This window comes from Sander vitreus, chromosome 11 (assembly GCF_031162955.1).
Source record: "Sander vitreus isolate 19-12246 chromosome 11, sanVit1, whole genome shotgun sequence".
In the NCBI taxonomy this organism is placed as follows: Eukaryota; Metazoa; Chordata; class Actinopteri; order Perciformes; family Percidae; genus Sander; species Sander vitreus.
Window position 1 is genome coordinate 22,578,698 of NC_135865.1, and position 144,179 is coordinate 22,722,876.

Here is a 144,179-nt window from a genome sequence, read left to right on the forward strand (position 1 = left end):
TGAACTTTTGATTCTGCAGTTTCTGAGGGCACCTGAATGCCTCAGTGGTCTGAACTGGATAGGGCGTGGCCTGTCTGGCTGTGGCTCCGCCCCGGATACGCGGCTCCAGCTTCATGAAGCCAAAGAGGTTAAGCTACACAGGGTTTCGCCGGAAACGAGACAACTAGGCTTTCAAAATACAAACATTAAAATGTCTATGGAAAATACACGTTAACAAAACAAAAAACAAAAACTAAGCAGTGGGATTTTAGAGACAAAAACAAAATAAAAAGACATACAACATTTTTCAAAGCAATCTTTTAGCAGCCTACTATAGTGAATTTGGACAGAAAACAACAGTTTTGTGAAATGTTTTTTTTTAGTTTAGGCTATTTGTAGTCCCTCGACAGATATTACAAAGACACTCTAAAACACAATATAATATTACAGTTATAATGATTTTTAGATAATTTTTATAGCTATAGATCATTTATAAGCATGCAGAACAATAATAAAAAGAAAAGGCAATATTAATTTTAGTTAAAAAAAAAAAAGCATACATTGCCAGCTACTATTTTCAACATGCAACGCAGAGACACAAACAATACATGCAAAGCAATAGAATAGGGGATATTAATGTTAATTGAAATATGGACTTAAAGTGACTATATGTAACTTTTACACGTTTCTGAAACTGTGTAATGTTCCATCTGATGATCATAAATGACCTGTAACAGCAAACGAGAGACTAACAGTGAAAAGAACGCTATTTTTTATATAGTTTTTATTAATTTCTCTGCCCGGGTCCGATTTTACACTACACGGTAACACGTTGTGAAGGGTCACAGATTCCGCTGTAACACCGGAAAAGCCTGTATATTCCTGTGTATGCTACGCCAGCAGTCAACATTAAATTACTCCCCCCTTCCATTTAGCGCGGACGTTTTATTCCTATTAGTCCGTGTTTGTGTTGGCTTACTATTTTCTTTTCCCTTGTCCCCCTGTACCTGTGTAAAGCGTCCGTGGGTTTCATGAAATGTGCTATATAAGTTATTACTACTTTGGTTGCTATGACAATCTTTTAATACCCGGTTTAGCTCACGATACATCCAAAGTAGGCTAAGTTACCGTATGCAACACTTGAAATGCAACGATGCATCTGTAACGTATTCTCTTATTGTAAATGAATGATTTTCTGTCTGACCATGATATACAGTATATCGCGACTATATGACCTCCCGATAGCACTAACTCAGTAATCTACAGTGGGCAATACAGCACCGTAAAGAAAAGACCTTTACGTTTTTGGTAAAAACTCTACCACTTTTGTCCAAAGCGGCCGCTAGAATCGACACAAACTGAATGTTACATATAGCTACTTTAATATACACAAACTAACTATGATTACTAATTAAAACATTCAGTACAGAAACACATATAACATACTGTATATAATACATAAATCACTCTGGCACAATACAAGCAAAGCCACAATAAAAGACAATTTATTAGTCCACAAGCTCAGACATCAAAATTTAAATGCATGTGCATTTACATTTTTACTGTTTTGAATTACATTTTAAACAGGTACTACACTCTCTGATACAAAAGAATTCCTCAACTATCTGAACAAGACCAACAGAATACAACTTCTCTTTGGAAAGCAAAGGTTGAGAAACGTGTTCCTCGGTTCCTCCAGGCCACATGTGTCAAACTCAAGGCCCGCGGGCCAAATCCGGCCCCTTGCAGATTTAGATCCGGCCCGTATATCACTTTGGGTTCACAATACATTTTGGCCTGCCTAGTTGTGCGCCAAATCAAAAACACAGGAAAGTGTTTTTTAAACTGCAATTACCTGACATTCAAAGCAGAATATGGCAGAGTTTGCCGACTCTGAGACTCAGAAATTCCCCCAGAAGCAGAGAGTTTTCATATTCAGGCTGTGAAACAGGTTGTTGTTAAAAAAAAAATCTTTCATTGTTTTGCTTGATTTGCTAAATTCTGTGATGGCTAAGGAACTCTTTTGATGACTTTTGTAGGGCTTCATGTCAACAAAAATGTGACAAAAAGTGTACAAAAATGTCGGAAAAAGCAACACATTTACAAAAAGGTGACAAATGTCTGAGAAAGCCACAAAAAAGTCAGAAACAAATACAACAAAAAATATGAAAAAAGCTACCAAAATGTAAAAAAAAAAAAGTGACATGCAGTAACAAAAGCACGTCAATAAACTCTACATGTCTGGCCCTTGGTGTGATTCTCTTTTTCCAGTGTGGCCCTTAGTGAAAATGAGTGTGACACCCCTGCTCCAGGCTTTTATTAAGAATGTCGCTTTACCGGAAGTCGTGTTCATTAATTGGGCTTCACTGAGGCTGCGCAGAGCAGTGAGCTCCACCGCCTGCTTTCTGTGTTTTCACTGTTGTTCAAAGCTAACGGAGAGCAAACTAATTTCTTCAGTGTTTAACGGGAACTAGATTAAATATCTGCGGATACATAAGCCTGTGAGGAGGAGGAGGAGGAGGAGAAGAAGAGGAGGAGGAGGAGGAGGAATAGCTGCAGAGCAAAAAGAGAGACACGGGAGGAGAAGAGGAGGAGGATAGGGAGAAAAAATCAGGACAGTAACGTTAACGTTATAATGCTGCAGATTTGACTGAAAGGTAAGAAAATCCGCCTTATCAATACTGATTGTTACCTAAGTTGTCGATACTGAGTGAATGGAGGCTGAGGAGAGGGAGGTTAGAGCTGCCGCAGCAGCCTGCAGCTGCTGAATGTAGGTCATTGTGTCTGTGGGCCGAGCCGAACCAAGCCGAGACAAACCGAGCCGGGCCGTCCTGCTGCTGCAGCCAGGCCGCAGGCAGACTGAGGACGAGGAGGAGGAGGAGGAGGAGGAAGAAGAACAACAAGCCCTGCAGCAGGGCTGACTGTTGCTGCGGTAACTAACGAGACTTAGTAATCACCACAAATACTACCACTAACGTTACCACTACTACTACTACTACTAATGATGATAATAACATTTGTATCAAATAATGGAATTAAAGTTGAGCAGAACAATCGAACAAAAACAGTACAAATGTTTAGTAACAGTATAAAAGTAAACATGTATAAACAAAATAATAGTGGTAGAATATTAAACTCTGTCTTTTTTTTTTTGTATTTCTCTGTATAAAAATAAATATTCCAGACTAGCAACGCAACAATTAAAATTACATTTTGGGGCGGAAACATTTTATTTATTAATAGTAACTAAAATAAAACTAACTCAAATCAAATAACTCATCTGCTTCATCATGACTGTGGGGTGCAGTTTGTTCAGATTTAATTATATAATATTTAAAGTAACATCCCTTGTAAATCAACTGTCATCACATTTTAATTCAAATACTGCTAAATCCTGATATATGTGACATCTTGTTTCTTCCATGACTTCAAGCCAGTGAGAAGACCACAGAAAAAACCCAAATGCATAACTTTATTTTGTGAAATAACCAAAACTGCTGGCATGACTTTGGTTTTCAGGACCTTGAATAGTACAAAATGAGCATCAAAGAATGATGGGAAGACTAAACGATATGAATGCCATGGACAAAACATTGCTCCAAATGAGATTCCAAAGTCTTCGTGTCGTATTATCACACAAAAGTGTGTCAGCATAAGATCAAGAACATTTTTGTGCCTAAAAAGTTCAAACTAGGGCTGCACCTAACAACTATTTTCATCATCAATTAGTCTATTTAGTTTAAATCTCAACCAATTGACAGAAATATAAACTGACTGATTTCCTGACTGACAGCTAACAAACTGATGAAACATACAGTAAATCACAGATTGAGCTGAATGTGTAAAGCCAAGAATCTGAATCTGCTGGGAGGGATGCCAGCGGAGAGAAAATCCTTATGGAAAATCACTGGGCTGTCTATATAATATTCCTATAATACTTCAGCGGGGGGTTGTAGTGTGTCTGTGCTGCTACAGTCTTTATTAGTGACCCAATAGTTTATTTTATCAACTAGAATTTGACTGTCAAACTCCTGTGTTGATTTACAGTGTGTTTGTAATCTGAACACTGAGAGATGTGGACTAGTGGCTGCAATTGTGCACCAAAAACTATTTCAATGTTCATTAGGGCTGGTATCATTCATAAATACCGTGACTTCGATACTGGTTCCTTAACGATACTTTTTTTCGATACCAATTTTATAAAACAAAAAGAAATTACAACATTACGGCACAAATGTTTGTGCCCTACTACTTGAGCCCCATCTCTGTGTGTAACGTAGAGTTTTTCCTGCCTGCCTCTACGACCTGTAATGCTAAACAGCCAATCACAAGCATAATTAGATCTTTTTAGAAGCCTGCTGCATGCTTATTGGCTGACTGATACGGATGAGATTTACTCTTTAGGTATTGAAATTGGGTATTGAATGACGAGGCACGTTTCGATACTCGATACTTCAGAGGCAATTTGGTTGGTATCTAAAAATGATTGAATTTGGTACCCAGCCCTAATGTTCATATGAGCATGTGAAGGTCATTTTAAGATAGATTTGAAAAAATGTGAACCTATCCTGTTAAGTGTTGTGTGTTTGTGTGTCTACAGATGTCCAACGTTACCGTGGAAGCGACCAACATGCTCCCCATCCTCAAGAAGAAACTGGCCTTTCTGTCAGGTAAAACACACACGCACACACGAAACCATGAGATAACATGTCTACATGTCAGGACTGGATAATCTCAGTTTACATGCTGTCAGTAATTAGATCTATCCGTCTGTCTTTTTTTAGGGGGCAAAGACCGGCGCAGTGGTCTGATCCTGACCATCCCTCTCAGTTCAGATCAGACCAGCATGGAGGAGCTCAGCGCCACACTGGATTACCTGCTCAGCATCCCCAGGTATGTTTGGCGTTAGTCTATATACACGACGTTCCACTTCCGGGATTGCTTCCGGTACTGCCGGAAATTCCGCCTGATGTCCGTCATTTGTGCCGGATGTCCATTACCTTTGGGCTTTCTTTGTGTTGGCATTCTAAACTCGGGTGGATTTATGAGGACTATGATTAACTGCTCCTCAGATCTCTGCAGGGTAAATCCAGACAGCTAGCTAGGCTATCTGTCCAATCTGAGTTTTCTGTGGCACGACTAAAACAACTTTTGACCGTACACGTTCCACCAAAACGAGTACCTTCCAGAGGCCCCGTTGCTCCGTATCCCAAGACGATTGTGATTGGTTTAAAGAAATGCCAATAAATCAGAGCATGTTTTTCTCCCATCCCGGAATTCTGTGTGGACTCACCAGACCCACCTCCACAGCACTTTGGAGGAAGGTCTGGCAAAGTGAGACTAGTTTGGCATTAACTCGTCACTGAAGATCTGCTGGATCTGTACTTTGTATCTTGGCTCCTGTGTCTGAATCCAGCATGTTCAGCTGTACTGTAAAAAGCTTAAAGGATGATTCTAGTTGATTACAACTTGGGTCTTATCGTATTGGCCCGAATATGAGATGACCCTGACTATAAAATAACCCCTCCCTTTCCAACAGTTTTTGAAGATACAAACACTTTTGGATTAGTCCTGTCTGAGAGTCCTCATCCTTGAAGACTTTTCTTCGTCGTAAAAGTGAAACATGAAATACTGCCATTAAAACAGAACGCAGCTTGTTTTTTAGTCGCATACTCTCACTGTCTCGTGTCAAAATGATTTTCTCCGGTACTTTTTTGAGCTCCACATCATGATGTTCTCTGACAGCGGCCATTTTTGGCAGCTTGACAGATGATTCAGTCCCCGTTTCATATCTGCAGTAAAGGTGTCGGCAGATGCTTTCAGCTCGTTATCACTTGACAGGAATTTATTTCCTCCAAAACACATTACACAAGCTGTTTGAAATTCCTGTAGGTTAAACTGTGTTTCATAAAACAGGAAACATCAAGGCTACAATCAACTCATAATGCAGCACTCTCCGTAGGAGCTGGTGTTACACTCTCCAATGAAAAATAATATCTGATTCAGCGAATACATAAATGTCTAGTCCACTAATATACAATCCCAATTTCATGCACATTGTCTTTATATTAGGGCCAATACTATATTTTCAGGTCTTGTTTTTGTAGTTTTGGATGTGGTTTGTATTGGTTATGATAACATTGATCCAAGAACACAGTAGCAACTTGGCGAGAGCAATGCATATCATACCTGATAGAAAATATATCCCAGAGTATGAATATAAAACCCAAGTTGTAATGAATTGTCATTACGGTTTAAAGTCTGTTAGTGTTCGGAAGAGCCCGCTGTAAAACAGCATTGCATTCTAACGCTAACTTCTGATTCACAAACTGTTTTATACAATCTAAGTAATTGGACATGAATGCACCACCCAAACACCATACAACAAACTTACACTTTAAGTCAGTTTGGTTGGGCAACCCAAATACCGCATGAACAGGAAACTCTGTATGTAAATGTTGGTGTGTGTTGTTCATGGTTTGAATATATTTGTCCTATAAAATGCTCCCTCCCTCTCTCTCTCTCTCTCTCTCTCTCTCTCTTTCTGTCTCTCTCAGTGAGAAGTGTAAGGCTCGGGGTTTCACAGTTATTGTGGACGGGCGGAAGTCTCAGTGGAACATCGTGAAGACTGTGGTGCTCATGTTGCAGGTACAAACACATTACCCGTCCCTCTAGGCTCAGTCATAATGACATACAGTACATGACTGCATTACGTTGTCAAGCTAAGGATGATGATGCTATTGGTGCTTTTTCAGAATGTGATTCCGGCTGAGGTGTCGCTGGTCTGCGTGGTAAAGCCAGATGAATTCTGGGATAAGAAGGTCACACACTTCTGTTTCTGGAAGGAGAAAGATCGCCTGGGCTTCGAGGTGAGTCGCTCAGCTTGTTCTAACTGAACTGGTTCAGACCAACCAGAGTTTTCTATTTTAAAAGAGAATGATGTACGTCTATTGTGAAAGCTGGTTATTGAGCTCAGGTAACCTCAAATCGTTGTGTGGGGTTTGGTCGCCTTTCCCACTGTGAGAACCTGTAACATGGGGCTTTTCATGACTTGAACTCTTATGAACCTTGTGAGGCTTTGGTGCAAGGGTTCTCCTAGTGTTTCCACTGTCTTTTACAGACTGACGTGGCTGGCTATACGTGGTTATACAGTATGTCATTAAAAAGGCAACAGAAGGACTAATTATGTTTTTTAGTCATGCCATCAGCGTGGCACTGGAGACGGCAATGCGGAGGGCTGGACGCTTCACCACTTTGGTCCAGATTTAAACATCTCAATTTTGGATGGATTACCATGAATTTTGTTGTTGGACGTACAGTACGAAGTAAACTGTTGTGGGACATGCAACAATGGAGGAAGTGGTTCTGATGTTGTTCAATTTCTTTCACATTCTCTCGGGCTGAATCCAGGTGCATGCTGCGAGCCTGTTCTCGGCCCAGAATGGGTGTTTGCTCCACTGCGCGCATTATGATCTCTTTTCTATCATCTTATTTGACCTTTTTAACGTTTCCCTGCGCTGTTTGACTGTGTGTGATATGTCCCTACTTCTCAGCCAGTGAGTGGCTGAGAAACTTTCTGGTTCTCCTTTCCCTAAATATTAAAGGGTTCCATATTGTTGAGTTGTTATCCCGCCACATCTGAAGGCAAAAGTCTTTTATAGCTGTTCTGAACGAGAACCAGTTTAAATAACCCAGTTTTTATTATTATTAACTTTGTAACTCACACACTCTTGAATTGTGTTGTTAGCTGATATTAAACAGAGAGAATCTGAGCCAGTTTTGATAACCTTGAGCATCAAAAACTGTCCTGAGGGCTGCTGGAAACCTGAGCCACGGTCGATATGTGCGTGTCTGTGTGAATGATATTCGGCCAACCTACTCCTCTATTACAACAGATGGTTTTACAGACAGAGATCAGTAGTGACTGTGACCCAGATTTCTGCAGCCTTGTTGGCTCTATAGTTGTTGCCACGGTAACTGGAGATAGTTGGTGAGTGTGAATGTGAAAGTTGCTGCAGATAGCCTAATAGATAATCCATCACAGTCAACATTTAGCTGACTTATTCATTTTTAAGTAAAAGTGGAGTTATCGTTGTGTGCTTAGAGCAGAGACTGTCCCTGTTGGTGCGTTCAAGGACAGTCCGACATTTAAGATTTAGGAGTCGGATAATGAACAGTAACAGTTTTATTGTTGAGTTGTAAGATTGTTCATATATTAAATACATTTTGATTGATGAAATGCTTAGATATTTAATGTGCGGGGATTTAGTTTATTTAAATATGCGCTCATCTTCTTCACTGAATTTACACACACACACACACACACACACACACACACACACACACACACACACACACACACACACACACAGCTGCTGAAAGGATGATTCCTGTGACTGTTGAAATGTGACTCATCTAAACTATGGAGTGTGTCTTTGGATGTCACAGTGGGGTGTGTGTCATACAGCTGCTCTGAATTCTGACCTAACAGTTAAATACACACACACACACACACACACACACACACACACACACACACACACACACTGAGTTGAGTCCAATTTCTCCGACAGCATCTGCTGCAGTGGCAGCTGGAAGAACGACTCACTACCAGCTGTCTGACTGTCCAAGTTTATTTGTAAAGCAACCTTTCATAGTGCAGTTCAAAAAGTTTTTTTTTTATTAATAATAGGAAAGGATAAAACCTACAGTTTGTACAGACACAAAATTGGTGAATGCCCAAATTTGAAAGTAAAAGTTGTTTAGTCTTTTTGTAGCTTGCAGGCTGTTAATGAACACTGAACACTGTCTCCAGATTTAGAAAGCGCTCTGGGAAACTGAAGGAGAAGTTTGTCTTGTGATTCAGAACTCTTGGGTTGGTAGACTGAAGCATTGCAAGAAATGTAATCTGTGACCAGCGCAAAGCTGGTATTAAACGTCTAAGAAAATGCAGTGACTCCTAAGTCCTAAGAAAACAGGGGACTATAATTATGTCTTCCCAAAATAAGCAGGGCTCCAGAGGTAACGTGTCCGAGCTGCATCACAGCTTCTTGCACACTTTCCATTTGCCTAACGTGGCTCCTCACCCTCCTCATTCTCTCCCGGTAAAGGAACAGCAGTAACTCATTACGAACATCATCTCAACTGCCCTGCATGTGTAAAGAAAAAGAAGTGTTTTAAAGAAGAACATGTGGCATCCATATTACTGCTACTGCATTAGAGCATCACAGAAGTTGACTTAATAACACCAATAGACAACTGATAGTAGTTCATTACTTTAAAAACAGAACAGATGTGATGGAGCAGTAACATCATTAATAAATGGAAATAAATAAAACCTATAATTAGTGTGTAAAAGTTTGCAGGTACAGGAAGTATGTGCTTTTCACAATCTGATATTATTGGACTCATAATAACTGCAACTGGTTTTAGACGAGCCAAGATTAACTTTGAACAAAAAATAAGAAAAGAGAAACCTTTTGACCCAAAAAAAAAGAAGAACAGTAATGTTTATTGATGATTTGGTTTTATGATTCATTCATGATTTGGATTACACACACATCTCATAATTTAATAATCTAAAAAGTATTAATTTTGAGAGCCTTCATCGATGCTAATAAAGTGTTTTCTTTAGTTAAAAAAACTTCATAATAGGATACACCTGTGATTCCGCTCTCTTCCCTCCTCGTCTCCTCTGAGACACATTTCATGTTTCGGCGTTCAGTTACTGAGTCACTGGCTGGAGGATGGAGAAGCGAGGAAGCATAATTTGCAGAATGAAAAGCAACCCTTGTCATGATTATGACTACCCATCATTTGTTGTATCCAACATTACATACTGTATGCTTTAATACATTGAAACATGCCAGAGGAAAGCTTATACAATATATTTCACCCACAGTTATGTCAACAATATCAATATATGCTGCTGTGCTGAGAGAATCATCTGTGGCGGTCATATAAAATGTTTATATGTGAAGTATTAGTTGTGTTTTCCAAAATATAGAACACAGGGATCAACCTAGAAGTCAAACATTTCCATAAAATGGTTACGTATTTAGAGTCGGATGAGTTTGTCTTTTCAATGTTTTGTACTTCATTGTCCACCAATCCCACCGGAATTCTTGTATTTCACAGCTCAGATAATATAATATTTACTAAATCATATAGATGTTTAATTCATGAAAATACACTAACTGTGAATATGCGATTGTATTGTCATGTCGTGAACACTTTCATGCTGTGTTGGTAGCGTGGGTATTGGGACAGTCCTTGTCTCTCTCACTTCTAAAGGTAAAAATTTTACTCTGTGCTTCCCGTCAGGTGATCCTGGTTTCGGCCAATAAGTTGACTCGTTACATTGAACCCTGTCAGCTGACGGATGATTTTGGAGGAAGTCTGGACTACGACCACAATGACTGGCTCAACAAGAGACTGGTTAGTATTTTATCTTAAATTAATTTATCTATTTGATGTTTTACTTTAAAAAAAAAGAAGAAGCAGCTTACCTTGAGGTCTGAGCTTGTATGTTTGTATGTTTATGTTCGTTTTATTTTTTTGTCAGGTTTTCGAGAAGTTCACCAAGGAGTCGACGTCACTGCTGGATGAGCTGTCTATTATCAACGACAGTGACAAGAACAGTGCAGTGGACAAGGAGAAGTATGCGCACACACACACACACACACACACACACACACACACACACACACACACACACACACACACACACACACACACACACACACACACACACACACTTTGAAGTGTACCAACAGTAGATAGATGAAATCCAGAGCTGTATGTCTCTCTGTCCTCTGCAGATTGGCTGACTGCGCCCTCTTGCCGTCCTTTGACCCAGAGACTGTCCTTCAGACCGGTAAATATCATCTCCTCTCATTTAAGCCCCTTTCAGACATGCATGTCGTTGCGTAAATGTGATGTCAATTTTACATGTCTGAGACCAATTTAAGAAGCTGTCCCTCCATTGCAGTGCAACAGGGAAACACAATGAGGGAATTTTATACTGAAAAGGCTTTAGCTGTGGAAGACATCCACTTGATGTTTCAAACTCAGACAGTTTGAAGCCTCATTTCAGCTTCAGATGAACTTAAATAAACTTTTGAATTCATTTTTGTACAAAACACATTAGGAAGGAACCCTTTAATGGCCAGTATGAACATGAGGAATGTTTACAGCAGGAAAACGCTCTTTAAAAGTGTTCAAATGGGCACCTGATTGTCTATTGTTTTAGGACAGCAAATTGTGCACCTATTCATAAAGTTCATTGCAATGAGTATAATCTGTGCTCAAAGAAAAAACAGTATTTAAAAATGCAGATTTTAAGGATTTTAGTCAAGTAGATTCCTCTCATGCAGTGCAAAAAAAGCTCAGACAGTCAAAAATAATAACACTTTATTTTCAACCTTTTTAATTTCTTGCTTACTGTGTACACAACTACTCTCACTTGTGGTCATGAACTTTGAATAGTGACTGAAAGAATCGTGGATCCAAGCAGCCTAACTAACTCTCCATGTCGGGGTGTCTGGGCTCACCCTGACCTGGAGGATGTGGGTGGAGAGAGGGAGGTCTAGGATAGTCTGCTGCCACCAAGACCTCGAGCTAAATAGACCCTAAGGATGGATGATTGATGGATGGATGGCTGTGTTCACTGTACTAAGCAGCCTGTGTCTGTGTGTTGGGCAGAGGTGAAAGAGTCTTTGTTTGTGGTACCACCCTCCTCCTTCTACCAGCGCCTTTCATAATATAACAGCATGTACACAAACACTGATGATTGTTTCAAATGCTTTTATAACAGGCTTTTGTATCTCAAACCGCATCTCTCTCTCTCTCTCTCTCTCTCTCTCTCTCTCTCTCTCTCTCTCTCTCTCTCTCTCTCTCTCTCTCTCTCTCTCTCTCTCTCTCTCTCTCTCTCTCTCTCTCTCTCTCTGTCTGCAGGTCATGAACTGCTGTCGGAGCTGCAGCAGCGTCGTTTTAACGGCTCGGAGGGAGGAGGAGGAGGACAGGGAGGTGAGGAAGCAGCTGTCAGTCATCCAGGTGTCCCTGTGCGGGTCCAGCTCAGACAGAATAGATAGATAGAAATGGATAGATGCCATCTGTATTGTTTTGTGCCATTTTCTTTCTCTGTTGTAGTTGTTGGAAATGGACAGTTGAATGCTGCCAATCAGTTGTTCCAAAGTACACAGATTACTACAGTATGATGCAGTGTATGAGGGTACAGCATAGACCTCTTGAGTTCTAGGTCCTGTATAACAGGTTTTCCGCGGGGTCTTAAAAAGTCTCAAATTCACTGAAGTATTGTGTTCTAGGTCTTAATTTTTCTACATCCGTGCAACGCTACCCCTAATGCTTTTTTATTTTGTAGTGTTTTTTGTAGTTTTTCTTTCGCTAGTCCAAATATAATTTGCTTTATTACGACTACAAATGAGACCAACACCAACTTATATTGCAGCCAATCAGCTTTCGTGTTATTGGCGCGAGTCTTTTTGAGATTGTACCACAGACATACGGACAAACGGATTTTATTCTTCAGCTATAGGAAAGTGCAAGTTTAGCGATACTGAAAAAAACTGAATTTAGGGCTTAGTTGATGTGATAAAGGTCTTACATTTCAAGCATAGTGGTCTTAAAAAGTCTTAAATTTGACTTGGTGAAACCTGCAGAAACTCTGTATAAGCATGGTGTGACAGTGGTCTCTCCTCATCACCCAGCATCAGTGTCCGACCTCATGAATTCTCTTGTGGCTGAATGGGGGCAAATCTCTGCAGCCAGGTTCCAAAATCTGGTGGAAAGCCTAAAAAAACAGAAGAGTGGATGATGTTGCACATGGTTTTAGAATGTTCAACAATCGCATACTGTAGGGCTGCAATGTTTGAGTGCCCACATATATTTGACCATTACGTTTTCTAATTTTTGAGACAAGCGACAGATGTCTTAATCACTCCAGAGAAGCTTCCTCTTCTCAGACAAGCTGTTTAAAAAAAATCCTTTTAATGTCCTGAAATGGAACCTTTTGCAGGCAACTTTTTGTACGATTAGACCAGAGATGAGGAGATGTTCTTCACTATAACCCCCACAGGCCTCACCTCTCTCTGCCCTCTGACCCCCAGGTCCAGCCTGGTGTCCCATGGAGGAGGAGCTGCTGGCTCAGCCTCAGGTGATGAAGCTGCTGGACTCGCTCAGAGAGCAGTACACCAGATACCAGGAGCTTTGCAGGCAGCGAAACAAACGCACCCAGCTGGACGAGATCCATGCCAAGGTCATGCAGGTAACCCTTACACACACACACACACACACACACACGCACACGCACACGCACACACACACACACCCTGTAAGCCTGTGTCTGTAAATTGTGTGTCAACATGCAGTTTGTAAACACTGATTGGCTTTACTTACTGGCCAGTTTCTTTTATTTAAGTTGTAAATTGTTTAGTTTTTTCAACCTTGGGGATGATTCATCATTTTGATTGTTTTGTTTTCTGCAAAATGCAGCAAGACTAAAACATGACTGAGACATTAATGGTAGGTGGATTATTATTTTTTTACCTTTTAGACAGAGCCAGATTAGCTGTTTCCCCCTGTGTCTAGTCTGTGTTTCACACAAGTAGACAAACAATGTGCAAGTTGCCCCAGATGTAGATCCAAATTTAGTTTAGTCCATAATAGCCATCCTAGGTGCCTAAATTCTGTGTTAACTTTCGGTTAGATTCAGAGACAAGTGTTTAAAAAAAGCATGTGTATTTTGAAAGCTGTAGCAGGCTCATGCACCTGTTCCCGATATACGTTGTTTTGTACGAGTCCTCTTTTCCCTGAATGTCTACAGTGGAGGTGGTGAGTGCAGAGCTAGCACCACCCATAGAGCCACAATAGAGACATTTATGGGAAATACGCCAGGTTGAAATAAACCAGAAGTGTCCTTTAAGCTAAGTTAGCCAGCTGCTGGCTGTAGCTCCATATTTACTGGACAGCCATTTGTGGCTCCTCAAGAAAGTGAATAAGTGTGTTTCCCAAATGTCGAACTATTCCTTTTTATATTGTTCACTGCTCATAGTACACTTTTTAAACTGCAGTTCATGTTCCTGAACAGAGTAGGAATGTTTATATATGTCCATCCACATCACATTGTCCTGCTACAGTATTAGCCTCCTCAGTCTTTAAAAGTCTCTTGCCCAGATTCTTTTATCATCAAATCTTTGACATTTGACCCTCAAAAACAGTGTCAATGAGCAGCACTTCAGTAGAAGTAGACTCTTCTGTTGTTACTGGAGCTCCTGCAGCCGCAGGGGCTGATGGGCAACACCACTGTCTTGGAGATGAGCCTGGGGTTGCCATGTTGGTCGCTAGTCTGGAGGATTTGTGGTAGGGGAGGGGGATGGCCTAGTTCTGGATTGAAGTGTGTGTGTGTGTGTGTGTGTGTGTGTGTGTGTGTGTGTGTGTGTGTGTGTGTGTGTGTGTGTGTGTGTGTGTGTGTGTGTGTGTGTGTGTGTGTGTGTGTGTGTGTGTGTGTGTGTGTGTGTGTGTGTGTGTGTGTGTGTGTGTGTGTGTGTGTGTGTGTGTGTGTGTGTGTGTGTGTGTGTGTGTGCTTTAAGGCGTCACTGACCTGATAAATACAATTGAGTCATGATACTGACACACATCTGGGTAGAATGTTCCAGATGTTACTGCACTGGATAGTACTTTAGAAAACATTTAAACTTCCACTAATAACTTTATTTTGTAATAGACAAACACACAGACAGCCTTTTTAATGGATTTTTTTTTTAAACAATGTAAATGTCAACAAAACATGAGGTCACTACCAAACAAGGCAAACTCAGTTTCCACAAATCTGTAATTTACATTGTAAATATTGTGGAAAATACAAATGTGTATGTGTATATGTGTATATGTGTGTGTGTGTGTGTGTGTGTGTGTGTGTGTATATATATATTCTTTTGTCTCTTTGAACTTAATAAAAGAGCAAAGCCAATTCATAAATTCAGTTATACTGTGATAAGGATATTCCCACCCATCATACTGTATGCTTCAGCTGTTGGATATCAATTTTCAGTTTCCCTTTTTCTATTTCAGTTGGCTTTACTGTAAGTGGATAGAAAAGTAAAAGTGATATTTATATAAGAAAAATATTTTTAGACAGTGACAATCAAAGAAAATGATATATGTGATATCATGTTGATCACAGAAAGACCAGCAGAGCCTGAGAACCTCCTGCTGGTCGTTCTGCTGCACTGCAGCTCTAAGACTTATGTCTCCAAATAGCCATTTTTCACATTTTGACATGTCACAGTAGGAAAAGCACAAGTATGAATAAATAATAAAATGAGTGATGACTGAATGAATTTAATTTAGCTGTTTCAGTTTCAGGGTCCTGGTTTCGTGCACGGTGGCTCACTGTGTTTAAATGAAATGTTTTTTATTGAAATGCACCTTGGGAGTCATAGTTAACTTCTCCTCTTATATGTATGTGCACAGGCTTGTACCTTTTTAGCTTTTTATGAGATAAAAGCCAGATAATGTCTAACACAGTTGCTAACACAGTTCGTCTTTTGCACTGATGATTCAACCGAAAGCGTTTCATGTCAGTCTAAACTGTGCTCCAACTATGAGTTTGTGAAGAAAATGAATGGGAACATCTGTTCCCACTTTCTCCCTCTATAGGAGATCACTAAGTCTGTGTTTTGTGTTTTTTTTTTTTTCTCTCTCTCTTCATCTCAGGTGGTCACCTGGCTGCAGGGTCCAGGTTCAGAGCTGTTAAAGACTCAGCAGGCGATCGGAGACTCGATGCGAGCCGCTCAGGCCCTGCAGCAGAAACATGAGGAGATCGAGAGCCAGCACAGTGTAATGCAACACATTGAACACACACACACACACACACACACACACGCACACGCGCGCACACACACACACAGTCAACATGTGACTAGCACAAACTGATGAATCAGATTTGGGGTTAAATACAGATCTGAGTTGAGTTTGTCTTTTGATGCTTTCACTCTGCTGTTTGCAGATGGACGGTGAAAAGGTCAGAAAGATCACAGAAACAAATTCACTCTTAATGCATTTCATATGATGCTTTCATGTTGTGGTTTGAGTCATCTTTCTTGTTGTAAGCCGATTTACAGAAATAACAACCCTTAACTCAACATGACAGGAGATGTGACACCCTGGAGTCAAGACTTAACAAACAAGATATAGTGTGATAATTACTGCTGTTTTGCCCCGTTTCTAGTCTTTATGCTAAGCTAAGCCAAGCTGACTGTGTCCTGACTCCAGCTTAATATTTGATGTGCAAATATGACAGTGGTATCAATCTTCTTAGCAAGAAAGCCAATTAACATATTTGCCAACATATCAAACTTTTTCTCTTTTAAAAAAAAATGCTTTTCATGGTTTATTTAATGATTTATTACCGATCAGTCAGCGTAGACTAGAAACTCTTCGGTGTATTGCCATACAATTCAACGTCACCACAAAACTAAAAGTTAAATCAACACCTCTCAAAAAGGGTTTCAAGAAAAACGGAACACTATGCAGGACTGTCGTGTGGACTGATTTTGCCTGTGTGTTTTGTACAGGAGTGGTTTGCGGTGTATGTGGAGTTGAACCAGCAGATCGCTGCCTTGCTCAGTGCCGGGGAGGAGGAAGAGGTGGTGGAGCTAAAGGCGCTGCAGCAGCAATTGAGTGATGTCTGCTACCAACAGGCAGCTCAGCTGGAGGGCCGACAGAATGTCCTGCAGGCGGCGCAGGGCTTCCACAGCACCACACAGGAGGTAACACAGACACACACACACACACACACACACACACACACACACACACACACACTCTCTCTCTCTGTATCAGCTGTCATTTGTACTGGGTGTTCGTACTGGAAACAGCCCTGTGTTAAAAAAACAAGTTAATATTTGTGTGTCCAGTACAGAGAGAGGTCCAGGATGTGTTTAGCCTAGCTTAGCACAAATACTGTAGGCAGGGGGAAACTGCTAGCCTTGCCCATCAAAAAAGAAAAGATTATATGATACACACAACACAATTTCTTGGTCTTTTAGCAGTTCTTCAGGAGGTAAAGTAATGGATCAACTGTTGATTTGTTCACAAACTAAAACCCGAACATTACAGCTGCATGTGGGAAAGTGGCAAGAAAATAAAAATGTATGTGATTTATTCTGAGCAGTCAAAGCTCTGTGTTTATCTCTGCAGTTGTCCCAGCTGTTGGACGGTCTACTGGGCATGCTCTGTGCTGACGTAGCTCCAGCTGACGGAGCTTCGATTCAACAAAACCTCAAACTGTTGGAGGAGAAGCTGCAGACTGTCGGTTCGTGCTCTGAATGATAAAGCTTGTTAATAATCAGAATCCGCTTTATTGGCCAGGTTTGCGTAAACAAACAAGGAATTTGACTCCGGTAATCTTTGCTCTCAAAGTACAACACTTAACATATTAAGAATAAAAACTGAGTTGACGGTAAGAATATTAAAAAAATAGTGTACAGTATAACGATACAATAGAATTTAAAATTTTACAAAAAATATACAAAAGAGAGGGAAGGAATATATGCAATATGTGCTATATATATATATATATATATATATATATATATATATATATATATATATATATATATATATATATATATATATATATATATATATATATATATATATATACACACACACACAACTTTTTGTTGTGGTGTTGTAAGTATGTACATCTACATATATCCATGCAGAGGCAGGTCTTGCTTCTCTGCGTCAGAAGGGGGCGCTGTTAATGGAGCAGATGTGCACCCAGCCGTCATGGCCTCTGGAGGAAACGGAGAGTTCACCTGGAGAACAGCAGGACAACGTTCAGCACATCCAGGCTGTGATGGAGGAGATGCAGCTCCGCAAGCAGAGGTAACTGTCTTCTTCTTCTTGTTTTCACAGCAGGATGCCACACGGGGTTTCTTTAATTCTTTCTGAAAAGCTGGAAACATGATATTGAGGTCTAAGATAAAAAGTGCATCTACTACTGAACTATGATCGGATTTAGCACCTTGAGACTCCCACGTATTTTGCTAGCAGTCCACAACTACAGCTCCCATGACTCTGAGTTTAAAAAACAAATTGTGTGTGTGTGTTGCAGGTGTGAGGACATGGTGGACGTGAGGAGGCTGAAGATGCTACAGATGGTCCAACTGTTCAAATGTGAAGAAGACGCTTTACAGGTAGGACACACGACAACACACAAACCTACATATATGATTGTCACATCAATGCTTCCTGTGTCAGATCATTGTGTGTGTTCGTGTTCAGGCAGTAGAGTGGCTTGGCGAGCTGTTGGACGCCCTTTTGAAGACTCATGTCAGACTGGGTGATGACTCTCAGGAGACCAGGACCATGTTGGACAAACACAGAAAGTTTGTGGACGTCGCTCAGGTGAGACACTTCCAGACTACTTATAGTCATGCAGTTAGCATTGCTAAAAACTCAACTTTAAGAGATGAAAAAGGGCAAAAAATAATTCTGAGAACAATAGCAAAATGACTGTTTGTCTCCGTCTTCCCTTCTCTTCCTTCAGAGCACCTATGATTATGGCCGTCAGCTGCTGCAGGCGACCGTTGTCCTCTGTCAGTCTCTGCGCTGTACCACGCGCTCGTCCGGAGACACTCTGCCACGACTCAACCGAGTCTGGAAACAGTTCAGCGTCAGCGCTGAGGAGAGACAACAGAGACTGGAGCTGGCTCTGAACTTCCACACCGCAGCCGAGAGGGTGAGACAGGCTGAGAGAGAGACCTGACAGTCTTATTATGTGTCAGGTGTTGCAGCAGCAATAGTAAAAAAAAAAATGGCGTGTGCTGATAGCAGCTGATAAGATCTACTTCACACGGACCATGGCGCACTATTGCAGCCACATGGAGATTGAAAGTATAAATTTGCATTCAGTACATGTGTTGTTACTGTGTTTCAGGTGTTACAGCAGGAACGTGTGGACCCAGAGTCTCTGGATGAAGTCGACTCTTCAGGGAAAACTCTGCTGGACAGGCTGACCATGCCTGTTATCTTCCCTGATGGGTATGGGCGGGCACGCACGCACGCACGCACGCACGCACGCACACACACACACACACACACACACACACACACACACACACACGCGCTGTAATCCTCTGTAGAGCTGAGGGAAACAATAACAACCAAAATATTGATTATAGCTACCCTAAAACCCTACCCTAAAATTAAAAAGATTCCTAGCTTTTTATTCCCACATGTAAGGTGAGTCCCCATAATTTGACACACGCTTCATATAATACACACTCCTAACAGGAATTGTTGTTGTTTCAGGACCGAGCAGTACTTTGGGAGTCCGAGTGACACAGCAGCGGCAGCGGAGGGCATCAGGGAGCGCCTCCTGCTGGTGGAGGAGCGACGGCTGCAGCTGCAGGAGATGAGGCTTCATAATGACGAGGAGGATGAGGAGGAGGAGGTGCGAACAGGGCAGGAGGCACGACTGGATGTGATAGGAGAGGAACTGAGCGAGAAAGAGGAGCAAGATGAGGAGGAAGAGGAGGCGGGGCAGCAGGATGAAGACTTGGAGAGGGCGACGCAGGACTGCTAATGGATCGCTGATTACGTTAAACTGAGCAGCATTACTGAAGTATCGTTAACGAAGGGCTGCGGATTCATTTTCACCGAAACCTCCAAGTGGTTGCTTCTGTCTCCCTGCAGCAGCCTGCAGCAGTAGGTCTTACTGCTGTGCTGGTCATTTTTTTTTTTACATTAAGACTACTTCTTCCACCAGCCTCACAGCTTACCCTTCTTTAAAAGAGGATACAAATGTTAAATGTGATTCTTTCACTCCGTTCAGCAGGAACTGTGAGAGCGACTGTCTGCTCTGGAACAACAGCGCCCTCTAACTGTTTTGCTGCCGTTAAGTGATCCAGACGATTTCATAAATGTAAAATACTGGTATTAAATAATATTCATATCTCTGGATGCTCTGTTTAAGATCAACTGTAAAATAATAAGTTTGGATAAGAATACTTATAATGTACAGTTAACTCCACATCCTCTTTCCCTGCATGCCTCTTGTTTACCTAAGTGGGTGGAGCTTCCATGGTGCTAACACGGTGACCAAGGTTTTTGTCTGTGCCTCCTCCGACTTCTTGCCTTTCTTGCTTCCTCGCCTTTTTATTTCCCTCCTAACAGAAGATGAACTTCATGGCCTGTACAGGAAGGGCGGAGCTTACTGTATATCAGGTGTGCCGCGACCTGATAGTATTTCCGCATTAACAGTCCTCTACATTTCTCCCATAGACTGTTGGAGCTTTTCTACTCTGGGATGGACATACAACTCTCCTGGTTGCATCACCAAGCATCAGTATAGAAGAGAGAAGTCAACTCCAAGTCCCAAAGAGCATCACGAAACAAGAAACCTCATCCCATTAGCATTAAGTAAAAGATTTACATAATTTGTGAAATCCTTTTTGCAAGTCATCTGGGGAAATTCCCACATTCAGTCTTCCTTCAAAGTTGAACTTAAAGTTAAATTCTAAATTTCTGTGTAAGATATCCACCTTATAAAGTAAACATGGTGATGTGATCATACCTCTGCCTTCTACTACTGACGGATGAGGATGACCTGAGGAAGTGGCCTCGGAAAACAGAAATTGCAAACTATGTAATTCATTGCACATTATTTTCTACCGGGTTCTCTATCTTGGCAATTACAGATTTGACCTAAAAAAGTACTGAAGTGGAAACACAGAACTAGTAGAGATAAATTGATTTGTAGCAAAAAAATAATAATTTCAGTTCGACTCATTGGATGTTTCTTGGTAAAATAGTTTCGGGACTTGTAGTCAACACAGTTCTAACATTGATGCTTAACATCTTTCAAAGATCCAGAGGCTCCGACCACTTCGCTGCTCTAAATAAACCCTCTGCCTTCACGATGGAAATCAGTTCAGTGTACAAACTGGGAGCACTGGTGGTCATTTGCCACATCAGAATAGGACAAATTCCTTTTTCTACTTAATTGACTTTTTCAAGCAAACCGTGCTATAATGGGGTTGGTATTTTTGACCAATACGTGCTGCTGTAAGTGTATCGGCTAAATACTGTTTCTTGCTTTCTGTCCTCTTATTCCAATAATATATACACATGACATCAGTATGACATCATCCTCTAAATAAAGAAGCGTTTTGAAGTTGCTGTCTAAGGTGGGGTTTTTTATTTGTCTGCAGCACAATCAACCACAGTCGCTCATTCTAATAAACAACTACTGTATGTTTTCAAATGAAGTTTATTTAAAAAAGTGTTTTACCACTTCCACTAACTGTTTAAACACGGACATATTTTAATGTATTATTCCCTTGTTCATTAAATAGATTACATGATTACATAATACCTTGATATACCTCCATTTGTACATAATAAAACTTTATACAAGCTATTTCTTGTTGAAGAACAGCTACCACTAGAAGGCAACTTCTTACACACCCATGCCATCTATGAAAAACCTAAACTCATTTTCAAAATGACAAGTCCAGTCATTTTAAGGCAAAATCTTTCACTCTTGGTTGACATACATCTGTAAGTAACAGTGTTATGAAGGTAAATGTCATGAAAGTATATTGTTTTGCTTCCATGAGCCAGAGTGGATGCCTTGATGTTGGTTTTGTCGATGGAGCAGCACTACAGAGCTTATGATGGAGGTTTTTTAAGGTGTTTGTTAACTGTGCAGGTCATTGCCGAATCTCCTTATCCAAAAAGTCTTTGGCCTCGTTGATCTTCGCTGCGAGATACGGTGACCCACCTGCACAAACAAGTGTGGTTCTGTGATCACTCCTTTAACACTCAACCATCCACAAGCTTTTTAAACGTCATTTAACATTAATGCTGGGTCCCACAGGAATGCTCACCCAACTTTTGTCACATTTCACTATGGGTATTAAAGCTATGGCGAGTCCACATGATACAAGCCTTCCATTTCTTATGTACTGTATATATAAAGCCCCCAAAGGCTATCCTGTACAGTTTGGAATTGTTGCCATCAGATGAAAATCAACTTTAATAATGAGTTCCAGCACAGACAGGGCAGAATGTGAGACCATTAATGTGTACATGTCACAGTTTATGTGAATGTAGTGAATTAAGACTGCTAACAGACAACTTTCATCTGTGATATTGTATACTAAAATTAATACACGTTTTACCAACGTGATTTTAACATTTACACATAACAAAAATTCAAATTCATTTTTCGACTTGCAGTCTTACAGACAACTGACATTGTCACTGTGAGGGTTTAAGCTTACCTTTATCTGGATGGTTCAGGACCATGATCCTCCGATGAGCATCACGTACCTTAGCCTTAGTGCTGGCTGGACTGGACATAAAACAAATAACATCCATGTGAGCAATCTTCCCCTTTCTCTGAGCAGTAAGAGAGATACACACTGAAGGACTGTACTTAACAGATAGCATTTAAGAAATATTAACTAACTACGACACATCCTATTACCTGATGCCAAGAATGAGGCTGGCCTCTCGTTTGGACATCTTCTGCTCAAAACCTCCTTTGTAATATGCTGAGAAAGCCTGTGGTGACAAAAGGATTAGAGCTTTGATTCTCAATAGTCTGAATCTAACATCCCAAAAACTCAAGGACGGGCTTCGTTTTATTTGTTAGTGGGTTTTTTTGTATTTTCCCCATAATCAGAGAATGTGAAACAATGTACTTGTTTTCTCTATACTGTATATTCTATCAGGCGGTAGCTCAATTGTTTTTTTGCACCAGCTACAACATGTACAAAAAACAAAGCCCCTGAGCACAACACAGCATTAAAGACAAACACTAATGAAGAATGAGAGTTGCAGACAAGAGCTGTCAGAAAGCCAGCTGTATGCAGTGGTTCTAAGTCAGCGTTAGTTTGAACCTAACAACCTTCCACACAAAAATAGCACAAGATGCACAATTTAGCAGAATAAGATTATGGACATCACTGCAGATGTACTGGAGGTTAAAAAATTACTCACGGATGTAGGCATTTTTTTGAAAGTTTCAGAGAAAACTTGTCCAAGAGGCTTCCACAGCTGGAATGCATAGCGGCCTGTTGATCAAACACATGCATGAAACAGTTTCAAACCAAACACATTTTTAAATGAGAAGGGATCAACAAATAGCAAAGCAGAAATCTGACAAAAAAAGATAGCTGGCAGTGTAACAAATTTAGCAATATGAGTGATATTAAACAAAAACCTGAAAAAAGTATACTGCACGTGCACATCCAGATACTATTATCTTAGTAAATTACTGATCTTGTATCAAACTTTGTTTTACCTGCAAAACCTGCAGCAGCCACACCGAGACCGACTGCAATCAGAGTCCCTCCCTGTCACCAAAATAAAACATCGAGTAGTGACCAGACGAGTCATACATCACACAGGTACTTGAAGAGTATATTAGTAGAAAGAGCAGCAAGCCAATCTCCACTGAAAAAACTTGGCTTTTTGATATCTGTTTGCCAGCGATTTGTATGTGATTAGTCTGCGGAAAGGACAATCATTGCTCCAGTAAAATTGAGTACATTTACATTGTATATTTAGCTAGATAAAAAAGAAAGAAAAAGAAAATGTCATAAGAGGGCGTTGTAATGTATGTGTGTGTGTGTGTGTGTGTGTGTGTGTGTGTGTGTGTGTGTGTGTGTGTACCACGTTGTTCTACAAGATAACGTATACCAAACCACTGGATAGAGGTAAAATGCACACTGAATAGGGTAGTATAATAGCGAAGTTACCCAGTGTTTACTTTAGGAGGTTAGTTCATCCACCTGACAGCAGGTACATGCAGTTAGCGGTCATTGAGGTTACGCAACGCACACGTTAGCACGTAAAACACAGCCTGGTTTAGTTTAATTAACTTCACCAAGGTCTTCAGTGTGAAGACGGCTACTTACCAGCCGTCTGTCTATATCTGCGTCGCTCCTAACGTTTGCTTTAGGAGTATATTCAGCATATCTCATCATGTCTCCTCCGTCAACTGTCACTCTGCCGGCATTCGCCATGTTGCCTCAGCGACGAATGTTCGAGTGTGAATGTTCATTAACGTTTATGGTGCATGCCGCCACCTACTGTACTGGAGTGTGTAACCAACATTAATAAAAAAACAAAAACTTCATAAAGAACTTATATTCTTGATATTACTGTTTCATTTTAATGAAATCCTTTTAACCTACTTGTTTTTCTCTTTTCCCCCTTTTACAGTTTCCTTGCAGTTAGGCTACAAGTCTCGCATTTAGGCCTATCTGACGCTGTCTTTGTCTTTCTTCATGTATACAGTAGCATTGAGTCCTGTATGTCATCATCTTAACCTATAAAACTGTACTTTCTTTCCTACATTTACCTCTCTCTCTGCCCTTATTCCAACTTCCTATGTATCCAGCATCGTTTGGATCTTTTGAAACTCAGTGTAATCTCTTTGAGACTTTCTTTCATCAGTCTTTTCAGGGGGGAAAAGTGTTTCTCAAGTTGAGATATTATAAGATAATTGAGTAAAAACGACACCACTTGCCATTTGTTGAACCCTTTGTGATCTTAAAGAGGACTTTGTCCATGTTGGCACAAAGCTTCACAGCTAACTATGCTGAAAGCTCCTGAGCAGCTACTAAATAGACCTTGAGGTGAGATGGTTCTGTCAGCTGCTCAACTTTATGATATTCATTGTGATTTCTAAATCGTGTCTTAGGAGGATTTCTGCATTTATTCTAGTCCATTTTGAGCAAACCATTGTTGTTTCATGTTTGTGCCACTAGGTGGAGCCGTTGACAAGTGAACCGTGTGTGTGCGTGTGTGTGTGTGTGTGTGTGTGTGTGTGTGTGTGTGTGTGTGTGTGTGTGTGTGTGTGTGTTGCACAGAACAGGTAAATATGTAGAGCCTATTGATAAATATTGAATTGTGTGTGTTGTACTGCAAATTAGTTATATATTCAGTGTCATGTCTACATGTGTTTGCGCATATTTGTGTTTGCATTTGTGCTTGTGTTGTTTTATCTGCTTTTATTTGTATTTGCATGGTTGTTTTATTTGTTTATATTTACTTGTGTCACTTTATTATGCTTTATTTGTGTTTTCTTGTTGCATCAGTTATATCTGTGTTTCGGTTATATGTTCTTCATATTGGCTTGCGTCTTTTGTTGGATGTTGCACTTGTACAGTAAATGTTTGTGTGCTTTATTTGTTTGCATCTATGCTTGATATGTGTTTGTATTTGTGCTTCTCTTTGTTGTGTGTGTGTGTGTGTGTGTCTACAGGTGTACTCTGTATCCCTTGTGGACCCTCAAACATGATTAGGGGTCCAGCAGGAGTCTCTGAGCAGGGAGCAGCAGCACAGAGGAGCTGATGGAGCCTTGAGCCTGGAGCTGGTTTCTATTGTCCCTGGTAATTGGATTTGGTCTGTGAGGAGAGATGGCTGCCAGTGAGAGGCTCCGATCATTAGGTGTGAATGAGATGTGTGGTGCCAGGGATGCCACAAGCAGATTGGTATTATGCTGTTCAACAATGAAATACACACACATGTACACACTGAATTTGCCGTTTTCATTTCAAACACAGTTCTTCCCAAATGTGTTTTCAGATGATTTTCTAAAAGCTCACCTCCACACTGAAACATTTAAACAACATTTCAAACATTTCATGAAGAAAGATTCTTCAGACTTACTGACCATTTTTTGTGTGCAGAAAACTCAGTTCCTTAAAGCAGGTTTAAATAAATCTGAGATAAGTCACCATGAAAAGTTATTCCTCTAGTCTAAAGTAACCTGGTCCTGTTCAGGTTAGTTTACAGTCTTAACAGTCTATCAATCTAAAGGTTGATCTTTGTTTAATTGCAGTGCTTTCTCCATTGTCAGACTGTCATAAGCGGAATAGCCTGGGTTTATTGTAAATGCATTGGCATGTTGTCCTTTGTCCCTTCACTTACCTGTTGCGGCAGTCTGAAAGTTTACAGCTCTGTTTGAATGTGTCTTTTGTACACCTGAAATTTCAGGTAGGTCATTCCGTCTTGATTGCACAATAGCTGAAGACGCTCAATGCACTGCATCTTAAAGAGGAACTCCACCGATGTTACACATCAAAGTCTGTTTACAGGTGTTGGGGAGTACTACTGCATATTTAAAAAAAATAAATAAATAAAAAGTCATATAAAGCCTTTTGTAGCTCCAGAGGGAGCTGTGTGAAGTATGATATACTACCTACAGTGATGTCTCTTGAGTCAGCATCAGTTGGGGCTGAAGAAGACAAGTTTGAAAATGGAAAAATATGTGGGTGTGGAGCTAGAAATGTATTTATTATAGGCCTCAAACATAACTACCAGTGCCACTGACAATCATGCTCATGTTAAATGTGCCGAGCCTGGTCTATAAAAGAAATAAATGGCCCAAGTTCTGGCCCAAGGCGACTCAGCGTGTCTACTTGAGGCTAGCTGTTCGCGGCTACATTAGCTGCTACTAGCAAAACACACTCAAATCTCAAATCGAACCGTCAGCGGTCGAGCGGCATTGTGTGCAAAAATATATTTCAAAGTTTGTCTGAAGCTAACGTGGAGGTTCAGTTCCACAAAATGTCCTCTTTATGTTACTATCCCTCCACTGCAGTGCAACATAGAAACACAAAGAGGGAGTTTTATGATAAAAGACTTTAACTTTGGAAGGTATCCACTTGATTTGTCTAACTCTGACTGCTGAAGGCTCACTTTAACTTCAGATGAACTTTGGAATGTATAGCCTACTTTTTCACAGAATTGTAGATTTTCCTCCCCATTGGAAGTGCATTAAGAAGGGATCTTTTAGTGGCCAGTAGCTATTAACGGAAGGAATAATTAGAGGAAACAAAACCTGTTTCAGTGTTCAAAATGGTTGCCTGCCTGAAGACAGACTTAAGAAATGTGTGAATCTATCCTTTAAGCAGTTATAAAAGCAGCTCTCTATAGCATAACACCCAGTTGTGTCAAAGTGATTTAAATATTGACCATGTTAAACCTCTGTTTATATAAAGATTTATAATGCAGCTGTACACAGGTTGCAGATTATTTGCATATTAAAAATAAACCTGTGCTTTTGTTTGTGTGCATGCATTTACAACTTAATCTCAGCGAGGGAGAAACATTTACTAAAACACACACGTACAAGTGCAGTGTTTCCATGGCAACCAAGCAGCGACTCTGCTCTTCAATAGAGGGTGAGTGAGTTGAGGTAGATGGCTATTGTGTTGTGTGTGTTTGGGGGGTCAGGGTGGCGGTTCGAGAGGGGTTACAGGGGGCAGTATTAAACAGTGCACTAGACAGATGAAAGCACTGCACATCCTTAAATCTAATCATAATTTAGTCATCACTAGAAGATGGTATGATCAAAATAAAGAAGGAAATAGGCAAGACTGACAGGACAGACAGAGACCTGAGTGCATGAATCAAGGAAAGGGAGATGTGAGATTGCTGTTAGATGGAAAATGATGGAGCTTCATGGACAGAGATGGTCTTATTCCTAACATTGATGCTTATTTCTTGCATTAATCCCTATATTCATGCACAGGCACTTAGCCTAAAAGGATTTCTAGCTCAGACGCAGCTCAGTCATAACCACCAATACCTGGACATCCAGTCATGCCTTTTCTTATGTAAAATTGTAACTGAATGGAAAGTAAAAAAAGCCAAAATATAATAAAATGTTCTTTAATCAACAAAAATGTTTTCTGGGATCACTGGAAGCAGAACATTATTTGTCCATGAAGAAATAATGTGTTGAATAGAATGAATGTCAAATACTGGAATAAGATGTTCCCATCTTCATTTATTTGCTTTTGCTGAACATGTTTCCAGAATTATTAAATTCTGAAAAAAAGAAAAGAAAAATCTGAAGAAATTACCATTTTATTTTTAAATTTGAGCCATGCAGTACTATTATCCTGCAACAATGCTGCATAGAGTACTCGGTAGAGCCCATTAGGGTGGCCTGGTCCTCCTCTCCTTCACTGGGGAGAACTTTTGAAACAAATTCAGACAAAGAGCATTCAGAGAGAGGAGGAGGAGGAGGAGGAGGAGGAGGAGGAGGAGGAGGAGGAAGCCTTTCTCAAATTAAAATATTTCTTGGATTGAAGCTACTTTTAATCAGTAATTTGTGCTAAAGTTTGAAATAATCAAATTAACCAGCACACACATACATATCCCTATTGAGTTAAGCTTTTCTTAAAGCCAGAAGAAAGGGTTAATTCTACCTGCAAACAGATACATATCTCATACAGATCTGTTCAATGAAACTGCATGTCTATGATATTGGAGGTTGACAATATTGATTCACAAATATGTTTTATTAATGAAAAAAAAAGTCCTTTATTGTCCACATTTATTGATTCAGCCCATGTTTGAACACAAGCTGAAGGAGAATTCTTGCGTCCCTCTTGAATGATGTTTCTCTATACTGACACGTTGGGCTTTGGGGCAGCTTTAAGGAGCCCATTAGGGGGAAACTATCCCCACCTCTGCTTTGTCCTCCACTCTCCGGTCCTCTTCCCATCTTGGTCAGATTCGTCTGTAAAGATGTGTGTCACAACCTTTCTTTGTGAGACTAAATAAATGCACTACCTCCATGCCTTTTGGGGATTTTTATCCCATATAATGATAATGAAAATAATAGAAATGCCCTGTGTACAACATGATTGCCTTATTACAGAACACATTGGTAAGAGACAGAGAATAGGTGTTGGGAAAATGTAAAAAGATCATAAGATTCAGTAAAACCTTTTTGATCCCTGTGCCGTCTTTGGGTCATTATAGGCCTATTATAAATGATGTCAAAGGGTTTTTAAATTTAAATAATTGCTATATAGTAATAATGCCAAACTCTAGTAGGCCTAATTCCTCACTGATAATAGTAATAATAAACAGATGGAATTACATGTAACAATGGTGCTGATGTCTGTTGTTGTTTTGTGACTGTACACCTTCACCATTGAGGCTGTTGTTGATGTGTCGTTTTGTTTGTGATGTGTGCCTTAATGAGTGCCTTAACAATTATTTCCATGATATCTTTAAAAAGAAATTAGTTTCACTTCCCTTATTCTGAGGAAGGTATGTTCAGGGGAAAATATAAAAAAGGGAAAGAAACATGGAAATGTGATTCTTGCATAAATACAAATATAACAGATTGTCATGAGTTGAGTTTTAATAATTTAAAGAATTATTTCACTATATACTGTTCTTTTCTGTATTTATTAATATGCATTTAATTATTATAAAATAGTCTTTATATCTTTATTGGCTCATAAGTACCCTACTTCTAAAAATGTACCAGTTATGTCCAATTCACGGAACCTTTATCTTGTAGCTTCAGTTGCTTTTAGGGGACTTCATCGCTGACGGACTGTCAAAATGACATAAACACAGTAAGGTGAGTCTCGATTTGTGTTTTACTGCTTGTTAACGGCACCAGTTTCACCACAATACCAATACAGATCCACTGACACATGATGGCTAAGACCTGAATGAGCGAACAGTTTTATCTTGTATTAAAGTGACATTGATCAAGGAAGGAGAGAGAGGCTAGCGTTAGCTGCTAGCTAACTAGCCCCCGGCTCACATCACATTAGCTGGGGATAAAAACAGGCCTTATTCAGTCATCTTTCAGACTAGTTAATCTATTTTATTTATGCCGCTATATATACATTATGTGTGTCGTGATAAACGGGGCAAATTAACGAGGTAGCTTACGTAGCAAGTTAACGTAGCTATCAGAAAGACTGACCGTGGCTTCACCTCTGTCAGTGTTTACTGCTGAGATGCTGACTGTGTGTTTATTGATACAGGAACAGAGACAAACCAACAACAGCGCTGAGCCTTGAACCCTGTTGTTTTTCGTTTCTGGTTTCTCTTAGCCATATTAAACTCAATTATCATCATTGTGTAACGTTACTTTACTCTAATTACCCATTTCATGTATACATATATTCATATCTATATCTATATATCCATTACATATGTATTTCTTTGTACTATTTGTATTGTTTACAAATAACAGAAACACTTGACTTGTTTAAAGACATTGTATTTTGTTGGTCATTGTTGCTTTTTATATAGTATACATTTATATTAACACACATTTTTTACACCTACTTGTATGTACATAATAGTTCTATGTTTATTTAGTTTTCCTTGTTTTTGTCTGCCTGTACATTTTTCTGTGTGTACAGAAAGTACATTGAGAGCAATTTTGCACCTGAGTCAAATTTTTTTGTATGTGTACACATAAGCTGATTCTTAGATAAGCCAGCCGCAGAGCTGAGGAACAGTGATAGGTTCAAAGTCTTAATACTTTCCATTTTAAAAGTTTAAATTACATTTTGAGGTGTTGTCATTCCAGCTTTAAAAATTACAGCTGAATGAAGAATAATTGCTCTTAACACCAAACAAAATATCAAAACATATTGTTGACTTGATTTGAGTGTGAACATGTATACAGCATAGTGAAAATATAAAGCAACATATACAATAGAAATACATACACGTGTATGAACTGGCAATACAAATGGGGTGATGTGTGAGTACTAATGTGTGAGTGGATGGCAATGAGGTGTTCAGCAGCCTGAGAGTAAGACTTAATTATACATTTTAATTAAGCAGTAAACCATATAACATTACCATTATGAGCTTAAAAGGCAGAACTGATTTAAATGGTAAATACAGCTTGAATATGAGTTCAGGATAGCGTAAAAGATGAAAAGGTGATCAAATATTTGTTGTGGAAAACGTAGGGCAAAGGGAAACCTTTTTTCTTTTCTTTCATGTGCATTATATTTCTGGCCTACCTAAAAGTAGAAATCATTTTAGTTTGAAGAAAATACTGTATAGCTCTCACATAAAATATAAATGTATTTTGTTGCACATAAAACTGCACAAAAACCCAAACGACCCCCAAATAGCTGTCCACAGCTCAGCTTTTCTTAGTGGTTACAATATATTTAAAGAATGAAGTATATCCAAAATGTTAGTTCAGGCTGATTTTTCAGGCCAAATTAGATGTAACCTATGCAATGCTAACCCTAGGCAATAGCTATAAGAGTGAAACTTGGGATAACAAAATGAACCAAATCAGTACTTGATTCATTGATTTCCTTCATCTGCTTTCCTTGGGATGACCACAGTCCCTTTATGATACATAAGACGTAGTTTCAAAAATCATCATTTCATCAGCATCTAATCTGTGCTTTTCTGGCTGTTGTTGCCTGTATTTGCTTGACAGCATGTGTGAGTCAACATGAGTTCAGTGGGAAGCTCGATGAGTAACTTGATGATGATGATGATGATGATGCTCCGGTTAGGTCAGAGCTGTATCTGCAGGCAGATGATATCATGGTAAATATGTTGGTGTAATAGTATACCGGGTGTTGAATTAAAAATAGAATATAAACTAGTAGGCGTTACTGATCAGTGCTAAAGTGGACATTTCAGCAAAGCTGCTACACCTGTATTTTTGCCACTTATGGTTTGTAATGTATAAAAAGTGACTCAGATGAGTATAGAATAGATAGTATATTTATTAAGATTTAATGGAGTTTTGGCCCATTTTATTATCTTGACACACTCCCATAAAGAAACTGCATTGCTAACTATATCATCTAGGGATTAGTGGACTTATTTTTTTAATTTATCTAATAAAATTGAAACAATGAAACAATTGAGCGGCTCAGCAGTTTCAGTGTAATGTTGGAACTGTTTACCAGCACTAAAAGTCCTGCTGCTATGCACCAGTGGACTGTATGGTCTTACTCGTGTGTGTATATAGCATATAAATTAATAAACGCCCAAATTTAATCCATGAAGAGCATTGAAGTTAGTGATATCTACGATAATATCTTCCTTTGTATCTCCCAACAAATGATCATCAATAAATCGTGAATAATCAATGTATCGCCCGGCCCGTCTAATTGAATTGCAGTGATGTAATGGACTTTAAATAATTCATATGTAGAGAAAAGTAAAACAGACTGAGCTGTGGAGGAGAAGAAAATCAATGAGGGCAAGAGAGCACACATGAAAAAGAAAGAGGTTTAAAGAGAGAGAGAGAGAGAGAGAGAGAGACACAGACAGAGGAGTGGAGAGAATCAGAAGAGACAGGCGGTCAGGCAGATGGATGGGAACCCCACCCAGGCCTGCTTCCTCTCTGCCCACTCAGACCAGTGATAAGCAGCTGAGGAGCAAGTCAAGTATTATTTCATCAGGAGACGGGAGGTAGGATGATCGTTTCTTTTTGTTGAAAAGGAATCTGTGAAGCGTCGGCCTCTAATGAAGATACTGTAGGTGGGTCGGTAGTTTGATGCTTAAAGTTGTTAAACTAGAGGCTTAATTATGTGACTTTTCTCTTGGCAAAGACTCTATTTAGAGTCGGTTTTATGTATAATTTAATCACAGTATTCTCACTTTCAGCCGTGCTTCCGTTCTTTGTTTTTGTTTGGCATGCTTCCTCTTAACCACTTCCTCTTTCCATCTTCTGTTTGTTACAGCGAAGCCGCAAACAGTCTCCATCTGATGACTTCACAGCCACCTGACGGGCCAAAATAACTAGCCCCTTGAACATCTTAGTCTGTGCAGGGAGATTTGACTGTTTTTTCTTGCCCAAACTGGCTAAGTAATGTAGTTTGCCACCCAAATTGGCTCAGTTTGTGGGTCCTAGGCTACTGCCAGTCCTGTTTAGCTCTGGCATTAAGCCGCAGAAGCTTTCCCCCAAGAGAGGTAGTCGACTTTCCTTCCAGAGCTCGAGGCACACCACTGAAAAGATAGACTGTAACTCTGGATGAAGGCCCTGTCTTGAGGAGGAGAGCAGGACTTGGCTTCAGAGAGCATTTTGTGAAGACTGCAGACTGCTTGGATCTTTCTTACCCCTTTCTTAGCTTGCATTTGACCAGCCGAAAGCCAGTTTGTTTCATTGGACATGTGGATGCTGCTAACTTGGTTTTTGTGTCCATTTTGGAAAACCATCTAGTTGTGAGACTTGTAGCTCAGGGGACCGGGCACAGCCATGGAGGGTCTTGAGCAGCTTGACATGGTGGGTGATATCAGTCCGGCTCTTGAGGCCACCGAGGACTTTATCCACTGCATAGACGGGATACAAGGCCAAGGTCCGAGCCGAGCTCAAATAGGGACCCTCCAGCCTTCCAGGAAACCTAAGCAGCTGCAGGAGGTGTCCAGTGTGGCGCTGGGGAAGCTGAGCTCCAGCGGCGTGTGGGGTCTGCTGGCCAGAGAGCAGCCAGAGGTGGGGCCTCTAGGCCTGGCCTGGGCCGACAACTTCAGCGTGTTGGGGCTGGGGATGGGCTTAAGGCACGGCAAGAGAAGCCGAGCGCGCTCCACCAACGACCTGGCAGCCCATTCCAAGGAGTGCACAAACAACACTGCCAACTCCTCGACCAACTCAGCCTTCAAGAAGGGACACAACCGGTCCAGGTCGGACGTCAACTACCGGCCGTCTGCATACACAGACAACAGACTACCCACTGTGGACTGCAACACTCTGAAAAACATGATCCTCAACAACCAGCCAGAGGGTGAGTTCACATAGCAGTGGGAGTGTGATATGATGTAGAAGGTCTATGATAGAGCTAAAAAAGATTTTGTAATCTTTGGGGTTTAGACAATTGATCAGACGGAAGAAACATTTGTGATATTGGGTGATATAAAATTGAATGGACTTAACAAAACAAGCAATTTGAAGACTTTTATTCACATTGCCTATCCCTATTGGAAAATATTTGATATTAAAGGTAAAAGAGACAGGGACATTTTTTTTCACATTTACGTCCCTGGATTAGTCTTTATGAAATTGTCATTTCATAGCATTTTTACATACAGGCTACTCAGTTCCTCCAAATGTTTTTCTGGTGGTGATTATGACGCACCATGTGGTCAGGGCTGATACGGAGTACATGCAGATCCACTATATTACACATATTGACACACTGACCAGAGACCCATGGCAGTAAAACGAGACTTTACCCGACACAATTACACTTTGGTGTTTTGTCTTTGGAGCATAATTTGCAGACGTCTCAGCGGCAGATATAAATGTAGCCCCAACTACCATCTGCATCACTAAAGTGAAGTGGGAAATTATATGTTTTCTTTGGGTGAACTGACCCTTTAATCGCATTAGAGTTGCATTTGTGACATGAAGAGTCGTATTTGCTTTGACTCCCTAAAGATGATGTCATGTCCTCTGGTGATCAACAGTCCGGTCCCTACCTGTCAGAGACATGCATACCTTCTCCTCCTCCTCCTACTCCTCCTCCTCCTCCTCCTTTGCTCTGATAGACCGTCCATTCACCGGAAAGCTTTCTCAGCCTTTGAGAGGCTTTGGAGAACAGAAGTCTCAGACTATTTGTGCTGCAGATTGGGGCGTATGCTGTACTTATGTTGAAGCATCCTCAGAGAAAGCAATAATGATAGAAGATGATGATAACTTGAAATGACACAGCTGTGCTATGACAGTCAGTATTGAGGCAGAGAGCCCAATGCGCGCACACACACACACACACACACACACACACACACACACACACACACACACACACACACACACACACACCATTTGTTTGTGTGTTTTGGTCATCTGAAGGCCTAAGGATCCTAAGGGATCCTGAGGGATAATGGCCTGTAATCCTGTCAGCAAATGGACTCAAATGAGGCGAGAGAAGAGGCAACCCAATTACCCGGCCCCTGATACTGGCAGGATTATTTAGTATTAGCATATGTGTGAAAAGGCATCAGGCTATTTAATTTGGCTCGATGTGCATTGAAAGGAGAGAAGTAGGAAAAGGACGGTAATAAGCAGAAGGCAGAGTGATTTTAGCTCTGCCTCGCTATGTCTCTTCATTCACATTGAAAGAAAAAAAAAGCCTGTTTGCCTATCCATAAGTGACAGCTGGGGATGTTTAGATGGTAAATAGAAATGATGATCATCATTATATACACAATATTCATGTTCATATGTGACCAAAGAAAAGCAGTATGTGTAGCTTTTTATTAAAGCTCATATTTTGTAACTATGCCCACTGAAATTTAAAGGCAGCGTTCATCTGTTTGTAAATTATGATTCTTGTAAATAATTGGTCTATCTTCGTTTGCACATTTCTCAATACATTTATATTCATAAAAGTTCAAGGTCCATGCAAGGAAATAGCTTTTAATGTCCACAGTAAAGCAGTAAGCTTGTGAAAAAAAATGGTTAACTCATCAAGTTACGTTATGTACGTTATGTGCTAAGGCAGTTATTTAGATGAATCAATTCGCCAGTCAACAAAATATAAATCACCATGAATATTTGCTGGTTCTGTGCGTGCGTGTGTGCTTGCATGTAGTACACAGTAACAGTACGAGTGCAAACAATAGTAATAACGTGAAGTCTTATCTTAGTCGTCCAAAACGGTTGTTTCTCTCATTTTTCCACCAGCTTGTCTGTTTTTTTGCCCCTGCTTCTTTACAATAATAGTAGGTAGACTTTTCTCTGCTTTTGAAATTTCAGTTTGCATCGTCATCATAGTTTTAGCTGCCTAGAGTCAATCTGCTTTTTTCACATTCTTGTGAGTCTTTCTGCTGACTTTGAATGCATTCATGCGTCCTCTGTGTTTCAATTCCTGTTGCATCTGAGCACACTGTAACACATCATGTATGACACATCCTTTTTTTCCCCAAATTCTGGCCTTACTCAATTTGGGGATTTTTAACACACACACACACACACACACACACACACACTTTAATGTAGCTTTTACCGATGAAGTTCTTACTTCCAGAAAAAATAACTAAAAATAAATTTACCCTTAGATGTAAGTATTTTAAAGTCCTGTGACAGGCTGATGACCTGTCTAGTGCATAACCCTATTGTACCTCTCACCCAGCCCAGTGCATGCTGGGATAGCTATACCCCACTGTCTGTCTGTCTGTCTGTCTGTCTGTCTATGCGTATGTGTGTGTGTGTGTGTGTGTGTGTGTGTGTGTGTGTGTGTGTGTGTGTGTGTGTGTGTGTGTGTGTGTGTGTGTGTGTGTGTGTGTGTGTGTGTGTGTGTGTGTGTGTGTGTGTGTGTCGGCAGCCTACTTCTGCAGTCTATTTGTACATTTGTATCCAGGAAAACGTGGGAGTCTGTTTGATTGTAAATCGGCATGTAATATTCAGATTTTCTCCCTTATCAGTGGGTAAGGTTGCTTGTTTAAGGTCTTGATTGACTTGAGGGCAGCAGTAATGGTTAGTTTGCATCCCTGAGGGAGAAGTGTTAATTCTGGTTTAAGGCTTGTATGTGTATATTGGACTATTACCAAAGTGTGATGTCAAAACCTACCAGGTGGAGATGAAGGCTAATTGAACAGAGCAGTTTTCCTCGCCACAATGCCTAATTCTCATCTCAACCTTCCCAAGCGTGAAGACTGCCAATCAGCCTGTCTTGATTCCAGCTAAAAACGTATTTGCATATTCATTTGTTCCTTTAGCAAAAAGGTTTGTTAACATGCAAAGTCCGAGACCTGGAGTGACACCATGTCTGCTGCTGTTTTGATAAGATTGATGAGGCACTTGACTCGCCACCGGAGCTCTGAAGGATTTAGCTTTTTCCTTTACCCTCCTTGAGTGATTTAGTATGTTACAGAAACAAAATGCAATATCTGCCAATTAGACTGCTCCTAGTGGGGGTTTAATAAGTTTGTGGGATTTGTTTAGGGGATGGCGATTGTTATTTTTTAAAAAACCTGTCTACCCACTAAAAGACGTCTCGATATTAAGGTTAAAACTGGGCTAAATTAGACTGTAAAGTTTTGACTTTTTTTTTTTTAGAGGTCTAGGTTACTTATAACCATTTATTCAACTGCATTTCATTGTATATGGTCTTCTTGCAAATCTCCAAATTAGTTGACTTGCAGACAGCTTATAGACTAAGTCACAGTTTCTGAGTCCTTGCTGCCCAATCTTAAAGCGTAACTCTCACCAAAATGCAACCTAGGGTCTTTTTGTGAATGTACCCGAGTCAAACTTTCATTTTTAAAAGCATATTTAGGACGGAAGCGCTACTTTTAAGATTTACCATATTCTCGTTTTTCGGTCAAATGGCCTTTTGAATGGAAGTCCTAGGGGCACTTTTATGCTAGCCTCAAAATAGCTATTTTTAAAACACTAAGAAGGCTCGACACAATATGAAACTTTGCTCGAAGTATCACCAGGGGCTCTACACCTTAACGAAAGCATTGACAACATTGTTTGTGTACACAGAGTTTACTAAAAAAGGTTTTGAGCAACTCACTGTAGCTGTTGTTTTTCCGGTCGCCGTCTATCAAGCCAGTCAAAGATAGTCAAGGGAGGAGAGTAAAGAAGGAAAGCTCCAAAAGCTTACTTCCATATAAATGCACGGATAATTCATTGTTAGTGAAACACAATATTGACCTTGTGGTTGAAAAAGGAGCCTCATATAAGAATGACATTTCCTGCTATTGAGTCTGTTCATTTGCATTCGGAGATCGCCTATTTTGGACTGGGAAAATGGCGGATAGCGTAAACAACAACTGCTAACGTGAGTTGCTCAAAACCTTTCTTTTTAGTAAACTCTGTGTACACAAACAATGTTGTCAATGCTTTCGTTAAGGTGTAGAGCCCCTGGTGATACTTCGAGCAAAGTTTCATGTTGTGTCGAGCCTTCTTAGTGTTTTAAAAATAGCTATTTTGAGGCTAGCATAAAAGTGCCCCTAGGACTTCCATTCAAAAGGCCATTTGACCGAAAAATGAGAATACGGTAAATCTTAAAAGTGACGCTTCCGTCCTAAATATGCTTTTAAACGAAAGTTTGACTCGGGTACATTCACAAAAAGACCCTAGGTTGCATTTTAGCGAGAGTTACGCTTTAAGTCCTAAAGATTCATCTGTTTTTCACCAATTTCATATATTTCACATATAGCTTGTGGTTTTTGCTGGCCTGCTCTGTGTAACAGGTGCTTCTCTCTCTTCCTCTTTCTTTAGTGGAGATACAGCAGCCTGAGATTGAAAGAAAAATCTGACCTTTTAAGAATGAAGAAATCTTTGTCCAGTATTTGGTTTCATTGGGTGATTAAACCACTGGAGTATGGCTAATGTTCCCAAATATTCATCCACAGGCCACTGGTCACGTGTCGTAAAGTTTGCTTTTCGAAACACTTCATGTTTGACCTTTTTATGAACTCGAAACACAAAAAGTGCATACAAAGGTCTGTAGGTGTATAGAGTGAATTTGATCGTGGGAAGCCAAAATCGTGATTAAAATTCGATTAATTGTGCAGCCCTAATATCTACCACAAAATGTGTTTGTGTATGGGCCTCAAAAATCTAGTACCGATCAGGCTCTAATCATTGCTATCATTAGTTTTACCTTCACCTTTTTTTTCCTTCTCCAGTCATATATTGTAACTAATTTGGTATCTGGTATCACATAGGTGAAGCTTTGGATTGCTGGGGGATATTCCCAAAAAGTAGTGCACATGCTTTGGACATTTTCTGCTTCTCTGAGGGCACAACATTGCTTACATTTCTATATTTAAGATTGTAACGCAGATCTAAAATAGTGGAAAGCAAAGATATTGTAATAAATAGGGATATCCGACAAAAAACAGCACAACAAGATATGGCAACAAAAGTTGGTGTGGCCGAACTATCCCCTTCATTTTTGGCACTTCCTTTTTATTTAAGAACCTTGTTACAATCCCTGTTATGTATTTTGTGTTAAACATTTTGTTCAATAAGATAGATTTGTGTTGGCTGGCATCTGAACAAGCATTTTTCAGGCATGGCAGTGAAGGCAGCATGGCTCATAATAAAGGCTGGCCCAGTCTTATGTACGAGCAGGGGTAACGCCTGTTGTCTACCTGAGTATGAACCCTCCTTAATCAAGGAAAAAATGCACCATAATCACAAGAGGAGATGGTGAGAGGAAAGGGGGTAACAAACCTCCTGAGCATCAGACGGTGAAAGAACCGACAGGAAAAGCCAAAGTAGGGATTGGGCGTGGCTCCGGTCTTCAGATTAAGAAAGTGGGCCCAGTGGCCTCCTTAACAATACTGTGTCTTCCTGCCTTGGTGACAAGGAACATTTTAGGAGAAGCACCCGCACATGGCTATCTCTTACCAAAATACCAACACTTATGTCAGAGCCACCGATAAGCCCCCGATAAGTTACCTTGTGAAGGAAACTGGCCCATCTAGATTAAGGTTCCTGAGATCAATTAGTGGTGTAAGGATTTAGGCGAACTGGGTGAAAAAGCTGCGTAAGCAAACAAAGAGGACAAATGATGCAGTTCATTGCAATGGATTCAGTCTTAATGTCCAAAAAATGTAACTCACAATGAACCCAAGTGTTCTCTTAACTCCAAGCTATAGATTTTGTATCTTGCTGCTTCACGTAGCTTGGATTCACAGCAGTTACAGTGGATTCCAGTGGAGACCCAGAGTCATGGCAAAAAGCATCCATAAAAGTGTCCATTAAAATTTCTCACACCACCTCTGCAGCATAATACAATTTAAAATGTTCCAAACACTCATAGTTTCTTCACAACAGGCCTTAATACACACATTCTGTTGAGTGCTATTGTGTCGTCGTTGCCCTGAAGCTCTACTGGAAACACTTGGCCAGTATCTTAGTGTCTTTTACGCTGTCAAATAGGCCTGCACGATTCGGGGGAAAATATGAATCACGATTTTTTAGCTTAGAATTGATATCACGATTCTCTGCCACGATCTTTTTCTCACGAAGTGTAATGTTTATTACACACATGAACCATGACAAGACAAGACAAAACAAAACAAAACAAAACAAATTGGCAGTACCAAACATAGATGTATTTTGGCACCTATAGCACATTGAGCATCACCACAAGCCTGTAAACATAGAGGCTTCAATGAAGAGAAGGGAGAGCATTGCAGCGCTTGGGAGCGCGTTAAAACCTTTTTTATACGGTCTATGTTTAAAACTCACCGAAGAAAGTAGTAGCGTTTGTGATGCAGTCGGCTCGTAAAATTAAATGAGAATCAAAGTCGTGAACAGGGTGAATCAAGATGGCGATTTTATAACGATTAATCGTGCAGGCCTACTGTCAAATTCAATTTCTTAAGTGTATGTTATGTAACCAATTACATTTCCACATTTTCCACAAAAAAAGATGTCAAGAAAACATCACAAGATGCATGGTTGCACAGAAGGATAAAAGATGTACTTAGGTGGAAAATACCATTAGCAATTATCCTGTATGTGGTTATCCTGAACACCACATCTTGCTCATCTGTGTCTCATTTCTCCCTATTTCCCATCCTCCTCTGCATCTCTGTCCAGCTGATAAAAGCAGCAGTAGCAGTGTTTTGAAGCAGGGTGCGATGGAGCAGCGTGAGGGGCCTCGGGGCCGCTGGACACCTTGCCATGTCGAGCTGACACCCTGTGAGCTCCGGCTGTACACTCTGGACAGCAGCGCCAACCGCCAGCTGGGCACCGCCTACTCTCTGTCACACTGCCAGAGCATCATCTCTCCAGCACCCTGCAGCCAGCCCGGCCAGATCACCCAGCCTGCCGATCAACGCACGCTCCAGGCTTTGTTCTTCAACAGCACGCGTCTCCAGCTGAGGGCAGCCAACCAATGGGAGGCCATGGAGTGGAGACGACTGATGTGGGAGAAGGTGCAGGCAGTCAGACCTGGGAGGAAGGAGAACCACCAGCGTAAAACCGGAGTGGAAAAGCAACAGGTCGTCAAGTTTCCTGCACCCATGTCACCGTCCTCGTCGCCCTCTCCGTCAGGGCTTGACACCCGGCCTGATGGGGACAGCGACACCCCCACCTCAGCATCACTCTCTCTCCAGTCTAATTCTTTCATCCTCAGCAGACCCACCACCCTGCCACTGTTCACCCAACGCTGCCAGGACGTCCTCAAAGCTAGTCTGCTCCACCAGCTGAAGGATCAGAACAATTGGCGGGCCTTCAACTTCATCCTGACCAGATCTGCTCTCCGGGCCTTCCCTACCGAGGGCCGTGGGTCTGTGTCCCAGCCTGTTCTTCAGTACTCCCTAGCCTCCTGCTTGGCCGTGCGGCACGATCAGGAGCCAGAGAACAGAGAGCCGTGGACAGAAAGAGGGGACTGCTTCCAGGTAGTTTTTCCCAAAGAGGTACTCAGACTTCGGGCAGACGATCAGCTCAAGGCCCAGGAATGGGTGACAGCCCTGCGGGAGGCGGTCGGAGCGCAGAGGCCTACCCAGGAAGAAGGGGGAAAGTCGGGAGAAGGAGCCCTCCAGGGAGTGCTGTTGAGATCAAAACCACCCAGGGAGAGGAGACAGCGGGAGGCCCAGAGAGCCAAGCGGCAATCCGTCACTACCAGTTTTCTCAGTATTCTCACCTGTCTGGCTGTGGAGAAGGGACTGACTGCTCAGAGCTTCAGGTGTGCAGGTAAATGACACACACGCGCGCACACACACACACACACACACACACACACACACACACACACACACACACACACACACACACACACACAGTTATGTTGTATGAGGTTACAAGACAACATGAGTTTCCTTTTTTCTTTAAGCCTAATTAGTATATAGTAATTAGTATAATATAAGTCGCAAATTTACCCACAAAAGTTAGAAATCTCAACATGGCATCCACAATCTCAAGACTCCTCACCTAACCAGGGTTGGGTATCGAGCAACTTGTTTTACGCAAGCTGTATGCAACAGTTTTTTCCCAAATGACATGAAGTGAAATAAGTAATGGGTATTTACATTATAAATGAATTATTTAAATATGGTTTTAGTGTGGATTATTAACAGATTATTATTTAATCATAGGAAAACAGCAACCAAATTTAAATTTTATAAAATGAATTTACAGGTTGCATAAACTGTATAAAGTGAATATGAATTGTGTAGAAGTTTGTATAAATCTGTGAATTAAGCTTGTGACCTGTTTTGACCCCGCCCCCATGCTGGTAATCTTACAACACTCTGCCCTAATTTTGCTATTACAATACAGGGCAGAATTATTGGGCAGAATACGAAGCTGTGTTCCAAATCCACACTACTGTTACTGACACTATGAAGCATGCACTATATACTAATCTACTATACTTTTGGAAGATTGTATTTACAAAATGAATGGACATTATAATTTTGTACTATAAAGAACTCAAACATCACAGTCATAAAGAAAAACAGGTTTTTGACTGGATTTAAATCCTTATTTAAAGGGATTGTTTGGATTTGTTTAAAGTGGGGTTGTATGAGGTACTTAGCCATACTCAGTGTAAAAAAAGGCCCACCTTAAAACAATTTAAGTGTATGCTATATTTAGAAATAACAGTTCAACCTTGCTGTCAAAGAGCCCTATGGGGGGGGGAACTGAAGCCGTTATCTATGCTCTTGTCAAAGCCACTCCATTGATAAAATTTTACCTTGCAGAACATGCGAGTTGCTAGTCTAACGCTGCCTCTATTGGTTAGTTTGTTAGGTTTCTTAGTTCCTAACCCTTTTGAAACACAGAAGTCACTCAATAAACAAAGGACTGTCTGACGACAAGGTAAAGCGGTGTATTTATTCTAAATATAGTAGATAATAGTACTAGTAATAGTAGATAATGATAGTAAATATATTCAGGTGGGCCTTGATGGCTAAACTATGTTTTGCTGCTGCCCCCTCCGTGTCGGTACTCCTTCCTGCTTCTCCAAACTGGGGGCGTGCCGACTGCCAATTACTGTAGGTAATACAATGACTAGGATAAAACAAAACCTCATACAACCGAAAAAGCTGGACTATCTTATTTAATATGAAGCCCAAAAGGGTGGGTTGAAGTGTTTTTTATTATTTTCATCCTGTTGAACGGATATATGAAGGATGCTGCCTCTTTAAATGCATCTTCCTATTCCATTTTGGGTGTTTAGTATTTAGACCCTTTTTCATTTCCTGAACCATTACAACCTCTCTCCCTCCTTTGTTATCACCCCTGTTAGTCTCCATACCAGGCCCTTGGACAGCCCCATAAATGGCAGGCGGTGCTTTTGCTCTCTCTGGGTGTGAAATGTGGGCGCTCTCTCTCTCTCGCTCTCTCTCTCTCTCTCTCTCTCTCTCTCTCTCTCTCTCTCTCTCTCTCTCTCTCTCTCTCTCTCTCTCTCTCTCTCTCTCTCTCTCTCTCTCTCTCTCTCTCTATCTCTATCTCTCTAGGAGGGCTTTGAATAATCACCGCTCACCTCCCTTTTTTATTTGTAACAACTGGCTTATTAATGCAGGGGCTGTTTGAAAGGCCAGCTGAAACAGGAACAAGGATAGAGGCCGTCTGGGGCCAACTGATGATAATTGGTAGGCTTAAAGCACCGGAGGAGAGGAAAAATGATGAATGAATGAATGAATGAGAACGAATGAAAGCGGCCTGGGGATGCTACAGTGGTCAGGCTTGATCGTAGTTGTTTGATTGAAGGGTTTCTGGGTAAAGCTGGATGGGAGGGACAGCTGGATATGTCCATTTTCTATACAGAGCACACCTCTGCTCACTCAATCTGTTTATTTCTCTCCTTTTCCTCCCTTTCTTTCTTTTTACTTTCAACACTTCATTCAGACCCACAGCTTTTCCCTCTTTTTGTCTCCCTTTCTTCCTCTGTCCCTGCTCTCATTTATTTGACTGTATCCCTTCTTAGTCTCCTGCAGTGTTACTTAGACGGTTCTGAAAAAAAAGTATTTTACACCCTTTCAATTCAAGGCCTTAAAATTGCACTAAGTCTTCTAGTTATTGTTAGACTTCTTGTGTCTATAAATCTATAATTTCATTTTTGTGTGTTTTTTTTCAGTTGGGAAATTGGTCTTTAAATTTCATTTTCACCAGCATTAAAATAAGAATCTAAAATGTAACTGTAGACAACCTACCTCCCTCTTTACTGTTTTACTATCCACTGCTCTCCTCTGGCTCTCACCCTCCTTGGTAGAATGCCAGCTCCTTTATATTGAGATGTGGCCTATTTTTGTATTACACTTCAATTATTTGGTGCTAAACACATAGACACCTCTACACAGCCTCTAGCACACTGTGAGGGGGGGCGTGAGTGGATTGAAAGAAGCTTTGAAGTTTTGCTGATATTTTGGGTCAGTGATACATTTGCAGTAAAACGTAATATACCTGCTAGTCATTGCTAAAATTATTAGTTAATTAATTGTTTATGTATCAATCGAAAGTGCCAAACATTTGCTGATTCCAGCTGCTCGATACTATTGTAAATTGAATAATGTTTAGGTTTTGGTTTATCGGACGTCAACTTGAGCTCTGGAACTCTTATCACGGCCATTTTGTCTATTTTCTGACATTTTATAGGTGAAATATTTCTTAGAAAATAATCAACATATTTATTGATGACAAAAATAATCACCGGTTGCAGCCCTACTGGTTTGTCACTGTCACCCGTCTGTTATGATTCAGTTAATTACACTATTTATTGTACAATGATTATTACAGTCACTCTTAAAAATGTAGCTATATATTGATAAGCTGTTTTTGAAGATTTGAATCTTCAGTAGGAACCAATGTGCTTGGGGCTGAGTGCCACAGACAGGGTTGGGAAGTATTTTAGAGACGGACTAGAGTTTCTTTTTTTGCCATACTTTGTTCAACTGAATCCAACCTAAAATTTAATTTTACGTGTATGGCAGACTTGAGTGCTGAAACCATTAAGTTGATAAACCAAGTAGTTGATTGTTTGTTTTGGACTTTTCATGGGATTTGTTGAGAATTTGAAAAGTACAATAATGTCAGCCTTATTTTTAAACTTAGCACAATATTCAGGTCAGTAAGTGAATGGATCTAGACTTGATGCTTGATGCTTTGGTTGTTATTGTCTATCATTGATCAATATCTGCAGAATTGGACCACAATGCAAAGTGTGGCATGGGTCTTCAGGCTGTAGATAGCCAGGTTAACACTTCTATCGGCCCCTCAAAACCCCATAAGACTAATTCATCAAAAACATTCATCTTCTTTTGTTTACCTGAATGCATATCGGATTATTCATATATGAAGCCACTAATCTAAACAAGATCTCTTGATGTTCAGTATCCTACTTCCTACTTTCTTTTCCACAGGTTTCTCTTTGAACTTGTTTCAAGTCTTCCCTCTGCATATGCATACTACGTCCCATCCATACATATCAAGAGATTGGTTATTTAACATCAAAATGTAAAATGTATTCAACTAATTACAGATGGGATTTGCTGCTTTTTCTTTTTTCCTTTTGAAGGAAACGGTTAGTGTTCGTTTGAAGAGCGTGTCTCCCCATCACACACACACACACACACACACACACACACACACACACACACACACACACACAGTGCAAAGTGTGTCCTCAGGTTTGGTGACCCCTGTCGTTGCACTGGAGCACATTCTCAGGCCCCCAGGCTTTGGGTGAAGTGGAAATCAGTAGATATGAGGGAATTGAGGAAGTAGGAGGTGGTCTCACATCAAAAGATAGACAGTCTCTCTCTTCCACGCACACGCACAAACGCACACACAAACATATACGCTCGCTGTCTTAGTCATAGTACTCTCCATTTGTGCACATTGTTTTTGGTGTTTGGTCGGTGTAAATGAGACACATCAAAGCTTAAGATTCTCTCGTCTTTTCAGTTTTAATTCACACACACACACACACACACACACACACACACACACACACACACTCAGAGGTGTGGTGGTTTAAAACCAGCGGCGGGCAGATGAAAGCGCAAGCCCCTTTTTTGCCCTGATGTCATCTCTCTCTCTTTCTGTATCTCTATGTCTCTCTATCTCTCTCTCTCTTTCCACCCTACACTCACCCCCGGGCAGGACAAAGTGACCCTCTCTCACTACAGAGAGCCGCAGTACAATCGGTAGACCTTTTGAGCTACCTTTGAATTCCCATTCATCTTTTCCCTCTGTCCTGCTTTCTCTCCTCCCAGAAAGACCTATAAAAGATCAGACGAGTAGAGAAAGCAGTTGTTTCTCTGTGCTGATAATAGAGGAAGTAGTTAACAGCAGAAAGTAATAATAGTACACTAAAATTATTCATGAGGGCTGGAGTAGTTGTGTATCAGTTGAAAATTGAAAAAAAATAAGTAGTGGTTGCAGTTCAATGTTTATTTCTGAGGTCATAGTTAAAGGGGGGTGTCGGAGTGGACTACATTATATTGAGAGTTGTTTTTAATATTTTTTGTCCTTTCCATTTACATACGTGTGTGTGTGGGGGGGGGGCAGAATGTTCAGTTTTCAATGCATCATATATGTAGACTTTATGGCAGAGCAGTTGTATTGGACTGCTTTAGACTATACAGGTATACCTAATAAAGAGGACACTTGCGTGTTTATATACTTTATTGCCTTGTACTTTTTATACTTATAAACGTATATACTTTGTATATGCACTTACAGTATATACTTGATGTATTAATACACTTGCTTAATAAAGGGCACATATAGGGCCCCATCTTACACCCGGCGCAGTGCAGCCCAAAGCCCAACTCAAGTGTTTTGATAGTTTTTAGACCGACGTAGTTGTCATTTTCCCGTCTAGCGTCCACATCGTTTAAATAGCAAATGCACCTGCGCCCATCTGTGCGCATCATGGGCGTGCTGGTCTTACAGGGAGGTGTGTTCAGGTGCATTCTTGGCTTATGATTGCTCCATTGACCAACAACAACCTGGTCTAAAGTCAATAACGCAGCATGTCATTGTTATTTTAACAGCGCATTAGTAAAATGCGCCTAGGCTCGTGCACAGTGTCCGCACACTATGCTTGTTCACACACAGGAACGTGCAGCAGCACAAAAACATGCAAAAGATTAAAAATACAAATATTACAATGTGAAATAGTATTATGATATGATCTGCTTGCGCGCTTTCACTTCACGCACGAGCAGATCAGTTTCCTTTCCTGAAAATCTCTCCTTCTTGCATAGCAAATCCGCCATCATAATAGCAATGCGCCAAGGTACAAATGCACCTGGCTTTTAAAGGGAATGGGAGATGACACTCTGATTGGTTTATTGCATGTTACGCCCAAAACACACCTATGATTAATTAAGACACTAAGTACAACCATTTTGAACCATGTGCCTGGTGCACGGACCTTTTTTTCCTCCGTTAAACTAGCAAAAGTGGATGCATACACGGCCCCTAAACGCACCTGGGCCAGGCCCTTCACGCCGTGCGCTTAGATTGTTAAAATGTTATTGATTTTATTTATCTGTAGGAACAAAACAAATACTCTATTTACTTTTTATTTATACAAAATCACAATCTGTCCTTGTTGGTTTAAATGATCTCTCTGCAAAGAGCTCTCTTGTTTTGTGATTGTTTTACTGCTTGTTAAGGTTTTGGTCAGCATCAAATGTAAATGCTTGGTGTTATTTCATCTTCTTCCATAGTCCCACATGCATTATCTGTTGAGGCTTTACTACCCTTTTTTCCCTACTGTACAGAGCTCATTATAGACTCCCTCAGCTTTGGTAGAAGTACATTTACAGGATCTCTGTGTGTGTGGGTACGTGTGGGTGTGTTCTCTTCTTGTCTCATGATATAGAATTTGAGGTTAAAGTTAAAGGTTGTTATTTAGTTTGCAGATGTTTTCAGGCTACAAACGTATGTGTCTTTGTTCCTCTGGTCCCAACAGCAGCAGACCAAAATCAAGGCCACAGTTGGCCAGAAAGCCGGCCTGGTGGTCGGCTCTTTCCTCGAAGTGACACAGTGTTTCTCTGACTGTTGACCATCCCCTCTGCCTGCTGGCTCCCAACCAGTGGACTGTGGTTTTTTTTGAAAGAGTATCCACCCCAACAACAGCATGAACTCACTGCTGTAATTAGCCTACAGAGTTACACACATGTATTCGATCATGGGTCCTTCAATGAGATAAGACTTTGTTGTCTTTTTTCATGTTATCCACAAGCTATAATTTTATCCAAAGGAAAAAAACAAATATCCATTGTTTAAACTTTGGAAAGGGATGAAAATGGATGATTTATAAATTGCTGCCATGTTTGGTTTCAGTAAAGTGTTTTAGGGATACAGTGAAAATGGCAGAAAGTATTGCAATCAGAATGCAATCGGAACAGCTAGCCCAGACCACATCTGGAGGTGGTCTGACTCACACTGTGATCAAATGTCTGATGGATATAAAAGCAGTTTGTACAGTTTGGTCACATTCTTTCTCACAAGAAAAATATTCACGTTAAAAGGAACTCAAGCTGGCCTTCGAAAAGTTCCAGACAACACGGACCTTGGCAAAGGGAAAGTAAGTAGAGCCCATAGACAGACCAATGTGATGTGCAAGACGAGCATGTGACTGAAAGGGGCTGCTGAGTTAACACCAGCGCCAGAATGTTAGCCTCATTAGCAGGGCTTCATCTGTCACTCATGACCTAGTCTCGCATTGCTAGACCCTCCTCCACAGTGCTGCGAAGGAGGGTCTGGCGAGTCCACACAGCATTCCGGGATGGGGAATCTGGTTTATTGGCATTCCTTTAAACCAATAACAATCGTCTTGGTCGGCGCTAAGCACCGTAAGGAGCAACGACACCGCTGCAAAATAGCCTCGGGAAGGAACTTGTTTTGGTGGATGTGTACGTTTAAAAAGTTGTTTCACTCGTGCAACAGAAAACTCAGATTGGACAGATCGTCTAGCTAGCTGTCTGGATTTACCCTGCAGAGATTTGAGAAGAGGTTAACCATAGTCCTCATAAATCGACCGGAGTTTAAAATGCCATCACAAAGGAAGCCCAAGGCAGCGGATATCCGGCCTAAATGAGTGAAATCCGGCGGAATTTTCGTCGGTAACGGAGCAGTACGGGAAGTGGAACATCGTGGATATAGACTACTCATGACCAGACCCAAACGGAATCTGCAGATTTATTTTTATTAAATGCTTTTGCACGTTTTTGTGGTGATCCAGAATGAAAATTTGCAGAATATTGAAGATTTCTTTTTAAATCTGTAGAAAATTCTGCGGAAGGTTTTGAAGAATTGTGGCCCTGCTCATTACCCTCGCCTTGCACACTGTAGCGTACCTTGCATAGCTTCCCTTGGCCTGGGATACATTATGTTTATAGACAAGTCTGCCAGCCCAACCCACCTAATTTGCATAATGAGAATGGATCACAATGTGATCAAAATCCAGATAAATATGACGCTTATTAATACCAAATGTAATAAGGTTTAAAGGCTTGTGATCCAGTGTCAACACGAGCTGGACATTTTTAATTTGAAAATAAACTTGCCAGTTCTCGCTGTAGGATAAACTATGTAAAATAGATGCTGTGTGTTTTACACATATTACCTGAACCATATCTTTGGAATTTCTGTACTTGTACAATGTCTTTTTACTTATCGATCACCATTAAAAACAATATCGATATATTTCTAATAAGCTTAGCCAATATACCAACCTCTGCATTGGTTAAGCAGAATACTATTATATTCAATAAATATGGATGGCCAAAACTACAAAAATAAAAACCCAAATTGTAATTAACCGGAATTACCATTGTGGTTTTGGACTACTGCTCGTACAAATCAAACAATTTACTTCATTTTAATTCACTTTCAACAAAGGATAAATCAATAATATATAAATAAATCAACAGGTTAATTGATAGTTGGGGCATTCTTTTCGATCTGTATGATTTCTTTTTTTCCCCCTACATGGTAGAGAGTGTCAGAATGTGGATTGATTCAACAAAATCAGCAACCATTCGGGAAACAGGCCCTCAAAGTTAACCCATATTGGACAACCACACCTCTTAAAGACACAGAAATCTGAGCAACTTTTTTGCAAATTAAGATTTAAAGAAGACATATTCAAATTTTTAGGTTCATACTTGTACTTTGGGTTTCTACTGGAACATGTTTACGTGCTTCAATGTTAAAAAATAGACCTTTTTCACGGCAGACATGTTGACATATCATACTAGGAAAAGCACATGTGTATTCAAAAACATTAATGATGGCTGCATTCCACATAGGAGAGGCCCTGGTATTGTGCATGCTGACTCACTGAAATAGCTTACTTGGACACTTGATGGAATTTGATAAGTCAAAATGTCTGCTGTGAAAAAGTTCCATATTGTGTCTGAATATACCCTCCATCTGAAACGCTCTGTTTAGCGCCTGTCTCTTTAAGCCCCCCTCCTGAAAAGTCCAGTCTGCTCTGATTGAAGAACCTGATTGATTGGCTTGCCAAGGGGGGAGCTGGATCTGACTGGCTTGTTGAATCCCATGTTTTCTGATCAGCCCACAGAAAACTTGACTGGGTTGTCTTATTTCAGAGTTTGTGTGTTGGAAGGCACTCCAGATACCCATATGTATGTGCACAAACACTGAAAAAGTGAGTTATTTTTCATGAAATGTTCCATTTTAAGCACAGGATGGACCGAAAGTGTTGACATTGTGGATAACATTGTTTGTTAGCTTTCCTATCATCAGGGAACCATACTAATGTGTTTTTAAGAGGAGTAGTTGTCCAATATGGGTAAACTTTGAGGACCTATGTCTTTCCTCATTCTGGTTAATCAAACCATGTTCTAACATTCTCATATAGGTTAACATGTAGGGGGAAAAACCGTTCACCCAAATCGAATAAGGGTGAGGTCAGAAAGTGATTGATTTCTGACGGAATGCCCCAGTTAAAACTCTAGTTCAGTCGGTGTGGCTGACTGATGCTCCAACATGAGTATTTCTTTTTCTTTAAAGCAGGGCTCCAGCTCTCGGTGCTGATTAGACCTTTGTCACTTTTTCAGACATCAGATTCTCATCTATGATAGAAAAGTGGTTGACCTAACTTCTCTTTGTCTGCCTTCATCTGTCCTTATTTGATCTAACTCTTCTCTTTCATGCAGTTCCTACATTCCTCTCATCTCCCGATAGCCTTTTACTCATTCTGTCTTTTTTGTCTGTTTCCTCTTTGTCAGTCTGTGTTGTTTCTTGTGTTGAAGCACAAACAGGCTGACACACGTCTCTCTTCCTCTGTCGTTCTTCTTTTCTTTAGCTTTCCAAAACCTTGATAACGATCTTCCATTTCTTTTCTTCTCTACCTCTCTTCACTTGCTTGTTGTTTTCCTCCAGGCCTCATGTCCAAGGAGATTGTGTTGGATAAGGGACACCTGTCGCAGTGCTGTGGCGCTCAGCTGTTTGTGTGATCATAGACCAGGTCCGGGTGTTTGGGTGAAGAATGAACTTTAAAGAGTTGAAAAGACAATGCAGACAGTGGGGCAGATATCAGGCTGAATAGAGCTGAGGATCTGTTGGTCTTTTAGGTCTGCAAAACACTTTTCTATTGAAGTCTGCTGTGTTATGACTACTGGAACAGCCAAGACTCTATCTAAGGGATTACTTCAAGGGAATTTGGCAGGTAGATTTAGGCAAACATGGATATTAATAGTAAAAGATTTACTAAACAAGCATATGAAAAGAAATCAGTAAAATATTGCTCATAGTTTTGGACATAAAAGGAAAATGAAGGACGGACATGTGGTTTAAGAGTTTGAGGGCAGGAGTGGAAATATTAAAATGATGTGGTTTTCCCCCCAAAAAAACAAAAGTTATGTTATTTATATTTCTTGCATCTCCAGAAAATAACACCTTATGATGAGATTGCTCATCATTGGTAGTCAAACACACATTATTTATGCACGTCTCAAGAACACCACATTTAGTTTTGTGACTAGAGACTTGAGATATAAAGATAGATTTATAACCCAAAAATACAGCAGACTTAAATAGTTTTAGTCTTGGTGACATGAGTGTTTATAGCTTTTCCTAAAGGCCACACTCGAAGATGGGGAGTAAAGCCAGCAGTCATAAAGAGGGGCAGGAAGCAATAGATGTAAAAATGGAGATATACTTTCAGAGGGCCTCTCCTGGAAGACATTCACAGTGTTGCACTTTTTATGTACACAGAGATGTGAAAGTCGGGCAAAAACAAATGGTTTGCTGCTTGTCATGATGCTTTATCGATGTAAGCATATGGTAAAAGTTAAAAACGGCTCAGACGAGTGTATCTATACCCTGGATTTTTAAAGATGAGCTGTAAGAGCACGCTGTTTAAATCAAAAGACTGCTGTTCATGAAGAAACACATTTTGACATTTCAGTGTCAGTAAATCATCTGTGGTGAATGTGGCGTTTACTGTTTAGATTTTTGCTCATGTTCTGTCCAGCATCTGTTTGTTTTGTGTCATGTGCCTTTTTTCTATTCTAACTGTAAAACAGGTTGGAAATTAAACCCTAGATCAGAAGAAAAACCTCAATTTAATGATTTCTCTACAATTCTCTAATCAGTGCTAATCAAATCATAAAATGTCCCTATTTTTTTGTGGGTCATGATAGAACATATTACCTTTTTGGGGTCAGGGTTCCTTTTTAAACTTGGACTGTCTTGTTTATTATCTACAGGTTTACTCGGCTGGATTAGTGTGGTATTTAGTGAGGGGCAATAATCTGACACATATTAACGGAAAGTTAAATGTTCTGCAACCTTTGTGTTCTCCTGATCATGACTCCAGCAGACTGTTAACACCAAAAGAGGACTTGTGCAACACCTTAAGACACATACATGGACACACAGAGCAGTTATTCATTGATGCCATAATTTAGTGTGCAATAAGTCAGAGATATATACATACTTGTTTAACATTAAGAGTGTTGGTTTGAATCCCACTTTTGACACTTACTTAAAAGTGGTTTAACTGGTTTCTTCATAATTAAAGACGTTCAGACACCCTTGGGTATTATATATGTATTTATTAATAATATCTACTATGACACATACAAATACTAATACTTGATAATACTAATACACCCAATGACTTCCTCTTCAGGTTGTCAGCGTCCAGTTGGTCTCTCCAAAGGAAAGGCAAAGGTCTGCTACTACAGCGGCTGGTACTACTGCCAGAGCTGCCATCAGGACAATTCCTTCCTCATCCCAGCACGCCTGCTGCACAACTGGGACACCAGCAAGCACAAGGTGGCAAATCACACACACACACACACACACACACACACACACACACACACACACACACACACACACACACACCCCTATATGAAAACACCCGCCGTCTAAACATACTTACTTTACCAGCTTTGAAAGTTTCTTATTCTGAGTGAGTGGAACATCAGCAGGGTATCTTTGGGTTTTTAAAAAGCCTGGTATTGTTTTCAAATATTTGGATGCAGAATCAGAAAATGATTTATTGGTGCATACATAAACAAGCATATTAAACATTAATATGAAATGTAAACATTAGGGCACATTAGTGTGTTAAAATAAAGGTTCAATAGTTTTCTGAAAAAATGACCTAAACTTTTCTATGGCTGCGTTCACAAACAAACTATAGTGCTCTCATCCATTTCAATGAAGCCAGTTTGGTGACACGGCAGGGGTACCAATGCAGGGGGCCTCGCAAAACAAAGTTTAACCTTGCTCAACTTTTGCAGGCATACAACGCCAACGTCATCTGGCAAGGCGCTGCTGTGGCCAATCAAATGCTTGCAAGCGCACATTCATGGTCGTTACTGAGATGTGAAATATAAAAATTATGTCGCGTTTGTACTTTTTACCTGGTGATAAAATAATTGCAGCGATAATAACTGTGATAACTTTCCAGAGTTGTAAAATCCTGTCTGAGTATTGTAAACCGTTGTGCAGTGTATTACCGTCTGATAAACCTTCAAACTATCTATTTCTATTCTATCTATTCTATTACTTAAACTGGACCTCCTGGATCATATTTAATTTCTCACCTGTATCTGAAACAACATGCCGTCAACAACCCCTTGCTTTGTTTTAACACAAGGCTGTTTAAAGTAGGAATGCCTGCTAAAATCCAGTGTAATTTTTCTTGATTCTTATGCAGACTGCTGCAGATGAGAAGAAATAGTTTGACATTTAGGGAAATTATTCACTTATTTGCTTTATTGCTGAGGTTTAGATGAGAAGACTGGCCAACCTGCACCACGAAACATAACAGAGTTCCTGCGTTCCAGCCAATAACCGACAAGAAGGATTTTGGGGTTGGGGTTGGGGGGTTAGTGCGCGGAAGCACGGAAGGGAGGGGGAGGGGACGGGATGAGGAGGAGGGAGGGGCAAGCTAGCCTCGTTTTGTGTGACAATACTTCGAACGGCAACAAGAAGTAACATCACCCAACATCGCTTAGAGCACCTTTTAATCCGTACAAAAACGGGAGGCTTTTGAACATACAACTTGTCAGGTATTATCCCATGTAGTCTATATCCACGACGTTCAACTTCCAGGATTGCTCCGTTGCTGCCAGAAATTCCGCCGGATGACACTCTTTTCGGCCAGATGTCCGTTACCTTCTGCTTTCTTTGTGTTGGAATTTTAAACTCCAGTCGATTTATGAGGACTATGGTTAACTGCTCCTCAGATCTCTGCAGGGTAAATCCAGACAGCTAGCTAGACTATCTGTCCAATCTGAGTTTTCTGTTGCACGACTAAAACAATTTTTGAACGTTCACATGTTCCACCAAAACAAGTTCCTTCCTCCGCCCAGGGCTTAGCGCTCCCATGATGATTGTGATTGGTTTAAAGAAATGCCAATTAACCAGAGCACATTTTTCTGCTGTGTGGACTAGCCAGACCCTCCTCCGCAGCGCTGTGGAGGAAGGTCTGGCAAAGCGCGGCTATCTCTCATGTATCTGTTGTCCTTGGTGCAGCGATCCTGATGTGAACTGTGATGTGCTCCTTTAGGTGTCTAAACAGGCCAAGGAGTTCCTGGAATTTGTGTATGAGGAGCCCCTGCTGGACGTCCAGCAGCTCAACCCTTGTCTGTATGAGCACTGTGAGCCTCTTAGCACTGTGCTGCGCCTCCGTCAGCAGCTCCAGTCACTGCGGGCCTACCTGTTTAGCTGCCGAGCAACCGTTGCTGAGGACCTCAGACGAAGGTAGGTTGGCAGTGAAGTCTATTGTGGTGGTGCTTAGAGCACTGTTGTCCAACCTCTTTTGGCTTGTGACCCCTCAAAATGAAGCAATGTCTATTTGCAAATCATCATCATATGTATTGTACATGTCTAAGGGTTGTGAGCACTTCTTTTTTTGGTTTGCATACAGTATTTAAATTTGGAAAGGTCCTCAGAAAGCAAATTATCCAGTAATTCACAGGAAATAAAGCTTCACCCAAAATCAGAAAAATAGACATAACAAAACTATCTGCGTGGGGCTCCACTGACAGTAAACAAGGAGATATCCAGCCATTTTAAACGTTATTTTCTATATATATCAGCTACAACTACCATGTTTAACATTAGCAGCATGTGTCATTGAGTCACACTGACTGATGCACTACACTATTTGTTATAGTCCTCTGTTGATTGATTGATTACACAGACTGTGTACATCTCCCTGTATGATCAATGTTTATATGTGTTTGTTTATATGTGTGTGTCTGAGTGCCTGCATGTATATTGCCATAACTTTTATCTGCATGCATTCCTGTGTGTGTGTGTGTATGTATATATATATATATATATATATGCTGCATATACATTAAAAGATTGTGTGTGTGTGTGAGAGAGAGAGAGATGGTTGGGGGGGATGACTGTTTATCTGAGTGGGGTCCCACACTGAAAGCCTTGTCTGTGAGCTGATGGATGCTCCTTGCCCCGCTCCAGGTCACTAATACACTCTGATCTGACTTTTTCTAAAGGAGAATCATCCACCTCTGAAAACAGAATGGAATCTGATTAATAAACTATCATGATAATTCACATAAAACATATTTTCTTACTTACCAGTAACAGTATCTATACTGAACAAAATTATAAACGCAACACTTTTGTTTTTGCCCCCATTTTTCATGAGCTGAACTCAAAGATCTAAGACTTTTTCTATGTACACGAAAGGCCTATTTCTCTCATATTGTGCACAAATCTGTCTAAATCTGTGTTAGTGAGCACTTCTCCTTTGCCGAGAAAATCCATCCACCTCACACGTTGGCATATCAAGATGCTGATTAGACAGCATGATTATTGCACAGGTGTGCCTTAGGCTGGCCACAATATGGCCACTCTAAAATGTGCAGTTTTACTGTATTGGGGGGGTTCCGGGGGGGGGGGGTCCGAAAACCACTCAGTATCTGGTGTGACCACCATTTGCAACACATCTCCTTCACATAGAGTTGATCAGGTTGTTGATTGTGGCCTGTGGAATGTTGGTCCACTCCTCTTCAATGGCTGTGTGAAGTTGCTGGATATTGGCAGGACCTGGAACATGCTGTCGTATACGCCGATCCAGAGCATCCCAAACACACTCAATAGGTGACATGTCTGGTGAGTATGCTGGCCATGCAAGAACTGGGATGTTTTCAGCTTCCAGGAATTGTGTACAGATCCTTGCAACATGGGGCCATACATTATCATGCTGCAACATGAGGTGATGGTCGTGGATGAATGGCACAACAATGGGCCTCAGGATCTCGTCACGGTATCTCTGTCATCAATAAAATGCACCTGTGTTCGGTGTCCATAACATACACCTGCCCATACCACCACATCTGTGGTTGTGAGGCCGGGTGGATGTACTGCCAAATTCTCTGAAACACCTTTGGAGACAGCTTATGGTAGAGAAATGAACATTCAATTCACAGCTCTGGTGGACATTCCTGCAGTCAGCATGCCAATTGCACGCTCCCTCAAAACTTGCATCTGTGGCATTGTGCTGTGTGATAAAACTACACATTTTAGAGTGGCCTTTTATTGTGGCCAGCCTAAGGCACACCTGTGCAATAATCATGCTGTCCAATCAGCATCTTGATATGCCACACCTGTGAGGTGGATGGATTATCTCGGCAAAGGAGAAGTGCAGATTTGTGAACAATATAAGAAATTAGCCTTTTGTGTACATGTGACAAAAGTCTTAGATCTTTGAGTTCAGCTCATGAAAAATGGGGGCAAAAACAAAAGTGTTGGCGTTTATGATTTTGTTCAGTGTAGTTTTGAAATTTGTGAATGTCAGCAACACAAAACATCTCCATAGTATTAAGATGGCAGGATAAATATCAAAAAAGGGATATGTTGCTGTAATTTGGTTAAACTAACCCTTTAAATACAGGAAAATCTAAATATTACATTATACTATTTCTGGAATGTTGTGCTTTGTATTTTTAATACACTTTACAGTTAAAAGTGTTATTAGTTCAATCATTTGTCAAGCAGAGTAAGAAGGCTGGATAATATAAAACTTGTCTATATTTTTCTATATCGTTTCTATCGCGATGTTGAAAAACCAGTTGCGTCAAAAGTTTTTAATTCACACAGAAGTATACAAAAAGAGGCTTTAACCTGTTGTTTCATATAGACGATTTATTTATTGAATTACCAGAAAACATGCTATATTGTGGTATATATCGTTATCGAGACATGAAATGACCGGGATAGAAGATTTTGGCCATATCACCCAGCCCCTCAGAGTATACATTACAGACAAAGACAAAATGTTAAAGGCTACAGATGCAGAGTTGCACACACCGATTGTCAATGAATATCAACACGAGATGCTTAAACTGTAAAATGTGATTAATATAACTCATTACTTCTCCATTAAGATGTTTTAATGTTCCACTATTAAAATGTTTTTGTCTCTGGTTTGCCAAGTAGCTTCAAACCAAAAGTACTGGTATTTTTTTTATCAGCCTTAAAAACACCATATTAGCCGGCGCAGAGACGAGCAGCATCATGTCGTTCTGTGTTTACTTCTGTCCCATTAGCTAGTGCCCCAGCACTTCCAAACATTGCAGGATTGATGAGGGCCGTGGCGCTAAAACCTTCCCCTAGTCATCAGTCTACTTTTTTTTTGGTGGGGGGGGATCTGAAGAGAGATGTCTGTTGCATACATGCAGAAAGCCATGGAAACACGATTGCACACACAACCACATGAGGCACTAAAGGCTGTAAGTTAGGTGTGTGTGTGTGTGTGTGTGTGTGTGTGTGTGTGTGTGTGTGTGTGTGTGTGTGTGTGTGTGAGACATATAACCATAACACCACAAATTTACAGCATCCAAAAAGTTGTATCAACACTTCTTTGACACTGTCAACACAAGTTGAACATTATAAGTTTGACTAAGATTTGATTTTGGTTTGCATTAGATTGTAATGTGTTTGTGCCACCCTCTACTTGCACACACACAAAACACACCTATTTGTAGGACTTTGTACATCTGCTGGTTCACACTTACACAGTTCAGACCCTCCTTCAGTACACGATCATAATGCCTGAGTGATATTTTTAAGGTGTGTCTGCTTCACTGGGCATAGTGAAATAAAACCTGGAATTAAATAATCAAATACTTTCAGGGCTTAGACAAATATTATTGGTGTGTGTTTGTTTGCATATACGTATGAATCTGTGTATCTTCTGCTTGTAATCTAATTCCAAGAAGTACTTTTATCACGATCAGCACACTTTAAAGGTGTGTTCATCTGGGCACCGACAATCAACACAGGAGCCAGTGTGGGTTTGATTATTGTGTGCTTGCGTGTGTAGTCTTATGAATGCTGATGTGGTAACCCTTGGCAATGTACCAAACAGAGTAGTTTAAGTAGTTTATCAGTGGTGCCTATCCCCATGAGGTGTCTGGATCTCACACACACACACACACACACACACACACACACACACACACACACACACACACACACACACACACACACACATTCTTGTGTTTTGGTGACACTCATGACAGCTTAGACAGGATTTAGCATGGTGCCATCCATCTTAGTGGTCTGAGAGGAGGCCTCACAACACACACACACACACACACACACACACACACACACACACACACACTGAGATTGATATTATTACTTTGTTTAGCACCATTGACTAAAAGGCTGGTGGTTAAACATTAAATCTGTGTAATGCTCGTATGTGACCATTGTTTCATATTTACATGTTTGCAAGATTGAGCCTATCATTCAAACACTGGCCTGCACAGTTTCACCTATTAAACAAGACTACAAATTTAAACTTTGACTTGTGCTCACAGTTTGTGTTTAATCAGAGTCAGATTTATTGAGGCAGTCAATCACCTAATTCAGTTAATGCTAATGACCCAAGTTTATGTTTAACGTAACACCAATTTAGTCACAACATTAAAGGCAGTAGTGCAGTGCTCGTTGGAGTGCTTGCCTGTTCGGAACGGGCCCAGGCGCGGGAAGCAGGCCGGAGAAATGTGTGCAGCCGCCAGCAACAAAACAACATGCTGGAGAGCCCAAGAGCCCGGGCGTTCATCTTGGCGGATGATCCCTTTTTGGCATGACACTGGTAGTCCACTGCAAAGACATGCTTGCACAACCCGTTCTCATTCCCAAGTCGTCAAATACTGATGCTGTCAGTGGCTCCCAGCATCACATACCGACTTAAAAGTCACCCTTTAGCGTCTATATGGGATGTACCGGGCATAGCAGCAGCTTGACTGCAGCACTGTAAGGTTATTTTTATTTAAGTTTCATAAAATCGGGCCAGTAGTTTTTCCTTATTCTGCTGTCAAATGAATCAACAAACAAACGGAAAAACCCAACCGGAAACATAACCACCTTGGTGGAGGAAATAAAACACAGTACATTTTACCTTGACCGTTTTTTTTGGAAAAGCAAGCTGGAAATGGTAGTTATTATTTTAATACTATTTTGTGTGTCTTTTCACAGGATCTTCCCCAGGGAATATCTGCTACAGCACATTCACCTGTACTCCATTGCTGACCTGCAGCAGGTACATACACACACAGACATGCTTACATGCTTTTATGTTTACAGTAATAGTGATGCCATTCACATTTCTTAAATGAACTAAAACTGAACTAACTAAAAAAAAAACATTGATCAGTTTTAGTTTAGACCTTGGACCGGGCTGATTCTCACTTTTTCAAAGAGCCTTTTAATGATAAGGATTAGGTTAGGTAAATATGTAAAGCTTAATTTAGAATAAAGATATGTTTAGTTAAACTTAAGTGGGTGTAGCTTAGTTCCTGATCGTTAAATTGCTGCCCGCATCTCATATTTGTGAAAAAATGGTGTTGATAAAGATATCCTGGCTATGCCCACTTGCTAACATTTTCTAGCTACCTACATTAGCTAACATTAGTGTGCAGACTGCTCTAATCCATCTGTTTTTCCCCACGTTGTTACAAAAAAAATCATTAGTTAAATTCTTATTCGATGTAAGAAAATGGTAGAGTACAGTAGTAGACAGTAGCTAGGCTGATAAGTTAGCTGATTTAGCTAGCTAGCTTGCAAATGTTTAACAGCCATGAGGAACCATTGTTGTCTAAAAGCTATTAAAAACACATGAGTGAGCCACACTGTTGCACTGGGTGACATTGTTTCTTTATTACCATGAAAACACACACACACACACACACACACACACACACACACACACACACACAGACACACACTAGGGCTTTGACTTTTGCCCCAAACATATTCGAAGTTTGTTTGTTTATTAATATTCAAATATATTCGAATATTTATGTAGCCTACGTAAGTGGTCTGATGTTCATACTTGTGCGCTGGTGTGTGCATCGAGCCGGCATGTGTGTGGGGAGTGTGTGTTGTGAGAGAGTGACGGTGATTACCGGTAGCTTCGGAGCGAGTAGCGACTCTAGAGACAAAGTGAGAGAAACAAATCGTCTCCCCTGTGTTTTCTGACCACGGTGGGAAATCTGGAGCAGGAAAAGTTAACCCTCTCCCTGATTTTACATTGTTTATGGAGAAGGAGAACCAGGAAATGAGTCAGGGGAAATGCGCTACCAAGCCGCGGCCGAGCGACGTGCATCGCCGCGACGTATAGTTACATTTTGAAATGCGTGAAAAAGCCTCGGAATCTGAATTGAAAACAAGGTTTACAAGCAAACACATTTACAAAAAATAATGCCTATAACAGGTTCGAAATTCGAATATTAAGGGCTGCCTAATATTCGTTTGAATATCATTATTTTTTTAAATATTCGAATAACGAAGTTCGGAATCAAAGCCCTAAAACACACACACACACACACACACACACACACACACACACACACACACACACACACACACACACACACACACACACACACAGTAGTCTATTTTGACTCAATCCCACATAAATCATCCTGTTGGCATAAATATTCACATAAAATGTGTATTGCAGTAATCCACAACTGAAAATAGTCCCAACATTTGTTGAAAAATGCAATGCCAAGTTGATTTTGTAAATTAAAAATAATACTATATATTTGTGCTCGTTTTTTTTTTTTTTTAAGATGCATGTCTTCAATATGAATCAATAGGCTCGGAGCTGAAAGCCACAGAGATAGTTGGAGTTGGACTTTGTATTGGATTAGTTAGACAATAGGAAATAGAAAATAGAATAATGCTTGCCTTATCCTTTAAGTAAGCACAACCTGTCCTTTGTTTCTTTGGCAAGTGTCCATGTAATACCAGTGATAAGAGAGGCTAATACCCTCTAATAGCCCTATTTGGAACAGGGTAAGCCCTTTCAAGTGTCCTGATCCAAGAAAACAATGGTGTTGGTGGAAGGAATTCATATCTGGCATCGTGGAAACCTTTAACTCTGCCGTTATCCCTTATCTAATCAGAAAACTTTCTTCTCATATAGCATATCTTTACATTATGTGCATGCCATTCATAACAGTTACACCGCCCAACTCAGTTTAAATGTGTTCAGTTGAGTATTTCTTTTTTTTTTAACCAGAGCATTAAAAAAAGAAACACATCCTGGCCTTTCAGCGGTTCAGTATCTAGTCATCAAACTGAGTTGGGGGGGGTCAGAGGAAAGCGACCACAAATGACTGAAAAGTTCTTTTGTTTGTCATTATGTTCATCATGTAGTACCCTGCCCCATTTATTTTTCAACCCTCCCTCTCTGACTCAGAGCTCGGCCACAGACTCTCACGGTGAAAGAGATTGGACCCCCTCCTTGTCCTCGTCCTCCTTCTCCTCCACTCCCACACTCTGTGTCTCTCTGCTTCACTAATTGGTTACATTCAGAATCAACAGGCAGAAAAACAAAGCGTGACATCCCTCCATTCTTCCCAACATCCCCTTGGCCTCACACGCTCTGCACACATGTGTGTCGTGTGTGTGTGTGTGTGTGTGTGTGTGTGTGTGTGTGTGTGTGTGTGTGTGATAGAGAGAGTCCTTCACTCTCTCTTTCCCTGCTAAACTCTGTGATTTACTCATAAACCCCAAACTGGTGATTTAGTACTAATTTTAACGAGAGAGCCTGCACTGCTCCCTCTTCTCTTTCCCTCCCACTCTATGCCCTCTCTTGGAGATTCTCAAGCACTCTGCCTCTTAATTGGTTTTCCATATTAACAAGCTTGTTTCTTTTGATTTACCTCCTGAATAAAATGATGCTCTTAATCAACGTGGCTTTTTTTGTTCCAGCTCAGAGGTCAGTGAAGGCTAAACTCCCTTGGCTAAACCCTGGACCACACTAAGTCTATTCACCTCCTGACAAATAGCCTCCACCCATATCCCCCATTAGGAGCAGTTCATTTGAAGAAAACATATGTGTTTGTCTAAGGACACTGCCCTTTTCCTCTGCTGGTTTTAGGGATTGTTTCTAGTGTTTTGTGTGAGGACTAAAGTAGTAGGAAAGCGCGTGTGTGTTTGTGTGTTGCAGCAGACTTCCCACAGTGATACTCTGGCATTCCCTCTATGCCAGGCATGCCTCTCTGCTCACACTTGTTCAGACTCACAGAGGCCTCTTAAGTAAATGTTAAAGGTTCTCAGAAAGATTTGCAGTTTCTGCTCATGGCTTTGAGTTTAGGTGGAGCTTTTACCCTCAAATGCACAGTGTTAGAGTTAAATGATCGGGTCAAATCGGTCAAAATGGAAGTCATGCTCGTCATCCTGGAAATTGGCCAACAAATAGTAAATGGACTAATATAAACAATATAGATAATAACATACTAAAATGTTTAGGTTTAAAGACAAAAGTGTACACCCTCAACACTAAAAGGATTAGGCTATATTCATACTTTTGCATTAAGGGGTTACACCGTACCTACAGTATGTGTGTACATACGGAGACTACGCCAACTGTGATTGAGTGCCTTGTGTTTTCTCCTACACGTTTCTGGTGCTGATTGAAAGTGAAGACACTAAGTGAGTTGAAGAATGGCTCAGTTATCTGCTCGCTACATCTAGCAAAACCATTCCCACGGCAAACCTTCTGCTCACTGCAACTCCCTGCTCACTATCACCGTAAAATGAACGTACATCATTTTTAATAATCTCTATATAGCAACATTGTAGTTGTCATCTTTGTAGTCATTTGAACTTTTTAATGCACACAACTTTAACTGCGTTTCATAACAACTGAAACTCAAACACAGGCAGAGAAAGAAGACATAATCACAATTACAATTTAATTAAATTCAACTACTTTTATCTTGTTATCATCGTACACAACATCCAGATTTTTTTAGTACTCTAATTTGGAAAGTTACTCAAAAGTTAATTTTGGGAAGCCCATGATAAGACATACATACATACATCAAGTCGTGTGTGTGTGTGTGTGTGTGTGTGTGTGTGTGTGTGGATGTGGGTGGAGAGGGTGTTATCCAGACAGAGCTGGTCTTTCCAGCCATGTAATCCCAGCTGGCTTTCTAGTTCCTCAATGGAGCTGTGTGTGTGTGTGTGAGAGAGAGAGAGAGAGAGAGAGGAGGGCAGGCGAACGGCTGTTAAACAGCAGTTTTAGGAGATTAGGAGGTTTTGGAGCACAAAGACTCTGCGTGGAGCAGAAAAAGAGGTTGAACTGGAGGGGGAGGAGTTTAAAAGGATGGATGGAGGGAGAGGAGGTGAAGTGTGTGTGTGTTGGGGCGTGTTTGGAGGGAAAGAGGGTATAGAAGGGTTTGTCCTGTAGGCTGCTCTAGAATCATTTTGTGAATATAGACCTGTGAATATTGCACTAATTGGCAAATTTCACATTGTTTTAATCCTGCTACAGATTTTTGCACAAGCTATTAAAGTTCCATAGCATAAAAATCCATAACGTATTCTGTTTTTTTGGTCCTCTACATAGTGCAATGTTTTTTGAAGTCCAGCTCTTTTCAACTGATTAGTTCAAGGATCTATTGAACCACAGGAACTAAACTCAAGAACTTAACCTGTAACAATGTGCATTTCTCCACCACATTTGGAAAACCGAGAAAATTAGGTAATTTAGTCATCCTGTTCTTTGTATTTAGTTTGGAGACTGATGTTTGAGCTGCTGTAATGAATGAATGAAAAGGAGACATGCTGAGTTGAAAAAAAGAGACTGAAAACTCCAGAGCACCTGTCTCCGAAGTAGGCAATCTGCGGAGTGTTTCATGGATATTTATTTATGCTTTCTGCAATTGGCAAATTGAGTTTCATTTTTCTTGTTCACCGGCTTTTTTTGGTCTCATAGCAGCTCCCTCTCTTCTGTGTGCTGGGAGGGGTTGGTGATCAACAATAGTCTATGTTTGTTTAGAAGAACACACGTGGCAGGGCTTTTTAAAAAGGGAAAAATGTATGTCTTAAATGTGTAATCATAAAATCTGCAGTTACACTGTTTAGTGCTGTTAATTGAATGTCGCAATCAATGTCTGCTCGTGACCCCTCCATTAAAGAATCATTTTACTTTTTTAGATACCTGAAGAGATGAAACTATCGAAACTAGGAAAAAGGAAAAAAAGGAAACTGTAGTCTGATAGAAATATATTGTATTATTTTCTATCCTGTTAATCATCTTAAAATCAAAATTTCAACCTGTGCCGACCCCCTCGTAAGAACTCTTAAATCATTTTGCAGGATCCATAAATTCTGTCAGTTCTTGAGACAGAAGTTAGTAAGAACCAGCCGACCCTGAACGCCCATTAGAGGAGTGAGAGGTCTGCCAGCGGGCGGGCTGCTGGTTGGCCCAGAAACTCAGGACAGCTATCAATATTTGGCTTCATTGATGTCCTTGTTGGAAGTGGGCAAGTGTACAAATTTACAGGGTTGAAGTTACTGTCTAAATGATTGTCCCAGTGTGACTCTGCTGGACAGTGCTGCTTTGATACTTTGGAGTAGCAAATAAAATAGTCACAGGATATTTATAGCAAGCAGCAACAGCAGATATATGGGGATTTTAAGAAAATGGAGGAATATATTTGTTTAGAGAAATAAGTGTGATAATATAAGTGGTAGATCACTCTTTAAGTAATAGTAATTCAGTGCTTATAGTGTGAGATTGCATCCAGGCAAGAAGTTGATTTCTTTATATTGCTATATGTTTACCCTGCTTGTTTAACTTATTTTAGAGAATGTGTGACGTGCACCTACAACACCAAAACAAATTCCTTGTATGTGTAAAAAACGTACTTGGCAATAAAGCTTTTCTGATTCTGATTCTGATATCCCTCTTCTCGCCTCATTCGCCATCCATCCAGTCAGCCACCAGAGCTGTGCTGCCAGTTGTTTGATTCTGCCCAGTCCAATTATAGAGGGCCTTAATTACCGAGCCTGTCAGCCTCCATCAGGAGAGCCATTCGTCATGTGGACCGGGCAGGACCGGACTGAGCAGGGCTGCTTAGGTTTAGTGTGGGGACACATATATCTGTCTGTCACTCTCAGTACCTGTCTGTCTGCCTGGAAACATTTGTCATCTGTACTGGACTAAGCTTGGTCTCACATACAGAAGAGAAACTTAGTAAGTGACACTTAAAGGTACACTGTGGAGTTTTCTTATAAAACAACACATTCTCTGAATGCTAAATGTTTCTGACCTTCACCTGTTAGAGGTAAGAGTAATGATAGAGTCTACCTATTCTACATCAATACATCAGTGGTCTGAGAGAGATAATTTGATATCATAGATTGTTAAGGGTTGTTATAGGAAAAGCCTTCAGTTGGTAATTAATCTCAGTATATGATTTACTGTTCACAGGGTCAGTATACCTCTGTTGCCTCTGTGTGTGGCTTCTTCCTCCTCTCTCCATCTCACATCCTCCTCTTCTTGCCTTGTCCTCGCCGTGTAACAAACAGCATGAAGGAGGTTATAATTGGGAGGTCCAGAGCTCTGCCAGGTGGAACCACTTGTGTCTGAATACGGGCTCTCGCGCTCTCTCAAGATCTCATGTATATTGGATCTCTACCACTCTTACTTTATTTTTCACTTAGTCTCCCTCTGTCTCACATATGCTCTGTGTGCATTATTAGAATGATACTACAAAGCTTTGCAACCATATATTATTTTCAATTTCTGTAAGATTCTACACAACTTTCTTTTCACTGTTTTCTTTTTGAGTCATCCACTGTCTTTTCACTACAATACAACTGCAGCCCCTCCCGCAGCCAAAACCCCCGCCTCAGTTCTTAAAAGAACTTGCCAAGCGTTGCCATTAAAAGGCGTTCACCTCATTTACTGTCTTCCTTCCTTCCTTCCTTCCTTCCTTCCTTCCTTCCTTCCTTCCTTCCGTTTCCTCTCCTCCTGTCTCCAGTCTCTAATTCCTCCTCTCTTGTAGTCATTTTGAAATAAGTTTTTTATTTTTGTTTTATATTTTTAAACATGTGTTACTGATCTAAAAACTTAGCAGGAAGTCCATTTTTATTTTCTCTGCCAGAGTCCAGATTTTATGCACACGTTCAGACATTTCTTAGGTCGCACCGACATAGTTCTTTGCTTCAATTCACAGGAATCAGAATTAGAAACATTTCATTTTTAAATAGGTTTTCACATTCAAGGAATTTGCCTTGGTATTTTGGTGCATAATGGACAAAGTAAACAAAGAGAAAAGAAAAAGTCAAATTCAATTTGACAATTAAAATTAAAAACTGAAGTGGGTGTAATGTGCAACATGTTGATTAAAGAATGTGCAAATGTTCACAGTTTAAAGAAGAAAAAAGATAATAAGAACATGTGCAATATGCAAAAATAAAAAGAGATTTCACAACTAAGTATCATCATTCCAAATGACATTAGATTAAAACATATTGTTTAAAAGTTGCAGACAGCTGCCTCAGGCTATCGGTCACATAGACGCAGTTTTGGACAGTACTTCATTGACTACTTATTGGCAGTGTCTCTTTTAATTAACATCTTTCTAGATTAAAATCAAAATGTATTATATTCATCTGAATATCATCAATCACCATGTCCATTCGGATCTTTTGTCAAACAGTAACTGGATTTTTTTGACCCAGTCATGCATGTTTTACTGCCTTGAATTAGTGTGTAACAATTCATTTTATCTAATTCTATTGGTTACACTTCAGATGGAGGAGAATACCTTTGCTGCTATATCTTTTCAGAGCTCAGAAAATCATGTCAAAAAGGGGTAGAAACTGCTGTTAAAGGAAGGGTCTTTGCTTTTAAAATGCCTTCAATCTAAATTCCTTGATTGGAATATCAGTTTCTCATATTTCATCCACACTAATGCCATGTGGAGTTTTAGAAGATAGCTAATGCTTGTACGTAAGTGTTTGCTGTTGGTGATGTCCTGTCTTCTGTTCTTCCTCTTCTCCTCACCTTGCAGGTGATTGATGGAAAACTGGCTCCCTTCCTGTCCAAGGTGATCAAGTTTGCCAGCTCCCACGTTTTCAGCTGCAGTTTGTGTCGAGAGAAAGGCTTCATCTGTGAGCTCTGCCACAACAGACAGGTCATCTACCCCTTCCAGGAGAACGCCACCAAGAGGTACAGATTCTCAGATAACCTTTCTATACATTTGAACATTTACTTAGCCAAAGAAATCTAAACATTATCAATTATAGATTTGATAGATTTAGATTTGACTTGATATGAAAAGACTTGATTTAGTGGAAAAAGTCAGACAAAACATCCCAGTAAATTCTATTTAACAGATTAATGTTTCGATCTTACAGAGATCTTTGTAAGGATGTCAAATCAACACCACAAAGCACTACTAATGTACAGTAGTATGTAGGCACATTCACAACAATTACAGTGACGCAGTCGTTGGCAATTCAATTCTTAGATTTTGAGGCTCCCTCCAACACTGCTCATGCAAATAAGTACAAGTCACGTAATTAGAATCTAAGACATAAAAAAGTGCAGCAGCTAAAACATAGGAATAAAATATAATGCTGTGGTAAACAGGTGTACAGTAATAGTTAAATGTAGAAAAAGTGTGATGTAAACATTTTGAGCAGTAATGTAGTAAATGAATATACGTAATGAGAACAGGTGTGGATGGGTATGCACATAAATATATAAGTTAAGATAAACCTTTATTAATCCCTGGAGGGACATTCAGGTGTCATAGCAGCGACAGCAATGACTAGAAAAACAGAAGAGGTACAGGTAAGAGTGTAGAACTAAACCAAGATAAGAATAAAACGTATTAAGTACAAATAAAAATAAAGTCCTGTTCTGCAGAAGCTTCTGGAGAGGTTCTTCAGAATTGTATGAAGAACCTAAAGGAAAAGCACCTGTATTAAAAAAACACATTATGTACTTTTCATATTTCTCTGGAAGCAGGAAAACTCACAGGGGAGAGAGGACATAAAGTGTAGTAATGTGACTGCCTGAGCTACTAGCTAGATTTATTTCTGTTCCAGGCCCTCGGGTTGAGCATGTGTAACATGCTTGTTATCTGAATGTTTGCTCATGTTCTTTGTGAGGACCAGTATCAGTGTTGAGAACGAAAGAGTTAAGACATTTTGGTCTTTACTGACTTTATCAAACTGCTGTTTCAGTTCTGATGGATCAGTTCATCCAAATTATTAAAAAAAAACATACGTTATTTTTAAATTTCCGTCTAATGGTATCTAGCCCTGCAGATACTGCATGGAAACAACTTTGACATTTTTATGACACACTATACTGTGAAAAGTTTTATGGCATATGGTACTATGACATTTAAAAATAATGTATGACATACTATACTATGACATTTTTATATTTTTAATGAATAACTACTTTTTTTGACATACTATACTATGACATTTTTAGGACTTTTATGAAATACTATACTATGACTTTTTGACATTTTTTACAACATACTATATTATGACATTTTTAGGACTTTTTAGGCATACTATACAATAACTTTTGTGACTTTTTTTACGACATGCTATACTATAACTTTTTTCACATTTTATGCATACTATACTATGACTTTTTTAAAACATACTATACTATGACATTTTTCTGACTTTTTTGACATGTTCTACTACATACAATACTATGACTTTTTTGACAATTTTTACGACATACTTTCACATTTTTTCTGACATACTATACTATGACATTTTTCTGACATACTATACTATGACATTTTTCTGACTTTTTAAGACATACTATAGTATGACTTTTTTGACATTTTCACGACATACTATACAATAACTTTTTTCCCCCTTTTTTTATAACATACTATATTATGACTTTTTTGACACTTTTTTGACCCCACTTTATGACAAATTAAACTTTGACTTTTTTTATGAGAAACTATACTATGACTTTTTAGGACATACTATGATTTTTTTTTTTTACAACATACTACTCTATGACTTTCCACCACCATACTTTTGGTCTGTATGGGGACTAACCTTCCGGTTCCTAACCCATCTCCCTACAGACTGAGCTAGTGAATTTTTATGATTTTTTTTATATCATACTATACTATGACTTTTTTATGACTGAATTCCATTTCTCTGTCTTACCCCTAGCCCTTGTCCCTCGAAACCGAGTGGTAAGAGGTAGGGGTGAAAACATACCCCTATGAAAATGAGACTCCACTTGGTTACATCATCATACATACTTAAGTTTGTTTGCAATAAATATTTGTATACACACTGCATGGTGTGTTGTGTATATATGTTTCAGTTATCACTGTTTTGAATTCATTGATGTTCAGAATGTCATTGATGTTCAGAAACACTTTCTTTGTTAACAAAAAGCTGTCTTTATTGCCCAATAAAGTAAACATTATTACAACTATTAGAACCATAACTTACATGTCACACACATAAAAAAGGCACTCAAATGTATAAAACTAAAAAAAGACACACAAGACTTTATTTTTAGGCTATTCTGAAATTCCAGACCCCAGTCTGATGCCTATTGGCCCACTTTCCCTCCATACCACATTTCTTTCATTAGTGTCCTGTATCATAACCAACAACAATGTACAGGTGCATGAACAGGAATGAATTACATAATTACAATAATACAGTACCAATACAATAATGAATGGCTACAACATGAATGCAGAAACTTCTGCTCGTTTTCAGCCCGAGAATGGATCAGCTGCTGGGTTTCCTCCGGCATCCCTGTGTGATACAGGACAGTAAATGTAAAGCACGTATAGATGTCTCCAAAGCAAGTAGTGTTATGTACTGATATCAAACGAAATTCGCTGCTAATGGAGTTAAGTTAACACTGTAGACATGCATGGAATACATTCAAGACAGAGAAATGCGGTACTGTTGTGCAAATAAGCAATTTTTTATTTTTTATAAAGCTTTATTAAATCTTTACGATACAAACAGTAAGAACAAGCAAACAGAGTCATTAATACAGAAAAAAACATTAGTCAAGAGCAGAGCCAGGGGGAGTTTCAAATATATACATAAAAAATAGAGCCTAACTGAATGGTTTTAGCAGCTTTCTTATTTTTTGAATCAGAGACAAGTTTATCAGTAATGTATCGGGATAGATCTTTCCAGAAAGTGGTGGAGTAGGGACATTGCCAGAACAGGTGCACCATTGTTTCTGGACATATTCCACAAAAAGAACAGTTAAAACATATGTCAAGCTTAAACCTAAGGAGATATTGCTTAGCAGGATAATACCTATGTATGATTTTGAAAGAGATTTCTCTTACTTTATTTGTAAGGAGGTATTTGTAAGGAAGGTTCCATATATTCCCCCAATTCAGGTTGTCAACAAAGTTAGACCAATAGGGAACAACATTAGGGGTACTTGTGACATCTCTTTGAAATAAAGAGTGAATGTTACGATTATTATTCCTCGTTGTAGTAGTGAAACATATATTAACTGAGGTCAACTTAGCGTCCAAAGCTTGTAGACAATCTGGTTTTCTAGTCCCTTTTTAAGAAAGTTAAAATACCAGATGGGATGGAATCCATAACAATTGCAAACTCTCTTGGGGTGCTTAGAATGCCAAAAGTGTGAAGGAATTCAGAATAATTCAGCAATGATCCATTATCATTTAGTAGTTGGGATACTAGAATTATGTTATTATTGAACCAAGTTTTATAAAATAAAGATTTATTCTTGAACTTAATAAGCCGATTATTCCAGATGAAGCACCTATGTGGGGAGAAATTATGTTTGTAGATTAACGACCATGCTAAGAGCATTTGTTTGTGGAATTTAGATCAAATTAAGGGGATTTTTTCTATTTTATAATCACACAAAAGTAAATATTCTAGACCACCAACCTTAGAGAAAATATAGTTAGGTATAAAATTCCATGTAGATGTGGGATTTTTTTAGAAAATGCTTTATCCAATTTATTTTAAAAGTATTATTAAGGGTTGTAAAATCAAGAAAAGTTTAGACCACCACGTTCAAAGGTGTTCATAATAACAGATTTTTTCACATAATGCGTCTTGTTTTTCCAAATAAAATTGAAAAGTAATTTATCAATGGAATTACAGAGCGTTTTGTTGACAAACAAGGGGATAGCTGCATATGTAAGACGGGATAAACCTTCTGCCTTTGTCAACAATACTCGTCCTTTCAAGGATAAATCTCTTGATTAAGCTTATTCTTTGTCTTATCACTAATCAAATTAAAGTTTACAGAGCATCTCTCCTCCTCATTTTTCATTATAGTAATCCCTAGGCAAATAAGCAATGTAACGTTAACGTTAGCGTTAGCATAGCAAGCTAGCTAGCGATTTTTAAAAACGTTTCGATTACAAATATGGTTGCAAATATATATGTACAGGACTGTGTAGAGCACAAAACAAGACTTTCGTCATTTTTAAATTAATTCTTTAAGCCGAAGATACTTACATTTATGGGTCTCTCTGGTCGACCTGGCAGCCATTGTTCCTTGTTAATGTATCTGGATACCCCTTGCTTTCAAGTAAGCTTGCGTCCTTGCTTACTGTTAAGGGGTATCTAGCCCTTCCCCTTAGCCATACCCCTCGATCAAAATGAGTTTTGGGACAGCCCTTACTCTCACGTGAACGCGCAAAACTAAGGGGAAGGGTTAAGACAGAGAAATGAGATGCAGCCTTACTACTATACTATGACTTTTTTTATATTTTTGATATGAATTTTTTTCTTTTTACGACATACTATACTATGACTCTTTATGACTTTTTCGACATACTATACTATATCCTGGACGTTGATGGGTGTGCCATCTGCCCATCCTCTGAAGTCTGCAACCTTGGTGTAATCCTGGACTCCACCCTCTCGTTCCATACTCACATCAAATCCATCACAAAATCAGCCTTTTTTCATCTCGAAACCTCTCCAGACTCCGGCCATCACTCTCTGACTCCATGGCAGAAACCCTCATTCATGCTTTCATAATCTCCCGTTTGGACTACTGCAATGCAGTCCTGTCTGGGGTCCCCAGCAAAACCCTGGACAGGCTCCAATATGTCCAAAACTCTGCCGCCAGGGTCACCCCAACCCTCATCCACCTTCACTGGCTCCCAATTAAGTCCTGCATCACATATAAAATCCTCCTTCTCACCTACAAATCCCTCCATGCCCTGGCCCCACAGTACCTCTCCGACCTCCTCCATCCATACACCCAACCCCGAAACCTGCGGTCCTCAGATGACTGATGACTTTATTAGATGACTTTTAATACTATGACTTTTTTTCGACATACTATACTATGATTTTTTATGTTTTTTTTTCAATATACTATACTATGATTTTTTTTTCCGACATACTACGCTATGACTTTTTCAACATACTATATACTATCACCTTTTTGACATGTTGTACTATGACTTTTTTCGATATACTATGACTTTTTTCGACATACTATGACTTTTATGATTTTATACAACTTTTTTTTTACATAATATACTGTGACTTTTTATGAATTTTTCGACATACTACACTATGGCTTTATTCAGACATATTATATACCATGACTTTTTTCGACATACTATGCTATGACTTTTTTGACTTTAAGACATAATATACTGAATTTTTATAACATACTATGACATGTTTTATGACATACTATACTATGACTTTTTAATGACATTCTACTATCAGTTTTTTGACATTTTGATGGCATACTATACTTTGACCTTTTAAGATATTTGATGAAAAAAGAAAATGAAACTTCATTTATTCGTCACATACAATCGTACAATACAATGTAATGAAATGTAATCTCTGCATTTAACCCATCCTAAGCATTAGGAGAACTGGACAGCCACATACAGCGTCCGGGGAGCAATTTGGGGTTAAGGGTCTTGCTCAACGACACTTTGACATGCGGCCTGGGGAGCAGGGGATCCACCAGCTCTACCGCTTAGCCACAGCCACCACTTGTTATGACACCATTTGATATGACATACTATACTATGATTTTTTAAATTGACCTCAAAATTGTACTTAAGTACGGTACTTGAGTACATGTACTTAGTTACTTTCAACAACTGACCCTTCTGGAAAAAGCTGTTGCTATTTATTTTGAAAATGTCATGTTGTGAGTAGCATAAACTAAACTCCATTCACCTGCAGGCAGAAATACACATAAAAACATAATCTGCAGCAATAGACACCAATTTAGCAAAGAGATGAAATGTGTACGTGAGCAAGTGCTCTCTCTGGGTCTCTGCTGCTTGTCGGTAACACTGGTTGGCTGTGTGTGTGTGTGTGTGTGTGTGACTATACTATAAGAACATCCTGGAGGCTGTCAATACCATCCACAAACATGGAATTGTCCACAGTGACTTGAAGCCAGCAAATTTTGTCATAGTGAATGCTTCGCTGATGTTGATTGACTTTGGCATCACAAAAAATAATCCAACCAGATGTTACAAGCATTATCCTGGTCATTCACGACATGGGCAGTTAACACAGTCCAGAGCCACGTCCTTGTCACTGAAACTCAGAGTAACAGACAGCAGAGTGATAAGACTAATTCCTAGAAGAAACACTGACACACTTTCTGTACTATAACTCACACACATACACACCTTCCTTGTTGAGTTGTGTTTTATGACTTGTGAAGGAACTGTTAACTGATAACAGCTGTATCTACTGTAGGACTTACTGGAACTAAGCTGGACTCTGTTGACTTAGTCATTACTCAGACACTGACGGTGCAGGAAATTAGCAATAACTGGATGTAAACAGCCTACAGTACCATGCTCAATGGATCATTTTCTATCCGTCCGTCTTTCACATTATCGTTATGTTTTTATTTGCTGACGAAAAATGTAATCCATTGTGTCATAGTGTGTGTGTGTATGTATGTGTATATGTATATATATATATATATATATATATATATATATATATATATATATATATATATATATATATATATATATAGTTTTCATATTTAAAGGTTAACTTTTATTTAGTTTTAGTCTCATTTTCATCATGAAAAAAAGGTTGCTCAAATATTTAATAATATTAAATAATAGTTTTTCGTTGACGAAATTAATTCTTTCAAAATTCTGCAAAATCCCAAATACGTAATCTAAATCTTTCAACATTCTCACTTGTAAGTCGTTTTAGTATGGTTTTGCTGTGAAAAAAGGTCTTTAACAAATGTATTTCTTCATTAACAAAATGAACACTGGTATAGTAGGGAATTGTGTCACGTGGAAAATGTAATACATTGAGTAATAGTTTTTGTTGTTTGTTATTTTACGTGCATGGATATTGTAGAAATAAATGACCGGTATTCTAAAAGCTTTTGGCATTGAACGTTCAAAAATGTCATATCATAAAAAATATTTGGGATTTAGTAGAATCTTTCAACTTCTTAACGAACACTGGAGTAATATGGAATTGTGTCACACCAATAGCCTTCTCATACAAATAATGGCTTGATGACCGATCTGTGTGTTGATCTTTATAATTGCAGGTGTGACGGCTGTGGCGCCGTGTTCCACACCGAGTGTCGACAGAAAGCTCAGCCGTGTCCGCGCTGCGTTCGCAGAGAGCTCCACCACAAGAGGCCGTCCTCCTTCTGGTCTCCGGACGACGACAGCCCCGGATGCTTTCACCTGCCGTACCAAGACACCTGAGACACACAACACACACACAGAACACACACACACACACACACACACACAACATAGCACACCAGACACACACACACACACACACACACACACAGTTACAATTAGGGCGCTGGACACTGGACAAAGTGCCTGTTTTTCTGATTTGTGTGTCTAGAGGACAAATTGTGTGACAGAGCTCAGGGCTCGTGTGTGTACCTGTTAACACAAACCTGAGCTAGCACTAGCTTTGTCCTACTGTAAAGAGCAGGGAGAAGACCAACTGAAAACGGCTGCACCAGACTTTACAGACTGACCAACATGTATTTTGTAGTCAAACATCACACGTCATGGTCATCCTCCGCCATCTTCATCCATTTTCCACCTCACTACTTTCACTTATTCTAAATCACAGCTGATAAACTGGAGACATTCAAAGTAATAGTTGGAACATTTTGGTGGTTTATTCTAACAAAAGTCTTACAGCACAAGTCTAGTGATGAAGGTATTAGTCAATGGACAGAAAATGAATGAACAATTTCAACAACTGATTAAAAGGGAACTGACTGATCTAATCTACGCCCCACTCATGGTGAGGCAATACTGTTACCAAAACTATTTCAGTATGAAACCTTGACACACTGTAGGGTTGGGAGATGGCTGTAACAAGTTTGTAGTTTCCTTCTTTATAGAGAAAAGCAGCCGTTGTCACCTTGGAATAAAATATTAAAAGGATAAGTGCTCATTTTTTCAAGTCTGTCTTAAAACAATAGTTGTGCTCATATGAGCAATGAAACTGTCTGTGGCTGGCTGTAATAATTCTTCCTGTTTATACTAGCCATTAAAAAGATCCCTTTCTAAATTGATTTCAATGTAAGTTAATATGAAGCTTCAGCAGCATGTCAGCTGCGTGGCGTGTCTGTTTTTTTTTTTTTTTATTTATAACACGCAAGCGTTTTGGAAGCGTTTCCAGGCAAAATAGAATATGAAAAGATGTTTATGTCATTTTGACACAAATCCATTTAATAAATGACATTTTGATGTTTGAAAGTCTATAGGTTTTGACATAAATGCAGATACAAATGTAATTAAAAGAAATAAATAATTATTGATTTTCAAATATTGCACCTGTCAATACAGAACGAAATATTCTGTAGCCTATTTTGCCGTCAATATTGCCGACGTTGTCTTTTCTGTAATCAAGTCAGTCTATATTTATGTTTAACATGAAGTATACTACTGCTTGAGTGCATTTTATCAATGGGAAACATACATGTGTACAGACTAGGCTAGCAGCAGCAGCACCACATCAGACACGTTTCTGGTATGCAAAGGCATAGAAAACGCCACGCAGCCTCCACGCAACTGACACGCAACAGAAACGCCACGCTCACGCCACGCAGGCAGTGTCAGGAGGTCTGTGAAGTATCATTTTTTTTCTTTGTTTTACTATCCCTCTGCCTCAGCTCAGCAAGGAATCACGAAACAAAAAAGGGAATTCTGTACAAAAAAGGCTGAAACTTTGGAAGTTTTTCTCTTGATTTGTACACAACGGCTGAAGCCTCATATACAATTTAAATGAACTTTGAAATATACTTTAAAACAGACGACGTCTGTGGATTTTGTCCCCCATTACTTGCATTACATTTGCAATAGTAAAGGATCTTTTAATGGCCAGTATGGACAGGAGGAATGATTACAGCATGCAAAAACCTTTTCAATGTAGATGAGGGTATGTGAGGATTGTTTTAAGACTGACTTGAAAAAATGTGAACCTGTCCTTTAATCAGTTTACAGAACATCAATAGAAACTTCTCAAACCACAGCTGCAGCACAATCCACAACATCACTGGCCGTCTGTATGCCCACCAAGCCCACTCCATTATATTTGCTATATTTCCATAATATTGCTAAATACACTTCTTTGCAAGTCACAAATCCAATAATGCCATTCCCTGTTTTGGTTTGAGCTCCAGGAGACTGGCATGTTAATTAAGGTACTCAAGAGATGATGAAAAATATTTGAAATTAAATTTTCTTTGTCTTACATTACAATAAACTGAATATATTTCGGTGTTGGACTGTTGGGCATTTTGTTTACTATTTTCTGAGACCAAGAGATTTATCAATTATGAAAATAATTATGAGTTATAACCCCAATAAAGTTATTATTTACTGGTCATTATTCCAGACATATAAGCTCTACAAGATTTCAAGTGTATTTAGTCGTATTTTGCAGAAAATATGTGATTGAAACGTAGGGATCAACCGCAGAAAAAAGGATTGTGCTGCAGAGAAAGTTTCATAAGTTTCTGTGGATGTTTTGATAATTTTCATTCCAACTGTGACAACTTGTCACCATTGAAATCCATTGTAACTGACTAAATCCAAATGTTTTACAGTCATATGCGAGTCTTCGAGTATTTGATTACATTTTGGGTTCATTATTACCCAATAATAATAAAAGTTAAAAACGATCGCTGTGATTAAACTATAGAAAGCCATCTTTTATCAGATCTCATTCACCTTTTCTTTAAACTTTATTTAACTTGTAGGTGTGGAATAAAAGATGCCTTTTAACTTACTCATTCTAAATCAGTGTTATTTTAATGTAAATGGACTTAAATTTAAAAAGACGCTGCGCACGTTTTCCTCCCTACATCAATCTAACTGTAAAATAACAGGCAATAATACACTGTAAATTATGCTTTTATTGTTGCATTTTTCCTCTGTGATTCTACTTCCTGTTGTGCTTTATTCCTGCAGAATCTATCAAACATGATAGCAGCTTTAGCTTTTAGTATCTCTATGCAACCTAGATGGCCTTTATAACCCGCTGCTTTTCCATGTGTGAAGGTCTGGAAACACTTTACGTTTAGGTTTTCTTCACACTGCAGCACCAGCTGTGTTTCCATCGTGTCTCAGGGCAATTTTTACTGAAAAGTTGGAATAATAAACATTTAGTCAGGTTTGCAGCCGAAAAAGTAAAAATCAACATATTTTCAAGTAGCTGGCAAATTTGAGAGCCCATTCAAGCCCATTTCCAATTTTTCCAAATCGAGGCACCAATCACAACCATTGAGGCGGGCTTTACACGATGAAGATAGCATAGCAATGGCGAGCAGCGAGCAGCAACATAACGGCTACCGAAGCGCAGCAACCCGTTGATGCCGCTGTAGCTGCTATGTCAGTTGGTTGAAGGACTATCCAATGCGCCCAGAGGCATTTGAGCGGCGTCCGTTGGTGACGCCCCTTTGGAAATGAGCAATGAACCTTGCCCAGACCCACTCTCAGTTACAACTGAGAAGGGTCTGGTGTCAACCAGGCTAATTTTCAAGATTTTATAAAATCACATTTCGCTTTGTTTGAAGTTTATAGTTGATCTAAAATTATTGATGAGGCTAATCCAACAAAGTAGTTATTTACAGTTAGCTTTATTTCTTTATTTAGTTTATTTTTCCTACACAACAACAGTGTTGTTCTAATGAGAAATTAAAAGAAACCTCATGGGAAAGTAAGTAAATGCTGCCTTCATTGATCTTTTAAAGCTGCACTCTCTGATTTTGTTACACAGTCCAAAAATCGCTAAGTTTGCTTCCAGCTAACAGTTGAAGTGTCTAAATATCCATAACAAGCATTATAACAAAGTCATGGCTTGCAGCTTTAAAGTGGCCAGACTTTGTAATAATTTGGATGGAAACACAGCTGCCATTTCTTCTCAGTGCGGCCAAACTTATTGTATCGTTTATTCTTTGCTCATATGTCTTTATCCTGTTTTTCCAACTTGTTTGAGCCATAAAAACATGTTAACTTTGAAGGGAATTTATGTGCGAATAAGCTGCCACAATCAGCAGTGGGTTTATCCGTGAATATGTATTTTTGTGATCAGACTGACAGTTATTCATGTTTACGAAGCATGTAGGATACTGTAGACTAAACTTAAATAACCCAGTGTAGTTTAAAATATGGCAGCAAAAGTGCCCTGATGTGTCAGCTGAATACATTTCTTTTGTTTTTATTTAGTTTTTCATACAGGTGATGTTAAAAATGAAATGTTTAAGTTATTGTTGATTGTGCCTGCTGCATAAATAACTGATGAAAGGGTTGTAAAACCTTTGAAGTATATTTTTTTTTATATATTTTTGACAGTGTGAGGTTTTATTTAATTTTTTATCCGGGCTGCTGTTTATTTATTTTTTTAAGTCATGCTCTTTGTTTGTGTATAACGGAGCCCGGCAGGTTTCAAGGATCTTTATTTTTTTTTATTTGTGCACACAGATTAGAGTTAGAGCACACGCCGAAAAAAACTGACCTGTCGGAACAAGACTGGTACTGCTAAATTCCAAATCTATAGTTCATATTTGTGTCATCCATTAGGTTAGCGGTTTGCTAGACGGGGTATTGCATATCTACTCAAAACATACTCAAAATAATCAAACCTCAACCTGGCCCAGCGCAACCAACCAGCCCCAACAAGATGGGTCCTGTCAAAGTATCCAATTTCAGGTAGCAGTACTCCTATCACAGAATACTAATGAGTTTAAATTGATTAAAGTGCTGATATTATGCTTTTTGGCTTTTCCCCTTATCGTTATTGTGCATGTTATAGGTGTACAAAGTGAAAATGCCCAAAGTCCACCCCATTGGGACTTACCATCTCCAACAGAAAACACTGTTCACAAACTGCTCCAAACAGCTCTATTGTAGTCCAGCCTTTACTTCAGTCACAAACGTGCGTCACTTTGTAACACACGTTATAATGCTTGCCTAGCTGCTAGCATGGCACGCCCTCATACTCTGCTTTTTAATTGCTAGTTGTCCTAACCTAGGTACTGCGCATGTGCGACGCCCAACAAAGATGGAACAGAAGTGCGATGCCTCACTCTGTAGCTAAAACAGAGAGCTCAACACACAGGGTGAAAAGAGGAGCTGCAGCAATGTGCAGTACAACAAAAATCTTCTGGTACAACCTCTAAATACAATTATGAACCTGAAAATGAGCATAATATGAGCACTTTAAAGATCTTTAATTTAATTGTCTTTAAACAAACTGTTACCTTACGTGAAATATGTTTAACGGATTAAACGGTTAAATATTGTTCAGGCTCATTTCAAATCTATATATCTGTATATATTCAGTTTTACCTCCAAACGAAGTGCGTTAGATAAACTTTTAGCATGTTAAAACTTGTTTCGTGCGATGACGTGAGGTTTTCTGGGTTGAATTTCCTCATAGGATTTATGTTATGCACATAATAAGATGTAGTCCTAATTAGAGTTTGTAAGGCTAATTTGTAAGTAATTATTTGATTTGCAGGGCATACCAAATGGAAGAGTCGCACACTGAACCACAACATACTGTACCAAACTATTTGGGACAAATAGTTTCTGTTGCTACAGAATAATGCGAGAGCATGATTTACTAATTTCTTTGCACAAATGAGCCCCAATACCTGCTGGGCTCTGTAGTCTGCCTCTATGTAGCTTCAGTAGCTGACTTCTAGACCTGTGCATCTGATCACTTTAAAACTTTATACAGTATTTTTGCTTGTTTTATGCAGTATGTTCTTTTAACCATCCTTAGTTCAATTTTGCCAGTTTTCATTTCCATCTGAATTTGGATCATAAATATAAAAAAAAAAACGTTTGACAACCTGTTATGAATAATGTTTACCTGCTAAGCTCGGTTGTCTTTTCACTGCAGTTTTGACAAAACGATGAGTACATTGAGAACTGTATTTACAGGTTGTCACATGACTGGAAATGTTTATGTTGCAGGCACATTACAATCATCGCAGTATGTTTTACTTCACAAGTTTGGAGAAGATTATATTGTACAGTATTTAAGCAGAGTAACTGGACTGGAAATTCTCTCTTTTTAAGTTATTGTTTGTTTTTACCATTGGTTCTTTTCATTGCAGCCAAACTTCTTATGCAAATACAGGGAGTTGATTTTCTTATTTATTCCTCCTGTCTGGTTTTGTTTAAATTTGTCTGTTAGCCACTGATGCCAATAAAGAAAAACTTCTTAATACTGAAAGTGTTTAAATCCTGTGTGGAGAATTTTAATATTGTTTGGCTGGGTGAGATTTGACTTCCTTCAACTTATATTTCTTTGTGCAGGTATGTTTTAGCTAAATAGTTATTAAGCTAAATACACACCGTGGTATTGGTGCATGGCTTCATTTGCTGGACTTAAAGTTAACTTCGCTGGTTTTTTAGTCGGTCGGTCAGTCCAGACTGAAATATCATTGTCGCCAGAGGATGAATCCTAAATAATCCTTATCCTTTTGGTGCCACCATGAAGGCGACGTTTGTGGTTCTTAATGAAATCTCTCAACAACTATTACATTGATTGCAATGATGAATTTTGGTACACACATTACTGTCGTCCTCAGGATGAATTGTTATCACTTTGGTGATCCTTTGACTTTACATCTAGCGCCATCATCAAGTCAAAATCTAAATTTGTGACGACTCTAAATTACACCTGCTTGGGAGACAGAGGAAAATTTGGCTAGCCGGCTCAACTGCAACCAAGAAAATGATAGCTCAGTGCTGGCTCCCCCCCCCACTCGCTTTGTATAAAACAGTGGTTGGCGTATTTTCTGGACATAGTTATGCTTGAGCTCTCTACAACAAGGATTAACAAGGCCAAATCATCAACTATCAGCCTATGGGAAAGCGCAGCAGCACAAATATCAGACCTAATGACCTCAACCCCACAAGTTTGTCTGTTTGTTTGTTTGTTTGTTTTGTTTTCCTCGAGACCGCAGAGAGTGGGGGGTGGGTGAGGGTTTTTGTTCTTGTTCAATTTGTGTTTATCTGTTCTGTGCACCATCTGCTATTACCTGTCACACGTTGTGTAATTTGTTTTGTATGTCTGAAGGTGCCAATAAAAAAAGTTGATCACAAAAAAAATCTCAATTTGTCCAATACTTGGACCAATGACAAATCTAATGACATTCTCAATAGGCCTCAGCTGTACTTGTGTTTAGTGCTAGTTATGTTAGCACGCTAACACAATAAAATCAGATGGTGAAAATGGTAAACATTATACCTGCTAAACATCAGTATGTTAGAATAGCATCAGCATTTAGCTCAAAGCACCGCTCTGCCATAGTACAGCCTCACAGAGCTGCTAGCATGCCAACACTAAAATTCAAATGGAAATATTAACATTTCGATAACACTACAATTTTATTTCTGCTGAGAAAGATTGTATGATATGATTGAAAGCTCCAAAAAAAAGTCACTAAATGGACCTTGTGGTGAGATTGTTTTGTCAACTACTGGTTCCAAGGGGTCAAACTTTGCTGAGATGACAAACAATAAAGTGTCAGTTTGCGGCTGGCTGTCAGGTTATGAGCTCAGCCTCTAACTGAGCTGAAAGAAAAATTGTATTCATGTGAATAAAAGGTGCATGTAAACCTGCCGGAGTGAATATGCATATTGTCTGAGAGAGCAGAGGCTGAATCATTTGCCTGTGATGTATGTCGAGCAGCGGGCAAATTGAAGCTGAGTGTCGACCACGCTTAATTGTCATCGCCAATTAGTGCATTGTGGGACGCCCACAATGGATCAACTGTAACGAGTAGAACGAAGTCCTTTGTGCTTCTCCAATGGCCCGCGGGCCAGTCAAGACTCATTTAGGGCCCGAACAACGACAATGCCAATGAAATGCCAACGAAAATGAAAACAAAAGACAGTTTAAGGAGAAAAAGAGGATGGAGGAAAGAAAAAGAGAGCAGGAGGGGGGAGGTGGACAACGGTCACAGGGGAATGAAGGACTGGGCCTCTGCTCTCCCAACATGAGAGGAGGGTGTATGGCACGCACACACCACACACACACACACACACACACACACACACACACACACACACACACACACACACACCCCCGACATTTAGCAAGCTGCTACACAAAAGCTGGCAGGGCCCCAGTGTTCCCAGTGACCCGGTTGTTCAGAGGCTCGTTGGGCCACGTCAAAGCTTTCAGCAGGTTTGAGTAGAGCAGATTGTCTGTGTGCTTTTGTCAATGTTAAAGGGTAGATCCACTGTTTTTATCCTACTCAAATCCTTATTAAAATGTGTTTGCAATTAAGCATAAAACAGCTTCCTTACCAGGCACTTTCACTCATTACAAACAGAGAATCATTGAAGCCAAAACCAAGAGTAATTATTATTATTTGTTTTGTTTTTTTTAAAGTTCTTAGGCAGGGTTATATCCAGGACTTTAAAAAAACATTGAGGTCATGAATCCCCCCTCCCCCCCCAGCAGAACCACAACAACCTAAAAAAGTTTGACTAGCTGCCAACCAAACTCTGTCCAATTTTCTGAGTATTTAAGAAATTCCTAACTTTATTTGTTTATTTAACTGTTCTCTATCACATTCTCCCTACATGGTCTAATTATCGTTTTCTCTGCACTGGCACATATGTAATGTTATTTCAATGCATTTAGATTTTGTCTATTAACAGTCAAATTGAAGATGTTTAGTCCAAGAAATATCAGAATCAGCCTCAGAACTATATACAGTATGTGTAATCGTATAATGTAAGCTCCTCTTTATGTCATTAAACCCATACATTCACAGAAATATTACCCAAAGCATGATGTCTGATTCTATGGCCCTGCTCACAGGATAATCTGCCAACAGAAAGCTAATTAGAACTGAGTTCACTTATCACTGATGTCAATATACTCTAGCTCCACCTTTGTTGAAAAGAAAACAACTCAAAACAATAAACTAAAATCCAAATAGAACTGATAACAGTGAATGATTCATGAGAGATTAAATCAATTACAATTAACACGTGTCACAGTGTTATCAACAGAGATTACACACACACACACACACACACACACACACACACACACACACACACACACACACACACACACACACACACACACACACACACACACACACACACACACACACAGACACACACACACACACACACATACAAGACACCTGTATGAGCCGACAGGGAGGAGAAATAAAAACCACAGAAGAACAGATGTTTCAAAAAGGCTTTGACACATATCTGAATATCTGAAACTGACAGTTTAGTTTTTGTGCTGATTAAAAATGTAGTGTTTCAAATACCATTTTAACTAAATATATATTATACACGCATAAATTAGATTAAAACAAAACTCCAATGACTAATATTTAACTAAAACTAATTCGTCAAAAGACTAAAACAAAATCAAAAGCAGGTGCTAAAATTCACACTGACCCCTTGTAGGCTTGAAAAATGGCTCCAAACATTTTCGATCTTGCTCTCTCAGCTTAAATCAGCTTGGAGTCACAGAAGTTTCAATGGATTCCAACGGAAACAGAGTTACGGTAAAAAAAAACCCGTCAAAACTTCCATAGAAACTTGTTAAACTACAGAGGCAGATAATCACCTTGTTTATCGTTACCCTGTTAGTTCAGGGCCTTAGTTAGTTTGCCTTCTAATTGCTCTGAAGTTCTTCTAGAAGTTGTATCTATGTTGTTTTTTTAACATTTAAATTGTTTTTCCTCCCTTCCAGGCAGCAGTTGGTTTCTATACATTTCACCATCACATTAAAATCAACTTGCAGAGACTTAATGCAGCCGGATGTCAATACAGATAGATGTAAAAAGTCTGACACAACAGTAACTCTGACAACAAAAGTGTGAGACAAACAAAAAATGTGATGTCTGTTCACTGTGGTGGATCACCTCACTCAAACAAGCTCCAAGTCTGCATGTTAGTTTTTCATGCAGCGCTGAAAGTGGCTGACACACAATCTACAGTATGCTTGGTCAAGTCTGCATCATTTGTAAGTAATTAGCTGAAAGGTTTGTTCAGAATGAAGATTTAGAGGCACAACGATTACAATCAAGTCAACGGAAAGAAAGGTGTGGACACGGATTTGTCTGACCATGTGTCCTCTCTGTCAACTACAGTATAAAACAAAAGCATGAGATGAGGAGGTAAGACAATGAGAGTTAGAAATGATTCAAAAATTGCAAAAACCCAAAGCTGATTGACTTAATTTACGACAAAGAGAAGAAAAGAGAAATGCTAGCAAGCTAACAGCTAATGTTTGCACGGTCTGTGAATTGCCTGTTTTGAGTAAATAAACATGGACTACAAAAAATATTTCACATGAAGAAATACATTTGTAATTTATCTGAAGAAAACCTTAAAGAGGAACTCCGCCAATTTTACACATCTAAGTGTGTCTTACAAGTGCTGAGGTAGGACTACTACTGCATGTGTGAAAAATGTTGTGTAAAGTCTTTTGTTTTGATAAATTGCCTCAAGTGATGTCACTTGAGTCTGAGACGGCTGATTCTCAAGACTACAAGTTTGAAAGTTAAACAAATCTGGAGGTGTGGAGTTAGAAAGAAGTGAGTGCTTCAGGCTAGAGGTTAAAATTAGCCGCTACTAGCATAACACAGCCAAACCTCCGATCCAGCTGACTGTGGTCGAGTTGCATTGTGGGTAATATAGGCAGCAGGTTTTGACAAGGAAAATGGATGCGTGAAATTAACACGATCTATCTGGTTCTGCTGCATCAATTTTAATTCCTAAAAAACAAACAAAAACGATAGTGTTTCCGACAATGTTTAGAGTGCAATGCGAATCTCTTTGAAATCAGGATTTCTCAACCTTCTCTGGTCCCTTTTTAGCTCCCAAAATTCTCTAAGTGACTCCAGTAAGTTTTCTAGTTTGACATGAATTTGATCACATTGAATCTGTAGTTTTTGTAAGATTTCACATTGACCACACAGAGTCCTAATGCCAAGGTTGAGAAACTCTTGGTAGGTCCTTTAAACATCTGTCGAAATGGCGAGAAGTCCAGAAACATTTGGTTTAGCATTTTTGTCTTCAATCAATTTAATCATAAGTACCTAATTTTGATAAAATTAATAAAGTAGGTTGATGTTTAATAAAATGAAAATAAAAAATGAGTTTGTGCTCTTGTACTTCTGTCTTTGTGAGGACCAGTTTGAGTTTTAGACCTTGATTGTGAGAGGATTTTCCAGTAGCTATGTTTCTGTTGTTCTATTCTTCTTCAAATGGCTGTTTGAGGGTTTGAATTCACATTAGTAAGTTAAGGTAACAAAGACAAGGTATAATTCATTATGTCAATGAGGGTCCTCACAGGTATAAAAGTACAAATGTGTGTATCTTGTGGTTACATGATCAACAAGTGATGCAGGTCTCCTTGTGTTCCCACTTAAAGCTTGGGAAATCACCACAAGTAATCACATATGTATGTGTGAGTGTGTTTACACGAGATTGATGCCGTCCAGGCTTTACACGTGAACTCCTCGTTGTTTGCTTTCATTTGTCAAAGTAACCTGAGTGAAGGTAAATCAGACTGCGAAAAATGTTAAGCACACAAACACACCCTTTAAGACCTTTGTCCCCCAGAGAGCGTTGTGACCTTTGTCCGATGTGGGATGTGTGTGTGTGTGTGTGTGTGTGTGGAAAGAGAACAGAGTCATACGATCAGATATTGAGCACCACAGATTTTTCCAATTATTTTGATTAAGTTGTATTTAGACATCAATCCAATGCTGGCAACGTTTACTCACTTAGTCTCCACACACACACTCATACATGTTGTATGGAATAGGAACGGGTATTACACCTCTATACTTTTTCTGGTATGGAAACGGATCTGTAGCTCCAAGTATCAACTGTCGAGTACTTAAAGTTTTAGATTGTTTACATATCCGATCAAATAGTTCCTGATTCAAATGAAAACCTAATAATGTATGTATAAGTAACTGTTTTGGTATTGCTACTGAAACTGAAGGCATTGGCACAGCAAGTATCAAACATGTTCAACTGATACCTTAGATGTGAAACACTATTTATTTGATCGTATGAAATTGTCTCCATGAAGAGTGTCAACACATACTTTTTACTCAGTTTCCTTAAACTTTGTGAAAATCCAAATAAGCTTTTATAAAAAAATGTTTTGAAGGTTTAAACACTGCTGATGTGTGACTTCACCGGCTCACGTCATTACACTGCTGTCTGTTGATTTTAATATAGCCACTTCACGTTTCACGTACCTTTCTTGTATACACTGTATAACATCCATACATGAAGATACCATGTATGGATTTCAGAAAGACAATCACTGCATAGAGTAAATAACCAAGTGATAAGAAAACAGCTGCCTGTCTGACAGTAGAGATGCTGACAACCCAGAGAACAATTATTGTTGTTGTTTTGTAGCTTTGAAATGACAGTAGTTTTAAAATAACTTAGAAAGCCTAAGAAAGTTTTGAAAATGTAATAATTGTGTATGTATGTCTTCTGTTCAATGACTCTGTTATCATTTATGTAGGCGTTACCAATCAGCCGTTTGATGACAGAGGAAGAAGAAGACGAGGAAGAACTGGTGTCCTCTTTACCTTGCCAACAAATAAATTGTTTAAAAATACAACATGTAGGCTGTGAATAAATGGATAATCATAAACATTTAGCCTGCTATGACTGTGCATGGTTTTATGTCTGTTGTATGTGTTGTAGCCTATTAAATGTGTCTGTCCATCATGTCGCTGTCGTGGTCTTTGATGTAAGCAGAGCTAACAGGAAATGACAAACTGAGACTAGAAGTCTGTCAGAAGTCAGGGACAGTGTATGTGAACAAACTACATATTAATATTCCTCTATGCATACAGCTGAGCATGTATCATCATATTGAAAGGACCAATTTAAAGATACAACTCTAAATTGGTCCTTGTGGGAACACAGGAACAATAAGACAGAAGAAAACAGAAGGAATTGAAACAGAATTGACTGTTTGAGACAATCAAATTAAGTAAAATGAATATATTGGACGACCAAATTAGAGCAATGGAAACAAGCAATGAGCAAAGAATATTCAGGAAATAAGAAATGAACCAAGACTGTGAAAAACAGACTGCAAGAAGGAAAGAGAGAATAGGAAAAAACACGATGAATTGCTGTAGATGCTACCAATAATGTGAATTGAAAATGTGAATCTCAAATGCCACAGAATATACCTGTACAATTATTGTTGTTATTGTGTGTGTGTGTGTGTGTGTGTGTGTGTGTGTGTGTGTGTGTGTGTGTGTGTGTGTGTGTGTGTGTGTGTGTGTGTGGTCGTTTGGTCAGGTTGCCAGTGGGTGGAGAGACCTCATCCATCATCTGATACCTTCAAGCTCTCCTTGTAAACTCTTACCTCCTAATGCAGGAAGTCATAAATACAACTCACTGATGCATTCAGGTGCTGTCGGTGGCTGATGATAACAACATGGGCTGTGTCAAAAGTGGCTTTTCGACATCAGGCTTCACTGAGCTGCAAAATAAAGAGGAAAGAATCAAGTCAGGAAGTTCTCATTTCAATGGTTTCAACCTGTGTGGATTCCACATGAAGTACATGTTTATAAATGACAAATCTAGATTAGAACTACATTTGTCAGATCATACTGGAGATCAGACGTTGAGTTGAATTACAGTGTTTTAATTAGTCAGATCATTCACATATGTTAGTGTAGTAAATAACCTACCACATTAAACAAATACTCAAATCATGCATGGACTATTATTTGTGTTGCATTAACATGCAAACAGAGTTTTGATGTTGTAGATGATTGAGGTGGATCTCATTTGAACTATAGACTGTAAATTAATATGATCCTTAGTGTTAAAACGTTTGGATGATTAATTAGTCGATTCAGTCGATTCATGTATCAAGAAAAACTGTCAATGCAACATGAAACTAAAAAACTAAAAAAAACATACAGTACTAGAGTATATTTACTTAGTTACTTTGCTGCAAAATTACAAGGACACATGACGTAATTAAATCACTGCAAACATAAAATTGTATAATCTGTTATTTTTTTCTATTTTTAATGTACTCTTTAAATTATCTTCATTTTATTATTTTATTAAACGATGTGTCTCTTTGTAGGGCCTCGCTCATCCGCTCATGGTCGAATCATGACATTTCCGACAGCCCCTGAATGCAGCAGTCCCCGTGTGTGATGAGGAGGTGCTGCAGCAGCAGCAGCTTCAGACGGACTTTATTCCGTCCTGGGGCTCAGAGAAGGCTGTACGCGCACGCTGCTGCACTTGATAACACGGAATAAGTTTTTACCCTGAAGGACGCTAAGAGTTATTCTTGTGTTTTATTTTGTTTTCCTTTAGAGGCAACAGAGATGACACTTGTGAAACTTTGAAAAGAAAAGAAAAAGACTAACATGTGCCTGAAAGCCGTTTCATGTTACTGAGGGAATAAACGCGGATAGTGGATGTTACACACCGGGCTCCGGACGCAGAGACTGGAGACTTTCACGATCACTTTAAACATTCATTTGTTTTCTCACATTTCCTTGGACAGCTTTTAATAGTCTTATTTTCACCGACCGCGATTCTCATAATGCGACTTTTTCTGGCGTGTGCGACCTGTCAGGAACAAACAGAGCTGGTAAAAATGTTACAAGGTTGTTACATTTATTGGAACGTGACCACCGGAGATGAACTTTCTCCGTATTGATTGCGGGAGCTCTGGTGAATGATTGACAGCAGAGGCTCGGCCTGGCGCACAAACTGGATTTACCGTCAGGAGTTCAACTTGTTTTGTTTTAATCATTAAGAGAAAAGAAGGAGCACAATATAACTCTGGCCCTGATTCATTCAACATAAGAATAGCGTTTTCATCCAGGTTTCTGAGATGAACTGACGCTAATTTACCCTCCTCCATTACTATTTTATTTCCGTTTTAATGACTCTAAATCAATCACTTTAAACCATGTTTTATAGGCCTATGGCATCTACGGTGAGGCACGCGACGTGCAGCCCGCTGTTCCCGCGGCCCCTCGTGCTACTGCTGCTGCTGTTCCGGTGTCCTGGTTTCACATTAGGAGCCTCCAAAGATCTGGTGTGTGAGCCCATAACTGTGCCCATGTGCAAGGGCATCGGCTACAACCTGACCTACATGCCCAATCAGTTCAACCACGACACCCAGGAGGAGGTGGGGCTGGAGGTGCACCAGTTCTGGCCCCTGGTCCGGATCCGCTGCTCTCCAGACCTGCTCTTCTTCCTATGCAGCATGTACACCCCCATCTGCCTGCCGGACTACCGCAAGCCGCTGCCACCCTGCCGGTCTGTGTGTGAACGGGCCAAACGGGGCTGCTCCCCTCTGATGAGCCAATACGGCTTCGAGTGGCCCGAGAGAATGAGTTGTGAACAGCTGCCCCAGCTGGGCGACGACTCGACCCTGTGCATGGACCAGAACAGCAGCGAGACCACCACCCTGGCTCCACCATTCCCCAAGCCCACCTCTAAAGGCCGAGCCAGACCACCCAGCCCCCCGCAGTGTGACAGGGAGTGCCGCTGTCGAGACCCCCTGGTCTCAATCAAGAGGGAGTCCCACACTCTGTACGGCCAGGTCCACACCGGCCCCCTACCCAACTGCGCCCAGCCCTGCCACCAGCCCTACTTCTCAGCCAACGAACGCGCCTTCACCAGCTTCTGGGTGGGACTCTGGTCGGTGCTGTGCTTCATCTCCACCTTGACCACTGTCGCCACCTTCCTCATTGACATGGAGCGCTTCCAGTACCCAGAGAGGCCCATCATCTTCCTGGCTGCATGCTACCTCTTCGTGTCTTTGGGTTACATCATCCGCCTGGTGGCAGGCCATGAGCGAGTGGCGTGTGGCGCCAGCAGCAATGTTGGTGGCGACCAGCTGCACATCCTCTACGACACCACTGGCCCCGCTCTCTGCACCCTTGTCTTCTTGTTGGTATATTTCTTTGGCATGGCCAGCTCCATCTGGTGGGTGGTGCTGTCCTTCACCTGGTTTCTGGCTGCAGGGATGAAGTGGGGCAGCGAGGCCATTGCAGGATACTCGCAGTATTTCCACCTCGCCGCCTGGCTCATCCCCAGTGTCAAGACCATTGTCGTCCTGGCTCTCAGCTCTGTGGACGGGGACCCTGTGGCTGGAATCTGCTATGTGGGGAACCAGAGTCTGGAAAGTCTGAGGGCATTCGTACTTGCACCTCTCGTGGTTTACCTCTTAACCGGCTCACTTTTCTTACTTGCCGGCTTTGTTTCTCTCTTCCGCATCAGAAGCATCATCAAGCAAGGTGGCACCAAGACGGACAAACTGGAGCGGCTGATGATCCGCATTGGGCTCTTCACGGTGCTGTACACCGTCCCCGCCACCATCGTGGTGGCATGCCTGGTCTATGAGCAGCACTACAGGCCTGGCTGGGAGCGAGCCTTGGCCTGCTCCTGCCCGTCTGAGCGCCAGCGCTTGGGCGTGGGCCCAGACTATGCCGTCTTCATGCTCAAGTACTTCATGTGCTTAGTGGTGGGCATCACATCAGGAGTCTGGATTTGGTCAGGAAAGACCCTGGAGTCCTGGAGAAGGTTTGTCACACGATGCTTCCCCTGCTGGCCACAGAAAGCCACTGCTCCACCCTCCATGTACAGTGAGGCCAGTACTGCTTTAACTGGACATACTGGAACTGGGCTAACATCAGGGATCTACCACAAAGCTGTTCCATCGCATATATGAACTGACTGGCACAGTTAAGAGGATTGATGTTCATACACTCACCTCTCTGGACACTCAGAAATAAACTAAAGTATCCAAACACCCAGAAAGTGAGTGTGGACAAACATCTGTAGGATTGTGTGCCCTGAATATCAGCTTGCACAAATACTAGATGATTGTGACAATATGACACACAAGGGACCAAACGATTCAGAGCGTAAAAAGGGAAAAAATAAGCAAACAACCTGGGTAATAGGCATTTAAACTAAACAGAATATTTAAAAGAGAGTTTTGACTTTTGTGAAAAGTGACTCCAACAATTGGAGCTGCTTTCGAGCTGAAACAGCTGAACAAACGACATTTGCTGAGAAAACAATCTTCAAACCTAATAGAGTTTCATGGATCAATGATGGCATCGCACATGCTTCTACCTGTCTGCTTATCCTGAGCACTAAGAGAGAAAAACATATTTATTTATGTATATATTGTATAAAGTTGCTCTAAAAACAATTAGGTGTATGGTGGGATATGTTTAGTTTGTAACCAACCAATGCCACTGCCACAAGCTAAGTGTAAGACACCAGAGAAACAAATCTTGTCTGATTTGAATTGTATAAACTTGTACATAAATGTGTTGTTTCATGTTAATGTTTGAGTGTGATATCCGGTAGGGTGGATGACGATATCATCGTCCATCATGATGTTTTACTGTAAACATCGTCAACTGCCAATTTAGGGGACATCGCCCAACCCTAATATCTGGTGTGTTTTGTATGATTAGAAACTGAAACAGCTGAGAAACTCTTTGTTTAGGTTTTCCCAGACTTAGAAGTAATCTGGGAATCAAACAAGAAGCAATTCAGCCTTGATGGATACCGTTATAACCTCTAAGCGCTGTTGTTGGTTTACATCCCATTTAAAGTTCCTAAAGTCTGTTTCTGAACTAGTTTTGTTCATGTTCTGTGAACTAACAGGCAGTGATTATGTTAAAGCTGCAGGATGAAACTGACCTTGGCCTTTACCCCCCTCTGCTGGTCGACAGTGGAGCTGCTCACTTTGTGTTCTCCACATCAGGGACTCCCCCTAACAGATCAACATTAGACCACAGACCCTCAGTTAAATAAGATGTTGTACCCAAACTATCTAAAAATGTACGCATTACGGAACAATAGTGGTTACAGTGAAATCCACTATTTGAATAGGTTTTTAATTCAATTTTTTTTTTACATGATTTCTGTTTGACAATTCTGCTGTGGACTCCCTGAAACCAACTCAAGGGCCTCTACAAAGGTCCCTGGACCTCACTTTGAGAACCATTGCTCTACTTTTCTTGTGATTTCAAGACATGGACTCTGAACAGACAGATGTTAGGATTATAGATTTTTGAAATAATTAGTTGATGGTCAGAAAATTAACCAGCAACATGTTTGATAATCGACTAATTATTAAAGTAATTTAAGGCAGAAATGCCAAAAATGTGTCGTTTCAGCTTCTCCAATCTCTTGGTTTCATAAACACCGTTAACTGATGTTTGCAGTTGGTTGGAGAAAACAAGCAATATGTCCCCCTGGTGACAGGCATTTTCACAATCAAGACAAAAATTAACAGATTAGAAAAAACTCACAGCACACTTATTTTTCTTAACCATTATGTTGCTTTTATTGGGACAATTTGACTTCAATCTAAGTGACTTCAAACCACATCATTCCATTATTAGTCAGAAATAGTACTGAAATATTTAGTCTAGTAATTCATCAAAAATATGAATCGCTAATCATTTTAAATTCACAGAAGACGAAACAAGACATTTTCGGCTCTACCCTCTAAAATATGAGGATTTACTGCTTTTTGATGATCTTTAAAAACTAATTTAAATTCAATATTTTAGGTGTTTGGGACCATTGCATAGACAAAATAAGGACTTTTAAATGTCCACTTTGAATGTTTGTCATTATGTTTGAGAATTTATAGCATAAACAAGCACTTTTGGACAATGCTGCTTTTCATCACAGTTGACTGTATTCACACCGTCTGCTGCTGACTATTATGGAAATCTGTACTGAGTTGTATGAAACAACATTCTAGAGCAGAAAGTCTTAGGGGTCTGTGGTTTAATGTCGATGATCCGTTTTAGGAGCCTTGACAACATAAACTGAAGGAACCTACTGTCTCCTTTCAGAGGTCACAACATTGGAAGACAAGAAAGTGAACTAAATGACTGAGAAATTGAAAAAAAAAAAAACACATTTGTTTTCTGCTGTGATGGTCTGTGATATTTCATTCAGTGCTGTTGGCCAATTGTGTTGTTTAGACTACTGTGTGTCCACATGCTAGATGATATCTCTAATTTATTAGCCTGATTTGTGCGAGTGAATGCGATTGTGTGAGCAATGATGAATGCCAGTTAGTGTTGGTAAAGTGCTTTGTTATTGATAGAGTTCCTCAAAAGATTATAAAAAAAAAATATTGTAGATTTTGATTCATATTGTGGAATTAAAACTGAGTTGATCTCGAGTTAAGTGCATGTTTCATGTACGTCTGAGTGTTTCTGTATATCTGGCGTCACATATGTTGATTCGAGGTTTCTGGACTTGAGAGCAGAATAGTTTTATTCTAGTGGCAATGGTTCAAGTACGTATGGACCAGTCTGACAATGTATATTTGAGCTATGTTTGAGTTTGTGGTCATATTTCAACTAGAAGAAAATCACGTGTTAAACGTCTTGATTTAAAAGTTGAATTTGGGGGGGGGAAAAGCTTAAATTCCAGTATAATCTCCACATAATGAAAGTTAAACTGTTTAGTGGCAATAAACATAATTTTAAAAATCAAAATCAAATACAATATCCAGTAATGGGGCATTTAGAGGAACTGAAAAAAGTTATTAACGTCAACAAAGTCTTACTCACTTGGAGGCTCCCGTTTTCCTCAAATGTGTTGCTGCTTTCTGCACGTCATACTGGTGGTCGCTTGCTTGTAGTGACCACAGCCCGATAGAACTTCTCTCTTCCGACAGTCGCCTCATTCACTAACATCTATCTGTACTCTGTAGTAAGCAGTACATTTAGATTTGGACACTCATGAATCACTGACAGTAAGTAGTTAAGGACACTTCATTTGTCACATTCAGAATTCAGACACTAAAATCGAAGCGAAAAGCAATTCATAGACTCCACTAGGTCGCAAATAGGGAATGAGGAATTCAGACATCACATACTGAGTGATTCTGTTTTTTGATTTGTTTACCTGAGCTAGGAGTGGGCGATATAAATAGACTCTCTATGTATCACTATGTCGATACATAGCATGATTTGGTAAATCTATTAAGAACGGTTTAGTAAAATAGACCAGCTCATTACAGTAAATACTAATCCAAATCATGATACCTCATCACATTGCATTGCACACAGTGACATAATGCAGGGGTTAAAGCAAGAAACCATCCGTGAGCCTGAAATGCTGCCCTGGAGGAAATGTGTACAACGTATATTATACACAATAAGCATTATATAAATGTAAAACTTGGCATGGTGGCTGAGAACTTTAAGCCCTGCATAATGCAACCAGATATATTAAAAGTAAAAAACAGTACTGCACAATCTCTGACAGTTGACAAAAGGCCATATGCACCATAGTTTGTTCACTGCAGAAGCACTAGAACTTCAATGTTTCTGAATGCAGTATTGGATTGATAAAAAACGGTTACACTTTACTTACTTTTTGAAGGTATCTACATAAGAGTGACATGACACTGTAAACGTTTATAAACAAGTCATAAACGTTTATAACATAACGCTTCTTTTAGTAACTGTCATTGGGTTTTTGTCATGACAGGTTATGGTTAGGGTTCACGTGTTCATGACACTTATGTAGATACCTTCAAGTGTCACCAAAAAAACCTCTTAAACTCATATTCATACACTGGCTGTATAATAGTAAAGTTACACATTGGCAATATTTGCAAAAACAACTGATTTTGTAGGGTTTTAAACAGTGTTCAAAACAACGTATTTACCATGGGAGAAATCTTTACTGGGTCCTACTGTAATGTGATTGAATTAATAACTAAGTGTGTAGAAAACCATTGGCCCAGGACACAAACATGTAGCTACACATGAAAATGACATATGACAAAGTTCTTTTACATCATAGTCATACATACATATATTTCTTGAAGCTGCACTTTCAGAATCAGAAAAGCTTTATTGCAAAGTAAGTTAAACAAACAGGTTAAACAGAACAAACAATATAAGTATAAAAAAAATTATATATATATATATATATATACACACATACACATACATATATACACACACATACACATACATATATATATACATATATATATACACATACATACATACATACATATACACATACATACATATATATATACATATATATATACACATACATACATATACACATACATATATATATATACACACACACACACACACAGAATGTACTAAAAATAAGAGAGTAAGAATTGGAGTCACAGGGTGATGGGGGCAGGTGGGGCTGAATTCTTCCTGAAGTCCACAACCATCTCCACTGTCTTTAGAGCGTTGAGCCCTAGATTGTTTTGCTTGCACCAGGTCACCAGGTGGTCAGCCTCCCACCTGTAGGCGGACTCGTCTCCATCAGAGATGAGTCCGAAAAGGGAGGGGTCGTCTGCGAACTTCAAAAGCTTGACAGACTGGTGACCGGAGGTGCAGCTGTTGGTGTACAGGGAGAAGAGCAGGGGGGAAAGAACACAGCCCTGAGGGGATCCGGTGCTGATGGTCTGTGAGTCGAGGACATTGTTTCCCCAGCTTCACATGCTGCTTTCTGTCAGACAGGAAGTCAGTGATCCACCTGCAGGTGGAGTCAGGCATACCAAGCTGCGAGAGTTTCTCCTGGAGCAGAGCCGGGATGATGGTATTAAAGGCAGAGCTGAAGTCCACAAACAGGATCCTGGCGTAGGTTCCTGCAGAGTCCAGGTGCTGGAGAATGTAGTGGAGGGCCAGGTTGACTAGAGGCATCATCTACAGACCTATTGGCTCTGTAGGCAAACTACAGGGGGTCCACGGGGGGGGTCAGTGATGTCTTTGAGGTGTGAAAGCACAAGGCGCTCAAAGGACTTCATAACCACAGAGGTCAGGGCGACGGGTCTGGCTCTTATACGGCTCTTTGTAGTTTTACTTATTTAAACTAATGTACTTGCACTTACTACTTGTTGTCTGCACCTTCAGGGTTGAACGCACTTAGTTGTAAGTCGCTTTGGCTAAAAGCGTCAGCTAAATGACATGTAATGTAGTCCTAATTGTTGAGGAAAGAATGAACTGAGAAGAAACTTGAGCATTTCTACACTTGTCAGTTGCTATTACTTACTTTACTTGGCACCATACCGCTTTATTTACTGTTTATATGGTAGTCATAAGATGTCTGACTAAGATACCGGGTCCTAAGATCAAAACATGGTTAACAAGTGACCAACAGTGTGTGAGACTCTCTAGTTCCCTCACATTCTAATTGGTGACAAATTAGTATTATAAAAGTGCCATTTAGAAATGATATACAGAACATGGCATAATGATAGCTAAAAAGGCTAATACTTACTCATCCATACAAGCTCATCTAGGAAATTGTTTAGTTGAGGTGGGAGGACATGCAGATCCTGACACATCTTGTCTTAGGATTAGTTTAGTTAGAGATGATGGCCGATACAATATTACATAATATAATGGCATTATCTGTTTGAAAAAGCAGATAACATAACATGTAACATAACCATTTCCCCCCGAAAAGGTTAATGTATTTTATAGAAGCACAATCATTTTTTTATGATATCGGTGGAGGTGGTTTTTGCACCGGCAACTGGATGGTCGTGGACTGGTTGTACTGGCTAAATCAGCTTTGTGCTACAACAGCACAGGTAGCCGAACACGGACAACAACATATATTGATCACCTTAAAATGATCACAGATCAGACAGACAGACACAATTAACACAACATATATTTGTTACATGATTAGTGTTTATTTAAAATACTCCATCTGCAAAGGTTTATTTTTATTTTTTTTTCAATTAAAAACAAGACAAATTTCACAGCTAAGAAGCCTACATAGTAAGCAAAAAGAAGGGGAGTATCCATCAGTCTCCCCCCCCTCCCCCTCAATATCTATGTAGTTTGATTGAAAGCTCTGGTTGGGGGCCTGGGACAAGTACATGATTGGAAATCTGTTGACGGGCTCTTTAAGGCGGGGTCAGGATGGATTTGAGGGGCACAAAACTGTGGGTGGACCCAACCTACATGTTGTCATTATGTCAACCTAACTGCTATATCGAGCCACTCAATAAAATACCGATCCAGAATCTGTTAAAAAAAAAATAAATAAAAAAAAACGCTCCTTTTAGACCACCTGAAGTGTCTGGAAAGTAAAACTGACCCCAGATTGACACTCCTGATTCTCGACATACTACAGCTGACTGAAGGTTTGCTTACTTCAGCCAACTCCTGTGGAATATTTATAGTTTAATACTTTGACATGCAGTGTGCTCAATCCAAATTCAAAATGTGTAGATAATTTACTGAAACAGTATCCAACACCACTGGAATTAACAGTAAACACGTCTTTTTAACACTCTCAAAAGTTACTTTTGGTATAAACTATGATTTACAAGGAACAGCTTTAGCATTCGATCGGATGTGCCTATTAAAAGAGAAGTCTGGTGATATTAATTATTTTCTTATTGTAAACAAATCCCATGAAAAAACCAAAACCACCAATGAATTGATCCTATTAATAAGTATTGTCGATGTTTTCAAAGCCCAATATATCTCATTCCTCTGTGACAGAGACAATTTCATTTAGTGTCAAATCATAACAGAAAGTTCTCTCAGGACACTTTACAGAGAAGGTCTAGACCACACTCTAATTTTACACATAGCCAACAATTACCCCAAGAGCAATTGCGAGGAAAAACTACCTTTTAACAGGCAGAAACCTCGAACAGAACCTGGCTTCACCTGGGAGGCCATCTGCCTCGACCGGACCGAGACAGAGCTCCATTGTTGTCCAAAACCTATTAAAAGACATCAATGAGCCACAATGTTGCACTGGTTGGCATGTTCCTTCATTACTATGAACACACACAACCAGTAGTAATGTACTGTACACATAGAGCTGGGCAATATATCGATATTATATCAATATCGTGATATGAGACTAGCTATCGTCTTAGATTTCGGATATCGTAATATCCTAATATGGCATACGTGTTGTATTTTACTGGTTTTAAAGGCTGCATTACAGTAAAGTGATGTCATTTTCTGAACTTACCAGCCTGTTGTAACCGTTCTATTATTTGCCTTTACCCACTTAGTCATTATATCCACATTACTGATGATTATTTATCAAAAGTCTCATTGTGTAAATATTTTGTGAAAGCACCAATAGTCAACACTACAATATCGTTGCTGTATCGATATCGAGGTATTTGGTCAAAAATATGATATTTGATTTTCTCCATATCGCCCAGCCCTATGTACACGGTTTAAGTCAATCCCTTATACACCGATCTGCTGCTGTAAATACTCACCAAGAGCACCAAACGTGCATTAATCCACAGCAAAAAAAATCCAACAAATGCACTTTTTTCTCCCGTTTGAGGCAACGTTACATTAAAAACTACAGTACATGCTGTTTTAGGAAAATACTGAGCCTTTTTATGAATTAAATGTTTTGTGAGCCATATTAAATATTTATGTCTTATTTATGTCTTCAGTACAAACCACTGGCCTTGGGACTGAATACCACTGATGGGGTAGGGAACTCAGAAAGTACACAGAGAAACTAACACAGTTAGATTTGGTCTTCCCATGGAATTTGGTGACAACTTACATATAGAATAACACCAGGCTGCATGGAATAATTCAAATACATTTTGGAAAAATTACATTTTTATGACAATACAAAGACTACCCTTCTGAGAAAACTGCAGTAGAGCAATTCCTACTTAACACGTTCTCTGGGACATAAGGGACAAGTAAGAAATAAATAAGGGATTTGTAAAAACAATAGTTGTGTGGTGAACTTTTTAGGTTAACAGCTTATTTTCAAGTGTAATTTCACAGTCAGCTCTACAGCCGTAATGCAAATTGCCGTCATACAGTAATATCTCAAGCCTGAATCCTGCCTGATGTGGATGTGTTGAACCTGTGAGGTTGACATTTGTCCGGGGGTTGGCTGTGGGTTAGCTGGGCTTTTAGAAAACAGAGGGCAGCAGTCTGGCCTATGACAGCACAGCGTTGGAGCGTCGTATACCTATCAGGTTGTCGGCGCTGCAGGATCGTCTCATCGCTGTTTGACTCAGGTCCTTATACTTGTCTTCACATAGTCTTGAAATGGCCTGGACGGACAAACACAAACTCTGTTACTGATAAGTTCTCATAGAAAAAAGGTAAATAGATCATTGTGTTTTAACCAGAGGCGTTTGAATTCAAGAACTCTGCAAGATGAGAAAATGATCAAATCAGCTCCAGTGCAGTGGGTTCGCTGCAGAGCAGAGAGGTAAATATTCCAGGTGCATCGTAATGAGACAAACTGGAAGACCAGAAATTGCTGGTCGACGGCTGAGGAGGGCAGCTCACCTCTAGTTTCTGGGCGCGTTGGTTGTTGAGAGGCTCCAGGGGGAAGCTGAGGTTGTTGTCATCAGCCAGCTGCCGTAGATCGAAGTAGTACTTGGCATAGACACTGGCTGGCACATTAATATTAAACTGGAGAAGTTCCAGGAAGTGGCGCTCCATCTCATTCCTGAAGGGTGGAAAGAGACCTGAGGGTTATTCCAGACAGCCAAAAACCCTAACTCAACTCTAGAACTTTAGGACAGTGTGATAGAGGAACAGAGGATACAAGTCCTAGACGCCCAGTAAAGAACTATAAGGGACGCAAGGTCATCTTCTCAAGCAGTGTAAGTGTATCATGTCAGAGAAGGACAACGCTGACCATGATCCTGTTCAGAACACACAACTTTGATAACATGGACATGAAGACCTGTGTATGCATTTTGATCAGCCACTTGGGATACTGAGGGTAAAGTGTTGACAGCTATTTAATAGAATAAAATATATTTCTATTCTTCAAAGAAAAAAACCTTTTTATTTATCTGTGTTTACAGGTGATATGATTTTACTAAAGAAACGGTCACATTATAAAAGTCAGCGGAAGGACCCTATATGTCAGTTATTTGTGCATTGACTTTATACATTCAACATGGGAAGTGCTCATGGAGCGAGAAGGAATCAAAAATCTCTTCCACAGAGATCAGACACAGACACATACACACCTCATCTTTTTCCAGACTACAACCTCCATCATCCTTCCTCATCATCATGATCATCATCACAGCCATGAGAAAAGCTAAGGGAGGTGGTCACCAAGGAGACTGCATCTAGGATGCTTTGTTGGTCAGCAAAGGTGGTGAGAGTGAGCGCGAGTGTGTGTGTGTGATGTCTGGTCTCCCAGGGCAACTAATGGAGTGGGCGAGAGCCAGGGCCATTATCTAGAAGCATTGAGAGCACTTGAGACCCTCCCCTGCATTTCTCTCCGTCTGTCTCTCTGTTTCTCTCTCTACCCTTCTCCCCATCCCTCCATCCAGACCCGACCAGGCTCACAAAGACACTTGAATGGCAGCAATGAAAACTGAGCAGAGAGAGTGTGGGTCATACATATATGAGAGGAAAGAGAGAAAGAGTCAGAGAGGGATGGGGACTCACGGACATGCAGGCACGCACCTTTCCAAATCACAAAAAAACAAGCAGGCACTTTCAACCTCTTTTATACACACACACACAAACAAACACACAGAGGAAAAGCAATTTTAGGAAATAAAGTCAGTGGGCTCAGAGTGCAACCCCTGGCCTCTTCACTGGCTTATAGCCTGAGAGACAGCAGAGATATTACACCTGCCATCTATCCCAGCACTCATCCGTCTGCTTTAAGTGCATCTTTGTTGTTATATTTCCTTTATTAGCAAGCATGTTGAGCCAGAACCATGTTGTATTTGTTAGGAATCTCTTTTTCTCAAAAATCTGGAGCTCAGAAACACAAAGACCCAAAGCAACCAAATTTAGGGATGAATTTCATATCTTACCACTGAGGAAACAACAATTTAAAAGGTAACTACCGTTTTTTCCTGACAATATTATGGAAAGGATTTCTAAGGAGGTCAACCTCTCTGTTGAAGAGTAAGATCCTTTTTTTAAACATAAAAATCAGCTGAATTGCGTATAATTTGAATTAATAATTAATCATTTTAGCATCGTAAAATACACTTCATTCAAAGTCGACAGAAACAAAATAAAACTACGAAAAGCTGTTGTAGGTCGTCTTTCCACTTTTCCAACAATCACAACTTTTGGTTGAAATAAACAGTTTACTGATTTACATGTGAAAATATGTTGGCTCTATATACGCTAAAAGTATTACTTTTTTTAAATGGAGTCTGGTGGGTTTAGTACTAGCGACTTCAGAGCTGTTTCTGGTTAAACAGAAAGGTCTCAAAGAGGTTTTAAAGGTCTCTCTCTGAAGAGATCCTTTCCATAATGTTGTCAGACACTTAGAATATTAATCTGAGCCCGTCAGTGGCAAAACGAGCACTTTTGTGAAGGTAAATACAAGCTGGACAATTGCCCAATTCACTTACATTGTAGCTTGTTTCGCTGCTGCTGACTAGAGGTGCAACGATGAATCGATTAATCGATTAGTTGTCAACTATTAAATTAATCCCCAACTATTTTGATAACCGATTAATCAGTTTGATTCATTTTTTTATTAAAAAAATAAGATTTCTCTGACTCCAACTTCTTAAATGTGATTATTTTCTAGTTTCTTCACTCCTCTGTGACAGTAAACTGAATATATTTGAGTTTTGGACAAAACAAGACATTTGAGGATGTCATCTTAGGCTTTGGGAAACTCTGATCCACATTTTTCACCATGTTTTGACATTTTTATAGATCAAACAACTAATCGATTAATCGAGAAAATAATCATCACATTAATCGACTATGAAAATAATCGTTGGTTGCAGCCCTACTGCAGCGATCTTGCTTAATACTGGACCAATGTCAAAGATTGTTGTTCCCATCAGACACTTAGACACAAAAACATAGGAAAACAGTAGGTACCTTTTATGATCTTTTTTTTTTTTTGCCATTAGTTAAATGGCCTGACACGTATTAACAAGCAAGCTTGACAAAAACAAAGCTACAACATTACTCAACTGTGTATCCAATTATTACAAAATGGGTCTGGGCCAAGGTGGCAGCAAAGCAGCCCAGGTGTCCTTTTTCCTAACCACATCCTCCTGCACTTCCTGTAGGGTCCAATGCGTTCCCAGGCCAGGTAGGACATGTAATCGCACCAGTGTGCTCTGGCTCTTTCTCTGGAGTTTTCTCCCACCTAGACATGTTTACAGTATGTCTACGAGGGTTGTCCAGGAGACGTTCTGAGCAGACCCAAAAAAACCTCAACTGGTAGCAGTGGTAAACTCTAGAGTTATTTTCAGATTTCATTTCACTAAGGGTGAATGAAGGGTCACGGCGAGATTTTTTCAGGGGACTACTTTTGCATTCCCATGCAATAACTTTTGCGTTCCCTCGCAATATGTTTTGCGTTCCTTCGCAAAACTTCTCTTCTTCTTCCTTCTGAGCCATGTGCCGATTTCCACTCAGCTGCCCAGCGCAATGAATCAGCTCGTTGCATTTTACTTTGAGCTTGGAATTATGATGATATACTGCTTAATGGGCACATTCATATCTCATTTAGGGTATAACCAATAGCCTATTTCTTAAATGTATTAAAACAAGAGAATGTGCAATGTCAGAGGTTGGCATGATGTGGCGATGAACAAACACTGAATTAGCAGAGAATCTGCAGCTACCTAGTAGCGTTACAAAGAGAAAAAAAACGTGAAAATACAGCCTTCACTGTGGTTACAATCAACTATGGCTACAACCCTTCCAGTCGCCTATATGTTCATTTTCTACCTGTAATGTCTACTATATTTCTGTACAGTGTGGGACAAATCCGTTTAATCACATCAGATTTACATCAACAATTACATCATGGTCTGGTGTCTGCATATGGGCTGTAAGGGACGTGTGAAGTAGCGACCATATGTGACCTGATGGGATTTGACTTCGTTTACGGCAGTTTTCTTTTTTCTCTGCGTGGGAATGCAAAACGTATTGCGAGGGAACGCAAAAGTAGTCCCCTACTCCCCCTCTCGGCGAGACAATCTTCCGGGGCTCCCTAGAATGAAGACACCCTACCCCAAGAAAACTCTTTTAGGGTTCTTGTATATGGGATCTCTTGCTCTTATCATGCCCCAAGATACTTCAGTTGGAGCAGAAACACGCTCCTAAACCCTAAGAGAAAAATCCAGCTTCCAATGTGGGATTGGGGGGCTCAGTCCGACCATTTCTGTAACTTTCTGAAACCAATGATTTGTCATTTACACCAACTTCACCCTGTGATTGGTCAGCTATGCGGAGGCGAGGAGCCAGGGTTTGAACTTATCTATCCAACTCTCCCCCCCCCATTCTTGACACAACTATTTCTGTCGCTTTTCATGTAAACAACTGGGACAACACTATAAATGTAGCTCAGCGTAAATTCTGTCAGGGAGACTTCCATTACGTTGTCTCTCTTCTCTTTAACTGATCAGCTGGGCAGTGGGTGTTACGGTTCTGTATACCAATTAGAATCGGGCACTTATGTTCTAACCAATCACAGCATACTACCATGTTTTAAATCTGTTCTCTCTCCTGCTTCTGTCAGTTGTATTTTCAGACGAGAGTGCGACCCGCCTCCTCCCCTTCTACCTCCAGGCATTTTTGACGGTGTTCTCCGTCTTCTCCCGGTTGACGGCTCGTTTTTACGTCTTCGGATTTTCTCACCACCACCAGTGTCTAGATTCCATTGGGGGATATGTTTGGTTTTCCTAAACATTAGATTTGTATAGTTACCCCTTTACAATGGACTCTAATCTCCAAATAATTATGTTGTACTTACTGGTTATATCTTATCAATAAATGTTTGTCTCTCCTGATTGAAATGTCTTCCAGGAGAGAAAATGTGCCCCATTATCCCCATATATAAACAATACTGTGTCTCCCCCCTCTCTATTACAGCAGACGTCCCCCCCCCCACCGCTGCTTGCGAGAACTATATAAAAACATTTGATTTCCGAACATTCATATGACCTAGTTGTGATTGATCCATAAAATAGGTGACCCCTCTTTGTTGTTCCTCTTTTTTTTTTTTTTCTTTTTTTTTTAGACTTAGTGAAAGTTTTAAAACTCCACACCACTTTTTTCTTTTTTTTCCTTCTTTTTAAATATACTGTAACTTGAGTAAAACAATCAGTCCAAGGGGTCATACTACAATCCAAACTCAAATCTAAAATTTAAAAATCTATTTTCAGAACATTGCATCTAACGTGACAAATATTTACTGCAAATGCCTCCCATCACAGATCTCTCAATGAATTGAGATTGAATGATTGAAACCACTGATTCTGTTTCCATCTTCCTCATTTTCAGCGTTTTGTCGTAAAAAAACAACAACAACAACAACAACAATAACTACTCACATATCCTCCACAGTGATGTCTTTAAGGATCTGGCAGTAGTCAACGTTCCACACAGCCTGGTCATCCCAGACTTTGGAAGCCAACAAGATGGCTCCCAGGACGATGCGCTTCCAGTTGGCGGGGCAGATATCCAGCTCAGCGTAGGTCAGCAGGCGCTCTAAGTACACCTTGAGGTAGAAAGTTTTTTAATGGTCAACATTTTAATTGGGAACTGACAGGGTTTTTCCTCAGTTGAATCCTTATTAATTCCCTTATTAGTTTCCTATATGCTACCACATATTATGTACCAACAAATTCTCCTATACATGTTTAGTGGTATTGTAACTGTATTAGACCTACTACTTAACTAATGTTGTACCTAGTAAAACTGTGTTTTTATTCTTGAAATGGAAAACACCTTTGCAGATAATGATATAGTCTTATTTTTCTTTCATACATTATTCACTGGAAACAGAACACGCCAGAGCAAATCAAACATGCTGCTTGCTGAAAAAAAATACCTTCATTTTGGTGATATTATTTGGGACCGGCTTGCTATTTTGAAAACATAACATTCGTGCACCTCAGTTTGAAAAATTCATATTAAAATTCAAAACGGCAAAGAAACTGACAGAAATGCATTGGTTTTACGTCGCTCTTTCATCGCCACATTCTAAAACAAATCTGCTCAGTCTTTAACATTATACAATATGATGCTTTTAATCTTCTCTAATGTAAAGACTGTGTTGTGTGATCATAACACATACACCTGTCACGTGCCATTTGGGACAAATCAGTTTGTGAGCGTTTACTGCCCTCTGGTGATCAGTTTATAGTAATACCACAGTATTTACCTACATGCACAAAAAACTTTGCTTCTGTGTTCTACAACTTTACACTTTACCAAATGTAGTTTCAATAATGTCTTGTTAGATTTTAGAACTATAAAAAATATTTAACAGATTATGATAAAAGCATCATGGCCTTGGACTGATTCTAAAAGTACCTAATAATATGTTTGTGTGTTTGAGTGTCCGATTTGATAAAGACTTGTACGACAAAAATGTAGACGTATTCAGTGTTCCAAGAATTTTGCACTGAACTAAACTCCTCACTGAGTGTCAGGATTTCAACAATATTATCATTATTCTAACAATATATTGTTGTTGTGTAAGTAAAATCAAAAGCATCATAGAGAGACAGACTTACTAGAGTAACAATGGCACATTCTGCAGTGAGCTGTGCGGCGCTGAAGAGTGTTCTGACGAAGCGGTAGATCAGTTTGTGTTCTGGGTCTACACGGGAGTAGTCATCTGGCACTGGCTCTCTCTGTACGGGACAAACAGTTCACACACACACACACACACACACACACACACACACGTCTGAGGGAAACAAGTACGATGTGAGGTTGTAGATTCATCTGGACTAATTTGCCTCTTGGTTATTTGGGTTGGAGGCAAGCATTTGAAATATTTCATGTAAAAATCATGTTTATTTGGAAAGCAGCTTTCCCTGAATCTCTACAACAAAGATGGTGAGTGCAACGTAAACACTACCCATAGAGTCACATGGCCGCATTTATGGCAAATACACCAGGTTGATACATACCTGAATTTTCCTTTAATATACAAGACTACAAGCAGACATTTAGTAACAATGTTTGCTTCATATCGTCAACTTTGATATTAGTTTTGTCCTAAATTTTCCTCTTAGCCCTCCCCTCTCTTTGAGGTCATCTTCAGCTTGGAGTGGCCCCCAAAAAACTGAGCTGTGAGGGTCGGCGGAAAAACAAAAACAACCACATTGTGGAGTGAGACACCACTCATGGCTCATTATCACAAGTCGACAACTGAATGGAAACCGTTTATAAAAAGCACAAGAGAGGATGAGAAAGGACAATTGTTTCCTTCTTGTGTTTAACCAGTGAATCACATCCATTTTAATGATGCATAACTGACCCCTACGGATTATGTTTTTCCGTGAACTGTTCGCATTGTGTTATGGATGGCCCTCAATGCCAGGTCAGTACTGAAAAATCTCAATTTGAAGGAAGAAAATGGAGTACAGCTGTCACTACACAAAAAACCCCCCAAAAAAAACAGGTTTTGTATTGGGACACCACTACGTTTCAGATGGATGTGCAATCGGATGGAAAATAATTGAAGGCAAAGGACAAAAAGAAAACAACAAAAGAAATAATGTCTCATATAATCGAACATATACATTTTCTACATTTATTCAGATTGTATGTACACAAGGGATGAGCTATTGTACCAGATCTCATCTCTCATCTTGGAGTATGGTGAATGGTTATGGTTTTCCAGTTGTTAGGTTCAGATTCAACATGCAAGTAATTGCAAATAAATTGCAGCAAAATCTTAAAGTTGCTCAGGCCGACTGACTGGTTGGATAGATGGATTCAATAATAGATAAAATGACTGGATGAATCAAAACCACTGGCTTGAAGGAATTGCTTTTTGTTCATCTGTCTTGCTGATAGGAGCCAGGTGCTGAGACACTGACTAGCAAAAGTCACCGTTTCAGAGTTTGAGGAAATCCCATCAACATACTCACTGATAAGGGGTGCAACTTCTCATCAAAGATGTCCAGTGACCTGCCTGAGTCCCTAAGGAACACATAATACACCTGTCAACACACTTCACACACATGCCAGTTTTAACAATATAATGTGCCACAAATTAAAAATGTGCACTTACCTGTTTTTGATGTGGTAGTATATTGCTAACGTGACACTAGAAAAAGACAGACACAAAATGAGTGATAACATAAATAGTATTAGTTTTTGCATTACATAGCTTAAATAATCTACATGGGAGAATATGCTGTGTGTGTGTGTGTGTGTGTCAGACCACTGTGTGACAAAACATCTGCACACACTCAGCAAGGAGGCTTTATTTAAACACACGGAGATAATCCTGATGAAATGCGTTTTTCCAAATTTCACTGAAATAATGTCATTACAGAGGACTGTCCTAAATTAGGCGTTAGAGCATCTGTTTTAGTCACGCATCCATTAAGTATTACTTAGGATTACCACGGTGTGATGCAACAGGATTTTCTCATGTGAAATGAGCGACTTTTGGACATCACAGCTTTGTGCGTTTGTGTTTCTCTGTGTGTGAAATTCTCTCACCATTTGATTGTGCTTTTGAGGTTTGGCTGGCTGACGGTGTTGTCGTCTATGAAGATTGTGGAACAGGAGCTGTATTTCTTTGACATTGGACCAGGAGATACCTTGAGACATTGAAATCACACAATCAATAACTTGAACTGATCACAGGACAGGAAAAGTCTTGGTGGCTGCATTTCTTTAGGCTATGTTTAGACGGAAACGATCTGAAGAGAAAACGCAAAAGCGGCGTCGCGTTCTCACTTTTTATTTCGCGTGTAGACGTGTTCAAAGTGTGTGAAATGCGATTCACCAAGTCCGCGCGCCTGCGTAGAACCTTCCTTCTACTTGTCTCCCTGTCTTCCTCCTCTCCTCAGTAGCGCGAAGCGAACAACAAAAGCTGACAATTTTGTCTGGACAGACGAGGAGGTGGAGTTATTGCTCCAAACAATGCACGCCCGCACGCACGCACGTTGGTGTTAAGGTTTTCTGGTTTACCCTTGTTTTTACTTGAGCTAGATGTACTAGCCTTATCTGGTTAATGGACATTATGAACCGCTACTATTGTTGGCAAAACTTCCACCGTTCTGTTTCAACGCCAACTCCGTGTGCTATGATCCGATGTTGTTTCACAGGCTATTTTTCTACAATGACATTCTGGATTTGGAACAACAATTGGTTAACATAAAGATATTGAATACAAAAGAGCTACTATCAGAAGCATAAACCAATTCATGAAACTAACTACCTTTAAAAACTTGAACTGGCCAATCTACAGTGTGAAATAACCTCCAGGTCAGTAAAGAAAATATAGCTTTGCACATACAATCAATTCAGCAATCAGATGTATGCATTTATTAGATGTAGATTTTTGACTTACATGACTGATATGATTTATGTGGTTGCTTTTCCTCTTGTCTCGTACTGTAAAGAAGAAGAAATGTTCAACAAAGCCAAGCTAGAAGCAGGAAGCAGCGTTCAGACTCTGCACTGCATCTAGTAAATAATCAAATGTAGTATTACACCTGAAATGCTTTGGTAATTGTTTACTTGCAGCTTTAATTTACTTCATTGTTAGAGATGCTTGTGGCTCCAGTTTATTAATAATGTGTTTGCTCTTCAAAGTATCTTACAGAAGATAGCTACTGTGAATCATCGCTGTGTGTGTGTGTGTGTGTGCCATGTTAGGATTGCTCACCGTCTGTCTGGGACTTGCTAAGGAAGATGGTGCTTGCTCGGGCGTGGTCAGACGGGTTAGACTCTAATGCCAGCTCTGAGAGAACAAGAAATGTACATTAGCGCTCGCTTTGTAATGACAATCTGTCAATAAAGGCACAGTGTGTGCTACTTAGCGCTCACTTGTAGGTAGTGATGAAGCCACAGGAGAGAACAGGAAGCCATTAGCTGACACATCGATCAAATGCACTGATAATAGCACTTAGTGTAATTCTGTGAACTCACATTATCCACTATAAAGAAATAATGCTTTGGATTTATGTCACACCAGAAAGCCAAGAGACAAGCAGGAAGTGAAGATGGCTGCTAGACAGATTTGGCAGAGCTTCACCTTAATTACCAGATTATGTCTGTAGGTTGGAGACTGCAAAAGACTTGACACCAAACAAGACTTAAGATAAATGAATGTTAACTTGTGGACTGGGTATAAAAAGGCTACAATTCCTACACAGTTCGCTTTCTGCTGAAATTCAGAACTTTACCCTCATAATGACCGAGTAGCAGTGTTTGCTCATATCACTTTTTACATTTTACTCAACATTTCACCAATCACACAGTGTAAGTATAAAAAGCAGACACTGAACTTCTACCAGAAACACCTATACATTTTGTAGTAATATTTCCATCACCCGGTCTTTAAAGGGACAACAGTTTTTGTCCATAAATAAAAATGTTAGTGATCAAGTACCATATTAAGGCTTTTTACTCCTATAAATGTGCGTTAAAAATACACTTTATTAGATTATTATTAGTAGATACTGCTGGCTAAATATTTGTGGATATTAAAATACTTCAGACAGAACTGTGAAGCAATGCAAACACAAAGACAGCACTGGTTTACACACAAGCATGACTTTGAGAATTGTGTTCTTTATCTAAATCTGTGCAGACAGCACATTACATAAAAGACTGGGGATTAGGGGATGGCCGCATTTGTGAAGTGAGGACAGCAAGAAGAGTCATGGGGAATGTAGGAAGGACTGTTGGACAGATTCTGACCCTCACCCTGCGAACAGCTGCTCTCGCCATACTGCACTCACACACACACTACTGTCCACAACAACATGAATGGGATGAACACTGTGCACGTCTGGGAGTGAATGAGGAGTGGCGACACTAGGACTTATAGTACACAATTGAGTTTGGGCCTACATCACAGCGAAATATCTGAGATGCTTTCTAAATCAGGGGCCTGCATCACAGCATGTTATCACAGCATGAGCAAAAAAAACCTGTGACGGGGGATTGTCTAAAGACGTCCCATTTGCTAACCTTTGTTACACTTTATCTCTTTAACAATTATGGGCATGGTGATGCTAAGTTAATGGCACATTACAAGATGCTGTTTGTGCCCAGTGAGCTTATTTGAAAAAAACATGTTTGTTCTGGCTAAGGCGTGATCTCTCTCTATTTGTACTTTGTTTCTCCCCCGCCCCACTCAAAAATAGGCCATGGAAATAAAACTGAGGTTGGTTAAAGACAACAATGAATGGATGATAAGGGGCTTGTTTTCATTGCTAATTTCTGAATGGTTAATTTGATGCCAGTGTGATCAACATGATGCAGTGCCCAACTAAAGAGTGCGAAGAATGTCACGATCATCATCATCATCATCATGGCAATAGCTGAAGAGGGTGTCTGTGTGTATATCCCTGCAGTTATGAGAGAGTATATCACAAAGTTGTTACACTAAAGCTTAACCTTGTTTGTGTGTCAATATTAGTTGAGGGGCCCCTTATGCTGACACAAATAACTGGGTGTGTGCACATATGTAGTGGTTATTTTCTGATTCTGTCATCAAAGTTTGTGTTCTCGGAGTCATGTGAAGGAGCTTCTTCACTATGGCGGTGACTAGATTACGATTAACCTCCCTATAAACAAACAAAATGGGTGTGACTTGCATGGGCTCAAACACAGGAAAGGTTAAGTTTGAAGCTATCTAGTTATCACTGGTTTTCAGGTGGACACATACCATCAGGGACTTCTCTGTCGCTTATATGCTGCAGGTAGGGCACTGTGTTGTCATCGCTCACTTCGGTGCTGGTCTGGAACTCTTCCAGCCGCTCTGCCGGTTGTCTCGATGGTAGTTTGGGGCTCGACTCGGGAGAGACGCAGCATGACACCTTATTCCCCATCCCAAACCGGGCGTTAGCTTCTCACTATTGCAGCCAAGTCCAAGTAGTGCAAATATTTGTAGCTAGCTAAAACAAGCTTCCCCCAGCTTCACAAACATTACCAGGCTTTTGTCAGTATTAGCACACTATCTTTGCGTGCTAAATCGCCGCTGTCCACCAACTCCCTGGAATCGCATTCCTGTCCATTTGAGGGTAACGTATGTCGTGTAACAGTCAAAGAGGAGCTAGCCACACATGCTCACTTTGTTGTAGAAAATATGTGTCGTCTCATGTAATATTCGACGTGTTCTTGTAATAACAACAAGCGGTTGTTAGTTAAAGGCAAGGGCTCGCCAATTCATTCATTCATCCATTCAACATGCTAGAGAGGCGCTGCTAGGTAGCTAGCTAACTAGCATTATAGTAAGTAAGCTAGCTAGCTAACTAGATAGCTTATCAACTTTTTTTCTACTCAACATTAATTACAATTTTTGCTATCGTGTAAACACAATCGACTCTACAAAATAAACATGTTACGACTTTAAACCGCCAAATTCTGGCAAATACATTTCACGAGACTTTCCAAACAATCCCGCAGATATCTTTGAGCCCTAGGTCGGCGTGTGGCCAAATCTAGCCCGAGGTTTCTGCGGCCTCCAGTGGAAAATAAAGGTAAAAAGAGAAAAATCCAAGAACGTAGACACGAAATTCTAAATGAGGTCAGATTGACCAAGCCCTGTCCCAGTTCATCAGTAGACAACCAACTCTAGTAGATGGAAATAATTCCCGCATCAGTGCCTCCACCCCTTCAGATTCTTGTATGTAGCTAGTCCCCGCCACCACCGCCATCTGTTGCCGAATCTCACATACATACGGCACTACTTGGCACAGGGATTTTGTAGAACCGCCCACTTAGACATTCCATTTACTCCCACTGGCTAATAAATCAAAACAAGGACCTTTTGAAGCCGCTTATTGGTTAAATGAGCTGTCTGTTGGAGACGATTTAAACCGATGAACTGTATTTACAACGCTACTATTTCTGTATCATCAACGACCCACACCCTTTTTTGACAGTGGAAACTGAGGCCCGTCCTCTATTGCACTCTATCTACCTGTCAATCAATACACCCTCCTCATTCAAGCAATATGACATGAGCTTTTCCATTTTCTGCTACTTTAAGGGAGTAATTAATACTTTGTGTTACTACATTCCTCTGACAGGTATAGTTACTAGTTACTTTGCAAATACAGATTTGTATGCTGCATACACATAAATGCATCTGTAATAGCCTACTGCAATATAATAAAAAATATATCTGCATAGTGACTATTTACCTTTTGATACTTTATTTTACTTGTAATATTTCTCTTCACTTAAACATTTTGAATACAGAACTTTCACATTTTTTAAACTAAATGTCTATTTATTAATGTCAACAAATGCTAACCCAGCTCTTCAAAATTGTACTTAATTGGACTAACTTGTACCTGGACTCTTTAAAATTAAAAAATTACCCCTTCATGGTTCCTCAGTGTCAGTCATGAATGGATTGTTTACATTGATTAATACACATTAAAATACATAACAATCTTCAAGAGTAGTTTATTGCAACATAGCGTGTGTTTACAAAAGAGTGATGTAATGTCAGAGTAACAGCACTTTCCAATAATGGGCTGGTATAGTTTTATAAGATGACAATGTTGAAACAAACTGCATATAACTCATCATTGGGTGACGTTGTCTTTACAAGATACTATATAATACATGGCATTGTAAATGTATACCTTGTAAAAGTGGCAATATATAAACTGTTAACATTAAAAGTTAGAAAACATGTTATTATTACTGTTCTAGAAATTCTTTATATATACTTTTACACACATGGATATCAATCTGTTTCATGCACAAGTGAGGCCGGTGGGTATAAACCATTCTGGCACAGAAATGAAAACACTTTTGGTTGGAAAGGACACAACAACAAAATATTATTACTAGGTTCTTTTCAGCACCAGCACTGGATGAGAGGTGGATTTTTTTTCGTCAGGATACACAACACAAAAGTTTTAATCTCAGTAACTCAGGTATCATAATGGCATCGGTTTTAAAAAGGTTTTGAGTGCTTCCCTGGTGCTACCCAGCCCCACACACATATTTAAACCCCTGGCCCTGATTACTCATCAGTTGTTTCTTAATAGTGATTCTATTAAATTTACTGTTTCCTCTCATCTAAAATAAGCTTTACAATCAGTGAGGCCAAAAGTCTGGTTTGTCAGTGGGGGTTTGATTACTTCAACATTTTCAGATTTCTCTAAACCACACTGACAGGTAAAACACATACAGCTACGGGACATGCTAATGTGTTGTGAGTCAATACGAGAGGATTCATTCAAAGCCTTCTGAATTACTCCAAGTATGAGGTGCTGTGGGATTTCTTTAGCTGATTTAACCCTTTAATCATCTATAAATTACAAATACATACTGTACAATATCAACATGTTTTAAACTAGAAAAATAAAACTGACAGAGCTACCATGAATTTTAGAAAGTAATATAAAAGAAACAAAACACATAAAAGGAACACACTCTAATTGTTAGAGCGAGCATTAGTGCCCCAAAAATGTCCTTTCAGCTTAAGAATGAGGTTTTGAAACTTAACTCAAGGTCCACTTACTTGCTTTAGGAGCTATCAACACAACAAACCAAAGACCATTATTGAACAAAGACAGGTTAGTATCGCACACTCAGATCCGTCCACGTTTGATCACATGACTGAAGTTCATACTTGGTCACGTAATGACGTAACTGAGCAAACTGCTGATAACGGCTGAGAGATGCAATTGAAAGCTTTGGAAAAAGCTATTAAGTTGACTTTGAGTTAAGTTGATTATGTCAAACTACCACGGTTAAGATTGAACATTGATGCAGCTCAGAAATAGAAGCTACCAGGATATAACTCGAGCTCTACGAGTATGCCAAGTTTCAAATATGAACTGGAGGAAACAATTAATTTGGAGTTTCTATAACAAAATCACATATAGTATCTTATACTCAAAAAATGTCAAGTATTTTTTGTTTTGTTGTTCAGGTTAGTTTCCAAATTAAGCAAATACTTGCATCTTGAATTAAAATATAATGTAACTCGTCAAGTAAATGCAGTCAAAATACAATAAAATAAAGATAAAAAGGGCTTCAGTGCTTTCATTTGATGAACTGGAAGATATAAAAACGGTTACTGATGGAGCCGTTTGTGCTGAGATAAAAAAACATTTAAAGTTAAGAACATGTGTGGAAGAAGCTACCGAAGGTTCTGCTGTGCAGTTTTCAAATTAACAAAACAGTTCATTATGAAACTGATTCATGTTAATTATGAATCTGATATATGTTGTGGACCCCGACTGCTCTCAACAGACTCGCTCTTCTCTACAAACAAACACTGTCGATCCTAAACAGAATACAGCACTCCAAAATATAACATCTCCAACAAAGGCCTTTTCTTTTACACTTAGCTGCCATGACATTGGTAGGCCTGGTGGATTACATGAATACACACATACATTGTCTTCTATTGTACATTGATGCATGTTACAAATATGCAAAGTTGGTTTCATACAAGCCATAAGAACATTTTCCATATCAAATAAACAGAAATACATGAGGTCTACACATGCTGTAGAGTCTATGTACAGTAATATAAAAAAATAAACGGACAAATACGTACATATATCTTCTCAAAAACCACACACGGCCCCACAAAAGGGAGCTCTTTTCACAGAATGCACATTTTCGTGGTTATTAGTGTTAACTCATGAAATTGTAGCCTATATCTTCTGTAGATTTTACAAAGAATCTGCTACACATTAAATAAAATGGCTCTGCAATCTCACATTTGTCGCAATCCATATTTTACCACCATTTAACGGACGTCGCAAAACAGACACATTATTGTAAAACACTGAAAAATAAAATGTCACAGAAAAATGTTAACTTTGATCATGGTGGTCATTTTTTTGATGACAAACAGTTTACAGTGGCACAATGAGATGATCGCTGGGAAACATTTAGGTCTCTGGTGTTTAAATTACTCACTAAATGTGCATTTTTGTACAAACTGGATATTATTTTGTAAATCTTTTTAGACATCGCTCTCATCTGTTACGAGACAACATTTTACTCACCCAGTTATATCTGGGGACACAGCGAGCCACAGGAGCTGAGAGTCATAAACAAATCCCCAAGTATCTAAATCACGAACACACCTTCATGTCCTTTACAATTGTGCTTTTCCTTGAAAAACTACTTGTGTGCAGAACCTCAGTAAGTACTGTCAGTCAAAGCACCCAGGTTGCGTAACAACTTGTTTTCACTTCCAAATAATTTGGTTTAGTTAAAATGGCCACTTGTGTTGCTGCCATAATGGACTTAAGCTAGTGAGTAAAATGTTTGCATAACTAATAGAAATGTTGGCCAAAACTACAATAATGTGACCCCAGGTTGCAAAAACAATAATCTATCTTTAAAACAGTGCCTCCGCTTGCTAATGATCTCAATTTAACAGCATCTACAACAACCGTCTGTTGTGGAGGAGCAGAGAAACATGAGTGAATTTAAAAGTGAGACGTCCCTCTACAATTCGTCCCCTTTTAACAATCCACTGTCTGCTGACACACACAGCTCAACTTCCTAAAAGATCGGCAGTTGGTAGCATCTTTAAAAACACTTGGCCCAATTAGTTGTAGAGTTGGTTTAAGTAGAGATTCAGAATTCATTCAAAGCCTTTAACCGCAACTGACTGAGCTCGCCTGTTACACAAATGTCCGACTCTTAACTGTTGTCCAATTTTATTTAGGATAAAGTATGTTCTGAACATACTTTCAATGTTTCCAATAGTATTCAAAATCAATGAGTTTTTTTTTTTTACAAGCTGGATCTTGTTGTCATAGTTTTGGCCAGTGGACTGTTTAACACTGAACTCACCACCGTGAATGTACAGTTACACAATGAAAATATTCATTTATATCATTTAACTGCTGTTTTAAACCGGAGTGCAGGTTAAATATAACTGCAGATAACCATGGCAACAAGGGTGATGCTTCAAGGACAACTTGTCGGGGATTATTGCTTACATAGTAAACACAAATGGAAATGCTTGACTGGAAGTCGGCCAATAAAATATGAGCCTTAAACACTTAAGGTCTAAGTAGAGGTGACAAACGTTTGTACCCCAATAAAAGGGTAGTATCTCCTCTGCCTCACTGGACTCTGTTGTCAAACATTTTTCAGTGAAGTATCTCTGCAATGACTGTGATGAGGACAGTGTTAACTTAACATGAGTATTAGCCAAATCTGCGACAATAAGACGCAGGCTCACAGACAAAGGTGTTATGAAGCGGACTGTTAACCATCGTCAGCAGCTGATTTGACCCTTTAAGTGATCTTGCACAGGATTGTAGCTGCTGTTTTAGTGTACCGATATTGGATAGATTGTGTGTATTTTAAATGCATTAGGCCTATCGATAGCCTACTGAAGAGAAGGTTGTATAAGCAGAACCAGCCATATGTAAACTGGAAGGCAGGCAGGCAGTATCAAACAGTCAAAGTGTTTGAAGAGAACTGAAATGCTACTTGGCCCAGCTTGGTGTTCAGAACAAGGAACTACTCCGATTTATGGCAGTAAAGGTCTTTAAGGGCTTTCAGTTCTTCAATTAGTGTCTTATTTTGGTTCTCCAGGACGGCCACTCGGTTTTCCAGACACTTAACATACTCCTTCTTCTTCCTGCGACATTCACGGGCTGCCTCTCTGTAGGAAGGATAAGACCTTTGATTTGGGGGCATTTTTGTGAATGCTATATCATTTTTGTTGTCATCATACAGTCTGATTTTTATTAAACGCACTTACCCCAGACTGGCTTTTAGACTGGCCTGTTATGTTATGATATATGATTTTGGGAAACTTGTGATGCAAGAGCAAAGCCGCTATTGAGACCAAACATACAAAGACACAGATTCCCCCTCATTTCATACCTGTTCTTCATGAGGCGGACTTCCCGTTTGCGAGTGACCTCCTCTGTAGCACCCTGGGTGGGGAGGGCGGGGGATGAGGCCATGACCACCCCCGGGGCGATGGTGCTGGCGGGGGCTGCTCGGATCTGATAGGCCTGGACGTCTCCGGAGGCAGCTGAAAGGTGTGGTAGTCAGAAAGTGTATGTTAAGTTCTTTTTAATGATAAAAAGACACTTTTCTGGAGAATCAATGTTTTATTAGCTTGTTTGGCTGACTGAGAATAGTGAAATGTTTTTGTCTTTCAAGATTCAAGATTTAAAATTCTTCATTAATCCCACAACGAGGGAAATTCACACTGTTGCAGCAGCAAGGGATAGGGGAAAGAGTACAACACGCTCTAAAGATAAACAAACAATAAATACACATAAGTAAAGAGAATAAATAGTAAACAGTCAACCTAAGGTAACTTTGCTACCAACAGCAGAAAATGACCAGAAAGAAAAATTGCTTTTCTGCAGAAGGATGTATAATAAAATAGGTGCATTTATGTAATGGATCTAGGTGCTAGCTTTAGCCCTATTACACACCACTTCATTAACACAGTCCACTCTCACCTTGGACCACGACCTGGTTACTGGGAACCAGTATCTGCTGGCCGTCGCTGGTCTGTGCGTACTGGAGGATGGTGGCTCCAGGCTGGGTGGCGGCTGCTGCGTTGGTCATGGTCAGAGTCTGGATGCCCTGGACTCCATCTGTACCGTTATTGGCCAGCTGAATGGCTCCTCCCTGTGTGATTGCAACTGTGTGTTTGGTGAAAGGGAACAAATGAAAGAAATTACTCAAATAAAAAAAAAAAAACGGAAATAGTCTTTTGAGCAGCGCGCTTGTTTCGAACTTCACTCAGTGTTTTAATGTCAAGATTATTTATTTTATTTAGATTTGTTTCAAGGGAGATATTATTGAGTTCATACAGGGACTTTGCTGTGGCTTCTCTACAAACACTATTTTGTTATATTTGAATATAAATAAATAAATAAATAAAAAAAGACTTTATTTGACAGGACAGCTGAAGACATGAATGGGGAGAGAGAGGGGGAATGACATGCAGCAAAGGGCCGCAGGTCGGAGTCGAACCCGGGCCCGCTGCATCGAGGACTAAACCTCTATATATGTGTGTGCCCGCTCTACCAACTGAGCTATCTGGGCGCCAGAATATAAATAAATTCTACTCCTGTTCTGAAATAATATATATATATATTTTTTTTAAATACTTATTTAAACTAATAATGTGTTTTTTTTAGTAAAAAAAAAAAAAGAAGAGAAAAGAAGTGTCGATACAATCAATAAAATCCTAGTCTATATCAAAGACGTTCCGGGATTGCTCCGGTGCCGCTGGAAATTCCGCTGGATGTCCCTCTTTTTCGACCGGATATCCGTTACCTTCCGCTTTCTTTGCGTTGGAATTTTAATCTCCAGTCGATTTATGAGGACTATGGTTAACTGCTCCTCAGATCTCTGCAGGGTAAATCCAGACAGCTAGCTAGACTATCTGTCCAATCTGAGTTTTCTGTTGCACGACTAAAACTACTTTTGAACGTACACATGTTCCACCAATACAAGTTCCTTCCCTATTTTGCAGCGGCACCGTGGCTCTGTCCGGCGATTGTGATTGGTTTAAAGAAATGCCAATCAACCAGAGCACCTTTTTCTCCCATCCCGGAATGATGTGTGGACTAGCGAGACCCACCTCCGGACCGCTGTGGAGGAAGGTCTGGCAAAGGGAGACTAAAAAATCTGATTCCCATCCCTAATTGTGACACAAGCTGTAATGTTTGAACAGGTAATGACAGGTGGAGTTCAACTATGATGTTTGAATTACATCAACCTGCAACCTCAGACACAGCTCCACTGCACCAAACATCACCTACTGTATTGTCCGCTGCTGGTCTGGTAGATGGGTGTGGGCACAGTTACAGTGGTGATTGAAGGTGTGGCAGCAGCTGATGAATCCTCCTCAGCCCTTTCCTCCTCGATACGAGGGACAGCCGGTGCGTCGGACGAAAGGTCGTTCAGGATTTTCCTGTTGGGACAAACAACAATGGGAGTTACTCACAAAACTTATTGGGCAAGATTAGTGTGATGTCATGAGCTGAGGTTGTCATGAGAGACAAATGTTACACTTAGTCATGTGAAATATTGCACCAGTTTAAGTATCCCCATCACCTTTTGATGATCATTTCTATGCCCCATACATGTAATCCTCATTGTTTTTGCCACATTTTTATAAGAGCAATTTTTAATTTTCAAAAAACTTCTAGATAGTATATATATATATATATATATATATATAAAGTAAAAAGCAGAATGTGGACAAAATAAGAACTGATTAACCATATAAGCAGGTAAAAAACAAACAAGAATTGGTGTTTGCACAGCAAAGCAAATTTTACCCAGAGTTTTGTTCTATATTTTGTATTATTAATTATGATAAAATATTCATAGATGCAGGTGAATGCCCTTAAAAAAATAAATAATGAAGCCAAAGTTGTGTTGTCATATGAGCTTTAAAAATGTCAGTGTTTGATTTGGTTATGAAATATCATAATTGCCTTGTCAGTCTCCTGAAAGTGCTGCATGCATGCACGCACACACACACACACACACACACACACACACACACACACACACACCTGTAAGAGGGGCGTCGTGACAGAATCTCTCTGCGCTTCTGACAGTCAGTGACACTGTCTACTGACTCTTGTGAATCCTCACTTTCTGCTATGGTGGAGATCTGGAACAATCAAACAAACCTTCTGACTTATTGTTCTTTATATTGTACATTGTATCTAAATATGAAACACCTGAAACTAGGACTGTAAGTGTATGTGTTTTACCTGTACAGCCTGGACCTGTGGGGACTGGATAACAGACGGCTGTGCAGCCTGGATCACTCCGTGGACCTGAACCGTCTGTCCATTAGGAAGCTGTACCAGCGTTACTGTGGGACCTGTTGCTGAGGCGTGGCCTGTTGTCATGGTTACCTGAAATTTCAGAAGCGATGTGCTGTCTGCCATGTGTGTACACTTTAACAATAACTTTTTATTTTACATTTATGGCATTAAAAATTGTTTTTGTTACAAAATGTTTGGAAACCAGCTCAACTTGCCGAGCCTCGTAGCAAAATGCTACTTTTCCCCTTATCTAATGGTGTTAACATCTTCGGTTACCTGCGCTAAAGTAGCGATCTGTGCCTGGGTGATGTGCTGGGTTTCTGCCTCCGTCACAGCCGTCTCCACTCCCTGCTGAACCTCCACAGACTCCATCTTCATCGGCTAAGCTAAGGATGAAGATTTGAAGAGAAGCTGTTAAAACTTAACTGCAGCCACAACATCTGTAGTTATCAGGATCACAGATGGTTTGTGTGCTTCAACCTCAGCAAACCATACAAACTGAAAAACACATACAAGCAAACACAAAGGAAATGTGCCATAAAATAAGAAAAGGCAATACACAACCTAAAAGCAAATTTACTGAAAAAGTATATTTGAAATGCACATGGAAACCAACAAAGATGTTAACTGGGTCGCAAAGGAGTCACTAATGACTACAATATTATAATATATAACTATTTTATAATATATAATATTACAGAAAGTGTCAACTAAGTACCATTTCTGAGAAAACAAGATTCCCTTAATTCTTTATTCTTAAAAAGTTCCAAGAACACTCCTTGAAGAAGTTTGTTTTATCTCAGTTATGTAAGATATCACAAGGAATGTTCACTTATGGTTCTTAGGTTATATACCGTACATCTATAAAACAGTAAAATGTCCCTGGAAGCTTATTCTACTGTAACTCATTATGCAGTTGAAATGTTTTTACTACACAACAATGTTGCAGATTAGAGGTCTTCACAGTTCAACTTGGTTCCGAGCATAGACTGAATTATTCATATTTAGGCTGAATTATATTCTAACTGACCAGGTAGTATTTCCGTAGGTTTAAGTTCTGTGTGTCTAACACTCCACTAGATCCAGGCAGACTCTCTATCACCTCTGATCAGATCATGCGTCGTAATCATCACATTAAAATGTTTTTTGAGGCAGCCTGAGAGAGTGAACTGTGGAGTGCAGGAAAATAACTATTGTTGTTCTTTTCAACTGTGGTGGAGTATCATGCTGCTGCCAGTGATGGGGTTTTCTAAACATTTGGGGTCTAATTATCTTTAGGTATATTTCAGACTAGGTCCAATTGTCTTCAGGTCCTTCAAATAAAGTTTCTTTTTTGGAAAATGAACTGCAGATATCTCAAGAAAATGTTCTTACATTTATTGTAAATCATATAGGAAGGAAGGTGAATGAATGAATGAATGAATGAAGGAACCTCAAAGGATGTTCCCAGAATGTTCCTGCAATCTAAAAAGGTTGGGAATCCCCCTGATGCCCAAAAATGTAGTACTATTCTAGTTCTAGTCTATGGTAAAGAAAAGTTGGTCTTCTGCTGCACCAACATTAGTCATACAATTCAGTATGAAGATATGGTTGCTGAACTCAAATATGTGTGGGAGGCCGAATGTGTGCACTTGATAATAACATCTGCATCTGGTCTTGATTAATTATGTTGTGGAGTACTTAGGAAAACATCAGGGCAATTGTTAGATAACTGGTCCTGAGGTACCTTCAAACAGGACAGGACAATGATGTTCCGTGTTGACTGATCTTATTTATTGGGGTTCCACCTCCAATTCAGAATAGTTCCATTTCTGCCACTGACCACTTCCATCAAAGTTTGTTACACCATAAATAACAATATAAACAAGTTTTTCTTGTCTCAAAGTACCTTAACTGTGACCCACTGCACCTTACTGTTTTTCAAAGTGAGAAAAATACATTTGTGTCAGGTCCTACGCAGATGTAAGAAGTTATGACTTAGATAGCTGTATAAGTCTGTAATGAAAGAATACGAATGGTTTGGCATTAAATGATGTTTTAAATAAAATAATAAACGGGCTCTTATGTATCACGAGGTATTCAACAATATCAAAGATTTACAAACCACTTTCTCTGATACAGAGATGCCACAGATGTTTGTTTTTTTAACCGTATAGTGCTTAAAATGTACAATAGATGTACAATATGATGAATATGACAATAGGATGCTAATCAAGACAGCAACCTGCCATAAATCTAATCTACATTTATGAATCTGATTGTGTTCAGTTTTTGTTGACACCTTGACACAGAGTGGTGTTGATTGAGAATGAAATGAATGAATAAAGAAAAACATTGAAGGCCAAAAAGGGGTGTGGTGATACAGTGGTTACAAGTTTGTCTGGATGAATTGTTTATACAAGACTGGCATCCCAGCATGTACTGCTTACAATAATGATGACGTGGTCTTGAATCCCATGTTCTGATATTTTTTATATATTATATATTTATTTCTTGTTGGTGACAGAGTTTCGCTCAAGTCAAAAGGACAATATTTGCCTCTGAAATGAAGTCGAAAGTATGACTTTCTGTTATGCTGGTTTTGCACATGACCATACCACTACCTTTGGCACTACCCTCATTCCCACTGTAAACCAAAGTCTCTCTAGGTATACACTGTATGTATATAAAAGTAACTGAATATATATTATATATTGTTTCACTTGATTATATTTAAAATATCTGTTTGAATGTTCTATACGTCGGTTGAATTAATAAAGTACAAGTAGCTCAAATGTGTACTTACGGTAAGTACAGTACTTGTGTAAATGTACTTAGTTACTTCCACCACTGATAATAACCCCTGTGATTCAACCCCGTCTTACTAGACAGAAGAAAGTAATTCATCTTCTGGACACTTTAAACTCTTGTTGATCATCCTGCTCTGAACCAATAATAATAATAATAATAATAATAATAATAATAATAATAATAATAATAAGGAGCTTATGAGCCTCGGAGATCTGACTACAGGCGGCTCAGTGAGTGTTGATCTGGGAACGTGTTGTTCAGTGATCTCACACTGTGCGTAGCTTCTCTCTGCTGCATGATTGGCTTTACACATTTCTCCCTCTGCTTTTCAAAAATCACTTACAAGTGTGACAGCAGTGCCACATGGCCGGGCAACGCCCCCTCAACGCACACACCGGTCACATCCCGGGAGATAAGAAACTATTCAAACTAAAAATACAAGATGCTTGTTGAATCTCCAGGCCTGAGTTCATGTTTTCAACATGCAACCAAACGCGACGGCCTGCATATGGCCGATTTCTATCAAGACAAAATGAATGGAAAAAAGAAACAAGATAATTATCGACAAGTTGAGCAGGTATAGAGTCAGAAATAATATATATGAGATTGCATATTAATAAATTAATTAATTAAATCGAGCAAATAGCAGAAATAAATGAACATATCGCGGCTGATGTGTTCAATGCGCCGTTAACGGGAAAACAGCGCACATCTTTGCGCATACATCTCTGTTTGTTATAGCATAATTTGCCATTTGAGTGTATTAGCAACGCTAAAGTCCTATCACAGTTTCTGTTGTGTTAACCCACAGACTGTCACTCCTGGTTCATTATCAAAGCCGCACATTTGCTCCCTTTCTCCCAAACAGCCGCAGCCTCCCCTCCCTCCATCCTGCTACAAACACACCGCGGCGCCATGATCTCTTTGTTTCCTTCGGGCCGAACCCGACCAGACCAACACTTTATTCGGCCGCGACCGGTCTCTCTGAGACCCGGGCACCGCTCCGTCCTTACCGATACAGACTCCCTTCGCCACTCCCGGGCCTCCGGAGCTCCACTTTTATTCTGGCCGACACGTAAGAGCCCGCGTCAGGCTACACCTCCGCCGCGTCACCGGGAACAACAACACGGAGATTGGAGAAGAACGAGAAAGCAGATGGCGACAGTGGGCGAAAATGACCGACGTGGGAACGGAGAAGGGCGGGAAATACCGAGGAGAAGCGGATCCTAACGACACCCTCCTGCTTCGTAAAGCGTTTGCCAAAAGCAGTTTAATAATTATGTAAGGAGAACAACAATTAGATTAACACGATGGTCATAAAAGGCTGGAACTTAAAGGGTCGTTCGGTTCACCTAAATCACATAAAACTGATTTTCTTCTTTTATTTTTAGTTGAAAATGGTTATGACACTGGTTTTGGTGGGCAGTACAGGCAATTTCAGTGAAGGATCTGTAACAGGCCTACATTTACTCCAACACCGAACCTACAATTTTGAGGTGCTTGTACATTGGGCGAGACAGGGTCCATTCTTGAGATCACATTCACACACGGACAAGTTAGTCTCCAGTTAACTGCCAGGAGTACATCCCCGGTGGATTTAAACCCAGGACCCTCTAGCTGTGAGGTGGCAGCGCTAACCACTGCACCACCATCTGACTTGTGTACATCATTGTGACAACTAAGTAAAGAATCTCTACACATTTACTTCTGCTACTCAACACTATTCATTCACACCCCTCATGCATACTTGTAGTTATTTTTCTTTCTTTCTTTCTTTATTTGTCTTCACAGAAGACATTTTGACATGTCACAGGTGTAAATAATAAAATGAATGATGGCTGAATTTCATTTAGCTGCTTCAGTTTCAGGGTCTTGGTATTGTGCATGCTGTGCTCACTGTCACACTGTCATGACTAACTGGGACACTTATACTATCTTTCAATAGAACTGAAAAAAGTATTTCTCGCTGTAACCACCAGGTGGAAACATAAGACCATTTTAATCAGAGCCGTACATTAGAGATCTCTAATATACAACTCTGATTTTAATGCACACAGGTATCATGTGCTTCATGCAGGTACATTGAAATGCATACCTCACATAAGACAACAAAGATTCTCATGAAGTTTTGAAGAAAAAAATGTTGGCTAAAACACAGGAAATAACTCTCATGCATCATTGTGAAAACGAGATTTATTTTAACAAATTATCACCTCCAACCTGGGACTCAAACCAGGTCTCTTTGCTACCTATACTGTAATCCTGGGCTAGAATTTTGAGCACCAATATGCCTCAGGATGGGATAGTTAATCAACCCTTGGTACAAGATTCTCCACGCACAACTGAGAATCACAGCTATTACATTTACAACAGCATTGCCATGTATTTAAAAAATAAAATAATGAAGTAGTTCATGTTCTATTCTTCTCATTCATCTTGAATATATTTTTTGAGTAATTGTTCTTTTCTTTTATTTCTTTATTATTTCTTGTATATACTGTATGGGTGCTGTGCGCCATATACCTTGCTGCTGTACAGAAATTTCCCAGTTTGGGATCAATAAAGTCCATTTATCTATCTATCTATCTATCTATCTATCTATCTATCTATCTATGGCACCCACGTTCAGGTGTGACAAATTACTGTGTTGTAGAAAATAGCAGAACAAAAACACCAACTGACTGCATATAAGCTTGCCACAGAAGTGACACAGAAATCAATCGATTCAGGAAGTCCTGAAAATGTAGCATTTACAATCAGGGAACAAAAAGTCTCCATTTGAATTCAAGTTATGTCTGTCTTCTCTTCCTTCCAAGTCATAGAATGGAAAACATCTCATTTAATCTGTCAGGATACAGGACAGAGAGGCACCCTGTTCATTCAACCTCCCCAGATGGTGGCGATGTAGAGCTGTGTAAACTATCCGACCATGTGCTCCCTCCTCAGTCTGCCTCCCCTCCTCCCCAGCCACAGAGAGAACAGAGCTGCTGGTGTGTCATCAGGCAGATATGTGGAGTTTATCAAGGCAATTCCTCTTATAATCCTCCTGATGCTCGTTGCCAGTGTTTTATCTGTTTAATAGCATTTTACTGCTACATGTCGTAAAAAACACCCTTTTTATTGTGACACCAAACACATTGTTTGGGGAATTGACCCTGCCTGGGTAATGAACAGCAGTGAATTTGCAGCCAGTTATAAAAAAAATAAATAAAAAAAACAGGCGGGTGGAGATGGCTGAAGGGTTGAGACAATTTTGACCCAAAGAGAAGAGGAGGAATATTTTACAAGAAGGGGGCGAAAACGTGTCCCATTACAGGTTTCATCATGGCTGATTTTTAGGTGTCTTCTAGTTTTGCAGGATTGTTGTCCATTAGTAAACATTCAACAACAAAAACAAGAGAGTCACATGTTTAATGCCACTGCTTGAGCGCCATTTTGTAATTTGAAATATATAATTTTGAATTTCTATCAGCTGTGGGAATACTGCAGTAGTACTATGCTGAAAACAAACCTGCATATGAAAATATACTCAAAACTATAACTAACTATATAACTAAAAAAAAGTATAGAAATATGAACACAGAGGCTTCCATACAGGCCATGAGGGCTCTGAGTGATTAAGCATCATGTTAAAGGAGAATTCCGGTCAATTTCAACACGTAGCTCTGGTGTTTGTAAATTTGGAGTGCTGGCAGTAGCAAGAAAACCAAAAACAATCGGTGTTGCCTACACTGTGTTATCCTCCTGCTACAGTTTGCACCCAGGAGGCTGAAACAGGGCAAGTTGTAAACGTGCTTTTAGCCTCTTAACATGTTTGAAATGTCATTAAAAGTGCCTACCTATGTGAAGTGATTCCTTCCGAGTGAACACAGTGAATATGACTGCAGTAGATGTGAAAGAAATGCATGAAAGTTCTGCTAATTCAGCCCTGTTTATTTCTGGTGTTGAGACGGCAAGACTTAGGGGCCGTCTACAAACTACAACACCGAAAAAAGATACAAAAAAATATGTATTAATTTAATGATTAAATAAGGTAGTATCTCCAAACTTACCTCAATTATAACTTGTCTCCTGGTAGTTGTTCTACAGCACTTACTTTTAAAAAATAAGCATATGCCTATTTTTGAAAATATTTTTGTATCTCTTTTCAGTGTTGTAGTTTGTAGACGGTCCCTAAGCACTCGTCTTGCCGTCTCAACACCGGAACTAAACAGGGCTGAATTAGCAGAACCTCTATGCATTTTTTTCACATCTACTGCAGTTAGATTCACTGTGTTCACTCGGAAGGAATCACTTCACATAGGTAGGCACTTTTAATGACATTTCAAACATGTTTAGAAGCTAAAAGCACATTTAAAACTTGCCCTGTTTCAGCCTCCTGGGTGCAAACTGTAGCAGGAGGATAACACGGTGTAGGCAACAGGTGTTTATTTCACCAACAATTAACAAAAAATGGCGGGCATGATCACAACAAACAAACTGAGGACCACGGGCAGCATGTGGTCCTGACAGCAGCAGAGCTAGATGGAAACTGGCAGCCATCGTCACAGGCTCTGCATTTGTTGCCTCTGTTCTCTAGGCCAGAGATCTTCAACAGTGAGTCTGGGGCCCCTAGGGGGTCCTCAGAGTCACTGCAGGGGGGCCAACAAATTATTGTTAATTTTTTGAAAGTTTTTTCAAAAATTAAAATGTCTTAACATGAATCCAACATATTATTATCAAATATAAATCAGCCTATTTGTGAACATTAATGATAGGCTAACTGGCCTGTAGGTAAGGTAGTCACTAAGGTAGCCATCCACAGATATAGTTCATCCTAAGGATTCACTGTGCCACATGTATGTTTAACATTAAAACATGATTCATAAAATCATGTCAACAATTATTTAATAGCTTAGTATTCTGTACACCAAAAAGGTATATATAAAGGCTTCAGGCTGCCCACTCGTTATTGTAGGCCCAGTTTAATATGCAACTCAATTTTATACAATATATGTAGTAGGGGGTCCCTGCTCAGTCTCTCTCAGTTAAGAGGTCCTTGGCTTAAAAAACTTTGAAGACCCCTGTCTAGACAAGTTCATGGGACTAAATGTGCGCACTGCTCAGAAGGTGATACTAAATGTGAGTACTTTAGGTACTTTCAGGGGTCAGGGACAACCACACAAGGACAGTGATGGATTTTTGTTGGACAAATGACAACAAGTCCTCCAAATTAACAAAATACTTTGTAACACCCTTCCAAAACTACACACATAAGCATTTTCTGATCTGACACTGCTATGGTAACGGTTCGCTGGTTTAGGCACAAAGATAACTTTGTTTTGGTTATTGGACCATCATTGTCTTGGTTACAATAATAGCCATTTGGTTAAGGTTAGGGAACAATTGTGGACAAGGTTAAAATAAACCAACGTTGATTGTTGGTAGGAACCAGAAAGCAAACAGTGGTCGCATGTGAAAGTCCAACTTTTAACTGAACCATTCTATGTGGCTCTAAAACAATGTCACACTGCCTCCACCTTTGCGAGTGATAATTCAATCATACGGCCCCTAGAACGCAATGTCACTTAAACTTAAACATAATGTTGTTTTCGGGTATTTGCTGAAACCACTGATGCCTCTTTTTTCTATTGGGAGGACTCACAAATGAGGATGCCCAAGCCAATATTAGCATTTGGGGAGAGCAGTCCTTCAACATTTCTATGGCTTCTGTTGTCTAGTTGCAAATATATAAAATTGGCTCATGCTGTCAGATAGAATAAGGGAGTTAATGCAAGGGAAAACAAATGTTAATATTTGATATTTTTCGTGAGTAGTATCTATGTTGATTGAATTGTATAATTGAAACCCCCGCTACTCATTTCCACTAACACTTGGCGTGTTTTTGACACTCACAGAATAAACTGTGAAATGTTACCTTTCTGGCAAGATCTTCTTTCCTGTGTAGTTAGTGTAGTTCAAACAATGTATTTGTTCATTTTAGGGATTTGAATTTAAAAATAAATGAATACAGAGTGGAAATGAGCATGAAGAATATATTTCTAAGGCTAAGATAGAGAAGTTGTGGACTTTTGACCAAAAGAGAAGGTGAACATTTTAAAGGTGGTAGAAATACATTCTACTAATAATTCTACATGCACCATCAGACATAGAGACACAGAAAGAGAAAGAATCAATAGAGGCATTTGGTCTATTATCATAAACACACACTGTGTGTGTGTGTGTGTGTGTGTGTGTGTGTGTGTGTGTGTGTGTGTGTGTGTGTGGGAAGAATGGTGTTTTTATCTCCAGATGGTTGACTGAGACTTGGCTGGTTGGTACAAAGAGTCAGAGAGAGAAAGCAGGCAGAAGGCGTCTTTTCTACTTGAGCTTGACTAAATGTGTGTGTGTGTGTGTGTGTGTGTGTGTGTGTGTGTGTGTGCCACGTCTGCCAACCTGCCTGTCTGTGAATGTGTTCATGTGTGTATGTGTGTGCAAGTGTGTGTGTGCATGCATGTGTCTGTGTGTGTGATTGACCTTGAGGAAGGAGGCTCAGTTGGAGGAGAGAGGGATGAGGACACCCCCACACACACACACACCCCCCCCACTGTGCACCCCCCCCTGGGCAAAGAACGACTGGCTTCTCATCCTCCTCCTGTCCTCTCTTTTCTTCTTCTTTCTTCTCCTATCCATTTCTTTTCTGTCCTCTTTTCTCCTTTTATATACTCTGCTCTCCTTTCATGTGCTTGCTCCCTCTTTTTTCTCTCCAGTTTTTCTCTCTTCTCCTCTTTTCTTCTTGTTTCATCTCCTCCTTTCCTCTCCTCTTTCATTTCCTCACCTTGTTTCCTTCCGTCTCCTTATTTATTTATGTCCTCTCTTTTCCCATTGCCTCCTTGTCTCCTCTCCTTTCATGTTTTCTTGTTTCCCCTACTCAATGCTCTTCTTCTTTTTTGTCCTTATTTCCTTTCCTGTCTTTTTTATGTTCTCTCCTCTCCTTTCATGTTTCCTTGTATCCTCCTCTCTCCTCGGTTCCTCCCCTCTCCTGTCCTCTGATTCCTCTTCTCTCTTCTCCTCTCCTCTTTTCTCTGTTTCCTTTCCACTCCCCCTTTTTATCTCCTCTTCTTTTCAATTGTCTCCTTGTCTCCTCCTCTCCATTGCTCTTCTCTCTTTCCCCCTTTTCTCTACTCTCCTTTTCCCACTGTCTCACTTCCTCTCTTCCTTTCCTTTGTCTCATCTCCTTTCCTCTCCTCTCCCCACTGAATAACTGTGGACACCTCCAACAATCCCTTTCAGCTGCCAAGGTGCTCTGCATGAAAGAGAAGAAAGAAATAAGAAAGAAACATACATGTCTAAAGAAAAGGAGAGCAGGGAATCAAATGCCAAACTAAAAGCTCTTTGAAAAGCTTTGGAGACTGCAGGATGTCCGGGGGGTAATTTAAAAAACCTGCCACGGGAAACGGTCAAAGAAGAAGGTGTGACAGTCTGTCTGCGATATGCTTCATATTCACAAAGGGTCCGAAAACAGGGCTTTGGTTCCTTTATAACACTTGTATCAGCATGTTTCAGTGTGTTACAGACTGTTTTCTTTTACGTGATTTGGTTTTGTTTTGTTGTCCTTTCAAAAAATGCCATGGATGTGGATTCTTTACAGATATGTGGATATTTGTTTGCTGCTTCACATTTTTTGTTTAGTCACTGGTGGAAGTGCACTTAGTTTGAATCTCTATCTGTCCATCTCTTTCACTCTGGCACTCTCATCCTTCCCTCAACAATCACATGGTTCAGAGTTAAAGGAATGCAAGTTAACATTTTGGTATTTCTACAGAAGAAAGTAGATTCACTGAAACCATTGGCAACCCTTAAAAAAACATGGAAAGATGTTGAATTTAAGGGTCCAGACCCACCAAGCCAACCTCAAAGAAGAAGAAGAAGAAAAAAAGACCAACAACTGACTGATCAAACTTTGTGTCGCCTCATGTCTTCTGTTTTATTTTTTTGGTGATTAATGTTTTGTCGGCAACCAAACTACCCCGTACTTTCCACTGGGCGCTGCGCCCCGTGAGCAATCGCAGCCATTCATGTCAATGCTTGATATACCACCAGCTGGGCCAAGCGTCCCAGAAGTGTGCGTGAAGCGGCTCTCTATGGAAAGCCAAACAGTTCAAATGCACGTGATTTGTCACACGTAAACGCGCCAGGTCTATTTTTACGCAAGCCGCGGGCCGTTCGGACAGCCAGGCAGGAAGTGAAAGCATTCAGTCAATTTACCAAAAGACCACCCAACCCCCTCCAACATCGTTTATGTCTCGTTTACAACACCACGGACAACGAGAGGTTGAAAAACATAATACGACATCACAAATATTTCTTTTTTAAGGACAACACCAGAAAAGAGAAGACATTAAGTTTAACTGCAGACTGAGACGCTCCCGGTGTGGTATGGCGCGTGGCGGAAGACGGAACAAAACTGGAACGCAGCACAGACTTGCCCAGTGGAGAAGTATCCTCTAATAGAACCATAATAGCCTGTACAGCATAGTGTTTAAATAAGAAATTACAAACAAATAAATGTTTGACCTCCTCTTGAATTACAACCATTTGCAGACATGTGGTAGTCATAAGCGCAACAGGCCATGCTTCGTGCTCCAGTAGGGGGTGTTCATGTAATGCCAATCAGATCAAATGCACGCCCAGTTGCCATTTGTAAAATAAGCTAGGGAAATTTAAGTGAACCAGTGAGTCGTGCTGAGAAGAAAATTACGACACCATGCTGTCTGAGGAGTAACATGCAGAAACATTCTGCATTCAGCACTGTTTGTTGCCACTTAAAAAAAGCAACCGCCTTACAGCCTTTATGACAACAAATTTGAAATCACCTGTTAGCCCGTCAAACTGTAAGGCAGCGGAGGCACAGCAAATTAAAGGACTGGTCTAGAATTAGACTATGTGGGTGGCATTCCAATTATAGTAAGTTGAATAAATTACATGTTAGTTTGTATTTGTTAGAACTTGACTTTTTGAAGAAACATGGAAATGGAAATGTATGTTACACAGACCCTTACAGCTATGCGGATATGGAAAGTATAATTTGCCCTTTTAGTGCCATGTCTGTGATTTTCCTAGCATTATTAGGCAGAAATTGTGGAAAAACATGTGTTGGTGACTATTTGAAGAGCCCAAGGGTCCCCTTTATATGACCGATGTTCATAAATATTATGAACATGAGCCTAAACAAGTCGAGGGGGGTTTATTTCACGAGCAGTGACAAAACTACTACTCAGCAATACCTAACTCATGATCATATATGACATGTACATCTTTTTAAAAGGTTGTCACCTTGAAGCGTACCATACCGTGAAATTTGGGTCTTTGGGCCATAGATCACTCTCTCTCTCTCTCTCTCGCTCTCTCTCTCAACTGACTCATGGGTTCAAACAGTGACAGCCTGTGAGAGGTTTTACTGTTTACACTCCTCTATCTGCACAGCACACATACACTCATCTACTGAACTCGTGCCAACATACCTGAAGTCACAGTGTCACTCTTTGCTGTATGATGTGTGTGTGTTGAGGGAATCCTGTGTGGTAGGAGCGTCAGTGCAACTCTTAAAACACCCATACGAAGCACAGCCTCTGGTTTTGTCTGCTCCATCTATCTTCTCCTTGTTTCCACTGTGACATTTAAAAAAGCGGAGGAGGAGACACAAGAAGAAGCAGGAGGAGACCTTTATCAACGGAGTGTATCTAATAATTTTCCTCTTTGTCTCCCTTAAAACTCGCTGTGAGTGTTCAGTAACTAGACTGGTGTTCCTTGCTGTGTAAAAGCTGTTATATACCATTCATAGTATAAGCAGTTCATTTATAATATCAAATGTTAAGTAAGTCAGTGATGTGCAGTAAATCATCCGTGGAGGAGATAGATAGAAGCATCGATCATATATAATTTAAATTGTGAATGAATGAAAAAGTATTCCCATTTGATCCTTCACTGAACCCCATCCCCCTTAGTTACTGTTGATATACCTGTCAAGCTTTGTAGTACAGCCCATATGCATTTTGAAATAACACAATTCGAAACTCACAAAAACTTTCAATAAAACGGGTACCTTAACCTCAGACACGGGTAGACAGAAGTAGATTTTCATTGTTTCCATTTTGTTGAAAAAACAACTATATCCCTGGCAGATTTCATAAGCCGTAGCTAGCTAACTATGAAACTAGAACTCTAGAACTCTAACCTGCATAACATGCACAAACACAGTTTAATTCCGTGGACTTTTACTCGTGGTTTTGGAAAAGCAATAAAATAAGACACGACACTCCAAAGTCCTTGTACACTGAATATTTGTCTCACTAAAGCTCCTTGCGCACTGCTTCAACATGTAAAGGAATCCACAACTTGACAAACCTGCTGTGACTTTGTCTCACATTGCCAGAGCTTACTCCACAGCGCTGTGGAGTAAATCTCGCTAGTCCACTCATTCCAGGACAGGAGAAAAAAAACGCTCTGGGTTGTTTGCATTTCTTTAAACCAATCGCAATCCTCTTTGCTCTTACCAGTGTATCGCTGTGTGTATGTTGTCCATTACAAATCCCCGCCAATAGATCCCAAAATGTCCCAGAGAGAAAATGCCGTAAACATATTCTTTGTAAGTCGTTACAATCATTCCCAGAAAGAACCAAGCAGGTCTGCCTCATTGCACAATCCAAATTTTCTTCAAAACTTGCCATTTTCAGCATGTAGCGTGCTAGCTCGAAGTTTGTTGTTGTTTCCTGAGGCAAAGGGATTTTGAGCATGGCAAAACAGACAGCAGAAGGTGAGGGACATCTGGCATGTGAGGCTTTATACTTGAAATGTACTTCCGTTGATCCAGACTAGCCCCAACAGTTGCTAAGCTATGATTAGACAGTTGCTGTTTGGGGGGAAGAGCGGTTTAGTGAACAGTCTTCACTTTAAGTTCTGTTGTGAAAGTTGACCTACCAGAAAATATAAAACAAATGAGTCATTTTATTTATTTAGCAGTGACATTGCACATTATTTGAAATTATTATTATGCAAATGTGCCAGATTTAGCCAAATGGCTATCGTTTTCATCAACATTAAAGCACATGTTGATCTTGTAACTTACTCAAAGCATCTAGCCAGTTTGGTTTTTACTATCTCTCCTCAAAAACTCTTTGCAAACAATTACAAAATAGGGGTAAAATCAATTCAATCAGTGAACTACTTAAATGTTACATACTATTAAGCATGATATCTAACTAACACTAACATGCAGAGAAGAAACAGGCATCTCATTTTTCTGTCTGTGCATCGTAGTTTCTACATTTAATGTCTAAGCAAAGCAGCTCCTCATTTCCCCTGAGCAGAGACTGAGTGCATGCAGAGGTGGAGTGGGAGGCGAGAGGAGGCGAGCGGCAGAAAGGCCTAAGCAGGGCTATTTTTATGAGGCACATAATAAAGATATGGAGATGAAGCATCTATATGCTACCTGAGGACCATCTCTCTGCTCCCAGTCTAGCCCGACAACCCCTTCTCTTGTTTCTGTTCTCCGGCACCCGTTGAGGATAGAGAGAACATGCTGAGATGAATGAGTGTAATAACCCTACTGTCAGGAGAGAGAGAGCAGCGAGGAGGGTCATGATGGTGTAAACACAGGAGCGAAAGCGTGCAGGTCTGCGCTTCTATTTTTACTACGGCACAGTGGGGGTGGGAGGCGGGGGAAGAGAAAATGGGATAGAGGGAGGGAAGAGGAAGTGGTATGAAAATGTGTGTTCTGCATTATTCATTGGCCCAGAAGAGGAGCATGGACGGCGGCTTGGATACAGTCTGCACACACATATTTCCTGGATATAAGTACCATATCAGTCAGCTGATTTTGAAATACATTTCAGGTGTAAGGAGTTAGCTAAGATGTTCTGTAATCAAAGAGTTATCATCTTTGTTATTGGTAACAGTGTAGCCTTAGCCTAACTAGTAGCCTACATACACCAGAACAAAACTTGACTTTTATTTTTGGTAGTTAAAGTACGTACCTACTTTACCTAATACTTTAAGTAAAGTAAAATAAAGCATGGTGTTCATTATGGTTTGTAAGGTGTGTTGCTCTTCTGTTCGGTGTTTGTTTGCATTTATGTGCTATGTATTTATGTGTTATTTGCGTTTGTGTGTGTCTGTACCTCATTTAGATTTCAGGGTTTTTTTTGGACCATAAACTGTTTCTCTTGGGTCACATATGCATCTCTGTTTCACAGCAAGTTTATGGATTTATTGATATTAATATCTGATACTCTGATATCCTCGTGTCTTTGTATCACTGTCCTGCGCTGTGTGTTTGTTCATGGATGCCGTATTATTTACACGGGTGAGTGACCTTCACAGGGTTGTGTCACCGCCTGTAAAACCCTCTGTGCTGGAACTGTGCAGTTTTTTCAACCCTCTATACTCCCTCTTTCAGACTGGCAAGAATATCTTGTTTCCTCACGATGGAGATTCAAGAATCACGACAGCTTTATGTTACACACTGAAGTCATACCAACTCACATGATAGTGATGTTCAGCAGTGGCTTTGTGGTTTAAAAAGGCTCCGCCTGCTTATGTGATGTATTAAATATACTCCAGGGTGTCATGAAAATAAACAAAAGGACAGTGCAGAACTGGGAGACATTATCCAGACTACAGAGGTACTGTAAGGGTAATGATCATAGACTATATAAGGTATTAATTCTTGAAAACAGTCACTTCCATCATCCATTCGTCATGCACTACATTTTATACATACTTTTATACAGATTAAATAAGGAGATGTTAGTGATCTTTAGAGGTGCTGATGGATGATTGTGTCATTGAGAGCCTTTAAATAATGTATGAAACTTTCCTGGTGAAATCATTCACAGTCATATTCAGTAGGATTATGGCCTGGTACACCTTTTCTCTGAGGCGCCATGACATCACTTTTACGCATAATGAGTGTCTGTAACTCTAAATGTCTTGTGCATCATTTTAGATACATTTCTCCAACATTCAGCCTGATGTATTTGGTATGTTTGGAAACTTTGGTTATAATAGTCAATGGAAGATGGAGCCACCAGTGTCTGTCAGAGAGTAAGTGGTTAATTAATCCCAACAAATGAGGCATTAACATAATTATATGAGTGGCAATAAACCAGTTAAATAGGATATTGAAATTGTATCTTTCTACCTTGTCAAGTTCCTCTTCATAGGCTATCCCCTGTGTCCTCCACTATTGCACCAGCTGGCACAGAGTTATTCATTTATTTTATCCTGTAATGGGACTCTTCATGATCTATGATTCATTGGTGGCTGTGGTGAAACCGTGGCGTCGCACCACCTGTCCACTCACCTCTCCACTTAGCTCAGCTCACCTCCATTCGACCCTGGGACCTGAGCCGACAGCAGAAGTGTCCTGCAGAGACACAGAAGACAGAGGCAGAGACAGAGATAAACAGAGAGTATGTGAAATCTATCTGCAGCCGCTCGGCTATTGGCCAGGATGCTGCTGCTATAACATCCTTAATCTGACTGGCAAGGCCTGATGCTGATCTGACAGCTCCTGCTGATGTACTGTGGAGAGAAGAGATAGGAGCCAAACACACACACACACACACACACACACACACACACACACACACACACACACACACACACACACACACACACACACACACACACACACACCATCATTCTTGTCTTGTTGCAGCGCCCCCAAGTCCCAAAGACATTTCATGATTTTGGGATGTTTTACTAAAATCCAGAAAGGTGGAGAAGTATTCCAACCAGTCCTCCCAAATTAAATGATATATGTTGTTTGTAACTGCCCTTAGAACGACACAAAAGTATTTTCTAATCTGACGTCTCTATCGACATCATATGTTTGTATCTTCCAAAACCGTTGTAAATTTCTGGTGCAAAAATGAATCAGTTTTTATGATGCAACGCTATGGTTAAAGTTTCAGGAAATCACTCGTTTAAAACCGAAAACCTGGATTACAAACTGAAAGTGTGGAGTTTGAAAGATGTGGGCATTGACACCATTGCATTATGGGAAATTGATGATCCAGTGTTTTTGTAGATGGACTCTTACTAGGGCCGTCATTTTAGATCTGGGCTTCTGATGCACAATTTTTGACTTTTCTTTTTTTTAATTGGTCTATTTTGAGTCTGCCAACTTTATGGAATTGGAATACTAAATCACTGGAGCACCATTGGAATTAAAAGTACCAACACTAAAATGTAAAAATACTCACATAATACAAGTAAAAGTTGTGCATTTAAAGTTTCACCTCAGTGAAAATACATGAATATATATTATATGTATTACATTTTTTTGATTACTATTACTGATATTACAAAGGCTTGTCACAGAGGAGCTACTTTTTGTTGGGTGGTTTACAATGCACAATATTTATAAGCCACTTTTATGAATTGTTTTATTTTGTTTTAAATATTAATAAGCCCTATAACCACAGTAACCATAGATAGTTAAATGTTTTCTCTGAAAATGAATTAAAAATACAGTCTCATACAATAAAAAAAATAAAAGAAAGTAAAGTGAGTAAATAAACCAGTACTCAGTATTTTGACTGACTAATTGATTGATCTGTCTTCTTTTAAAATAATCTTGCCAAAACACAAATCTTCTCATTAAAAAGCCAACTGAGGGATTGTCTGTTGTCTCAAAAATTCAAAAAAGTGAAATTAGCTAAATTTCTATTTTAATTAAACTAAACTACTAGTTTATGTGAAGTTTGCAGTAAACAGTTTGCTGTGTGTGCAGTGATTTTTTTTAATCTATATGTCAATTACCAACGTCAGCCACCAATTAATCAGTGAAAATATTTTCAGGAAATAAAACTGAAAACATTCTGTGTAATGAAGCTAATGAGCTCCTAAAGAACATACTCCATTGTTTGACAGTCCCAGGTAGCTGGCACATACACACACACACACACACACACACACACACACACACACACACACACACACACACACACACAAATACTATTATATTGGAGGGGGGAGGGGAGTTTGGTGACCTTTTTCTTGAAGTGATTGCGCAGAAGGAAAATTATAACAACAACACTATGAATAATAATTTACACAACGTTTTAGCCCAAGATAAAGTTCAAGCTTCCCATTACATGCACAGTCTGATCTCTCATCGACTGAGCTTCTCCACCAGAACAGTTTGGTAATTACAATAGGTGCATTGCTCAAAGGTCTAGAGCACCACTGCCTTCTACTTTGTGAGAAACATCAAGTTGTGACATGAAGGTGACACGTTTGGGTGTCATGCACCTGCTCATCTTTGTCATTTCCTTTTTCCCCTTCAAAGGAATCAAAAATAAAATGTTTTTCATCTAAAATAACCAACATTTTATCATGTGCTAAATGGCTTATTAGCCTATAGTATTAATACAGATTATGGGAAAAGTGTTTACTGATGTGTTTTTGTAAGAAAATTTCAACTTAATTTTGCAATAGTACACTGATAATGTTACATAAAGCAGAGACACAAAACAAAATGATGCATGATCAGTACTGACAGTCCCACAGCCCTTTGATCCTTTTTCTGTCTTGTGTGTGTGTGTATGTGTGTGTCTGTGTGTGTTTGTGACTGGAATAGCAGGTGACTTGTTTTGGTGCTGAGCCCCATATGTGCTACGTAGAAGTGTATACATACGTGTGTGTGTGTGTGTGTGTGTGTGTGTGTGTGTGTGTGTGTGTGTGTGAGTGAGTGAGAGTGTGTGTGCGTGTTTGTCTAGCTAATCACGTGTGGCTGAGTGCACTCAACAACAACAACACCCCATCACCAGACAGACAGGCTGGCCGGCAGGGACCCCTGTTCACCATCTGTGTGTGTGTGTGTTTGTTTGTCTGTGTCATTCTCACACACACACACACACACACACACACACACACACACACACACACACACACACACACACACACACACACACACACACACACACACACACACACACACACACACACACACACACACACACACAGAGACTGGTGGTAGTGATGGTCTGGTTTCCACCTGTCCCCCCTGTCATTACCCAGGAGGTGATGGAGGGGAACAGAGAGAGAGACAAGGGAAGATGAAGAGGAGGGGGGAAAGGAGGAGAAAACAGTAGAGATAAACAGAAAAAGAAAAGAGACAGAAAAAGCAGAGACCTCAGTGTGACATAGTCACAAGTGAAGAAACCAGAAAGAGACATTGAGAGACTGCAGAAAAGCCCTGATGTGACAGAGACAGAGAGACAGGATGAGATCAGACAGGCTGTGATGTGGATGGTGAGGGAAAGGATGGATCAAAGAGGAACCATGAGGGACGGTGAAAGTAGAGAGGAAAAAAAGGTGAGCGGTTTCAAAATACATAAAGAGGCCCAACAGTCTGTTATGTAAAGTGAAACATAAAAAGTAGAGGAACAGCGCAAGTCTCCTGTTCAAACAAAAAACTGTGACATGTGACAAACGTTAAGCTGAAAGTAAATATTATATAAAGAAAACACAAATAAAAAACTACAACCTGTTATTAATTAAAGTGTAGCTATATGCCAAAGAAAATGATAAAAAAAATAATGGTAAATGTTAAGTATTATGACCAGTAACTAAGTAGACAAATGCTTAGAAACAGCGGCATGAACTACACCCTTAAGTTGTAGTTTAGGGTGTTAACAGCAAAGTTCAGTGGCATGATCATGGAGACGTTGCTTTTATGTTCCTCTTGATTCAAATACTGCTCTTGATACAACTAATTAGTCAGTCAATCACTCAAATAATGAGTAATATAATATTATTCACTAATAAGTGAAACTTAATTTGTATTTCACCTTTCATGGGTTAGTGCAGTTCAAAGTGCTTTACTGGTGACAAACTAATAGGACAGTAGAAATATGATGGGAGATTAAAAGTGAAATAAAAAAAGAATTAAAAAAATATTTAGATACATACTATTCTGAATGACCATCTGAGAAACTGGGCTGGGATATTGATGACGTTTTGTGTATCTGTTAATGAGAAGTCTCATTTTCCTCCTTTTGGCTGTGGAGTTCCTCAGGGCTCAATTCGTGGACCTGTTTTATTTTCCCTCTACATGCTCCTTTTGGTAACATTGTCCATTGATTTGGTTGTGTCTCTTATCAATGCTTTGCTGATGATATTGCTCTACATATTTGTGACACCAAGTGAGCTCTCAAATTTAGTTACTTAATGAAATGGCTGGTGAAACAGTGCCTGTACTCATAGCCTCAATTAAAATCACAACAAAACGGAAGTTCTTGTAATTAATAAGAGAATTTTTAAGTAATTACGGCCCTTAGTCTGCCTGGATATTAGTCCAAAGTAGGGCTGTCAATTTTTTAATGTGTGATAAATGCACGCATGTTCCTTGATTTCACTTCGTAGTTTGGGAAATCAGGAAGCTGCATCAGTAATGTTGTGGACAGTGTTGCCAACTTGGCGACTTTCTTGCTAGATTTAGCGACTTTTTCAGACCCTCTTAGCGACTTATAAATATGTTCAATTATATTTCATTTGTAATTCATTCCACAGATCCTCGGTTTACACTAAACAATGCTGCTCTCTCCACCTCTGTTCTCTTGTGCAGTAGCACTGCGCAGGCAGCCAGTAGGGTGTGTGTGTGTGTGTGTGTGTGTGTGTGTGTGTGGGGGGGGTTCAGGACGAGAAGGAGGAATAGGAGTGGGTCTTAAGGGTCATATAATACATTCATGAATGGGAGTGGATGGCTAGCAGAAACAAAGCTTCTTGAGCAGCAATGGATAAAGAAAGGGTTCTTTTGAATAGCAAATTGAGTTTTCAAGCCCTTCCTGATGGTTCTCTCCACAAGACTAAAGTTATTTGCATGTACTGTCGATATGAATTGGACTGGAGCAGTTGAGTCTCAAATACCACTTCAGCATTAAAACCTTGAAAAATATCCTTTTTAAAATACATTTAGAACAGAAGAAAATTTTTCATTAATTTGTGATTAATCGCGAGTTAACTAGGACACTCATGCGATTAATCGCGATAAAAAATTTGATTGACAGCTGTAGTACAAAGTCATTGTGGAAATATATGATTCCTGTTATTCGTAGTTATAAAATATTTAAACTTTCCCTGTTACACACCATTTTAGCTTTATCCAACAGCTAGAAGAAATGGCCCTGTACAATTTCAAGCTAATACTCCTTACACATTTTCACCACATATGACTTATTATATCTTTTTAAAAATGTTTAGCACATTTCCCCAACAGGCCACTAATCAAGGAAGGAATGAATTTAGCAGATGCTTACATTTTCAGGATCGGAGCTTCTGTTAAAATGCAAACAGACTGTTGCAAACATTTTTCTCTCTGACATAACCAGCATATTAGTTTCCCTTTAATGCCTGCTGAACTGACCATGGTACGATTAAAAAAATACACTCTCTCTAAAAGAAATAAGATGATAAAAATGATACTGATAGTGTTTTCTCTGGATATCACTGCTGTCGGGCTCTGTATCTTTGGTTGAGGGCACACTTTGCAGAGTGAATATGGTTCTTACATATTGGTGTGATGAAGCAGTTCATTGTCCATCTGTTTTGTGTTTAACTCCCTCCATCTGGTGCAGAAATGCTGTAACAGAACAGCTATTTTATTGTTTCCTCTTATTCAATGTTGCTTCCCTCCTTAAATCTATTTTACAGTGAATACCAAAAATGTTTTTTTTTAATTCTGACTTTTACTACAGTAATGACCACTTAGGTGTGGCTGTGGGTAGGCCAGCAATTACTACATCGCCTGATCGCAATTATTTGGACTGACTGTGATCATTTTGCATAAGGATTTCCCAATCAAGGAAATTTACAAATGTGGCAACAAATGGAAAGTGAATTAGGTGCGTATTCATCAGCTAGGTAAATAAAGTGTCTACCTGAGCATGAGGTTCCAATGTCAGGACAAAAAAAAAACATTTGAAAAAGGGAGAGCTTGGCTGTCTAGGTCTTACTGTCGTTGAGCAGGTTCTTCGGTTTCAGCTCATATGAGACCATACTGTATATGTTGCTTTCCGAAGCAAGATGATGCCAGTAACGGCTCTGCTGATTCAAGAGTCTCCCGTACAGGTGAGTGTTTGACAGCTCTGGGGAAAGTTATGCTGGAGTTGTTGCTTTCATCCAGAATTTCTAATTTATTCACATAAAAATGTCTGAATGCAAACATGGTGTTATAAGAGTGGCGTGGGTCAGGAATAGCTCAGGGCATTCAGGGCATCAAAGAGTACATGTGTACCAAATGTAATGTTTGTACACAAATGAGAACCAGTTTTCCTTTCATTTTATGTTTTGCTTAACTTTTACATATTAACTTATAAAAGTAAGAAGGAACTTTGAACTCGTGCACTTCTGTTCTTTTCTGTGTTTTGCAGCTTTAGGGTTAACACAGGGTTAAATCAAGTTTTCAAAGCTGCTGCAAGCACACACACACACACGCACACACATACACACACACATACACACACACACACACACACACACACACACACACACACACACACACACGCACACACACACTTTCCAGGAACCATCGTATCCCTCAGGCTCACCCCAATTCAGATGTCATATGTGTATTCTCCCTGGATCAAAGGGAGGTCACGTTAATTAGTCAATTTCACACTCTCACTCACATACACACACACGCTCCACTGTCACACAGACATGTTAATTAAAGACTTTGGACCACAGCAGGGAGAACCAATCAGAGCTTGTCGTCGAGGGTTACAGGCCTGTTTATGATGAAGTCTGACTGTTGATCTGCTGTGAATTTCACAGCAAACACAACTCTATTACAAAAGGTGTTGATGTTTACTGTCACATATACAGTATTCTAAAGTCATACATTTACATTTACATGTAGTCCAAACATAGATAATGAGATAATAACAGTCGCCCCAGGCTGGTAAACAGCTCTTTGTCTGATCGGGCCTTGTCACTACTATACCACGGCTACTTACCACAGCCAGTTCAAACATCATCCGAGTTTTAAAGTTTACCTGTGAGCGGTTTAACTTGTGTTCAGTTTCAAAACATAGCATCAAGCATTACTATTGTTGCTATGGTTACCTGCTGTTACATAAACCTTGCACACTGCTTTAAAACAGTGGTAGCACTGTCCACTATGACCATGGTTGTGGTGTCCTCATATCTGATTTTAAAACTGCAAACCAAATCAGAAATAAATAAATAAAATAATATAAATACTTTTCTATGCTCCTGTAGCATTATCCTTAATTAGTTTTCATAGCTGTTAATAGGCAACAGCTTCACTTGTTGCAGTAATAATTATCCCAAGCTTGACAAAGATGATTAGAGTGTTTCGTTGAAAACAAAATCAATAAACAATACATAAATATTGATAGTCATAATATGAGCAGGATTATCTATTTGTATATATTTACGTAGAGAAAGGTTCATCTTCCAAGATTCTCTCAACTGAGACACAACCTACCGACAGAGCTTTTCAGCCTATGACAAAGTATTCCATATTTTCCAATATTTTATATTCCTGCTGCAT

At 39.7% G+C, this 144,179-nt stretch overlaps 6 protein-coding genes across 10 annotated transcripts; 3 read left to right on the top strand and 3 right to left on the bottom strand.

Moving 5' to 3' along the window:
* Positions 1-2,513: 2,513 nt before the first annotated feature.
* On the top strand, positions 2,514-21,189 carry sestd1 (SEC14 and spectrin domains 1). Its single transcript, XM_078262377.1, has 19 exons — positions 2,514-2,636; positions 4,580-4,649; positions 4,764-4,872; positions 6,537-6,627; positions 6,735-6,848; positions 10,303-10,416; positions 10,544-10,638; positions 10,800-10,855; positions 11,935-12,006; positions 13,107-13,264; positions 15,715-15,837; positions 16,575-16,769; positions 17,200-17,314; positions 17,727-17,892; positions 18,122-18,203; positions 18,292-18,414; positions 18,557-18,748; positions 18,947-19,050; positions 19,321-21,189. The coding sequence occupies exons 2-19, from the start codon at positions 4,580-4,582 to the stop codon at positions 19,592-19,594; spliced, it is 2,253 nt and encodes a 750-aa protein (XP_078118503.1). The 5' UTR covers positions 2,514-2,636; the 3' UTR covers positions 19,595-21,189.
* A 75-nt stretch (positions 21,190-21,264) lies between these two features.
* dnajc15 (DnaJ (Hsp40) homolog, subfamily C, member 15) lies at positions 21,265-24,081 on the bottom strand. Its single transcript, XM_078262378.1, has 6 exons — positions 23,937-24,081; positions 23,321-23,372; positions 23,017-23,090; positions 22,502-22,578; positions 22,296-22,366; positions 21,265-21,793 (listed from the first exon to the last, which is right to left on the bottom strand). The coding sequence occupies exons 1-6, from the start codon at positions 24,042-24,044 to the stop codon at positions 21,723-21,725; spliced, it is 453 nt and encodes a 150-aa protein (XP_078118504.1). The 5' UTR covers positions 24,045-24,081; the 3' UTR covers positions 21,265-21,722.
* Positions 24,082-29,358: 5,277 nt separating this feature from the next.
* On the top strand, positions 29,359-77,310 carry plekhm3 (pleckstrin homology domain containing, family M, member 3). 4 transcript variants are annotated; one of them, XM_078262381.1, is made up of 8 exons: positions 29,359-29,416; positions 32,526-33,563; positions 40,349-41,446; positions 52,878-53,023; positions 54,771-54,964; positions 59,723-59,786; positions 67,567-67,724; positions 75,099-77,310. In XM_078262381.1, exons 2-8 carry the CDS (start codon positions 33,041-33,043, stop codon positions 75,259-75,261), a joined length of 2,346 nt encoding a protein of 781 aa, XP_078118507.1. In that variant the 5' UTR covers positions 29,359-29,416; positions 32,526-33,040; the 3' UTR covers positions 75,262-77,310. The 4 variants fall into 4 exon arrangements, with proteins under 4 accessions (XP_078118507.1, XP_078118506.1, XP_078118509.1 ...); XM_078262380.1 differs by lacking the exon at positions 29,359-29,416 and adding an exon at positions 32,102-32,322; XM_078262383.1 differs by lacking the exon at positions 29,359-29,416 and adding an exon at positions 32,102-32,318.
* A 12,001-nt stretch (positions 77,311-89,311) lies between these two features.
* Positions 89,312-94,280, top strand: fzd5 (frizzled class receptor 5). The gene has a single exon (XM_078262384.1). The coding sequence runs from the start codon at positions 90,020-90,022 to the stop codon at positions 91,787-91,789; it is 1,770 nt and encodes a 589-aa protein (XP_078118510.1). The 5' UTR covers positions 89,312-90,019; the 3' UTR covers positions 91,790-94,280.
* A 5,758-nt stretch (positions 94,281-100,038) lies between these two features.
* ccnyl1 (cyclin Y-like 1) lies at positions 100,039-112,740 on the bottom strand. 2 transcript variants are annotated; one of them, XM_078262385.1, is made up of 11 exons: positions 111,730-112,740; positions 109,720-109,794; positions 109,402-109,445; positions 108,546-108,646; positions 108,109-108,144; positions 107,966-108,017; positions 106,598-106,717; positions 105,410-105,576; positions 104,559-104,758; positions 100,404-100,566; positions 100,073-100,162 (listed from the first exon to the last, which is right to left on the bottom strand). In XM_078262385.1, the coding sequence occupies exons 1-10, from the start codon at positions 111,890-111,892 to the stop codon at positions 100,406-100,408; spliced, it is 1,119 nt and encodes a 372-aa protein (XP_078118511.1). In that variant the 5' UTR covers positions 111,893-112,740; the 3' UTR covers positions 100,073-100,162; positions 100,404-100,405. The 2 variants fall into 2 exon arrangements, with proteins under 2 accessions (XP_078118512.1, XP_078118511.1); XM_078262386.1 differs by lacking the exon at positions 104,559-104,758 and having other exon boundaries at positions 100,039-100,162.
* A 740-nt stretch (positions 112,741-113,480) lies between these two features.
* Positions 113,481-124,725, bottom strand: creb1b (cAMP responsive element binding protein 1b). Its single transcript, XM_078262387.1, has 8 exons — positions 124,630-124,725; positions 121,103-121,212; positions 120,770-120,916; positions 120,566-120,666; positions 119,804-119,955; positions 118,490-118,675; positions 117,897-118,050; positions 113,481-117,672 (listed from the first exon to the last, which is right to left on the bottom strand). The coding sequence occupies exons 2-8, from the start codon at positions 121,202-121,204 to the stop codon at positions 117,528-117,530; spliced, it is 987 nt and encodes a 328-aa protein (XP_078118513.1). The 5' UTR covers positions 121,205-121,212; positions 124,630-124,725; the 3' UTR covers positions 113,481-117,527.
* Between the last annotated feature and the right edge of the window lie 19,454 nt (positions 124,726-144,179).

What these genes read in the sequence shown, in the direction of transcription:
- dnajc15 (XM_078262378.1), bottom strand. Translation starts at nt 24,044, where the DNA reads ATGGCGAATGCCGGCAGAGTGACAGTTGACGGAGGAGACATGATGAGA. An exon ending in GGCTGCTGCAGGTTTTGCAG is followed by an intron (nt 23,091 to 23,320) that starts GTAAAACAAAGT and finishes TTTGATCAACAG; the next exon opens with GCCGCTATGCATTCCAGCTG. An exon ending in AGCCTCATTCTTGGCATCAG is followed by an intron (nt 22,367 to 22,501) that starts GTAATAGGATGT and finishes TTTTATGTCCAG; the next exon opens with TCCAGCCAGCACTAAGGCTA.
- creb1b (XM_078262387.1), bottom strand. Translation starts at nt 121,204, where the DNA reads ATGAAGATGGAGTCTGTGGAGGTTCAGCAGGGAGTGGAGACGGCTGTG. An exon ending in CACAGGTCCAGGCTGTACAG is followed by an intron (nt 120,667 to 120,769) that starts GTAAAACACATA and finishes TGATTGTTCCAG; the next exon opens with ATCTCCACCATAGCAGAAAG. An exon ending in TCACGACGCCCCTCTTACAG is followed by an intron (nt 119,956 to 120,565) that starts GTGTGTGTGTGT and finishes TTGTCCCAACAG; the next exon opens with GAAAATCCTGAACGACCTTT.
- sestd1 (XM_078262377.1), top strand. Translation starts at nt 4,580, where the DNA reads ATGTCCAACGTTACCGTGGAAGCGACCAACATGCTCCCCATCCTCAAG. An exon ending in GTGAAGAAGACGCTTTACAG is followed by an intron (nt 18,204 to 18,291) that starts GTAGGACACACG and finishes GTTCGTGTTCAG; the next exon opens with GCAGTAGAGTGGCTTGGCGA. An exon ending in TCCACACCGCAGCCGAGAGG is followed by an intron (nt 18,749 to 18,946) that starts GTGAGACAGGCT and finishes ACTGTGTTTCAG; the next exon opens with GTGTTACAGCAGGAACGTGT.
- ccnyl1 (XM_078262385.1), bottom strand. Translation starts at nt 111,892, where the DNA reads ATGGGGAATAAGGTGTCATGCTGCGTCTCTCCCGAGTCGAGCCCCAAA. An exon ending in AGAAGTTGCACCCCTTATCA is followed by an intron (nt 106,718 to 107,965) that starts GTGAGTATGTTG and finishes TGTCCCGTACAG; the next exon opens with AGAGAGCCAGTGCCAGATGA. An exon ending in AATGTGCCATTGTTACTCTA is followed by an intron (nt 105,577 to 106,597) that starts GTAAGTCTGTCT and finishes TTCTACCTCAAG; the next exon opens with GTGTACTTAGAGCGCCTGCT.
- plekhm3 (XM_078262381.1), top strand. Translation starts at nt 33,041, where the DNA reads ATGGAGGGTCTTGAGCAGCTTGACATGGTGGGTGATATCAGTCCGGCT. An exon ending in CCATTGCTGACCTGCAGCAG is followed by an intron (nt 59,787 to 67,566) that starts GTACATACACAC and finishes CTCACCTTGCAG; the next exon opens with GTGATTGATGGAAAACTGGC. An exon ending in CAGGAGAACGCCACCAAGAG is followed by an intron (nt 67,725 to 75,098) that starts GTACAGATTCTC and finishes TTATAATTGCAG; the next exon opens with GTGTGACGGCTGTGGCGCCG.
- fzd5 (XM_078262384.1), top strand. Translation starts at nt 90,020, where the DNA reads ATGTTTTATAGGCCTATGGCATCTACGGTGAGGCACGCGACGTGCAGC.